The sequence below is a fragment of the Bos indicus genome, chromosome 7 (assembly GCF_029378745.1).
Source record: "Bos indicus isolate NIAB-ARS_2022 breed Sahiwal x Tharparkar chromosome 7, NIAB-ARS_B.indTharparkar_mat_pri_1.0, whole genome shotgun sequence".
NCBI classification, from domain to species: Eukaryota; Metazoa; Chordata; class Mammalia; order Artiodactyla; family Bovidae; genus Bos; species Bos indicus.
Window position 1 is genome coordinate 24,815,450 of NC_091766.1, and position 144,179 is coordinate 24,959,628.

The window sequence follows — 144,179 nt, forward strand, 5'->3', positions numbered from 1 at the left end:
TGCAAAATTATCTTAGATACTTTCGCCTGTTTATCTTTCTACACATACTTTAAAATCACCTAGTTCTAGTTTAGTCTAGCTCTAGAAACAGGAAGTCTTTTTAAATGTGGGAAATAACAGGTCATATTTATATACTGAGGAAAATAATTGAATAGAGAGGAGAGATTAAATTCGGCAGAAAAAGGAAGATAATCAGGAAGAATTCTTAAGTTGGGGAAGAGAAGATTACTTCCAGAACATAGAAGGTAAGAGCTTTTGATAGTAAAAGGAACGTCCATTCCACAGCAAGAAAAATAAAAGTAAGTGGCATGTGGACTTACAGTTTTTCAAGTGCTATGAAAATGATTGTTCCCAGATGGTGACTTGTATATTCTCAATAAGTGTGAGGCAGGCTATCAACTGAATGCAGTGGGGTGGATGTGGACTGGAAGATTGGGAAAGCATGGAGAAGTATGATATAGTAAAGAAAACATGAGCAACCAGTTGGTTTAATGAAGATTGGGACTGAATCTTAGAGGAGATATTTAAAATGCAAGTTCCCAGGACCTATATCCAACAGAGTTCCTGATTCAGTAGAGTTGGGGGAGCACCTGAGAATCTACATATTAAAAGATGCACAAATGATTGTTGCTCACTCTGACCCTGAGAATCATGGCCTCTTGTTGGACGCTGAGGACTGTGGCAATAAGGGCTTCCTGTAGTAATCAGATGAAGAGGAGAAATCATCTCTGTTCTCAAGGTCAGGCTGTGCTGACTGGGAAATGCAATCACACTTTAACCCTTTTACCTTATTGTTGAAATATGACAGAGTACACAGATGGTAATCATACAGCTATGCCCCTTTCTCCAGAAGGAAGTGAGTCAAATAGTTTACATGGATGAAATGTCAGTTTAAATCAGGAAACCAAAATTCTGACTAAGGAAAAGACAATGAGAGCACTGCAAGAGGTCAATAAACTCCACAGACATTTTTAATATTGCATATTAACTTTGACTTTTAATTTGGTGAAGATGTTACCCAGAGCTTTCCGGTCTGAAAACTACAGCCCCCAATGATAAATCCTTTCACCAGCAAAAAAAAAAAAAAAAAAACCAGGTGTAACAAATTATGAAAGATCATCAAAAATGTGGTTCAAACTTGGTTTCTGTTATATATTTTAAAATTCACTTGCAAAGTAACTGAAATGTAGGCAGAATTAATAGCCAGAGTGTGCTTCCTCAAGAAGATAAAACTCATGTATGAAGTTTATAAAAAATACCAATTTTTTTTATTCTTCTCTTGAACTGTCTTAATTCATCTTATTTAATGTCAAGAAGTGATATAATCTACAGGGAAGTAAAATATATTGAAAGAGAAAATGACAACCTAAAATTTATTTCTACTGATAAAGGTTGAGTATATTACATTTTCTCCTGTAATAACACAATTCAATTCTCTGCTATCTGTCTTATGCTTTCCTTAGAGATGTCAAGATAGTTAACTTTTAAGCTCTCTTAAAAGTATACATAAGCAGAGTTTTTCAATTCAAATGACACGGAGGATACAGAGTAAAAAGTAAAAACCCACCCACTGCCCATCCAATTCTATACTTCTTAATCAATTAAGTCTATTTGAAAATGTCCTTGCAAATATTTGTATTTCTCAATGTATTTTTAACAAATGATACTCTCTGCAAACTCTATACTTACTCATATAACATGGAAATGATACCACGTTAGCACATACTGACTTTTTAGTCACATCTTTGCAGTCATTGCAGAGCATCACAAAATATAGATTCTACCCATATTTATTTAGTTTTCTCTATTTTTAGATTGTCTTCAATTAATAATATTGCCCTGAATTGAATCTAATCTAACATAAATACTGGCTCACTATCAATAACTTTTTATTCCTAGGAGTAGAATAGCTGGGTCAAAGTTATATGCATTTTATATTCTGACAGGTACTATTCTCCAGACAGTTGCACTCATTTATAGGCCTACCAACAATACCTATAAGAGTTTTATTTTCAGTATGTTGCTAGCTCTTGACCCATCCAATCTTCATAATTGTTCAACTCTCATTGGTAAAAAATATCTCATCCTTATTTTAAGTTGTAGTTTCCTAATTTGTAAAGAACTTTAAGATTTCTCTCCTAGTGCTTCATAAATATCTATAATTTTTCCACTGACTTTCACATTGTCTGTGCTATAATTATTATTTGCATTTTGCTTTTGTTTAGTCACTAAGTCATGTCCAGCCCTTTCTGATCTATGGATTGCAGCCCACCAGACTCCTCTGTCCACTTCCCAGGCAAGAATACTGGAGTGAGCTGCCTTTTCCTTCTCATGGGATCTTCCCAATCCAAGGATCAAACCTGCATCTCCCGTGTTTCCTGCATTGGCAGGTGGATTATTCACCACTGCACCACTTGAATAGTCTCTTTTGATCCTTTGTATTTCCATGGTGTCCATTGTAATTTCTTCTTAGTTTCTAATTTTATTGATATGAGCTCTTTACCTCTTTTTCTTGATGAGTCTGGCTAAAGGTTTATCAATTTTATCTATCTTTTCAAAGAACCAGCCTTCAGTTTCATTGATATTTTGTATTGTTTTATTCATCTCTATTTCAATCATTTCTGCTCTAATCTTTATAATTCCTTTCCTTCTACTAATTTTGCGTTTTGTTATTTTTCTCTAGTCGCTTTAGGTGTAAGGTTAAGGTTGTTGATTTGAGATTTTTATTTACTGGGATTTAAGTAAATAATTCAAGTAAATTATTAAGTAAATAATTTAAGATTGTATTGCTATAAACTCCCTCTTAGAACGGCTTTTGCTTTTGTCCCACAGGTTTTATATCACGTGTTTTCATTTTCATCTGTCTCTAGGTATTTTTTGATTTCCTCTTTGATTTCTTCAGTAATCTATTGGTTGTTTAGTTCAGCTCAGTTCAGTCGTTTGGTCATGTCTGACCCTTTGTGAGCCCGTGGACTGCAGCACACCAAGCTTCCCTGTCCCTCACTAACTCCCAGAGCTTGCTCAAACTCATGTCTAACTAGTTAGTGATGCCATCCAACCATCTGGTTGTCATCCCCTTCTCCTCCTGCCTTTAATCTTTCCTAGCATCAGGGTCTTTTCCAATGAGTTAGTTCTTTGCATCAGGTGGTCAAAGTATTGGAGCTTCAGCATCAGTTCTTCCATACTCTTTAGCTGCCACATGTTTGTGTTTTTTAGTTGTTGTTGTTTTCTTGTAGTTGATTTCTAATCTCATAGAGTTGTGGTAGGAAAGGATGTCTCATATGATTTCAATTTTCTTAATTTTACCAAGGCTCACTTTGCTGTGCAGCATGTGATTAAGCCTGGAGAATGTTTCATGCGCACTTGAGAAGAATGTGTATTCTGATGCTTTGGGATGGAATGCTCTTTAAATTTCAATTACTTCCATCTGGCTTAATGTGTCATTTAAAGCCAGTGTTTCCTTATTGATTTTCTGTCCAGATGATCTGCCCACTGATGAAAGTGTTAAAGCCCCCACACTGGCTGTGTTACTGTTGATTTGTCCTTTTATGGCTGTTTGTATCTGCCTTAAATATTGAAATACTATGTACATACTTATTAATAATTGTTATATCTTCTTCTTGGGTTGATCCCTTGATTATTATGCAGTTTCCTTCTTTGTCTCTCGTAACAGTCTTTATTTCCAAATACATTTTGTTGGATGTGAGTATTACCAGTCCAGTTTTCTTTTGATTTTCATTTTCATAGAATACTTTTTTCCATCTCCTCACTTTCAGTCTGTATGTCTTCCTAGATCTAAACTGGGTCTCTTGTAGGTAGCATACATACAGGTCTTATTTATATATCCATTAAGTCAGTCTATCTCTCTTGGTTGGAGCACTTAATCTCTTTAAGACCATTATTGGTATGTATTTTCTTATTGCCATTTTGTTCATTGTTTTGGATGTATTTTTTATAGGTCTTTTTTCTTCCCTTCCTCCTTTGTTCTCTTCTCTTGTGATCTCATGACTAACTTTAGTATTATGTTTGGATTCTTTTTTTATTTTCTGTGTGTATCCATTGTAGATTTTCAATTTGTTGTTACCATGGGATTTTGATAAAACAGTCTATATATAGCCAAGATTGTTTTAAGTGGCTGGTCTTTCCACTTCAAATGCATTTCCAATATTCTGCATTTGTGCTGTCCTCGTAATTGCTGGTTTTGATATCATACTTGTGTATGAATTATTTCCTACCTTTACTATATGATTGTCTTCACCAGTGAGCTTTTCCATTCATAATTTTCTTGTTTCTACTTGTGCATTTTCTTTTTCACCTAGAGAACTTCCTTTAGTACTTGTTGCAAAACTGGTCTGGTGGTGCTGAATTCTCTTAGCTTTTGCTTGTCTATAACCTTTTTGATTTCTTTGTCAAGTCTGAATGAGAGCCTTGCTTGGTAGATTATTCTTGGTTGTTCTATCTTTTCATCACTTTAAATATATTGTGCCCTTCCCTTTCAGCCTACAGAGCTTCTGCTAAGAAATCAGCTGGTAACCTTATGGGAATTCTTTTATACATTATACATTGCTTTTAATGTTTTTTCTTCGTCTTTAATTTTTGTCACCTTGATTGCTATGTGTCTTGCATGCTCCTCCTTGGGTTTATCCTTCCTGGGATTCTCTGTGCTTTGTGGACGTGGGTGACTGTTTAATTTCCCATGTTGGGGAAGTTTCTGGCTACTATCTCTTCAAACACCTTCTCAGTTCCTTTCTCTCTCTCTCTTTTCCTTCTGGGACCCCTTTAATGCAAATTTAGGTGCATTTATTGGGGTCACAAAGAGTCAGACATGACTGAGCAACTGAACTGAACTGAACTGACACAGCCTGACATAGGTCTCTTAGACTTTCTTTACTTCTAATCATTCTTTTTGCTTTATTCTGTTACATAGCAGCAAATTCTACCATTCTGTCTTACAGGTTCCTTATCCATTCTCCTGCCTCTGTTACTTTGCTATTGATTTGTTCTAGTGTATTTTTCATTTCAGTTATTGTATTGTTCTTCTCTGTTTGTTCTTTAGGTCTTTGTTAAATATTTCTTTTATCTTCTCAATCTGCTCCTCTATTCTTCTTCTGAAATTTTGGGTCATCTTCATTATCATTATGCTGAATTCTTTTTCCAGTAGATTGCTTACCTCTACTTCATTTAGTTGCTCTGGGATTTTACCTTGTTCCTTCATCTAGGACATCTTCCTCTGCTGTCTCATTTTATGTGACATTCTATGACTGAGATTTTTGTTCTGCAGGCTGCAGAGTTGTAGTTTTCCTTGCTTCAGGTGTCTGCCCTCTGCTGGATGAGGCTGTCTAAGAGGTTTGTGCAGGTTTCCTGGTGGGAGGGACTGGTTACAGCCCAGTGGTGGGTGAAGTTGGGTCTTGTCCCACTGGTGGGCAGGGCTGTGTCAGGGAGCTTATTTATTGAGTAGCTGAGTGCTGATGAAGACTTTAAGCAACCTGTTTGCTGATGGGTAGGGCTGTGTTCTCTCCCTATTGGTTATTTAACCTGACGAGTCCCAACACTGGAGCCTACAGACTGCTGTGTGGCATTACATCTTGATAAGAAAATGATGATCTTCAAAAGGATTCACACTAATGAGTACTCTCCAGAATTATTGCTGCCACTGTCTTTGTCCCAGCAGTGAACTGCACCCGCCCCCCATGCCACCCTCCAACCTGCACCTTCTCAGAAGATCCTCCAATACTAGCAGATAGGAATGCTCCAGTTTCTTATGAAGTTGCTGCTTTTTCCCCTGGGCTTTGGTGTGCATGAGACTTTGTATGCATCTTCCAAGAGTGTTTTGTTTCCCCCTGTCCTGTGGAATTCCTGAGGTCCAACTCCACTGACCACCAGAGCCAGATCCTCTGGGGGTTCCTCCTCCCATTGACAGACCACTCCTTGCCCCCCACCACTCCCAGTATAGGAAGCCTGCTGTAGGGATCAGAGCTTTTAATCTTGTGGGAAAACTTCTGTGTAATAATTATTTTCCAGTTTGTGGGTTGCTCACATGGCATGTATGGGATTTGATTTTATCATGGTTGCACCTCTCCTTCCATCTTGTTGTGGCTTATTCTTTGTCTTTGGATGCAGGACATCTTTTTTGGTAGATCCCACTGTTTTTTTGTTGATGGTTAGTCAGCAGTTAGTTGTATTTTGGTGTTTCTACAAGAAGAGGAGAGCTCATGTTCTTCTACTCCACCATCTTGTCTCTCAATCTAGTCTTCAAAGATTTTAAGGAGCTATGAATTAGTATAAAAAAATTCATTCAAAGTTATAGCATTTTAATCTAAAGTTAAAAATATAAACATAAAAGCAAAACAGTTTTTTAATGGGAAAGGTAAATAACAGTCAGATAACCAATACAAAAATTAAATAAAATTTCATTTACTTAATAAATTTTTAATAAAGACAATAATCCATTTTCATTTACATAGTAAGAGCATGGATACCCTTAGATTTATTTAACTTTTTCTATTCCTACTGATTTAAAATTTTTCTCTTAAAATTATGGATTTTTTCAAAGTTGACATTATTTTCTCTTTCATTAAATCATTAGAAAGTGTGACCTTTGTTTATATGCTACTTATGATTAATCTTTACATTAAAAAAATATTTTACCTTTATAATATATACATTTTTCTAACAATGCCAAAAAGGAACTATCTGCAACTTCTCTTCCAGCCAAAATAAACGTTTAGCATGGGGAAGCAACAGAATGCAAAGCTAACTTTCCTTCTGGTTGTACACAGAATTAGGTTTATGGGCAAAGGAGTTGCCTGCTAGGCCTGCTTTTTTTCTTCTTCTTCTTTTTTAACTTCGTTTTGTACTGGAGTTTAGCTGATTAACAATGTTGCGAGAGTTACAAGTGGACAGCAAAGGGACTCAGCCATACATGTACAAGTATTCATTCTCCCCCTAACACCCCTCCCATACAAGCTGCCACATAACACTGAGCAGAGTTCCCTGTGCTACACAGTATTTTAAGACCAGCTCCACCACCCACTCCTGAGGAAGTTAGCTTATTTTGATAAGAGAGTCTTTCACCTGCTTTTGGCTTCAGGCAAACACTGGAGCCTGGTGCTTTCAGATGGAGATAAGTACCACTGTGATTATTACACAACTCTTGTGATACATTTCCTGGTTAACTACTCAGAAAACCTGTTCACATTCAAGCCTTTATGCATCTGATCTTGGTGTTAACACATGGGTCCTATTCTAGTCTATCATTTCCCTGTACTGTTAGTGGTTTCTATAGCTCTGTTGAGGGTTTACCTTGTAGCTCGGTCAGTAAAGAATCTGCCTGCAATGCAGGAGTCAGCCTGCATTGCAGGAGACCTGGGTTTGATTCCTGGGTCCAGAAGATCCCCTGGAGAAGGAAATGGCAACCCACTCCAGTATTCTTGCCTGGAAAATCCCATGGACAGAGGAGCCTAGTGGGCTCAGTTTGTGGGGTCGCAAGAGCTGGACATGACTTAGCAACTAAACCGCCACCAGAATAGCTCTGTTGGATTTTAGCATCAACTTGATCCCATTTATATATCTTCCCCAAATTCCTAAATGCTTGGGGCTTACCAGTTTTCCTGCTTTATTGTTTCATATTTTTACATTTCTTCTAGCCTCTTCATGTGAATTTAGGAAAGGGGATACAGGAATGCATGCATTTAGTCAGTTACCTTCCTTTGAATGAAAATTTACAATTAAAAACATCAAAACAAAACCTCAAAACTCACAATAAGGATAGCTTTATTGAGTTGTAAGACAGGGCACATAAAAATCAAATATTTGAGTAAAATTCAACCCTTCACTCAAAACTAGATTTTAAATATTAATATGTACATTTTTAGCATGTGTCTAAATTGTTAACCACTTATTTATTATTTAAAAACTTTAAGGCAGATATTTACTTATGCACTGGATCCCCAAATAGATAAAAGGAATAATCAACTGAAGTTTGTTATCAATTGAGACAAATGTAAATTATTACTTAAGGAAAAATGGTTTCATATTAAGGAAATACAGCACATGCATAATTAATGTCAGTTCCCCTTTTCATATTAAAGAATCACTCTCCTCTCATTCCTCCTAAGCAGCATATGAAAATCCCATATATAAAAACATCTTAAAGTTTAATCTTCCCTAATATTATCTGATCATAAATTTCTTTGGTCAAGGGAATATATGATTTTTTCAAGTTATCCATGAAGTAAAGTGGGTCAGAAATTTTCAATGGACTAAATCCTTCTTCCACCAACTGAAACTTCTGTAGTTTGAATGTTCCTGTTGCTTCCATCTTTTCCTATAAAGCAATGACCTGGATTAGTGGAATCATTTAACATTACCTATAATATACAAATAAAATATTCAACAATACAGAGCATAATATTTAATTATAACATTTTTATGTCCAGTAAGCATCTCTATTTTTACTACTAATAATTTAACACTAAAAGTTTTTAGATTTTTTAATTCTAAGTGCCCTTTAGAACACTTAAATCTTTACCTTGATTTTCCTGTAAACTTCATTCAATATATAAGAAATATGAATATAGTTACTAATTGACTACAACTGATTACAAACATGTCTAAAACATATAGATTTATCTCTCCAGTCCAACATCAATACAATATCATGTACAAAGAATGCTTCTAGACTGTAAGGAGATAAAAGTTACAAAAGACAGCAATCTATTCCACAAGGAATAATCCTGCAAGAACCAGAGAGTATAAGAAATAATCTAAAACTTGGGTTCCCAAACTATACACCGAGGTGCTTCATGGTACCTCAGTGAATTGCCAGGGTCTCCATGGGATATTTAAATTTTTCAAGGTAAATCCAGTGACATCTGATATCACATAGAAAACTACTGGCTCGAGGTTCACAGTTCACAGTTCACAGTTTCAATATTAGTTTGTGATACATTTTTTCCCATCATGCCATGTCTCTGGGAAATAGGGTTTTCAGTGGTTGCTATCATAAAAAGCAAGCATAACCAAAAATCAATGTGGAGTATGGAATTAGTCTGGTCCTGTTCAATATAATGTAACTCCAAAATTTGAGGAGCTGTGTAATACCCAACGTAACATCTCCTTAATACATCTGATTATTTAAATATGAAATAAAAGCATTTTCTTTCCACTTATATGCATTATCTTTAAAAATAGCAACTAATTTATTAGACCTAAATATTTATTTTACTTTGTCCTAACTACTGAATAAATGAATGCTTAGGTATTTCTTTTGACCCAAGTGAAGTCGCTCAGTCATGTCCAACTCTTTGCGACCCTATAGACTGTAGCCCACTAGGTTCCTCCGTCCATGGGATTTTCCAGGCAAGAATACTGGAGTGGGTTGCCATTTCCTTCTCCAGGGGATCTTCCCAACCCAGGGACTGAACTTGGGTCTTCCGCATTGCAGACAGACGCCACAGGGAGGCTGTAGGTTTTGACCCAAGAGTGCTATGAAATAATTACTAAGGTGCTATGGATCTAGAAAGCTTACGAATCTTTGCTTTAAGGAATTTAAAGGCGACAAGGACTTTAAAGGATCTGTGTGGTAGTTTCAGGCATAAAGAAGCAACCTTGTTTTAAGTCAGATAACATGTAGGGTCCATATAACTCACAGGTTCTATGAGTAGTTTGGCCATTTTTACACATCCTTATGAGCATCACTGACTCGATGGACGTGAGTCTGAGTGAACTCCGGGAGTTGGTGATGGACAGGGAGGCCTGGTGTGCTGCGATTCATGGGGTTGCAAAGAGTTGGACATGACTAAGCGACTGATCTGATCTGATGAGCTAATTCTACTAAATCTACTTCTCTTTGAACCTTCTTCTCTAATCTCATCCCCTATCCTGCACTGTCATCACAGAATTAGATGTAACTGTGTAGAAACATATATTATTTTTTCTCTTTTAGAAAACTAGAAGTTCACTACATAAAATTTGATGTTCTGCCTTTTTTTAAAAAATAACAAAAACATTATACTAGATATTTTTCTCCAGATCAGGTAATTTTCATCAAAATATCACAATTTAATGGTTTCATAAGAGTTCCTCTAATTATAATATGCTAATTAACCTTACACTTGTTATTGAACTTAAAGAGAACAGAAAAAAAAATTTACTACTATAAAGAATAACATTTTATACATAACATTTGTGCATCTTTAGTTATGTCCTAAGAGTAAATTTTTGGAACTGAAATTACAAAATCAAAATATATGCAGATTCTAAGAGTGTGATCACACATTTACCAAATTGTTTTCTAGAGTGATGATAGCAATTTGTTCTTCCACAAGCAGACTGAAAGGACTGGTTTAACTGCATCTTGGCCATAATGAGTAATATCACATTTAAAAATTTTTTGTACATTCATTGGCAAAAAGATCCTTTTAAAATATGTGCTAAATAAAATTTTAATAAGATAGTCATCCTATTCATTTTGCCAGATGTAACTTATACTTTTGCATTACTTAGATCAGATCATTTATTAATTTATTTATTAAATTATTTATTTATTTATTAAATAATTGTGCTGCCAACTATCATGCACTATGCATGACATTATATCAAATACTATAATAAACATAAAACTCATGGATCATGTGTTTTAGGTGTTTAATGATTCTAAAATATCTTCTAAATTTGTACAAGACTGATTTAATCTTTGGAGGAGTCTTGTGCCCAAAATATTTCTTCTGATTAACGATCGTGAATTTTAAGTTGCCCTTGGAGGTACATGTTTAAAATATTATTTGATCCATCAACTTTCTACTCCATTAAAATATATTCTTCTGGGGCAAGATGGGAGGGACAGAAGAGAGCTGGGTGGAATTATAAGAGGGTAACAAGAGGGAGCATTGTGGTAGTGGAATTGTTCACATCTTGACTATGGTAATTGATACAAGCCATAAAGGTTATAAAAATGTATGGAATGATACACACATACACACAAATGAGTACAAGTAAAAACAAAGGAAATTTTAATAAGATGAGTGGACTGTATCATTATCAATATTCAATAATCATTATGAAAAATGGTACCATTAGAGGAAGCTAAGTAAAAGGCACAGATGATTTTTCTGTATTGATTTTTACACATGCATGTGAATCTACAATTATTTCAAAAATTTCAATTAAAAATGTGTTACTTCTTTTTCATAATGACTGGAGAATTCCATGGACTGTAAAGTCCATGGGGTCGCAAAGAGTCAGACATGACTGAGCGACTTGCACTTTGGACTACATTTATCATTTCAGAGCATTGTTATAAAAATAATCTGAGATAATATATGTAAAAGCTCTTAAAATATGATGTCAATGGAGATGTATCTGTGACAGTTTAGATGATACATCTCATTGACCAAGCAGTGACTTGGCCACAGCGATCACTCAGCAAATATTTTTAAAAAACAATATTAAGTCAGCTGTTGCTCTATTAGGGATCTAACAGTGATATGACACATATACCCAGTAAAATTCTACATGATTATGTTAAGATAAGAAATAGTTGAGCTATTTCAAATCCTAAAAGATGATGCCGTGAAAGTACTATACTCAATATGCCAGCAAATCTGGAAAACTCAGCAGTGGCCACAGGACTGGAAAAGGTCAGTTTTCATTTCGATTCCAAAGAAGAGCAATGCCCAAGAATGCTCAAACTACTGCACAATTGCATTCATTTCACATGCTAGCAAAGTAATGCTCAAAATTCTCTAAGCCAGACTTCAATAGTACGTGAATCATGAACTTCCAGATGTTCAAGCTGGTTTTAGAAAAGGCAGAGGAACCAGAGATCAAATTGCCAACATCTGCTGGATCATCGAAAAAGCAAGAATTCCAGAAAAACATTTACTTTTGCATTGCTAACTTTGCCAAAGCCTTTGATTGTGTGGATCACAACAAACTGTGGGAAATTCTTAAAGAGATGGAAACACAACACCACCTGATGCTCCTCCTGAGAAATCTGTATGCAGGTCAAGAAGAAACAGTTAGAACCAGACATGGAACAACAGATTGATTCCAAATCAGGAAAGGAGTACGTCAAGGCTGTATATTGTCACCCTGCTTATTTAACTTATATACAGACTATATCACGCAAAATGCTGGGCTGGATGAAGCACAAGCTGGAATTAAGATTGCTGGGAGAACTATCAATAACCTCAGATACTCAGATGACACCACCCTTATGGCACAAAGCGAAGAACTCAAGAGCCTCTTGAAAGTGAAAGAAGAGAGTGAAAAAGTTGGCTTAAAACTCAACATTCAGAAAACCAAGATCATGGCATCTGGTCTCATCACTTCATGGCAAATAGATGGGGAAATAATGGAAACAGTGACAGACTTTATTTTGGGGGGGCTCCAAAATCACTGCAGATGGTGACTGCAGCCATGAAATTAAAAGATGCTTGCTTCTTGGAAAAAAAGCTCTGAGCAACCTAGACAGCTTATTAAAAAGCAGAGACATTACTCTACCAACAAAGGTCTGTCTAGTCAAAGTTATGGTTTTGCTAGTAGTCATGTATGGATGTGAGACTTGGACTATAAAGACAGCTAAGTGCAAAGAATTGATGCTTTTGAACTGTGGTGCTGGAGAAGACTCTTCAGAGTCTCTGCAAGGAGATCCAGCTAGTCCATCCTAAAGGAGATCAGTCCTGGGTGTTCAAGGGGAGGACTGTTGCTGAAGCTGGAACTCCAATACTTTGGCCACCAGATGCGAAGAACCAACTCATTGGAAAAGACCCTGATGCTGGGAAAGATTGATGGCGGGAGGAGAGGGGGACAACAGAGGATGAGATGGTTGGATGGCACCACTGATGCAATGGACATGAGTTTGAGTAGGCTCCAGGAGTTGGTGATGGACAGAGAAGCCTGGCATGCTGCAGTCCATGGGGTTGCAAAAAGTCAGATACAACTGAGTAACCGAACTGATGTTAAGAGATGTTGAGGACTAGTTTTGGGAAGTTATTTTTGAGGCACAATATTATATGAATAAATGGCTGAATAAATGAGCTTGCAAAGTTACCTAGTAGCTGAGTAAATTTTACTGGACTTTTCTCCAGCAACCTAACAAGAGAGGGCCCATCTCGCAAAGGACTTCTCTCTCAGATGGTAAAGAATCTGTCTGCAATGCAGGAGACCCAGGTTTGATCACTGGGTCAGGAAGATCCCCTGGAGAAGGAAATAGCAAGCCACTCCAGTATTCTTGCCTGGAGAATCCCATGGATAGGGGAGCCTGGTAGGCTACAGTCCATGGGGTCACAAAGAGCTGGACACGAGTAAGCGGCTAACACACACACACACCTTTCAAAACAAATGAGTTCAGAATTCCCCCAAGATATATAGTCACTGAGGGAGACTGGACAGAATGAGGATAAAAATTAAAAGCAAAATTGCTTAAAGCCAATTGCCTTGAGGGTCTACACACATTCTGCAGATACTCTGAGGCGGCCTGGTGGAATCTAATTTTAGGTATACAGCATCAAATATCTTCACAAAGCACAAAAGCATGTGTAAGATGTGGGTTTGTCTTGCCACCATCATGGGGACCATCGTTTATCCAGATTGAAGAGGAGGAGGGCAACAAATAGGACAAGGGCAAAGACGCTAGCATTTTATTGTGCAAGACCCTGATGCTGGGAGGGACTGGGGGCAGGAGGAGAAAGGACGACAGAGGATGAGATGGCTGGATGGCATCACTGACTCGATGGACGTGAGTCTGAATGAACTCCGGGAGTTGGTGATGGACAGGGAGGCCTGGCGTGCTGTGATTCACGGGGTCGCAAAGAGTCGGACATGACTGAGCAACTGAACTGAACTGAACTGAACTGTCTGTAATGAGGCTTCAAATATGGCATAAATTAGCATCCTAATACTTTTCATTGTTCTTGAAATTTTCTAATAAAAACAAAATGAACATATTGTCTAAGTGGTAAGTATTATTTTGTAATTAAACTATCTTGTAAATTCCTGGTCTTAAATTTTAGGGGTAGGTAAAATTACCTGCATTCTTAAAAACTGTGGACGAGCGTAAGCTGGTAAAAATGTAACAACTTGCTCATAAACTTTTTCCAAGTCTAAAGACATGTTTGGTTTTAAAGTAATAGAAGCCATTCCTGCTTTTCCTTCATAACCTGAAAAAAAAAGTTTGTAATAGAGTTAGTTTTACAAGCAGTAGGTGAATTTAAAAAAAATCCTGTTCATTATACACTGTTACAAATATAGACATTACATCTATTACATTAATAACAATGCAACAGTAGCATGAACGAGTGGGTCTTGAGCTTATGATTTACTTTCTAGAAATGATGTAGGAAAGAGAAAGTGCAGAATCTATGTTTAATTACCTACACTTCAAAAATGAAATAGATGGAATAGAAAACACAGTAAATTACCCATAATTTGTATGCCATTACTATTAATATGAAATATTAACAGGAAACATTTTAAAGACAAATATATATTTTTTAATGTCATGTTAAGTATCAATTAAAAAAACAAGAAACTAGAGACTAATAATTCCATGACTAAATCCACAGATTGCTTACTGCTTAACATCCCATCTTTTTCCCCAGGGGTTCAGAATTTCTTGTAGCATTTCCCCAGGACCCAAAGACTATTAAACAGACTTTTTTTTTTTTGCTGCCCTCTCCAAACATCCCCACCATCAGTATCCCCTGCACATGCAAATTTCAAGTTGGTTACTTCTCTTTGCCATTTTCACCAAAATGAGACAATATTCATATACATATTTATAAAGTTGAGGCCAAACAGATTTTAAAATAATTTCTGAAAAAGATTCAACTTAACTACAAGTCAATGTTATTAAATATTTAAATTAGAACATGTTCCTGTTTAGTGGTATGTATAAACTCTAATCATCTAGTCATTACACATTGTGGTATGTATAAATTCTAGTCATTTTTCTCATCATCAACAGAAAAATAATAGGCCACTGAAAAGCTGTAACTATTTCTAGCACTACATAACTTGACCATAGTTTTCAAAAGATCTGCTTAAAAATATACATATACATTAAAATGCAATTGGTACCATTCCCCAGGTGTGACCGTGCAGTTTGCTAGCTTGGGGTTATGACATCCCTTTGCCAGCCCAAACTAAGACATCTTAATATGTGAAAAATGAAATGTTCAATTAGCAAGATTGTTGCAAATGAAAGAAAAGTTTCATTTCATTCTAAGAATCCCTCCCAAACCTGACATCTATTCATACCTGGCACAACCACACCATAGACATTTGCTTCCTGTATGAAATCCAGCATCCCAATGATAGCACCAACCTCTGTGGTTGCTACATTTTCCCCTTTCCACCTAAAAAAAAAACAAGTTCCAGTTAGTACCCCTATATGTTAAGAACAAGGCACCCAGTTTTAAGTTTCAGTGCCCTGCATTTGGCTCTGTGCAGGCACCTAATTACCAAAAATAATGGCAGTTTTCAAAATGAAAGACATTTCTAAGGAAGAACTTTGTAAGTCAGCAAAATCAGTATCTGTTTCTCAGTTAAAATTACTTTATCTGTTGTCTTATTGGTATAAATTGCTTACTGTAAAATGTTTTCTTTTAAATGCCATAAAAATAACTACAAATCTCTCTGCTTGTACAAAGCATTCTCTATCTATAATGATAGAAAACCTGAAAGGAAAGTTAGAGTCTTTCAGTTTATTGCACCTCTTTAATTTCTAGGGATTAACCTCTTTGGCTCTTTTAATGCATACAAATGAATATTTTTTTAAAAATGATTTTGCATAAGATGCCCTTCTAACGTGACACAAAGAAGGTGAGGAAAACGGATGTTTCTGGACTGTCTATAATCTGGTCGTCCACTGTTCTACGGTCATTGATTAGAAAGCAAAATAAATTAATAAGCCTAAGATAAAGAATTAAAAAAACTTCTAAGAAAGATAAATTTTTCTGTTTCTTTATTTTTGCCATGAAGTCAAGAATTAGACAGTATTTGACTGTTTTTCTGTTTTAACCCTACAATTTAGACTTCACATCAGTCTGCCTGTATCATATTCTTAAAAAAAAAAAAAAAGAAGTCACTGATTTGGACCCAAGTGATCCAAGTGATTCATTAAGTTAATTATAAAAATGACATCAAAATGTAACATATGTTTCAATCTAGAAACAGATGGGCAGTGAATTTTTAAACCGGGAGTCATTACTGAGATAAAAGCACTCTGTGCCCTGAAGGTAGAGAGCAGGTGGTGTATAGTGTTTCTACAGAGCCTCCCTCAGAGCAGTGTTCACAATCGAAAACCAAGCTTTGCAACCAATGCTATTCCATACCTGAAAGTGTCTCCAATCCGGTCCCAAAAATAAAGGAAATCCTCCTGGTCTTGGACCATTAAATCTCCTGTGTTAAAGTAAACATCTCCTTTCTTAAAAACATCACAAAGCAGTTTCTTTTCTGTCTGCTTCTTATTCCCAGCATAGCCAAAGAAGGGATTCTTTTCATTCACTTGAGAAATGAGAAGTCCGGGTTCCCCTGAGAGAGAGGCATTTTCAATGATGTGATTAAAAATATTATTCCACACACTGTGTGTGGACCTTGTTGCATGTGACAAATACATCCAGTGTAGCTTATCCTTCCTTCCTCTGAACTTATTTTTATTATATTTGACATCAATTACTCTGGGTGCCTAAGTCTAGCACACCCTTTTACAGACTGCCAAAATATAAATAACTCTGGAAAAGCTAACAAAAAGGAAATAGAATGTAAAAAAAGTAATTTTAAATTTATTTTACATCCTGAGTGGATACACTAATGGCTATGTTTTTGGAATACATAGATTCTAACACCAATAATAATGGCCATAATATAAATAACAACTAAAATGATAATTTTAAATAAGATTATGATGATGGCAATATTTATTTATTGGGCACTTACTATGGAGCAAGCCCTATGAGAAATGCAACTGTCATTACTTTTTCAGAGAGATTCTTTGAAGTTGATCAATATAATCCCTATTTCACAGGGAAGGTGCTAGGGCCCAAAAGAGTGAAGTATATTAGTAAAATTCAACAGATAGAAAGGAAGGGGCCTAGAACTCAAATTCAAGTCTCTATGATCTTTCTGTATAATATTAGATTTGACTTAATTGATATGCTATTAAAAGTTTAAGAAAATGTTTATTCCTCTGGAAATCCTCAAAAGACAGGAGATAAGCCATGAATTTTTTTGGTTTTACTTATATTTAGACACATTATCTAAAATAATTTTTAATCAGGTATAGTCAAATTAATCAAGATATTGCTCAGCATTCAGAAAGGTAAAAAGCTACGTCTAATAGTAGAAGACAAAGGAGACCAGCAATCACTTCCCCAGAAGATTTCAAGGCCAATGACTTACTCTGGCCACTGTGAAGACAGTTAACATCTGTGTGATGCGTCTGATGAGGCTATATTCCAGCACACTCTACAGTAGTTTCTGTTATTTTAACACTCTTTCCAACTCTTACTGCTTTCACTCCTGGACATTGAGGGTTCCCAGGGCACACAAGCCATTTGCCGAAACTCGCCTGCCCTGCTTCAGCAGCGACCCCTCACTGTCAGCGTCATCACCAGTACCATCATCATCATCATCATCACTGCCATTGGTACACTGTAGGAGCACTTTCTGGGTACCAGTCACTATTCTGAGCACTTTACATGTGTATTCCATCTCAGTCTCATCAGAAACCTATTGAGTCAGGCCCTCTTATTATCTTCATTTTACAGGTGAAGAAACTGAGGGAAAAAAATAGCTCAGTTGGTAAAGAATCCTCCTGCAATGAAGGAGACCCCGGTTCAACTTCTGGGTTGGGAAGATCTGCTGGAGAAGGGATAGGCTACCCACTCCAGTATTCTTGGGCTTCCCTTGTGGCTTAGATGGTAAAAAATCCACCTGCAATGTGGGAGACCTGGGTTAGATCCCTGGGTTGGGAAGATCCCTGGAGAAGGGAAAGGCTACCCACTCCAGTATTCTGGCCTGGAGAATTCCATGGACTGTATAGCTCATGCGGTTCCAAAGAGTTGGACACAACTGAGTGACTTTCACTTTCACATAGCTGCCAAATGTTGAAGTTTTTTTCAACCACCTCCATCTGACTCCATGCCTCCCTCCATCTGACTCCAGGGCTTCCCTGACAGCTCAGTTGGTAAAGAATCCACCTGCAATGCAGGAGACCCCAGTTCAATCCCTGGGTTGGGAAGATCCGCTGGAGAAGGGATAGGCTACCCACTCCAGTATCCTTGGGCTTTCCTGGTGGCTCAGCTGGTAAAAAATCCACCTGCAATGTGGGAGACCTGGGTTCTATCCCTGGGTTGGGAAGATCCCCTGGAGAAGGGAAAGGCTACCCACTCCAGTATTCTGGCCTGGAGAATTCCATGGACTGTAAAGTCCATGCGGTCGCAAAGAGTTGGATACGACTGAGCGACTTTTACTTTCACTTTCATCTGACTCCAAAGGTTCTCCTCCCTTGCGTATTCCATCAATCTACATTTCCTATATACATTTCAGAATTTTCTAAGCCTCTTATATTTTCCTTAAAATTTATATTTTTTTCTTTTTCTTCTTCAGGACACAGGTGATAGTTCCTTACCTGACAAATTAATTATTGCAAATGCTTAAAAAGGTTAGAGTGTATTCTTATCTTTCCCTCTTAGGAATAATTTATGAAAGACACAATGATTTTGTTTTGGAGGGGCCACATTGCGTGGCATGTGGGATCTTGGTTCCCTGACTAGGGAGCGATAAAACCCATGCCTCACTGCAGTGAAAGCACAGAGAAAGACACAACGCTTTAATGGGAAAAAAACTGAGCAATCCTTTTCAACAATTGCAAAATTATAAAGTGGATATTTGGTGACAATCTGCTTCTAAAAAACCCTGAGATTTCATAAGCAGTTTGGGGATCCAAGTTCCAATATCACATATTATGATACATATAATAAATAAAACACACTAGAAAAGTGGGGATAAACAAAGGTCTTTTCAGTCTCCTTAGAAATGACTTTTCCCTTAGACACTGTCTATGGAGTTGAATTAGAAAAAAACATTGGATAAATGCTCTTAGACTTGAAATTCAGAGGAAGGGAGTATTTGCTTTTTAATAGATAAGGCTCATTTTTTTGTCCAATCTTTCAGGTAGTGTGGGGCGGAGGGGAGGCAGGGAACAGGTCTATGAACTTTATCTCCATATTTGAAGTCGTCTTCTGAAATGCAGTTGAAACATTATGAGGCAATAAAAAGTAACTTTGGCCTGATTTTCTCAGACTGGATCTCAAAGCAATTTTAAGGGCACATCTCTACATTTAATTTTCCACCTTGATTATATGCAGCTGCTAGTTAATTGGGGCACTTGCTTTGATTAAAAATTTTCTAACCCAAAACTATAAGAAAGACTAGCTTGGAGAAGGAGGAGCTGGATGACGAAGAGAAAGGGAGGGAGGTAACAAGCTACATGCCAGGCCTTCCATGGGGCTCTGCAAACATCATCTCATTTAGCTGTCAACAGCAACCTAATGAAAAATATTGTCACTACTATCCCACATATAAAGAAAATGAGACTTTGATGAGTTAAGTGATTTGCCCAAAGTTGGACAGTTTCTAAGTGTGAGAGCCCAGATTTAAACCCAAGTCTGTCTCGCTTTCCTCTGTACATAGAATTATAAAGTGCCATTCATTTTTATATCTTGATGACATAGGACATTAGACATATGCGACTGTAGGAGTGGTGGATTAAGAAAACTTTAAGCCCAACAGTAATCACTTGAAGATTTTTGTAATTACCATCTGAGTGACCCACATGGGGCCTCTAACTTTTAACAATTAAACCATTCTTCTTGCACTAAAAATCCAAATACATATCATAAATAACGACTCTTTCTTTTCTAAATTCAGTAACTAAAGAGAAATTCAGAAAATTTACCTGAAGAGGCATCTTCAAATACAATAACCTTACCTTTTTTCACATCACTGCACCAGCCCTGTTCATCTCTAATGGGTTCATCTTTCTGAAAATCATACTTTATCAAGTGAAAAGTGAAAAAAAGCTGCAAAAGCAAAATTAAACAAAAACAAAATTTAGTAATTTATTTGTGCAGTAACATCCACTGGTAGGAGATTTAAAGTTCAGTCAGTTGAAATACTGTTTGTGTCAATTGACTGAACTTTAAACCCTGATGCTGGGAAAGATTGAAAGCAGAAGAAAGGGATGACAGAGGATGAGATGGTTCAATGGCATCACCGACTCAATGGACATGAGTTTGAGCAAGCTTCAGGAGATTAGTGAAAGACAGGGAAGCCTGGCGTGCTGCAGTCCATGGGGTGGCAAAGAGTCAGTCATTACTGAGAGACTGAACAACAACAAGAACAATTGAAATACAGAATTAGAATGTGGATTTACTAAAGACAAGTAAGCTTTCCTGGTAAAAAAAATTAAATGAATATTTCAAAATCAAAATTGAAGTTGTTAGTAACCAGCACTCCTGTACTGGCATTCACTTTCACTTCTTTTATGTTGCATATTACCTTAGAAAAGTTTTACTAGTTTTAATCTTGAATGAATACCAGGAAGTAATCTGTGCACTAAATCACATACAGTTAAGAGGACCACTTTCTTGCCTTCTCTTTTCTGCAATCTTTCAAAACATCCTTTGAAATGGAAATTTTAATAGAACTAAAATGTAAACTGGGAAGATCTCCTGGAGAAGGAAATGGCAACTCATTGTAGTATTCTTGCCTGGGAAATCCCATGGACAGAGTAGCCTGGCAGGCTATAGTCCATAGGGTTGCAAAAAGAGTCAGACACAATTTAGTGACTAAACAACAAAATAGATACTATGTGAATGCGAGGATTTTGCTGTATATTTTAACTTATCATCCTCTGAGAAGGGATTAGATGCCTTAAAAGTACTGTTTTTGTCATTTACCTTGGCCTTTTCCCCAGTCTTTCACCCTAATGTCTTTAACCCTCAGCACTTCTGCACGCTATTGTGTAGGATGGGAATTTTTTGGAACACACTTATCACCCCAGGAAACAAGTTAGTTGGACATCTCTCCTTGACTCTCCATATTTCCTTCTCCTCTGCTCCTGTAACATTCATATTACCATATCATACAGATTCACAGAGCCTCAAAATCTGAGCGTGGGAGAGAACTGTAAGTTGGTTCAATCCAACTCCCTCATGTCATACATAAGAAAATTGAGGTTTTCCCAATCAATTAAAAAAGCAATCTTATTTGAACCAGCACACAGTAAACTAAAACGAAGGTAATAAATTAAAGAACAAAAAACAAACAAACAAACAAAAACTAGGAAGGACAAATAAAAGAGAGCAAGAGAGAAGGAGGAGCCTGAGGAAGAAGAGAGAAACTAACATAGAACAAAGGAGAAAAGATGGATAAGATCAATGAGCTCAATGTAATAATACTATTTACTATCAAAGACTAAACACCACTATCTCTGGATAATCAACATGTGACCACAATCACAATTCAAATGAGCTAATGAATTTCAATTAAATACAAAGGAGAGCAAACAATAGTAACTGAGTACTTACTGTTTTCCAGTCACTGTGCAAAGAGCTTTTAGTTTAATCATTAAACACACTATGAGGTAGAAGTTAATATTATCCTGTTTTAAGATGGGGACCAATGAAAGAGACAGCAAAGCAAAATATATTGTTACTCTAGACATAAAGATTCTTGTTCCAATGCAAGCTTGCATCTTGTTGGTTTTCGTCTTTAATTGGCATAACAAGAGACTGGCCGCTTCCTAATAACTGGTAAGAAGAAAGATTCCAGAAACTCCAGAATTGCATTTGTCATTTTGGCCAAACAAGAACAGAACTTTGTTTATTACCCATCTTTCTCTCTCCTGTTTTACCTGTTTTAGCATGCTTTATATCTTGAAAAATTTGCCCAGCAAACTGGTAATATCAGCTTTAACTTTATTTCTTTGAGATTAATTTAGCAACCGCATGCATGAGTAAGATTCATTCTGCATCAAATCACTGTCAGTGCACTCCTTATTGGATACAGGGGACTTGATGGTCAGAAATCAAGTAATTTTATAATACAAATGAAATTTAAACATATCATAGCATCTTCTAGAAGTAGCCAGTATTAAGTCTCAGCTAAAAGGATTTCTACTTTTTTTTTCTTTATCTTCAAGAGGTCCCAGAGGTTACAAAAATGGTAACAACAAAAATAAAAAGTAGATACCACATTTTAATATCTCCTGAATGTATACATACAGGTGTAGGTATAGGAAAAGGTATGCCTGTCTAGAACACAGCTGCAGGGGGTCTCATTTGTATCTGTCTAGGCAATGGGTCCCCAGAACTGTGTGGCACTCACCTGCGTGGCTGTGCACACTGGCCTTAGAGTTCCCACACCTGTATGCTTCTGCATATTCAAATTTGTAAATTCAGAAGTTGGAAAGGGAACACAAAAATTATTTCCTCTATTAATACATGAGTATACTTTGAATCCAGAGAAAGTGACTTGTCAAAGTCAAAAAGTCACGTAGTGGCAGAGCTAGAATTAAGTCCCTAGGTACAGTGATTCCAATTTGGGATGTTTGGCCTCAACATTATACTACATTGCCTAAACCTGTACATTACAAGCTCATTTATCCTACACACACAAATATAAACTTCCCATCTGTTATATATTTATATATAGTAACATGTAATATTATATAGAGTTGGGCCATTATGAATACGTATTTCTAGGTGCAACAGCATAGTTCTGATTGGTTCACAGAGTTATATTTAAAAAATAATCATTTGTGAGGGAGAGTCCCAAAACAGCAGAGGAATAGGATGGGGAGTTCACTTTCTCCCCCACAAATTCATTAAAAGATCATTTGAATGCTGAGCAACTTCCACAAAACAACTTCTGAATGCTGGCGGAGGACACTAGGCACCCAGAAAGGCAGCCCATTCTCTTCAAAAGGAGGAAGGACAAAATATAAAAGACAAAAAGAGGGACATAAGAGTTAGGGATGGAGACCCGACCTGGGGAGGGAGTCGTGAAGGAGAAATTTCCAAACAGCAGGAAACCCTCTCAGAGGCGGGTCTGTGGGGAGTTTTGGCATCTCAGAGGGCAACATAACCAAGAGGAAAGAAAAAAAAAAAGCCCACAGAATAGGCGCCTAACCGCACTCCCAGCAGAGAAGTAGCCCAGACGCTCGCATCTGCCACCAGCGAGCAGGGGCTGGACAGGGGGATGTGGGTGGCATTATCAGTTCTTACGGTAAGGACCAGGCCTGAATGCCCTGAGGATAATCTGAGGGAGCTAATGTGAGATAGCAGCCCAAACTGTGGGATTTCCAGAGAGGGAAAACAAAAGAGAGAGAGAGAATTTGACCTGAAAAAGGCTCTAACTCACAGCCTGGCCCGAGCACTAACAAAGGATTGAGCGAACACTAAAGGAGAGCAAGCCGGCTGCGTGCAGGTCCCTCCCCGCTGCCGGAGGCAGAGAAGCATGCAAGCGACAGCCAGAGCTTGAAGGCAAGGGGCTGCTCCAATCTCAGCTCCAGAGACCCAGAGATCAGCATTCTCCACCAAACTGTGAGCAGGCTCTCAGTTGCTAACCATGTCTTCCTGGGATCTTGGATGGTTGACATCTGCCAGAAGGGTCACAGCTTGATATCAGCTCCTCAGAGGACATACATGGTGCACCTGAGATGATGCTCTCACAGCACAGCCGGGAAACCAAGTGGCCAGGGCCGGGGAGGTGATTAAGATGTACAGCCTACCTGGGATAGTGCGCTCACCAAGCACCTGGTCATCTGAGCTGCTCAGACCTGGGAAGGGCACAAAATGCACGCCCAACTGAGTCTGTGCCCTTGCGGAGTACCTGAGAACCTGAACCTGAGCAGCTTTGACCTGGGAAGTGCATGAAATGCAGGGCCCGCTGTGGACAGTGCCCTGCAGAGCACCCTGGAGCCTGATCAGTGACTGAATTGACTTAGCAGTAGCAGCAGTAGCAAGCATTGGAGGGGGCCTATAGACCTTAAGAACAAGGACAAGCTGGAACAAGGAATTATCTGAAACTGAACTGACCCCACACTGCCCACAACAGCTCCAGAGAAATTCCTAGATATACTTTTACTATTACGACTTAAAAATTTTTTTTAATTTAAGTTCTTTATTACTTCTTTAATTTTCATTTTTATAACCTACTATTACCTTACAAAAAAAGATCCTATTTTTAAAGCAAATTTCATGTATATATTTTTTATAATTTTTGTGATTGATTTTGTTTTGTATTTTTAATATTGTATTCTTGAGGGTCTAAACTCTAGATTTTTATTCTTTGCTTTTTGGTATTTGTTACCAATTTTGTACCTTTAAGAATCTTATCTTCAGTATCCATTCTCACTTAGGGGTGTGATTACTGGCTTGATTGCTCTCTCCCCTTTTGACTCTTCCTTTTCTCCCCTAGATCACCTCTATCTCCTCCCTCCCCCTTCTCTTCTCTACTTAACTCTGTGACTCTCTCTGGGTGTTCTGGGCTGTGGAGAACACTTAGGGAATTGATCACTGGTTAGATTGGTCGCTCCCCTTTTGACTCCCCCCTCTTTTCCTCCTAATCACCTCTATCACCCTCCTTCTTCTCTTCTCCATGTAACTCTATGAATCTCTCTGGGTGTTCCAGACTGTGGAGAGCACATAGGGAATTGATTATTGGCTGGATTGCTCTCTCCCCTTTTGACTCCCCCTCTAGAGATCCAATAAGTCCATCTTAAAGGAGATCAGTCCTGGGTGTTCATTGGAAGGACTGATGCTGAGGCTGAAACTCCAATACTTTGGCCACCTCATGCGAAGAGTTGACTCATTGAAAAAGAACCTGATGCTGGGAGGGATTGGGGGCAGGAGGAGAAGGGGATGACAGAGGATGAGATGGCTGGATGGCATCACCAACTGATGGACATGAGTTTGGGTAAACTCTGGGAGTTGGTGATGGACAGGAAGGCCTGACATGCTGCGATTCATGGGGTCACAAAGAGTCAGACATAACTGAGCGACTGAACTAACTAACTAACTTCTCCTCCTGGTCCTCCGTGAATATCTGAGTATCCCTCACTGTGGAGAATAGAATTGTTTCACCATCAACCTAGATGTTTTATCATCTGTGTTATATGGGTAGAGAAGTCTTGAGGCTACTGTAAGAATAAGACTGAAAACCAGAGGCTGGAGGCTTAACCTCAAAACTTGAGAACATCAGAGAACTCCTGATTCCAGGGAATAGTAATAGACAAGAGCTCATCCAAAAGCCTCCATACATATACTGAAACCAAGCTCCACCCAAGAGCCAACAAGTTCCAGAGCAAGACATACATGCTAATTCTCCAGAAAACAGGAAATACAGCCCTGAGCATTAAAAGACAGGCAGCTCAAAGCCATACCAAACCCAGACACCCAAAAACTCACTACTGGACACTTCATTGCACTCCAGAGAGAAGAGATCCAGCTCCACCCACCTGAAAACAGATGCAAGCTCCCCTAACCAGGAAACCTTGAGAAGCCACTAGTCCAACCCCACCAAAGGGAGCAGGCTCCAAAATAAAGAGGAACCACAAACTTCCAGCCTACAGAAAGGCCACCCCAAACACAGCAATCTAAACAAAATAAAAAGGCAAAGAAATATTCAGCAGAGAAAGGAACATGATAAATGCCCACCAAACCAAACAAAAGAGGAGGAGATAGGGATTCTACCTGAAAAAGAATTCAGAATAATGACAGTAAAGATGATCCCAAATCTTGAAAACAAAATGAAGTTACAGATAAATAGATTAGAGACAAGGATTGAGAAGATGCAAGAAATGTTTAACAAGAACCTAGAAGAAATAATGAAGAGTAAATCAATATGAATAATGCAATAACTGGGATCAAAAGCACTCTGGAGGGAACCAATATTAGGATAACTGAGGCAGAAGACAGGATAAGTGAGGTGGAAGGTAGAATGGTGGAAATAAATGAAGCAGAGAGGGAAAAAGAAAAAAGAATGAAAAGAAATAAGGACAACCTCAGAGACTTCTGGGACAATGTTAAACACCCCAACATTTGAATCACAGGAGTCCCAGAAAAAGAAGATAAAAAGAAAGGGCATGAGAAAATACTTGAAGTGATAATAGTTGAAAACTTGCCTAAAAAATTTTTTTTCAACTATTATCTCATCAAGTATTTTCTCTAAAATAGGGGCTTCCCTCAAAAATCTGTTGGTAAAGGATCCTCCTGCAATGCAGGAAACCCTGGTTCAATTCCTGGAGCAGGAAGATCTGCTGGAGAAGGGATAGGCTACCCATTCCAATATTCTTGGGCTTCCCTTGTGGTTTAGCTGGTAAAGAATCCACCTGCAATGCGGGAGACCTGGGTTGGGAAGATCCCCTGGAGAAGAGAAAGGCTACCCACTCCAGTATTTTGATCTGGAGAATTCCATCACAAAGAGTTGGACATAACTGAGCGACTTTCACTTTCACTTCATTTCACTTTCACTTTCCCTAAAATGGGGAAGAAAATAGCCACCCAAGCCCAAGAAACCCAGAGAGTCCCAAACAGGATCAGCTCAAGGTGAAACACCCCAAGACACATATTAATCAAATTAATAAAGATCAAACACAAAGAGCAAATATTAAAAGCAGCAAGGAAAAAGCAACAAACAACACACAAAGGGATCCCCATAAGGATAACAGATGATCTTTCAATAGAAACTCTTCAGGCCAGAAGGGAATGTCAGGACATACTTAAAGTGATGAAAGAGAAAAATCTACAACCCAGATTACTATACCCAGTGAGGATCTCATTCAAATATGAAGGAGAAATCAAAAGCTTTACAGACAAACAAAAGCTGAGAGAATTCAGCACCACCAAACCAGCTCTTCAACAAATGCTAAATGATCTTATCTAGATAGGAAATACAGAAAAGGTTTATAAACTCAAACCCAAAACAACAAAGTAAATGGTAATAGGATCATAAATGATGCTAAAGCTGAAATTCCAGTACTTTGGCCACCTCATGCGAAGAGTTGACTCATTGGAAAAGACCCTGATGCTGGGAGGGATTGGGGGCAGGAGGAGAAGGGGATGACAGAGGATGAGATGGCTGGATGGCATCACTGACTCGATGGACGTGAGTCTGGGTAAACTCCTAGAGTTGGTGACGGACAGGGAGGCCTGGCATGCTGAGATTCATGGGGTCACAAAGAGTTGGACATGACTGAGCAACTGAAATGAACTGAACTGAACTATCAATAATTACCTTAAAAGTAAATGGGTTGAATGCCCCAACCAAAAGACAAAGACTGGCTGAATGGATACAAAAACAAGACCCCTATATATGTTGTCTACAAGAGACCCACCTCAAACCAAGGGACACATATAGACTGAAAGTGAAGGGCTGGAAAAAGATATTTCATGCAAATGGAGACCAAAAGAAAGTAGGAGTAGCAATACTCATATCAGATAAAATAGACTTTGAAATAAAAGTGATGAAAAGATAGCCTACATAATGATCAAAGGATCAATCCAAGAAGAAAATATAACAATTATAAATATATATGCACCCAACATAGGAGCACTGCAATATGTAAGGCAAATGCCGACAAGTATGAAAGGGGAAATTAACAGTAACACAATAATAAAGGGAGACTTTAATACCCCACTCACACCTATGAATAGATCAAGCAAATAGAAAATTAGCAAGGAAACACAAACTTTAAATGATACAATGGACCAGTTAGCCCTAATTGATATCTATAGGACATTTCACCACAAAACAATGAATTTCACCTTTTTCTCAAGTGCATACAGAATGTTCTCCAGGATAGATCACATCCTGGGCCATAAATCTAACCTTATTAAATTCAAAAAAACTGAAATCATTTCAAGCATCTTTGCTGATCACAATGTGGTAAGATTACATGTCAGCTACAGGAAAAAACTATTAAAAATACAAATATATGAAGGCTAGATAACATGCTTCTGAATAACCAAATAATCATGGAAGAAATCAAAAAGGTAATCAAAATATGCATAGAAACAAATGAAAATGAAAACATAACAACCCCAAACCTATGGGATTCAGTAAAAACAGTGCTAAGGGGAAGGTTCATAGCATTACAAGCTTACCTCAAGAAACAAGAGAAAAATCAAATAAATAACCTAACTTTACATCTAAAGCAACTAGAAAAAGAAGAAATGAAGATCCCTGGGGTTAGTAGAAGGAAAGAAATCATAAAAATTAAGGCAGAAATAAATGAAAAAGAAACAAAGGAGACTATAACAAAAATCAACAAAACTAAGCTGGTACTCCTTGGAAGGAAAGTTATGACCAACCTAGATAGCATATTCAAAAGCAGAGACATTACTTTGCCAACAAAGGTTCGTCTAGTCAAGGCTATGGTTTTTCCTGTGGTCATGTATGGATGTTAGAGTTGGACTGTGAAGAAGGCTGAGCGCCGAAGAATTGATGCTTTTGAAGTGTGGTGTTGGAGAAGACTCTTGAGAGTCCCTTGGACTGCAAGGAGATCCAACCAGTCCATTCTGAAGGAGATCAGCCCTGGGATTTCTTTGGAAGGAATGATGCTAAAGCTGAAACTCCAGTATTTTGGCCACCTCATGTGAAGAGGTGACTCATTGGAAAAGACTCTGATGCTGGGAGGGATTGGGGGCAGGAGGAGAAGGGGACGACAGAGGATGAGATGGCTGGATGGCATCACTGACTCGATGGAAGTGAGTCTGAGTGAACTCTGGGAGTTGGTGATGGACAGGGAGGCCTGGCATGCTGCGATTCATGGGGTCACAAAGAGTCGGACACGACTGAGTGACTGATCTGATCCGAAGCTGGTTCTTTGAGAAGATACATAAAATAGACAAACCATTAGCCAGACTCATCAAGAAAAAAAGGGAGAAGAACCAAATTAACAAAATTAGAAATCAAAATGGAGAAATCACAACAGACAATGCAAAAACACAAAGGATCAGAAAAGACTAGTATCAGCAACTATATGCCAATAAAATGGACAATTTGGAAGAAATGGAAAAATTTTTAGAAAAGTATAACCTTCCAAAACTGAACCAGGAAGAAATAGAAAATCTTAACAGACCCATCACAAGCATGGAACTAGAAAATGTAATCAAAAATCATCCAACAAACAAAAGTCCAGGACCAGATAGAGTTAGAGAAGAGCTAACACCTATGCTACTTGAACTCTTCCAGAAAACCACAGAGGAAGGTAAACTCCCAAACTCATTCAATGAGGCCACCGTCTCCTGAATATCAAAACCAGACAAAGATGCCACACAAAAAAAGAAAACTACAGGCCAATATCACTGATGAACATAGATGCAAAAATCCTCAACAAAATCCTAGCAAACAGAATCCAACTACATATTAAAAATATCATACATCATGACCAATTGGGCTTTATCTCAGGGATTCAAGGATTCTTCAATATTCACAAATCAATAAATGTGATACACCACATTAACAAATTGAAGGATAAAAACCATGTTATTATCTCAATAGATGCAGAGAAAGCCTTTGACAAAATTCAATACATTTATGATAAAAACTCTCCAGAAAGTAGGCATAGAAGGAACATACCTCAACATAATAAAAGCCAGATAGGATAAACCCACAGCAAACATTATCCTCAAAGGCAAAACATTGAAAGCATTTCCCCTAAAATCAGGAACAAGACAAGGGTGCCCACTCTCACCACTACTATTCAACATATTTTTGGAAGTTTTAGTCACAGCAATCAGAGAAGTAAAAGAAATAAAAGTAATCCATATTGGAAAAGAAGAAGTAAAAGTCTCATTGTTTGCAGATGACATGATCCTCTACACAGAAAACCCTAAAGACACCACCAGAAAATTACTAGAGCTAATCAATGAATACAGTAAATTTGCAGGATATAAATTAATTAACAGAAATTCCTTGCATTCCTATACACTAACAATGAGAAAACAGAAAGAGAAATTAAGGAAACAATCCCATTCTCCAATGTGATGAAAAGAATAAAATACTTAGGAATAAATCTACCTAAAAAACAAAAGACATATATAGAAAACTATAAAACACTGATGAAAGAAATCAAAGATGTCACAAATAGATGGAGAAATATATCATGTTCATGGATCAGAAGAATCAATATAGTGAAAATGAGTATATGACCCAAAGCAATCTATAGATTCAATGCAATCCCTATCAAGCTACCAATGGCATTTTTCACAGAACTAGAATAAATAATTTCACAATTTGTATGGAAATACAAAAAACCTCGAATAGCCAAAGCAATCTTGAGAAAGAAGAATGGAACTGGAGGAATCAACCTGCCTGACTTCAGACTATACTACAAAGCTACAGTCATCAAGACAGTATGGTACTGGCACAAAGACAGAAATAGAGATCAGTGGAACAAAATAGAAAGCCCAGAGATAAATCCACTCACCTATGAACAGCTTATCTTTGACAAAGGAGGCAAAATTATACAAAGGGGAAAAGACAATCTCTTTAACAAGTGGTGCTGGGAAAACTGGTCAATCACCTGTAAAAGAATGAAACTAGAACACTTTCTAACACCATACACAAAAATAAATTCAAAATGGATTAAAGATCTAAATGTGAGACGAGAAACTATAAAACTCCTAGAGGAAAACATAGGCAAAACACTCTCCAACATAAATCACAGCAGGATCCTCTATGACCCACATCCCAGAGTGATAGAAATAAAAGCAAAAGTAAACAAATGGGACCTAGTTAAACTTAGAAGCTTTTGCACAACAAAGGAAACTATAAGCAATGTGAAAAGACAGCCTTCAGAGTGGGAGAAAATAATAGCAAATGAAGAAACTGACAAAGAATTAATCTAAAAAATATACAAGAAGCTCATGCAGCTCAATACCAGAAAAATAAATGACCCAGTCAAAAAATGGACCAAAGAATTAGACAGACATTTCTCCAAAGAAGACATACAGATGGCTAACAAACACATGAAAAATGCTCAACATCACCGATTAACAGAGAAATGCAAATCAAAACCACAATGAGGTACTAACTCACACCAGTACCATTTCAGAATGGCTGCTATCAAAGTCTACAAACAGTAAATGCTGGAGAAAAGGGAACCCTCTTACACTGTTGATGGGAATGCAAACTAGTACAGCAATAATGGAGAATAGTGTGGAGATTCCTTAAAAAACTGAAAATAGAACTGCCATATGACCCAGCAATCCCACTGCTGGGCATACACACTGAAGAAACTAGAATTGAAAGAGACTCGTGTACCCCAATGTTCATCACAGCCCTGCTTATGATAGCTAGGACATAGAAGCAACCTAGATGTCCATTGGCAGATGAATGGATAAGAAAGTTGTGGCACATACACAATGGAATATTACTCAGCTATTACAAAGCACACATTTGAATCAGTTCTAATGAGGTGGATGAAACTGAAGCCTATTATACAGAGTGAATTAAGTCAGAAAGAAAAACACCAATACAGTATATTAATGCATACATATGGAATTTAGAAAGACAGTAACGATGACCCTATATGTGAGACAGCAAAATAGACACAGATATAAAGAACAGACTTTTGGACTTGTGGGAAAAGACGAGGGTGAGATGACTTGAGAGAATAGCATTGAAACATGTATATTACCATATGTGAAATATATGATCCAACATCCGCTGGATCATCGAAAAAGCAAGAGAGTTGCAGAAAAACATCTATTTCTGCTTTATTGACTATGCCAAAGCCTTTGACTGTGTGGATCACAATAAACTGTGGAAAATTCTGAAAGAGTTTTCCAGAGTTACCAGACCACCTGATCTGCCTCTTGAGAAATTTGTATGCAGGTCAGGAAGCAACAGTTAGAACTGGACATGGAACAACAGACTGGTTCCAAATAGGAAAAGGAGTTCGTCAAGGCTGTATATTGTCACCCTGCTTATTTAACTTATATGCAGAGTACATCATGAGAAACGCTGGACTGGAAGAAACACAAACTGGAATCAAGATTGCCGGGAGAAATATCAATAACCTCAGATATGCAGATGACACCACTCTTATGGCAGAAAGTGAAGAGGAACTCAAAAGCCTCTTGATGAAAGTGAAAGAGGAGAGTGAAAAAGTTGGCTTAAAGCTCAACATTCAGAAAACGAAGATCATGGCATCCGGTCCCACCACTTCATGGCAAATAGATGGGGAAACAGTGGAAACAGTGTCAGACTTTATTTTTCTGGGCTCCAAAATCACTACAGACGGTGACTGCAGCCATGAAATTAAAAGATGCTTACTCCTAGGAAGGAAAGTTATGACCAACCTAGACAGCATATTCAAAAGCAGAGACATTACTTTGCCAACAAAGGTCCGTCTAGTTAAGGCTATGGTTTTTCCAGTGGTCATGTATGGATGTGAGAGTTGGACTGTGAAGAAGGCTGAGCGCTGAAGAATTGATGCTTTTGAACTGTGGTGTTGGAGAAGACTCTTGAGAGTCCCTTGGACTGCAAGGAGATCCAACCAGTCCATTCTGAAGATCAGTCCTGGGATTTCTTTGGAAGGAATGATGCTAAAGCTGAAACTCCAGTATTTTGGCCACCTCATGCGCAGAGTTGACTTATTGGAAAAGACTCTGATGCTGGGAGGGATTGGGGACAGGAGGAGAAGGGGACGATAGAGGATGAGATGGCTGGATGGCATCACTGACTCGATGGATGTGAGTCTGAGTGTACTCCGAGAGTTGGTGATGGACAGGGAGGCCTGGAATGCTGCGATTCATGGGGTCGCAAAGAGTCAGACACGACTGAGCGACTGATCTGATCTAATCTGATAAGTGAAATAGATCACCTGTCCAAGTTCGATGCATGAAACAGGGCACTCAAAGCCAGTGCACTGGGACAACCCACAGCGATGGGATAATCTCTTAAGTCCTTGCAATATCACGATGGATAGTACTATTTTTACTTGCCTAAGGGCCTTGGGCAGCCAGATAGTAACTACACTGTTGAGAGTGGGTCTCTGAGCCAGGTCAATAATGTTATGTAGGACAGAGGTTTGTAGTCACACATCTTGACTTCCTGAAGGACGGGAGATGGAGGCTGATTACAGAAGCAGCCAACTAGATTTAAATGACTGAGAACCCCCACTCCCCCAAAAAACTCTGGACATCAAGACTGGGTAAGCTTCCTGACCTGGAAATACATGTAACTATTATATCAACTTTTGATGAGTTTTCTGTAGTGAATTATCAAAAATTATTAAAGGCGGTCTTAGGGACCCCCAACTGCAACTGAAGTCAGGTGTGAAGATTGTCCTCTGTGAATTTTTTTCTAACTTCACAGTTGGATAAATTTCCTAGTCTCTAAAAGATGCTTGAAAGTGAAAGTGTTAGTTGCTCAGTCCTGTCTGACTCTTTGCAACCCTATGGACTGCAGCCCTCCAGGCTCCTTCCTCCATGGGATTCTCCAGGCAAGAATACTGGAGTGGGTTTCCATGTCCTTCTCCAGGGGACCTTCCCAACCCAGGGATAGAACTTGGGTCTTCTGTATTGCAGGCAGATTCTTTACTCTCTGAGCCACCAGGAAAGCTCAAAAGATGCTTACTTTAAGACAATAAAAATGTTTATATAAATGTGAAGGAAAGAAGCCTTTTTACCAAATCTCATACTTTACTTTTTGTATCTATGGATTTACCACCATGAAAGATGAAGATAATTAGCACTTATACCTTCTTCTTTCTTCCCACCCAATTCCCATTTTTGTTAGTCATGAATATTTCTATATTGTCAGGATTTACATTTCCATTCCATCTACAAATGTAATTCAGAGTTTTAAATCTTCTACATTTAATTGGATTCAATCGAACCTTTTAATAGAAGGTGGTTCCTTCATTTCTAAAGACTGCTTTATCTTCATGTTCACCAGAATTTTTCATTCAGTGAATATAAAGCAGTAGTATATTCCTGTAAGTACATAGGAATTACATTCTCTGATTTCTTACAAGTTTGAGGATGCCACTTTGTTGCATTTGGATTTGCAGGACAACTTCATTAAACTAGCATTCTTAGCTGAAAACATTACTTTCCCTTTCGGGGGGGAACTGGGTGTGATGTTTTCATTTGAAAGATGCCTGAGCCATTTCATATCTTCACCCTCTACTTTGTACATCTTTTGCTTTTTCTGCCTTAGCATCTGCTTATGGTTCTTCAATTTATATTCAGTAATTTCACTGGAAAATATTTTCTGATAATCATTCTGTACCATATATTCCACCCTGAAATATGTGCTCTTTTTGCTAAACATTCAAATCTTTATTTTCAGGAAGTTTTCTTCTATTAGGTTTCAAGTAGTTTTTTTCACTTTGAGTTTTTTTTTTTTTTTTTCTGTAGGAACACAAATTATGCACATGTCAGATCATTGTCTATGTTTTCATTTTATCTTTTTCATTTATTTTATATTATTATTTGCTTATTCTTTATATTGTTTGTGTGACTCCTTAATCCCATCCATCTTGCTCCCTAGTAGTGTTTACAGTCTTATTTATTTTTAAGTCCTTCAGTGTGATGTTTAGCTCTGTAACATTTTCATTTTTCCCTTATATTTTTCTCCTTTGGGTTGAGCATGGCTACTTTTCAACTCCTTTTGTTGATTTATGCCTTTCCTGCACTTTCCTCTGGGCTCTTATTTTTAAACAGAATATAATTACAAGTTTTTGAACCATGGGAAATTATTTTTCTAAACATTTTCTGGCTATTTGGGGGGACTTATTTTGATATTCATCCATATTTTTTTTAGCAGTTTTTTATTTAGATTCATTTTCTTCCTTCTTTTTTTTCAAGTTTTATTTCTTTCGATTTCATGTTTGTTCCTTCCCAGTTATAATTACTGGGCATAGAAAAGGAGAAGTCAGTCTACAACTTTTATGTGGATGTCTCTCAATTGAACTGTCACCAAATTTTTTATATTATTTGCTTTGGAGCCATTTATGGGACACACCTCCCTTCATGCATTTAAATAAATAGGAAACACAGCACACAAGAAGGACATTTGGGTCACAGGAACTTTGTGCTGCTACTTTATCTTTTTCTTGTGGTTATAACATCCTACCTCTGTTTAGAGGCTGACTTCTTTCTGAGAGGGTAACTGTAAGCCTCCAATAGGTTTAAATTTTTGAGAGACACACTTATCAAATTTCCTCATATAATTATGAAACAATTATTGGTCTAATTTTTTTCTGATTGCCTGTTACATAATGAAACAATATGCAAATGAATGATAAAAGACTAGAATTCATAGGTACTTTTTTTTCTTCCATTTCCAAACTGAAAAAAAAAAATCAGAAGTTTTTCCAAATAAACTGGAGACAATCATAACTTCCTGTATTATGCATTATAACAGTCTGACAGGGACTTTAATATATTAGAAAATTACAATGAAGTCAAGCTTCATTGTATTCCTACTACATAATTACTTAGGAATGACTCAGCTTCACCAAAAATGTTTAATATTAATAGCAAATTTTTAATGGAACCAGTGCAATCCACTGAGAAAACTAATCATAAAGAATGTAGTACTTGATAATATCAGCACTTATTATTCCACCAATTATATTTGTTCACAATTCACATGAATTTCTAAAGTGTCAATAAGACCTTCACAATCCCAAAGAACATATTTATAAAAACAGTTTGTACCTTATTTAAGTTTCAAATATCAGAGCAATTAATACCAGCTTTGAATCTATTTCTTTACTTTTAAAAATTACACTTTTATCTCTTTTGATACTCACTAAATGCTTCTTTTCTACTTCTTTAAATTATGCTCTTTATCATTTCCTTCCTTTTATATTCTTTGAGTTTGTTTTAGCTGTTTTTAAAAATTAACTTATAAAAATGGATATTTAGCTCACTAATTTTCACTCTTCAGTTATTATTCTTATTCTTCAATGTAACATTTTCATTATCATTTGGCTTAAATTATTTTCTATTTTTATTTTTCTATTATAATTTTTCTTTGACTTATAGATATTTAGAGATGCTTCATTTTCAAATATTTAGGAAAAGATCTAGCTGTTATTTTAAACATTTCTATCTTAATTAAGCTGTTATCAGAGAACATAATCCATATATATTTGATCCTATGAAATTTGCTGGAATTCACTAAGTGGTCCTGTAATCTTTGTGAATGTTTTGTAAATGCTTAAAAATAATGGATATTCAGCAGTTTTAAAATTCAGTGTCCTATATATGTTCATCAGTGCAAGTAGTTTCTTTATTGTATTATTTAATACATTATATCATTGAAAAAATTTTTGCATATTCTATCAAAGAGATAAAATATTCTACTGTGATTCTGGATTTGCTTATTTCCCCTTGAGGATTTGCTTATTTCAAATTTTCATTTTTATTCTTTAAAAATATTATTATTGAATATAAATTCTATTTGATAATTATTTTCTCCAAGCAAGATGAAGGTATCTGTCCACTATATTTTGTCTTCCATGGTTGCTATTGCGAAATCAGCTGTGTTTTACTCCTAAGAAGGTAATTCCTTGGCTACTTTTAAAATGTTAGTAATATCTTGGCATAGTTTTTAAGGAAACTATATATTAGAAGCCTACATATAATTTTTGAGTGATATAAAAATGAATGACAGTAGAAATTGTGGATGGAAAACACAGAAAATGAAAAGAATCAAATTAATATATATCAGGACCTATGCTTGCTGTTTATACATTTTATCATGAAATTTGAAAGCTGAGCAAAAGAACTATCATTATCCCCATATTACAGAGGGAAAAGATGGGAGATAGGCAAGGTTTTAATAATCTATGGCACCACAGTTTACCTAGAGGCAACTATGTTATTTAGAGGAGTTCTTAATTTTTTTTAAAAAAAGTGATAATATTTACTATAAGTTACAGTATAAAGTCTAGAAGAGAGATTAGCAGATCTCACTATATCTCTTTTTTATTGTACTTACTTTGTGGAAGAAAGTCGCTCTCCCGACTGATCCAATTTTCCCAGTGTGATTCATGAAGTTAATGTTTCCTTCAGTAGCTCCATAAAACTCACACATCTTAATATTTCCAAATCTGTCTAAGAATTCTCTCCATACATCACTGCGTGCTCCATTTCCAATGGCCAAACGCACCCTATGATCCTTTTCTCCTTCCCTCTGTTAGAAGAAAAACATTTTCCTCTTAATTTATTAATTTCAATTCCCAATTCCTTCTGTCATTGCTATTACTTAAATGGCAACAATCCAGAAGTAAGTTGTATATGGAAAGGAGTAAAAAAATTCATGTAAGTCTGTGGCATAACTGGGTCCCGTGGCTAATGAACTAACACTGGCCCAGAGTAATACAGCTTTTATTTTCCTATATCTGGGAAAATCTCTTCCTAAATTTGAGATGCTGAAGTCTTATTTTCCCTGATATATATTTTCTTCCTTACTAGAATGGAGGTTCCTCAAAAATTTAAAAACAGAACTACCATGTGATCCAATAAAGTGCACCCCATGAAGATGGGGAAAAAATGGAAACAGTGACAGACTTTATTTTCTTGGGCTTTTTGGGCACTGTGGACAGTAACTGCAGCCATGAAATTAAAAGATGCTTGCTTCTTGGAAGAAAAGCTATGACAAACCTGAACAGCATTTTAAAAAGCAGAGACAAAGAAACTTTGCTGACAAAGGTCTATATAGACAAAGCTATGGTTTTTCCAGTAATCATGTATGGATGTGAGAGGTGGAACATAAAGAAGGCTGAGTGTCAAAGAATTGATGCTTTCAAACTGTGGTGCTGAATGAAGAAGACTCGAGAGTCCCTTGGACAGCAAGGAGATCAAACCAGTCAATCCTAAAGGAAATCAACTCTGAATATTCATTGGAAAGACTGATGCTGAAGCTGAAGTTCCAGTACTTTGGCCACCTGATAAGAAGAGCCAGCTCATTGGAAAAGACACTGATGCTGGGAAAGGTTGAAGGCAAGAGGACAAGGAGGCGACAGGGGATGAGACAGTTGGATGGCATCACTGACTCAATGGACACAACTCAAGGAGAGAGTGAAGGACAAGAAAGCCTGGCATGCTGCAGTCCACAGGGTCGCAAAGAGTCTGACATGAATGGCTACTGAAGATCAATAACAAATATTTACTGCAGCATTATTTACAAAAGCCAAGACATGGAAGACCCTAACGCCCATCAACAGATGGATGAAGAAAATGTGATATAGATACATGTGAATATTATTCCATCACAAAGAAGAATGAAATCTTACCAACATAGATGGACTTTGAGGGCATTATGCTAAGTGAAATAAGTCAGACACAGAAAGATAAATACTGTATGATCTCATATATATGTGGCATCTGAAAAACAAACAAACAGCAGCAAAAACAAAACCCCAAAACCCTAAACAGAAAACATATTGGTGGCTGCCAAGGGCAGGGTAAGGAGTGAGCAAAAACGGGTGAAGGGGGTCAAAATGTACACATCTCTAGTCATAAAATAAGCAAGTCCTGGGGATGCACAACACAGCGTGGTGACTATAATTAACAATACTGAATTGCATATTTGAAAGTTGCTAAGAGAGTAGAAAGTGAAGTTGCTCACTCATGTTCGACTCTTTGCGATCCCATGGATTGCAGCCTACCAGGTTCCTCCATCCATGGGATTTTCCAAGCAAGAATACTGGAGTGGGTTGCCATTTCCTTCTCCAGGAGATCTTCCTGACTCAGGGATTGAACCCGGATCTCCTGCATTGTAGGCAGATGCTTTACTGTCTGAGGCACCAGAGTTGACTCTTAAACAACCAGGGATTAAGGACAAGGACCCACCATGCAGTAGAAAATCCAAACATAACTTCTAGCTGGTCCTTAGTATCATCAGTTCCACATTCCCAGATTCAACAACAGCAGATCATGTAATACTATGATATTTACTACTGAAAAAAATCTCCGAATAAGTGGACCTTTGCAGTTCAAATCCATGTTGTTCAAGGGCCACTGTAAATCTTAAAGTGCTTATCACAAGGAAAAGAAAATTTGAAACTATGTATGGTCTTGAATGTTAATTAGACTTACACTGGTGATCAATTTGCAAAACATACAATATACTGAATCATTATATTGCATACCTAAAACTAATATGTTTATGTTCATTATACCTCAATTAAAAAGTTACAGTTAGGATATAATATCAGCTTAGTCATGGTAAAACCATGATTCCCTCTGATGTACCATTATCCTTACAAAAGTAATATAAAATAACAAGAAATAATAATAAGCAATAATAATAAGGTAGAGAACACAATGTCCCTGACACAATTAAAAACGGCCCAATGAACATTCTTTATCTCAGTTCCTTCTCAGTCTTAAAGGAGATTTTAATCTATTAACTTTAAAGAACACAGAGAATGGGAAAGGTAATTTCTCAACCTGAAAAGTGAAGAGATAAGAGGCATGTGACTAAGCAGAGTGGATAAGTTTGAACTCTAAGCCTGCATTTGGGAACACAATACACACTCCAGAGTGTGTCAACAAAGCATCAAAACAAAAAACAAAAAAACATGAGGAAGGCAGAAATCTTGGTTGCAAATTTGTGTAGGAAGCAGTTGCACTCGGAGACATCCTAATACAGACAATGTATCTGGGAGTTTGCCCTCTGCGCATTGGTCAAATACTTGAGACTTACTCTCTGAAGAAGGCCAACCAGATACCATTTCAGGTGTAGGAATCTATTGAAAACAGTAGATTCAGTGCAAGCCTGAATATTAAGTGGTGAGATCTCAGAGCCAAACTAATCTGCAGAGGTAGAAATCAGAATACTGTTTACATTTGGTAGAACAATGACTGATTTTTTATGATACCTAGGGGAATATCTTCAAGAAAAAATGAATAAAATTCATTAAAAATACTTGAAGTGTTATTAAATCATGTTCAGAAATTTCAGCTATAATGGAAAGTTTTGAGATGAATTAGTAACAGGCATTTAGAAAACAAAATTTTAGAAGTCAATTAGCATCAGGAATAAAAAGCTAAAAATTCTCATTATATTTTAATTACATTGTATGTATGCTATGAACAAATTATATATGACTTTTTAAAATGAAAACAACTAATAATCAGCATATTTTAAAACATATTTAAAACAAAATATTTTAAAACATTAATATAATTAGATTGGTGCCACAGAGGGAGAAGAAACATATGTGTGCATGAATGACTGTGAGTAGGAAGGGCAGCAGATGACAGCTAAAACTGAAAAATCAAGAAGTAGTAACATACATGTTTTATTAAGAAATATAGAAGTAGGGGCTTCCCTGGAGCCTCAGTGGTAAAGAATCCTCCTGCCAATGCAGGGAACATGAGCTAGATCCCTGATTCAGGAAGATCCCACATGCTGCAGAGCAGCTGAGCCCTGTGCCACAGTTATTGAGCCTGTGCTCTAGGGCCTGGGAGCCACAGCTACTGAACCACACGCTGCAGCTACTGAAGCCCAGGTGCCCTAGAGCCCATGTTCCACAGGAGAAGCTGCTGCAACGAGAAGCCCACGCACCACACTAGAGAGTAGCCCCTGCTCACCACAACTAGAGAAAAGCCTGGGCAGCAGTGGAGACCCAGCACAGCCAAAAATAAATAAATAAATACAATTATTTAAAAAAAATAAACACGGAAGTAAATAATAATCAAAATAACTTAAAATAATTAAATATATTTACCTCTAGAGATCAAGTATTGACAGCATTGGGTACCGTTTTCTCTTGAGAGTACTATCTGATTTTTTTTTAAATTGTAAAAGTACTAGTTTAGTAAAATAAAAATCAAATTAAAAAAATAAAATAAGAGCCAAGGGCTGTGGATACATCAGAATCCGACTTGCTGATTTCATTAGGCCTTTAAACTCGTAAGGTAAATATTCCACTGATAAACGAAACACAATGAATAAACAAACAAAAACGTCCCTCAATCACAGTAGCTTCTTCCAAGACAGAGGATTCTTCTCTACCACTAAATACAACCAGGAGCAATTCTGTCCTGGTTCCTCCTCCCATGGGCATGCCCAATACTGCCCACCTGGCATGGAACCAGCTTAAGAATTTTTCACTGCCATCTTCGTATATAAAATAGTAGTCCTGCAAATCTTAGGATTTATTCTGCTTTAACAGAGAACAATCTTTCGTACGGCATGACTCCTGGATGCTTTTCAGGTAAGAGACGAGTTTTAGCAAGTATCATTAATTATAAAATGAACTGGCATACCAGTAAGAAGGTTGTTTGCAAACCCAATTACATAGATTTTAACCTGTGTGGTCTATAGCTGTATAAGCTTACTATTAATAAATGAGAATATTCATTCAGAGTCATTCAATGATATCGAAAATAAAATCACCAAAACTAGGATAAGGCTTTTATCCAGAAATATTAAATTCACATATTTAACTCTTCAGATATGTATTTATTTAAAGTGCTTAAATATTTATTCTACTTTTCTTTCCTTTAAAAGAAAACCCAGAAGATCATGCTTTGAGGGGTATGAAGAAAGGTCAACAGATTCATTATTTAGTGTTGTGGGAAAAAAGAGAATGAATATTTCCTTTGTCGCTGGTATGCATATACTCCTAAGAGTAAAATACAAATGACATAATTAACATAAGGTATATAAATTACAGTTATTTTACAGTTTATTGAGATATAATCTAAAGTTTCAATGACATTATTCAGATTTTTGTTTAACTGATTAAAATCATGAGTGTGGAAATATATAAATGAAAATAATATTATTCTTTTATTTATAATAATGATATAAAAATATATGAAGCTCTGGAGCAAGACCAAACTATATAATTATGTTTGGCATATGCCCACACAAAATCACATATATACACATATATGGAGACGTGAGGGGAGAAGAGAAACAGAAGCTTTTAAAAGACTAGTTTACACAGGAGTGGAAACTTTAAAGATATATAATACCCAGGGAGATGTTATCATAAATGCCATCAAGATGTTACCAAGGGTTACCTGGGGCTAAATCCAGCCTACTTCCTCTTTTAGTCAATAAGTTTTATTAGGACAGAATCATACCCATTTATTTGAATTGTCTACCCTGCTTTTGCAATACAGCTGCAGAACTAAGTAGTTGTGCCAGACAGCATAATCCACAAATCCTAAAATAATTACTAATCCGGTGCTTTATGGAAAAAGCTTATTGACCTCTGCCCTAAATTATACACAAAGTGAGAAAAGCAACAACTTAATGTTAACACATAGCAAACACCACCTGGTAAACTGGACAACACACTGGTGCTACAAATTAGCTCATTAAGCCTTTCATCCAGATTCATTCTATGTTTTCTTCCTAAAAGAAGGGCTGTATCTTACTGGAAATAAAGGGGAGTTGGTTTTATTTGTAAAGCAGATGAAGAGTTTCTTATATATACAAGCACATTGGTTGGTGGGCAAAAGGTTGTTCAGATGAGCCTTGAAAAAATCCTACCCACCTAGTGATGTTGGGAAGCTCTCTTGGTGACCCTGCAAGATGACTGGAAGCCAAGGGAAGGTATCAAGCAGAGCCTGAGGTAATAAAAACAGTAAACTGGTACCAATGGCATGACGGACTGAGAGTTTTGCAGCAGACAGCAGTTGAAATGATCCAGATAAAAGATGATAAGAGGGGGAACCCACTATATGGTCAGAGAAATGGTAAAGGAGGGTCAGCAAAAAGACAAATGTGCAGAAGAAAAAATTATCAAGATTGGTAAAGGGAGACTTCAAGCATACCCTGGCATATATGAAAATTGAGACTCTTGAGAGTCCCTTGGACTGCAAGGAGATCAAATCAGTCAATCCTAAAGGATATCAGCCCTGAATATTCATTGGAAGGACTGATGCTGAAGCTTAAGCACCAATACTTTGGCCACCTGATGCTAAGAACTGACTTGTTGGAAAAGACCCTGATGCTGGAAAGATTGAAGGCAGGAGGAGAAGGGGATGACAGAGGATGAGATGGTTGGATAGCATCACCAACTCGATGGACATGAGTTTGAGCAAGCTCTGGGAGTTGGTGATGGACAGGGAAGTCTGGTGTGCTACAGTCCACAGGGTTGCAAAGAGTCGGACACAACTGAACAACTGAACTGAACTGATATGGAAATTGAGAGCAGGGTCTGAGGTTGTGAATCACACTTAATCTCATGTGTGTCCTTTTTGAAGGTGATTTGTGAAATCAGTGGTAAATCATCTAAAATGTAACCAAATCTTCCTAATGCATGCATGCCAAGTCACTTCAGTTGTGTCTGATTCTTTTTTGCAACCCCATGACTGCAGCCTACCAGGCTCCTCTGTCCATGGGATTCTCCAGGCAAGAATACAGGAATGGGTTGCCATGCCCTCCTCCAAGGGATCTTCCCAACCCAGAGATTGAACCCTTGTCTTTTGCATCTCCTGCACTGGCAGGCAGGTTCTTTACCACTAGTGTCATCTGGGAAGTCTTAATCTTCCTAATGCCCATCTATCATTTAAAGAAGTTCCTCTCTGTCTAAAAGTCTCTTAAAGACTTCTTTTAGGAAAAATTCCAATTCCTTTCCCTTCTTCCTGAGTTATGAGGTTACTACCTAAATGTCACTGGATATCTAGGCTGTGTTGGGAACAGGATGAGGAAAGCATGCGTAAATATAAGCACAATTAAATGAACAAATGAACACATAGCACCTACATAGGCACATACACAAAAGAAAGACACAGAGTGGCAGAGACAAAGAGACAGATGGAAGAGGAAAGGCAGAGAGAAAAAGTTAGAGAGAGAGAGAGAATATGGAAAAAAAAAGAAACAGAGTGAAATAGAGCAACATAAAAACATGGACACAGTGACATATGCAGAGGCAGAAAGAGACCCATCTGCATGTGACAGAAACACAGAGACACTCAAGACAGTTGAAGACACACACACACACACACACACACACACACACACACACACATGTGCACGCAGGGGTGTAAAGTGAGACACAGTTACACAGCACAGAGATCCACAACACAAACAGAGCGAGAGATGGTGACAAAGACGCATGCACACCGAGGGGTGTTTTCTCTCTCACAAATACATATGCACACACACACAAAGCCAAAAAAAAAAGATATAAACTAGACACAGATATCCTGGAAGACAGAGAGAAGCACATACACAGAGACGCACAGCTGCACACAGAGGCATCAGCATGCAGGCACACAGAACGAGACGCATGCAAATAGAGAGACTTACGATCAGAAACTGAGACAGAGAGAGTCCAAGAAAGAGGGCAAAGCAGAAATCGGGACAGTGTGGGACGGGAACGAAAGACAAGCCTGCAGTCATGTCAGAAGAAGCAAGGGAGTATGTCTGTACCCCGTGACCAGGTTATTATATTATCTCATTTTAATCACCATGACAACTCTATGAAATAAGAAACATTATCCCCATTTTGCACACTGGGATAATGAAGTTCAGGTCCAAAGTCAAACATCAAATAAACAGAGATAGAATGTGAACTCATCAAAGCCTACATGCTCCGTGGGCAGAGAGGGAAGGAAGGAAGGAGGAACGGACAGAAGGAAAGAAAGAAGGGGAGCAGGGAGAAAACCAGCTCAAAACCCCTCAACAGCTCTTGCTCTGTTTTCCCAAGCCTTTCCCCATGATTTTAGTAATAGAAAACAATTGAATCCTGGGTGTCTGGGCTTCCCTGGTGGCTTAGTGGTAAAGAATCTGCCTGCCAATGCAGGAGACACGAGTTTGATCCCTGATCTGGGAAGATCCTACATGCCGTGGGGAAACTATTCCTGAGTGCCACAACTATTGAGACTGTGCTCTAGAGCCTGGGAGCCCAAACTGCTGAAGCCTGCAACAGCCTGTGCTCCGCAACCAGAGAAGCCACTGCAATGAGAAGCCCTCATACCACAACTAGAGACCAGGCCCCGCTCTCTACAACTACAGAATGGTCCTCGCAGCAACAAAGACCAAGCACAGCCAAAGATAAATAAATACATAAAACTAGTAGTAATAAAAAAAGGAAATTCTAGTTTAGCAGTAAGGGCTCAAGTGTTTATACACTGGTGCACACACAGAGTAAGCCACTTCATTGTACACAGAACAGACACATTTTATCCCATTTGAAATTTAAGAGAGAACCTGCTCAATGGATCAGAGCTTTCAATGCTGACATTCCAGGGTCACAGTTTCCAGTAGATGGTTTCCCTCTGGCTTTCAGTGCCACGCATCACAACGATGTGCCCATAGCAGTGGAGGAGTCACAGTAATTTGTACCAAGGCTCTTGTTTCTTCAAAATATCCTCTGGGAGCTGTTTTCCAGGAGTGTCTGTTGAGCTTCTGTATTTGAGGGACTGGCTAAACTGCAGTTACCTCCTACCAGTCACAGATTTATTCCTGTGCTGAAATATACAGGTCTCTAACAATGCCTCTTAGAAACAAAGCCTCCTTCTTCCAGACCACGTGCTTAATCCTATTCAGTGAATCTACAACACACCCAGGCTGAATAGCCTCTTTATATACTTATGAAAAGTGAAACTCTGGAGGCTCTGTTTTAATATAGGTAATTTTGTGTATCAACCCTGATTTCTCAGGAAACAAAGACTGTTGATAGATGGAGAGACAAAAAAAAAAAACAACAACTCACAGTGAAAACAAAGGGGCAAATCTTTTCTGCCTTTTAGCCCTGGATAAGCAGTGACTTAAGGGACAAAACAAAAGTATGGTGTAATTCGTAAAGGATCATCAAAAACATACAACTTGTGTTAGGGATTACAATTCTTCCATCTTGATTCTATTTAACAGAAGACCTCTTTTCTCCAAAACCCACTGTAATCACACATATACAAGTATCACACCCACGCATCCCAGTAATAAGAAGAATGACTATAACATTCCAACAGTTTGCTTCTTTCATGGACACTCTACTACTACACACTGGAAAAATACAGACAGCAAGCCCAGTGGGTGTCACAGAACAGGGACAAAGAAACTCAAGTTCAAACAGGGTAAGAGAGAATCCTGTTGACAAGAAAACAGGCACAAAAGAGCAGATTTTATACTGAAGCAGGAAAGGAATGGTGGAGGGGAGAGGCCAGGGGACTCTTTCCAGAAAGGACCTAAGAGGATTTGAAAGCAGAGTCCCCTATTGCTAAGACAGTATAGGCTCAGCTGCCCCTAAAAGTCATGGTCAAGCTGCCTTTCCAGTCTGGGTATGGGCAAGCCACGATTTCAGAGATGACAGTCATCAGTTCAACAAACCAATCTACATCATAAATAACAGTAAGAAAAGACCTCTGGGACCACAAGTGTTACCACAAAAAGCTCTAACACATTGTTGTTTGGTTCCTAAGTCCTACTCTTTGCAGCTCCATCGACTGCAGCACGCCAGGCTTCCCTGTCCTTCACTATCTCCCGGAGTTTGCTTAAACGCATGTCCATTGAGTCGGTGATGCCATCCAACTATCTCATCCTCTGTCACCCCCTTTTCCTTCTGCCCTTGATCTTTCCCAGCATCAGAGTCTTTTCCAATAAACTGGCTCTTTGCATCAAGGGAGCTTCAGCTTTAGCATCAGTCCTTCCAATCACACCGTGACACCTAGTGGGCTCATTTCCACTCATTTTCTAGAAAATAATAAGTAATCAAGATTGCCATTTGTAGATCACTCTGCACAGGTGCTTTCTATCCTGGCAGCACTGGGAGAACTGAAAATGGGAGGAAAGCAATGCTTCAGACCAGCGGCGCTGCAAAGTGGCTTTGTAGAGAAAGACCAGCTTCAGGAGGTGACAAGACTCACCTCTAACCCAAATGACTGAGTTCACTCACCTAAAAGGGAGGACGATCTTCCCTGGAGACCCAGAAAAAGTTCACCTGAGCCACAACTGCCATGAGTCACTAATGAATGTTCTGAAAAATGCAAGATAATTTCTGCTGAGTGCAGCAATGGCCTCAGGCCCTTTTAGGCAATAATGCCGACTGTGATTTTTCTGAACTCTCCCTGGACTCTGTCCTCCCCAGGAACTCTGACTTTCTCATTGCAATTGAGCTTCCCTTTCAGGTCTGGGACTAGGCAAAGGCTGTGCCGATTATGAACACTTGTATGTCCCAGCAACTGGTCTTCTCATATTTGTTACTTTATTTTTAAAACTAATACAACTATTTTTTATTCAGCACTACGATGTCAGGCACCATTTTGAGTACTGAGGATATAACTATAGATAAAAATGATAAACCTCCTGCTTTCCTGGAACTTATATCATAGGGTGGGGAGATTAAATGACAACAAATAAAAATTATCTATGAAATATATAATGAGGTGATATGTTTTATGAGGAAAATAAGGCAGTGAAAGAGAACTAGGAGACTGTAGTGAAGAGCCTGACTCCATTCTTTATGGTTGACTGTGGAGAGATTTCAAACCACCCCCATCCCCCTTCCTCTTCTGCCCTAAATCTGAGCAAACTATTGAGAATGGCCAGGGCTCCTTCCTTTGGCAGCAACAGGAAGTTCAAAGCACATGAGCAACGCTACGTGCACAAGGTCCCTCACCCTAGTGCCAGCCTCTTAGCACAATAAAAGCTGAACTGGTCTCTTTCCTCTGCTATCCCAAGTCAGTTTTTGACCTGCTTGGGCCCCTTGTCCTCCTCTCCCCAGAAAGTCACATTATGTGAGTAATAAATCCATTCACATTCTCTTAGTGCACGTATGACATCATCAGTCTCAACAGTACAACCCGATTTTGAGTGTGGGGTCCACGTGAGTTGGGAAGGGACTTGTACCAGACATAAATATGGGTTGTGGCCAGAGAAGCCCTCTCTGAGGAGGAGGAGGAGGGGATCTGAATAGCCAGAGAGTGAGACATGCAAATATCTGGGGGGAACATTCAAGGGGAGGAACTGAGAGTCCTGGTGCATTGAAGAAAAAGCTAGGAGGCCACTGAGGCTGGGGTGGATGAAACAAGCAGAGTGTGTGTCGGGGTGGGGGTGGGGGATCCTAGCAGGGCAAGCAGATCCCACAGAGCTGTATGGCCCCATGCTAAGGGCATCTGGATTTTCCTCCAGGAAAACTATCAGAGGGATTTGAATAGCGAAGTAACATAATCTGATTTACATTTTAACAGAATCATTCCAACTGCTACATAAGAATTGAAGTTAGAAGGGCAAAATGGAGTTCAGAAGAGGCCATTGCTGGGATTTGGAGGGGCGGGAAGTTGTGCCAATGCAGATGAGAGCAGCAGGGCAGTAAGATGAGGTTTGAGTCTGGATATATTTAAACGTTGAAACTGCAGGATGTGCTCGTGGAGGTGTGAGAAAAAGAGAAGCTGCAAGGAAGATTAATGACAGAGCTGCAGATACACTTTTGAGAGTTAAGTTGTAGATGGTATTTTCAGCTGGGAACACGTCCAGGGAGAGAGAGAAGGGAAAGGCTTGACTGAGAGTTCTGGACATGCTACCAGTTAGAGGTCAGGAAGACTGAGGAAGATCCCAGCAATAGAGCCAATTTAAAGCTATAAACTGGCATTCCTGAGCCTGGTTTATATGAGTCTAATATAGAGATACGGGCTGATAGATGCGATTGCGAACCTGTCAGGCTGGAGACTAGAACAACTTTGGCACATTTGTTACAATAACAAAAACATCTCATGAGGCCTCTTTGGAGAAGGCTGTCTCCTCTTCCAGGAGACTCCATCATTATGGACCATCTGTCTCCATTTGTACTTCAATTTCTGTCTCATTAATACTTACGTCAGCTTTGGATGTAATTGTTATTATACTCATCCTGTAGATGAAAAGACTGCTGTGGGGACTGCTCAGAGAAGCTGAACAATTCGCCCATCATCACAGAGCTTATAAGATAGGGAAGACAGGCTTGAATGTGAAGCTCCCTAACTCCAAGGTGCAAAGAAATTAAATGATTTGCTTGATGCCACATGATGAATTAATGGAAAAGATGGACTTAGAACTCTCTTTTTTATTTAAATCCATTGTCTTTCTTTCACTGGGAATAAAGTCATCTGCTGGAAAATTCAGGCTGCTAATAATTTGCTAAAGAATCTTGTATTTTCTGGTAAGCCTTACTAGAAAGGCAGAGATCCACAATTTCTGACCTTGACTTCATATGTCCATAGCATGGACATTAGAAACAGATTATTAAAGGAAGAGGCAATGTGGAAAATAGCAAATAAATAGTAAAATAAATAATCTTGAATATAAATTTTAAAATGTTAAATCAATATGGAAGGTAGGAAAACCAACTAATACACCATGTTTATAGTAACAGCAGGATATACCCCAAGAGGAAACAGGTATAATATTTTCAGGGTTTCCGATTTTGTATTTTTATTTCTAATGTTTTTGTGTGACAAGTGCAATATAAACCTGTTAACATTTTAACATTAGTAAAGTTTTATTTTAAAATAATAATGGTCTAAATTGATTTTTGCAATCAATGTTGCATGGTTTTTATTATTCAAAGGCCAAATATTTTTTAACACTACAAAATTATTCTAATTTTATAATGACATTCATGAAAAACATTACCACATTCTGCTTAAAAATAATATCCTTCCATTTGTGTTTGGCTTATCACTTCACGTTTTTTCACATAAATCTTATAACTGGATGATTAGAATCAATGGGCAAATTAGGAGAAGTAGGTACTGTTATCTATTTTATATTGGGTTAGCCAAAAAGTTCATTCAGGTTTTTCCATAAGATGTCACAGAAAAACATGAATTAACTTTTGACTACACTAAAGCCTTTGACTTTGTAGATCACAATAAACTGTGGGAAAGTCTTAAAGAGACGGGGATACCAGACAACCTTACTTGCCTCCTGCAAAACCTGTATGCAGGTCAAGAAGCAACAGTTAGAAACCGGACATGGAACAACAGACTAATTGCAAATTGGGAAAGGAGTACATCGAAGCTGTATATTGCCATCCTGCTTATTTAACTTATATGCAGAGTATATCATGTAATGGCGGGTTGGATGAAGCACAAGCTGGAATCAAGATTGCTGGGAGAAATATCAATAACACAGCTGACACCACCCTTATGTCAGAAAGCAAAGAGGAATTAAAGAAATCCTTGATGAAAGTAAAAGAGGAGAGTGAAAAAACTAGCTTAAAACTCAACATTCAAAAAAATGAAAATCATGGCATCTGGTCCCATCACTTCATGGCAAATAGTTGGGGAAACAATGGAAAGAATGACAGACTTTACTTTCTTGGGTTCCAAAATCACTGCAGATGGTGACTGAAGCCATGAAATTAAAAGACACTTCCTCCTTGGAAAAACAGCTATGACAAACCTAGACAGCATATTAAAATGCAGAGATATTATTGCCAACAAAGGTCTGTTGGCAAAAGTCAAAGCTGTGGTTTTTCCAAGTAGTCATGTATGGGTGTGGACCACAAAGAAGGCTGAGCACTGAAAAACTGATACCTTTGAACTGTGGTGTTGGAGAAGTCTCTTAGGAGTCCCTTGGACAGCAAGGAGATCAAAACAGTCAATCCCAAAGGATATCAACCCTGAATATTCATTGGAAGGACTGATGCTGAAGCTGAAGCTCCAATACTTTGGCCACCTGGTGTGAAGAGCTGACTCACTGGAAAAAAACCCTGATGCTGGGAAAGATTGAAGGCAGGAAGAGAAGGGGGCGAAAGTGGACGAGATGGTTGGATGGCATCACTGACTCAATGGACATGAGTCTGAGAAAACCCAGGGAGGTTGTGAAGGACAGGGAAGCCTGGTGTGCTGCAGTCCATGGGGTCGCAAAGAGTCAGACGTTGCTGAGCAACTGAACAACAACAACAAATATAAAGACAGAACCTGTGGCTCCAAGAGAAGAGACCAGTAGAGAGTCACATAATAAAAGCTTGAACTGAGCCTGTGTCTTTTGATTCCACAGCCAACACACTACCTGATGGCTTTCCATATAAAGCAAACTTGTGGGGAAATCCAGTAAAAAAGGATATATGTATTCTAGTGGAAATGACAGCAGCAAAGGTATAATAGATAAGACAGAAAAAGACATGTATGCTTTATATGTACCACTACCCATGAACTATGAATCAGTAAGTATTAAAAATGCATTTATAAAAAGCCTTTAATATATACACAGTTCTAAAACTTTCCAAAACATTAATTCCCTTCTAATTCTACCAACATTTAGGTTGCTAATAGCTATTTTTAAATATTAGTCCCTCATATTTATATATTTGTAGCTTCTCAGCAGAAAAGAAAGTTCTGGTTCCTTGCCAACTTTTCTAAAGCTTTCATATTTAGTATGAGAATAGTAAACACGTCTCTGATTTATTAAAGAAAAACTGGGTTTTAAAAGAGAGCTGATTTTCTCAACCATGTAAAAATATGCTTCAAATATCTGAGGAAAAGAAAAAATTTAAAAAGTACTAAATATTTTTAAACAACTGGATCTTGGAGATAAAATCAATTATTCTGAGTGCTGTCAAGAAGACAATGGCAATGAAACTAAATCAGAACATCTTGATAACAACTAAAATTCACATTAATTTTAAAGTGTCATTCTTTGGAAGTTACTACATGGGATAATCAAAGTTTCCAAAGCTTAATTCTTTGACAAACTACATCTTTCACAAGATGTGAAATGGGGAAAACCTAATGGTAAAACACTTGAAGTAATACAGAGACTAAGAAAATGAAAACACAATAAAAGAACAAATGCTTTAAAAATATTCATTTTTCAATTAGAAAAGAATAAATAGTAATGCCCTGAATCAGGGACAAGGTAATGCCAATGAGAGCCTGTAACTGTCTTCAGACCCATTAAAAACATAACTGATAAAACCAATATACAAGTTCAAGAGATCTAGGTTAAGTCAGCATCATTTAGTCACTGAGTGGTAAAGAATCTGCCCACTAATGCATGAGAGGGGGGTTCGAACCTTGGGTTGGGAAGATCCCCTGGAGAAGAAAATGGCAACCGACCCATGTATTCTTGCCTGGAGACCCCTTGGGTAACGAAGCCTGGCGTGCTACAGTCCATAGGGTTGCAAAACCACAAGAATTGGAATTTTATTCTCGAGTACTATTGAATTGTCTTTATCCTTACATCTTATCTAAATATGACAAAGTGAAAGTGTTAGTTGCTCAGTTGTGTTTGACTCTTTGTGACACTACGGACTGTAGCATGCCAGGCTTCTTTGTCCATGGAAGGAAACCTCTTAAAGCTTGAAAGAAATGATGGATTCTCTTTGGAGAAAGTACAGCAGGTTCCCTTTCATAATGAAGTCTTAAAAAATCTCACATCATCAATGCCAACATTTTCATTTTGCTACCTTCAAAAAAACACAGCAAACACTTAAGGGTTCACTTCAGGACTGTCTAAACATTACTAAATATTGTAATGTAAAAAAAATAATAATAATAAAAAAATTTTTTTAAAAAGAAAGTTTAGTATAATCTATACGGAATTGAATGAAGAATATTTAATATTTAATGAAAAATATTCAATAAATATATCAAATACGTTTAAAATGTTTTAAAATGTCTCTCTTCATGATGAGAGTTGAGCATAAACTATTTTGTCAAAGTTTTAATATTGTCAAAGTTTAATATTCAATGTTAATATTCACTATAATATTCAGAATCATAAGTATATTTTCTAGTTCCCAGTAAATTTCTTAAATTTTAAGAAAATAATATAAGGGAAATAGGATATAATTAATAGAAAACATATATACAAATGTACATATACTAAAGAATATAAGCTATGCTTTGAGAATGTCAAAATGTGGGTGTTCCACATTGAGAGCTATAGACAAACTATATAGTGTAAATGATAGACTATAATGTTAACTTGAAAAAGAGGCATAATACATATGCATCATAACAGAGGGCTTTGTTAATTAGGCCCCGTTCCCTGTACATTTTGGGCTCCAGATTCCTGCATTCAACTGCCTATTTTACTACTTAAACTGGATGTCTAACACACCAAACTTAACATGTCCAAAAGATATTTAATTTTCACTTCTTGAATCTCAGTTTTCCATATCTCAACAGATAGTTCACAATTGCCTAGACATATGAACTGCAATCTTCTTCACTCTTCCCTCCCTATTCCTGAACTAATGGGAATCTTATTATCTTGCTATCTTTCCTTCAAAATGGATTCCCGAATGGGTATATTTTCTAGTTTACTTTCATCTTTTCCCAAATGCTCTGAAGGGTACAAAATCCAAATTTCACCTCCAGGATCTACTGAGCCCTGTAAGATCTGGTCCATGGATGGCCCAGCCAGTTTGCATCTCATTAAACACTCAGTGGTGTGTCCGCTGCGGGCTGCGTTGTTTTCAGTTTATTCCATCATGACTGCAGTCCGCTGGCTTTGCCTTGGCGGTATCCCACCCACACCATCATGATTCCTCAGCTCTCAGGTTACCATGTCAGTGAAGCCTTCCCTGACCGCTCCACCTAATCAGCAATCCCTCACTCCTACCACTCATTGGTCTCCATCACCTCAAAAGGTTTTGTTTCTCTGTAATATTTATCATTATCTGTAATCACTTTTGTAATACTGGCGTGGGTTGCCATTTCCTCCTCCAAGGGATCTTCCTGACCCAGGGATTGAACCTGAGTGTCTCTTGTGTCTCTTGCATTGGCAGGCAGATTCTTTACACTGTGCCACCTGAAAAGCCCTAATATTAAGAAAATGTAAGGCTAGATCTATGATAAAATGTATGATGGCCTTCAGTAATGTAGAAAATATGTAGGATTGGAAGATGGGGAAAGAGCTGCTTTTCTAGTCTCAGGGGAAGAAGATAACTCCAACACTCCATGACTAAGAGGAGCAAGTACCTCAGATACTTTTTTTTAGATTTTCTTTAAGGACAGTGCTGCTGCCAGCAGTTTGAGGCACATCCAAATGTTTATGCCAAAGGAAATTTTGTAACTGAAGTTTTTAAAAAGAGAAAAATGATGGGGTTGAGTCGGGGGGTGGATAAGTGCTTCCAGCTAGGGACAGTCAACTCTAGGAGGTTTTTATGCAACTACATACAAACACTCAACTCAGACTGTGGCTTCTGCCTTCAGGTGAATGTCCAGAATATATTACCTACCCTGAGATGGACAACAACTCTAGATATAGAGAATATGTGGTTTTGCTTTCTTTTAAATATGTCTATTAAATATCTCTGGGGCTTAAAACCACATCTAATGAGACGTGCAATTTACTTCCTTTGAAGGTGTGTGGACTGTGTCACTTGTTAACTCTGTGGCCCGACTTGAACCCACTGCTGTGTTGGCTGCTCAGCACACACTGCCACTTCCTTTCAGGGAAGTTCATTGAAAGGAAGGAACACTGGGCAGCAAGAGAACAAGATCCCCTTGAAGGGATAAGATGTCATAACAAAATGACTTTCTTCTTTTCCCAATCTTTAATGCCAAGAACTGTTTGTACTCTGTCTGTGAGAAATCAACAAAGAAGATTAGGTAATACAATGTATCTCTGTTCAAAAAAAAAAATCGTTACGTTTTCCTTTTGGCAAATATGTTTATTTCCCTCTCTCCTCATCAACTTGTCTTTGGGTAAGTGCTTACAGATTATTTCACAAACATGAGTCTTTCCTCAAAGAACTTTAAGAATTAAAATAATTAACTAAACAACCAGGAGTTCTGCTCTCAATTCAGTTCTCTCAAATTTTCTTCAGCTACAGTATTTCTCCCAAATCAGCGCAGTACAAGTTTAGAGAAGAGAAAAGAATATTTCACCTCGCTTAAAAACGTCAAAGGAAAACATCATGAAAAAAGGCTTATAGCAAATATAACAAACTTAATTAATTTATTATACGAAATAGGAGCTCAAATGAATAAGATAAAACATGTGCCAAAGAGATAAATAAGTAAAAGAGGTATTTTAAAAGGGAGCTACAGTTAAAAAGCTCCCCCATTTTGCCAGTAATCTTAACAAAGAAATCAAAAATATGTTAGCTTCTAGTTTATTAAACTAGAAATAAAATTAAAACTCTTTTCCTCATTTTTTTAAAAAAGAAACAACATTCTTTGCTCGAACAATATTACTACAAAGCCCAAGCAAGTTGGGTTTCATCCACTATATCTGAAAGAGTGAGCCAGGGAGACTGGTCTTTTCTCCCTGTTCTCCATCCTACAGGGACTTTTGCAGAAACTTACAAAGCATAATGTATTTTAAGTGTTACCCACGTAAATAAAATGTAAGCGCTATTAACAACAATGACAAAAACAACTAGTGTCTTGTTTTCCATGAAGGACACTGGAAGACCCTTATTTTTAATACCACTCAGTATCAATAAGAGACTGTGCAGTGGGCATACTCCAAATTGTCAATGAGATTCTAAATCACATCAATCACTCTGAACAGCAATCTGGAAACATGCCATAAAACTCACCAAAACGTCTGTGTTCTTTGACTACCTTCACTTCTGAGGCCCCACACTGACTATATTCCATGAGGATACTAAATATAGCATCATTTAAGATGGTAAAACTTATAGAAAAAATTTAATGAATGTATCCAACCATGTAATAATGACTTACAGAGCAAATGATCTTGCAAAAGTTCATGTTGCTAATAAAGGATGAGAGGAAATAGGAATGTCTGGGGCCATGGTCTAGAAATGCTATGAAGAAGTTTGTTAGGTAGTGCTTACGATGTCCTGCACTGAAAAAGCCTTTCATTTTACTGGAGGGCATTAATTCCTCAAATAGTTCAGGTATCACATCATCGAAAAATACAATAAAATCTGTAAGAAGAAATAAATCAGTCTGTACCCCTATAATTATTCTACTGGGAATCTTCAGGTAAGACCACAATTCTGACACTGGCAAACTCTCTTGGAGAAGAATAAAAGTCAAAAAGCTGAAACACTTTTATGAGACTCCTTGTCTAAGCCATGAACGTGGGGAATGCATAGGGATTTGAAGCACTGTTGACCAGACAAAAGGGTAGGATGGCCTCTCCCACAGGACACAGGTCAGGAGTCAGATGGGAGATCTCACGATGGTAAACTCCAAGCTTAAAATGACAAGCATTTTGTAAATAAGATTCTCCAGTTTCAGATTCTTCTCTGTGTTCTTTCTCCTGTGTAATTCCATATCTTTAATACAGTCTTATTTAAATGCCTCCAGTCTAGCCTCAGCTGTGCTGTGGGTAAGGAAGGATTACATGTCCATATTTTAGCTGCCAGAGAAGGCATTCCAGTCCACCATCCATGCCTTAAGCCAGGGTGAAGATGGGAAAAGGCAATGAGTGAGACATGTCTTAGAAAATGTGTTTCTCTCAAAGGTCAAGGGCAGGTCATCAGTCAGGCTCTGCTGTTCCACCTTGCATAGTGAGGCATCCTTTATTAGCACCCTTCAGGGGGCTGGTATTGATTTGATTACAGAGTCCCTTCTTTGTAGCCTCAAGTATGTTTAGACCATCAGATAGTTGAAAAATAAGCATCTTGAAATACAAATGAGACCAGGAAAAGGACGGTAACTCCTGAAGGCAAAAAAGCAAACCAACTAATATAAAGACAGCCTTCGGGCTTACACAACTGTCCCTACCTGTCTGTTTTCAGAAGGGGTGATTTATCAAAAGGTCATGAAAATGACCACCTTAGCGGGAAGATAAGTGCAAAGTGCAAAGCAACATTTCTTTTTAAGTCTACAGCAAAACCAAACAAAAAAAATATTCTAATGTAATCACTTGTTCAAAAAAAAAATAGAAAAACAAATATAATCAGTGTCATTAGTTTTTGAGCTTTTTTTTAAAAGATCAACATTGTAAAAGATGATCTAATTCAACCCTTGGAATAACTGCTCTCTGTAAACAGAAAGTAATTTCATAATCAGATGCATGCTATGTTTATAGAAATTTTTTTTTGTTGTTTACAGACATTTTAATCAGTATAAGCATGAAGTGGACTGGATTGCAAGTCTCTCTTCCCTTGCCTCAATAAAAAGCACATTAGTACATTCCTAAATAGCTCTTCTTTTATTTTCTTTGATTGTTTTATATTTATTTTATTTTGGGGTTTTGCATATATCCTTGTAAGTCAGTTAAACTATGTTCTGGAAAAAAAAATGGAGCATAAGCAAACAAAAATTATTATCTCTCAATACCTTTTCTTTCTGAAATTACTTTTTCTCTTACCTTAGGTTGTTTGCAAAGGTAGTGACAAAGTTCTCCAATGTACTGAAACACAGTCACATTATACTTTCTGCAGTCATTCCAAAACTGGCTTGCTGAGAATTTCTTCCTTAACACACAAGTGGCACCTATGAGAAAAGGCATAAAAAGGCACAAGGGAGAAAATTCAAGGACAGAATTAACATAAAACACAAATGACGTTGCTCCGTCCAGAAGAGTTTTGCTCACTTTCAAGGCTTTTATAATCTATCAGCGGCCATTTATATCAAGCTCATTTGAAAACATTAATCTTACAGTCCAATAAATCTTCTAAAAATATTCATGCTGTAATTCTATATTTGACTGTAGATATGCTTCTTACAATACATGGGATGAAAGAAGCAGTCAAAATAAACAGGACAATTATAAGTAGTAGAGAATGAATATAGATAAGGGTCATCCTTCTTCACAGAGACCAAGAATATTCACTTACTTTTGACCTTGAATATATACATAGTATTTATTTTTAAAAATTTTAAAGTAGCCTCATATATTTTGAGGTTGAGTTAGCAAGGTAGAATTAGTAAGAAAGCACCAACAAAAAGGTTCATTGATGACTGGAGAACCTAATTTTAACAACCTAATTTTAATAACAATTTTAAGTCATATGAATATGTTCCAAGGAAAATGCTAATGTCTTGACCTTCATCTTTATTTACTGTGGACATTTATCACATTCTAAACATACCATTCTACAAAATTACTTTATAGTATTTTAGATATATATATATATATAAATCATGATGAGTGATCTCTAAAAATTATTTCTGAGTGAGCTAGTAACAGACACATAATCTCAGCATGATTATCAGTGGAATATACTGAGTTGTCAGTTCCACTAAATGACTTGTTGGGTATCTGGAGTACAACGTTTGCAAAAATAACCTCAATAACTCCTCCTCTGCACTTACCTTCACAATGTGAATTTGACACTCTTTCTTTCAAGAAGTGGGGTCTATTTCCCCACTCGTCAAATCTTGATTCTGAGCTGGCTTGTGACTTGCTTTGATCAGCAAAATGCAGATAAAATGATCCATGTGACTTCCAAAGCTAAGACTTAAGAAATACTAGGCTTCTGATTGGGAAAGCTCCTACCTCCACTTAAGGAGGCAGGGCTTGGCCACTAAACAGTGAGAGATCACATGGAGAAGGAAATCTTGTCACCAGCCCGTTCCAACCACAAGGCCAAATTCCCACAGCACTGCTCTTTCCAATGGGTGATGAAGCTGTGTCCTTTTAGTAAACATTTTATAGCTGTATAACACGCACACAATTACTCTGAATTCTACCAATAGCATTTCAAACTTTAATGAAGACAAGTTCTAATTATTAGACACCGTGAAAACGTGTTCAAACAGACAATGAAAGCGTACCTAATTCAATACATCCACCAATTCCCACAAGAGATGCGGCGCTATGATACAGAGGAAGAGTTATATAAATGATGTCATCAGGAGTACAACCAAAAGCCCATAATCCAGTAGAACTCTTCATAGCTGCCAGATGACAAATCATAGCTGCTTTTGGTAGACCTGGAAGAAAAGGAAAAAAAAAAAAAATGTAACAGAAAAGATACTGTGTTGGTATCAACTACAACAGCAACCGAGACAAAAATACATCAAAATGGTCTATATGCTTGGTGAAAGGGGCCATACAAATGCCAGCTATGACTTTAGCCAATCTCTAGAATCTTGGAACTACCCAGAGGATTAAAACTATAAAATTATATAAGACTTTGAAATCTCAGTTCAGTTCAGTCGCTCAGTTGTGTCCAACTCTTTGTGACCCCATGATTCGCAGCACTCCAGGCCTCCCTGTCCATCACCAACTCCCGGAGTTCACCAAACTCATGTCCATCGAGTTGGTGATGCCATCCAGCCATCCCATCCTTTGTCGTTCCCTTCTCCTCCTGCCCCCAATCCCTCCCAGCATCAGGGTCTTCAATGAGTCAACTCTTCGCATGAGGTGGCCAAAGTATTGGAGTTTCAGCTTCAGCATCAGTCCTTCCAATGAACACACAGGACTGATCTCCTTTAGGATGGGCTGGTTGGACCTCTTTGCAGTCCAAGGGACTCTCAAGAGTCTTCTCCAACACCACAGTCCAAAAGCGTCAATTCTTCAGCGCTCAGCTTTCTTCACAGTCCAACTCTCACATCCATACATGACCACTGGAAAAACCATAGCCTTGATTAGATGGATGTTTTTTGGCGAAGTAATGTCTCTGCTTTTGAATATGCTATCTAGGTTGGTCGTAACTTTCCTTCAAAGGAGTAAGTGTCTTTTAATTTCATGGCTGCAGTCACCAACTGTAGTGATTTTGGAGCCCAGAACAATAAAGTCTGACACTGTTTCCACTGTTTCTACTGTTTCCCCATCTATTTCCCATGAAGTGGTGGGACCGGATGCCATGATCTTCGTTTTGTGAATGTTGAGAAATACGCCAACTTTTTCACTCTCCTCTTTCATCAAGAGGCTTTTTAGTTCCTCTTCACTTTCTGCCATAAGGGTGGTGTCATCTGCATATCTGAGGTTATTAATATTTCTCCCGGCAATCTTAATTCCAGCTTGTGCTTCTTCCAGCCCAGCGTTTCTCATGATGTACTCTGCATATAAGTTAAATAAGCAGGGTGACAATATACAGCCTTGATGTACTCCTTTTCCTATTTAGAACCAGTCTGTTGTTCCATGGCCAGTTCTAACTGTTGCTTCTTGACCTGCATATAGGTTTCTCAAGAGGCAGGTCAGGTGGTCTGCTATTCGCATCTTTCAGAATTTTCCACAGTTTATTGCGATCCACACAGTCAAAGGCTTTGGCATAGTCAATAAAGCAGAAATATATGTTTTTCTGGAACTCTCTTGCTTTTTCCATGATCCAGCAGATGTTGGCAATTTGATCTCTGGTTCCTCTGCCTTTCTAAAACCAGCTTGAACATCTGGAAGTTCACGGTTCACATATTGCTGAATCCTGGCTTGGAGATTTTTGAGCATTACTTTATTAACGTGTGAGATGAGTGCAATTGTGTGGTAGTTTGAACATTCTTTGGCATTGCCTTTCTTTGGGATTGGAATGAAAACTGATCTTTTCCAGTCCTGTGGCCACTGCTGAGTTTTCCAAATTTGCTGGCATATTGAGTGCAGCACTTTCACAGCATCATCTTTCAGGATTTCAAATGGCTCAACTGGAATTCCATCACCTCCTCTAGCTTTGTTCATAGTGATGCTTTCTAAGGCCCACTTGACTTCACATTCCAGGATGTCTGGCTCTAGGTGAGTGATCACACCATCGTGATTATCTGGGTCACGAAGATCTTTTTTGTACAGTTCTTCTGTGTATTCTTGCCACCTCTTCTTAATATCTTCTGCTTCTGTTAGATCCATACCATTTCTGTCCTTTATTGTGCCCATCTTTGCACGAAATGTTCCTTTGGTATTTCTAATTTTCTTGAAGAGATTTCTAGTCTTTCCCATTTTGTTGTTTTCCTCTATTTCTTTGCATTGATCACTGAGGAAGGCTTTCTTATCTCTTCTTGCTATTCTTTGGAACTCTGCATTCAAATGCTTATATCTTTCCTTTTCTCCTCTGCTTTTTGCTTCTCTTCCTTTCACAGCTATTTGTAAGGCCTCCCCAGACAGCCACTTTGCTTTTTTCCATTTCTTTTATCTAGGAAGCTTCAAAGAGCCATATTTGCTATAAAAATGCCCCAATTACACAGTTTTTTCTCTGGTTTGACCTATGTACTGAATAAAACTAAGGTTGCCACGGGATTTTTAGTGAAAGCAGCACATGTGACTGCAAACCCCAGTCTACAGTGACCTCCGGACACTCTTCCAGAGTGAGCTTCATGTCTGCCTTGTTGCTGCACCTGCTTTGACATTTTCTGACAGCCTTTGTGCTTCAGTGTCATCAACTGGAAGAGACTGGTCTCAGACACAAAATTGGCATGGCCTTGCCTACAATCCTAACTAAAATTCCTTTATTAAGTTTTTTCAAAAGAAATTTCTGCGGCTCTTTATGATAGCTAGGCATCTCACAACCTGAAAGAGTTCCTTGTCCTCCACATGGATAGAGAATCCCTCCAAAATTTCTTGTCAAAGCCATTATAAAGATTTTGAGTGAGACTAGCATCCTTGATTCTTCATACTGTAATTGCTTTTCTCATCTTCGTCCAGAAAATCTAATATTTATGCATTTTCTGCCTCTGAGAAGTTCCTACCTGCTGATCTTCAGTTACCATATTCTGTACTTTCCATATTGTTCCTGATCTCATGGCAGCCCAGCTTTAAAAATAATTTTTCAGGTGGAGGTGTGTCAAAAAATGAAGGATGCTTTATCTAGTTATTTTTCACCTGTGTGCTTATGTCACTCCTGTAATGCGCTTTAGTAACAAACAAATTACTCATGTTTTGGTTCCTTTTTTGGTTAGTTTTAAGTGAATAATGATCTCATTAACTTATTATAAAAGTTATTAAAAATTATTTAAGGTACTCAGACTTTTTGATAAAGGAGACAACAGATAGGAGCTTATCCAACAGTGAAAATGATCAAAGGTTCATGAAGCTTAAAGTTTTAAAGAAAGAGCCAACAGAATAAATGAAGCTTGTTAAAACTGCAACTTAAGAGTCTCTCTTGGAAGAGTTGGTTCATTACCATACTAAAGCCTTTGAGGGGCCTAACTGTACAAAAATGTTACTGTTTTTTTCAATGGTGTTTCTCAAACCCCTGTGGTCATAAAGCACCTCTTCAAGTTTAATTTTTTTTCTTTGTAGACATGAAGGGATATGTGTGGCACAAGCTTGGAAAAATGCTTCCTTAGATGGTCTCTGAAATCCTCTGCTTTTCTAACCTTCTGTGGATCCCAAGCATTAAAACTCCACACGCCCACAGATGTGGGGAGACCACTGTGATGTGGTCCAGGCATAAAGGTGGGAGTGAGGCTCTGTCCAGTGAATTGGTGATTAGCAGAAAGAAGGAAGAAGATATGCTAGTAAGAGAAAACCAATTTATGAGTAGGGATGAAAAAATCTGGGAATCTGGGGATGATTTTGGAAAAGGGAAAGAACCCCTAAGATTAAGCAGGCAAGACAAAAGGAAATAAACTTAATGGTGATTGCAACCAGTCCCAGTGCAGCCTGGAAGGCAGGTCCATCTTTTTCCTCCTTCCACTGCTTGCAGGAGTGGCTGACCACAAGGCTGCTGTCCAGGGTTAAAAAGCCTTTCCTGGAGATCTTGAGGCACCTAATGAAACTCAACGAGCCACCTCGGAAGTAGATACTGGCAGACTGAACACATACATAGGCCCTTAAAGCAAAAAAGAATGGAATTGGAGGTGACAGCAACACGATTTTAGAAAGGCAGGTGGACAACTGACACATCAGACCCAAGAAGACAAGCCTTGAAGAAAGTTGATTTGCTCCCACAAAGTCCCAGCAAGGCTCAGAAACTTGGGGACTAGGTACCTCCCAGAGTGGAGTATCAATATGGAACTATAAAGAGGGAGCTAAATGGGAGTTCTGTTTAAGAAGCAATTCCACCAGTCACAAATAAGGGAAGGCTCTCTTGCTCATCAAGATCTTACAGAATCTCCCAGGTCAAAGACACGAATGGTATAAAAATTGACCTCAGTTTTTCCTTACTCAGAGACATTCTAAGTTTGTCCCTAGGTTGATGAATATAATATTTTGGTGAGCTTCACAGTAGCAAAATGATTAGGAAAGGTTTGATGTCATCCAAAGGGCTCCCATACAACCTGCTTGAAAGGGCCAGTGAGCAGACTCTGCTCCCATCATTTTTAACTTTTCTAAGTCTCACTTCTTTACATCACTCCCTAACTTGCATCAACACTTACTTCATTATCAACATTATAAGATTTTTTGTTTGAGAAAATCTGCTTGATTTTTATGATAATAGGCAATACTAATATAAATTCTCATGATCATTACAACTACTATCACTTAATCCAGCTCTGGGTTTTGAGCTGCAAAACATCAGTTTAGAGAGAGAGAGATCAAGGAAGAGAGAGAGAGAGATGCTTTTAAATAAAAAACATCAATTCAATCTTTAATGAGGCTCAACATGAGACAGGCTAGGATCTGGGGCCTGTGATCCTTTCCTTGGGCTGCCTGCACCTCAAGTGACAGAATAGAAGAAACTATAAGGGACTAAAAACCGCTGCATGTACAGTTGAGGCAATTATGAAAAACATGCAAAAGGGGCACAAATCAACTGCCATTTCTGAGGTGCCAGGAGCAAAAGGAGGTTACTGTCCATGATGCCTGTAAACAGCACCTCCAAGGGGGTGGGCAGACCACTTAAGCTACCCCTGCAGCCCCGCCCAACAAATCCACCCCTACCCGCACCCCATTTTAGGAACCAGCCTGCCCTCCCTAGTTAGGGAGCCAGCAGGAGCGCTTGTTACTTGTTTTTACTTCTCTGTGCTGCGGCAGCATGAGTCCCAATCAAGCCTTGCCTGAATTCCTCATCTGATCCCTTTCTGTTTTCTATTGATTAAAGAGTCCAAGGATCCTAGTCTGTAGCAAATGTGATTTTGCTACATTTTTTGACAGTTTTGTATTTATAAAGCATGACATCTACTGAATGCCCAATTCTGTATGTTGCTTTGCTCTCTATAAGACCCCAAGTTGCTCAGAACTTTAAGCTAAAGAGAGATGATATTTGTGTAACTTTTCCTGTATAGGATCATTCACAATCCAAATTTGAAAGAATGTCAATAAATGCTTTTTACATTTTAAAATGTAAAAAATAAAATGAAATTACCGCACCAGATTGCTTCCCCCACACTGGTAAAGATCTGATATGTATTCTCTGGAAAAAGATGAGCCTCTGGAAACATCAGGAAGGAGAGAGACTGAACATATCACGGGAATAAGAGAAAGTGGGCATCCTCCTCCAGGTCCTTTTTTATAGTTTACTAGTTTTCCCTTCAAGGTTCTGGTCTGAGGAATATAAAGCACCTAGAAGTAAAACTGATAGTCATGAATCTGCCAAGAAAACGTCCTGGACACTGAAACTAACCAGCTCACAATCCCACTCAGTCACACAGAGCTTCCAGTTAGGATTTGGTTTGTTTTGGTATGTGTGTTTTGACGGCTAAACTTTAAACATGAGCAGCCAAAGGTCAACAGATATTTGAGGAAATCCTCTAAAGAACAGAGGTCACTGTAAAATAAAAGGTAAAAGGTCATTAGAGAAAATAGAGACAAGGTAGAGAGGAGAAATTTTTTAAAAAAATATTAATATTCTGAGAGGTATGAGACAATGAAGTATCAAGAATACAAAAATAACATGCTACAAAATGAGAAATATTCAGAGAACATAGAGCTAAAATATAAATCTCTCAAAAAGTAAACCCTTAGGTAAGAGAAGGAAAATAGGATAGAAAAGATGAGAAAATTAATAACAGTTCAGGGAGGCCAAGCTTTAAAAAGTTAGAGATCCAAAGATAAAAGAATGAACAAAAAAAAAACAAAATAATAGAAGGAGAGAATGGGCAGAAAAACATAGAAATAAAGAAAAGAATATGCAGACATCTTTAAAAAAATTTTTGAGTACCTAGAATTGCAAGACATGAGTTTCTAGATTTAACAGGCTGACAAATTTACCAGCAAAATGGATAAATAAGACTAGTCCCAGTACAAATAATCTTGAAATCATAGAATACTGAAGGCTCATGAAATTCTAAAAATTCCTCCCCTTTGCCACCCACCACCCCCACCCCTGCCAAAAGAAAGAAAAACAACACCAGGTTGATGTAAAGGATATGAAAGCAGAAGAAAAAGACTTCTCAATATATATACTGGAAGACAGAAGGTAAAAAAAGCAATGCCTTCAAACCCCTGCACCAATATCATTTCTTAACTAGAAAAAAAAACATTCAAGCATGTGAGAACTTCAACTTACCTACTAACAAGCAGCTGCTAAAATAAGTGCAGTGATAAAATGAAAAGTAAACAAAGGAAATAAATTTAGAATCCAAGAATCAGGGGATTGGAAAGAAGGTCTGAAGGGAATTCTCAGGGTGATGGTGAGAAATGAACCCAGGACATGTCAAGATTGAAATCGTAGGGAGGAAAGCTTTGCGAAAGATGTGATCAAGAATTGACGTATATACACTAATACATATGAAACAGAAAACTAATGAGAACCTGCTGTATAGCCCAGGGAACTCTACTCAATGCTCTGTGGTGACCTAAATGGGAAGGAAATCCAAAAATGAGGGAATATGTATACACATCTAGCTGCTTCACTTCACTGTGTAACAGACACTAACACTACAATGTAAAGCAACTATGTTGTCATTGTTGTTCAGTTGCTCAGTTGTGTCGGACTCTTTGCAGCCCCATGGACTGCAGCATGCCAGGCCTCCCTGTCCTTCACCATCTCCCAAAGTTTGCCCAAGTTCATGTACATTGCATGGGTGATGCCATCCAGTCATCCTCTGATCCTTCTTCTCCTTCTGCCCTCAGTCTTTCCCAGCATCAGGCATTTTTCCAATGAGTTGGCTGTTTGCATCAGAAGACCAACATACTGGAGCTTCAGCTTCAGCATCCGTCCTTCCAATGAATATTCAGGGTTGATTTCCTTTAAAATCGACGGGTTTGATCTTCTTGCTGTCCAAGGAACTCTCAGGAGTCTTCTCCAGCACCACATAAGGCATCAATTCTCTGGCATTCTGCCTCCTTTATGGTCCAGCTCTCACAACCATACATGACCAATGGGAAGACCACAGCCTTGACTACATGAACCTTTGTCCACAGAGTAATGTCTGCTTCAACACATTGTCTAGATTTGTCACAGCTTTCCTGCCAAGGAGCAAGTTTCTTTTAATTTCATGGCTGCAGTCACCATCCTCAGTGATTTTAGAGCCCAAGAAGGGGAAATCTGTCACTACCTCCACCTTTCCCCTTCCGTTTGCCATGAAGTAAAGGGACTGAAGACGCTTACTCCTTGGAAGGAAAGTTATGACCAACCTAGACAGCATATTCAAAAGCAGAGATATTACTTTGCCAACAAAGGTCCACCTAGTCAAGGCTATGGTTTTTCCGGTGGTCATGTATGGATGTGAGAGTTGGACTGTGAAGAAAGCTGAGCGCCGAAGAATTGATGCTTTTGAACTGTGGTGTTGGAGAAGACTCGTGAGAGTCCCTTAGACTTCAAGGAGATCCAACCAGTCCATCCTAAAGGAGATCAGTCCTGGGTGTTCATTGGAAGGACTGATGTTGAGGGTGAAACTCCAAAACTTTGGCCACCTCATGCGAAAAGTTGACTCATTGGAAAAGACCCTGAAGCTGGGAGGGATTGGAGGCAGGAGAAGGGGACGACAGAGGATGAGAGGGCTGGATGGCATCACTGACTCGATGGACATGAGTTTGGGTGAACTCCAGGAGTTGGTGATGGACAGGGAGGCCTGGCGCGCTGCGATTCATGGGGTCGCAAAGAGCTGGACATGACTGAGCAACTGAACTGAACTGAACTGAAAGGGATCAGATGCCAAGATCTTAGTTTTTTAATATTTAGTTTTAATCTGGCTTTTTCACTCTCCTCCTTCACCCTCATCAATAGGCTCTTTAGTTCCTCTTCACTAAAGAACTAAAGAGGAACTAAAGCAACTATACCCCAATCAAAACAAAATAGAACAAAAACAACAGAAAGAACATAGGCTTGACAAAATACAGACAAGCTTTTCAATGTCTAAAGGTGAGTTACTTTTTGATAGAAGGATGGGTACAAACTGGTCATAGATGTAGAGAAAACTAAGCAAGCAAATGAAAAAACAAATGATCAATTCCAGATTGGGGAGAGTTTTACATGAAAGGAAACAAATATAATTTTATTATACTATAGAAGGCAGCTAGAAATAGTCATGATACTGATAACTATCAAACTATCAATACTAAGTTATGATATGGATAACTAATCAAACCAATATTTATGATGAAACAATATATAGAGTGATGTCAGAGAGAGAAAGTATGTGTATCAGAGGAAAAAATCTGAGTTGGAGGGAGAGAGTGGTAAAGAAAGAAGATAAAATTTTCATCTTCCATTGTGGACAAGCAGTACCTATTTTTGGGGGGTGCACCTATGAAGTACCCAATAAAATTCTCAAGCTATTTAGATATATGGAGATGATTACAGAAAGATCTGTGCTGGTGAAGACTCTTGAGAGTCCCTTGGACAGCAAGGAGATTACATCAGTCAATCCTAAAGGAAATCAACCCCAAACATTCAATGCAAGGACTGATGCTGAAGCTGAAGCTCCAATACTTTGGTTATCTGATGCAAAGAACCGACTCACTGGAAAAGACTCTGATACTGGGAAAGACTGAAGGCAGGATGAGAAGGGGTGACAGAGAATGGGATGGTTGGATGGCATTACTGACTCAATGGACATGAGTTTGAGCAAACTGCAGAAGATGGTAAAGGACAGGGAAGTCTGGCATGCTGCAGTCCATGGGGTTGCAGAGTTGGACACGACTTAGTGACTGAATGACAATAACAAGAAAAATACCGAATGCAATTGGTTTGAGAATAGGTTAGCAGGGTACTTCTCTCTAATATTTCTAAAACTATTAGCATTTTCATCTTTGTACTGTATAACTTTAATATGAAAAAATATCAAATAAAATTAATAGTGCTTTTGCTTTCAGCCTGCTGTGCAAATGTATCAAACACTGGTTTTAATCTTCAAGACAGGAGCTGTTAATAGTCTGCTCCCCACTATTCTCTTTGGGGTGAGGAGGGTTGCAGGGAGAGGAGAGTGGTAAAGACTGTTTTGAAGACCAGAGTCACTTTTTATAAGAAAAGAGCATAAAGACAAATTGTCAAGTACCTTCTGTTGGAAGTTTTCAAAGATAATTTCCAAAATTTTATTGTCTCTTTCAAAGTTAAGTCACGTCATCTTTATGCTGACAACTTGATACATATTAGCATTTCCCAGTTCATTTATAAGAGCTGTTTTAAACAGAGTAACAACAACAACCTGAACCATGAACTTCCTGATGTTCAAGCTGGTTTCAGAAAAGGCAGAGGAACCAGAGATCAAATTGCCAGCATCCGCTGGACCATCAAAAAAGCAAGAGAGTTCCAGAAAAACATCTATTTCTGCTTTACTGACTGTGCCAAAGCCTTTAACTGTGTGGATCACAATAAACTGTGGAAAATTCTTTAAGAGATAGGAATACCAGACCACCTGACTTGCCTCTTGAGAAACCTGTAGCCAGGTCAGGAAGCAACAGTTAGAACTGGCCATGGAACAACAGACTGGTTCCAAATAGGAAAAGGAGTACATCAAGGCTATATTGTCACCCTGCTTATTTAACTTATACGCAGGGTACATCATGAGAAACGCTGGGCTGGAGGAAGCACAAGCTGGAATCAAGATTGCCAGAAGACATATCAATAACCTCAGATATGCAGATGACACCACCCTTATGGCAGAAAGTGAAGAGGAACTAAAAAGCTTCTTGATGAAAGTGAAAGAGAAGAGTGAAAAAGCTGGCTTAAAGCTCAACATTCAGAAAACTAAGATCATGGCATCTGGTCCCATCACTTCATGGGAAATAGATGGGGAAACAGTGGAAACAGTGGCTGACTTTATTTTTCTGGGCTTCAAAATCACTGCAGATGGTGATTGCAACCATGAAATTAAAAGATGCTTACTCCTTGGAAGGAAAGTTATGACCAACCTAGACAGCATATTCAAAAGGAGAGATATTACTTTGCAAACAAAGGTCCATCTAGTCAAGGCTATGGTTTTTCCTGTGGTCATGTATGGATGTGAGAGTTGGACTATAAAGAAGGTTGAGCACCAAAGAATTGATTCTTTTGAACTGTAGTGTTGGAGAAGACTCTTGAGAGTCCCTTGGACTGCAAGGAGATCCAACCAGTCCATCCTAAAGGAGATTAGTCCTGGGTGTTCATTGGAAAGACTGATGTTAAAGCTGAAACTTCAATACTTTGGCCACCTGATGTGAAGAGCTGATGCTGGGAAAGACAGAGGGCAGGAGGAGAAGGGGATGACAGAGGATGAGATGGTTGGATGGCATCACTGACTCGATGGACATGGGTTTGGGTGGACTCTGGGAGTTGGTGATGGACAGGGAGGCCTGGTGTGCTGTGGTTCATGGGGTCGCAAAGAGTCGGACACGACTGAGCGACTGAACTGAACTGAACTGAACAACAACAACAGAAAAGTACCACGTATCTCCAGGATAAGAGAGATTATTGTTAGCCTCCAAATAGAAAAAAGGAAAGAACAAAGTAAGAAAACTTGACTATGCAATAGTAGTTTTGCTTACCATACTACCTGTGCATAAGAAATAAGTACGCTTACACTGTTGGTGGGAATGCAAACTAGTACAGCCACTATGGAGAACAGTGTGGAGATTCCTTAAAAAACTGGAAATAGAACAGCCTTATGACCCAGCAATCCCACTGCTGGGCATACACACCAAGGAAACCAGAAGGGAAAGAGACACGTGTACCCCAGTGTTCATCGCAGCACTGTTTATAATAGCCAGGACATGGAAGCAACCTAGATGTCCATCAGCAGATGAATGGATAAGAAAGCTGTGGTACATATACATGATGGAGTATTACTCAGCCATTAAAAAGAATATATTTGAATCAGTTCTAATGAGGTGGATGAAACTGGAGCCTATTATACAGAGTGAAGTAAGCCAGAAAGAAAAACACCAATACAGTATACTAACGCATATATATGGAATTTAGAAAGATGGTAATGATAACCCTGTATGCAAGACAGCAAAAGAGACACTGATGTATAGAACAGTCTTTTGGACTCTGTGGGAGAGGGAGAGGGTGGGATGATTTGGGAGAATGGCATTGAAACATGTATAATATCATATATGAAACCAATTGCCAGTTTAGGTTCGATGCAGGATACAGGATGCTTGGAGCTGGTGCACTGGGATGACCCAGAGGGACAGTATGGGGAAGGAGGTGGGAGAGGGGGTTCAGGATGGGGAACACGTGTACACCCATGGCGGATTCATGTTGATGTATGGCAAAAGCAATACAATATTGTAAAGTAATTAGCCTCCAATTAAAATAAGTAAATTTAAATTAAAAAAATAAATAAAAGATAAAACGTAAATCTCAAAAAAAAAAAAAAAAGAAATAAGTACCAAAACTTTTGAAGTGAAGTGAAAGTCGCTCAGTCAAGCCCGACTCTGCAACCCCATGGACTGTACCCTGCTTTTAACACATCTCAGTTCAAACTCCTGGTCATCTTCAAATTAATTACAAAAGTTTATTCAAACTACCATTAATACCATTCAATTTTTCTCAGAATCAATTAAGTTTAACATTTCTTTTGAATTCCCAGGTAGTTTCATTATTCTTTGTGTCGCAAAGAGTGTGTGTGTTGTTTACCTGATAAAAGGAAAGTTAGTTTCTTGATTCTTATTTGTAACCTCCCCCAAACGTGCAAAGATCTCAAGATTTCCTGTTTCTCACATGTTCCAGTCAACCCAAGGAAAACCAGGAGAGCTTACTACAGGTTTTTCAATGGTAGCTCTATACTTGGATTGTGTTTAGGAATTAACATTTTATACAAGAATAGAGAAACCTGTTTTAAAGTAGACTAATGGATTTTTTAATTCAGAAGGATGATTACAAACATTTAAACATCTTTTCATTTATATATCGGGCATCTAAGGGAGGCTAGCAAAGATCCTGCCAAAGAAGCAGTCCAAATTTCACACTCTGAGTAACTGGGCTGGATCAAGTCTTCAGATATTCCAGTGCCATTTGTACTACCAAACTTGAAAATCTTTCCACTTGCAACAATGGCCAAGTGAACATGGTGACTTGCCAAGCTAAAGGTAAAGCTATTACATTTTCCATCCAAGTTTGAGAGTTCAAAGATCTAAAAAAACCCAGGTTTTCTTGGATACACGCTTTCTCAGATTTTTGGTAGCTATGAAACTGAGCCCCACTAAAACCAAATTCTTTTACGAACTCTCTATCCAAAGCTTTGTTCCCTTTCTTGTCCCCTCTGACCTCAATCCCCAGGGAACTGAAAGGTAATCAACCAGCATCAGATGACTAAATGCTGTTGCTGATGACATAGATAAAGCACTAAAATGATCATCACAGCTATTGTTAACAGATTGTTTCTCCAGGGCAAGATGAGCTCATAGACCCTCAAGCCATGGACCACCTTGCCAGAGAGTTGTAAACCAGAGTCATCCTGACTCCCCAAATTGTCACAGAACTGTCACAAGATGATGACTAACCCTAGCTTCTTTATTCTTCTCCTTTAAGAAACCCCCAACTCAAAGGTCAAGTTGAAGTGGATCTGAGGCTTGGTGGGCTGCAATAAATCCTTATTTTTCTGCAATCTCCTGCTATCAGAGTTTGGCTTTCTATACCTTGGGTACTCAAGTCCTTTGCTCAGTTACAGCTACACAGGGCAAAGATTTGTCCAAACCGGTTGCTTTTCAAATATAATACACTGCATTCTTTTTAAGTTTCACGAACAAATGGATCATACCTGTTGTTCCAGAAGTAAAAATATAAAGATAAGGAGTCTTGGTGTTTGAGATAGCATGGTGGCTGCGTGGCACATGACAGTCAGATGCTGTGCTCAGTTTTTCTTTGAGTGAAATTATGCCTTGTGGAACAGAGTCTTTCATTGCCCAAATGCTGATACCTTCTGGGAGTCTTGGAAGAACGTCTTCTATAGTTTCTAGAAAACCTAAAAATCAAAGGATTAGGAATAAGTAAATAAGACATAAAGCTCAAACCACTCACCTTGTGTGTTCTTTTGCCTGTTGGAACAGGGATGAAATGTAAATACAATGCCAACTTCCTTTTCACATTGGATAAGTAACATCCTAGCCATTTTATGATTCTGTTTCAACATGACCAACTTAAAGGAAAATCTAGTTATTACCTAATTTCATCAATGCAAAAAACCCAATTCAAACTGAAATTTGGAGATCCCATTATCCAGGCTGTGTTTTTTTTCCCCTCAATTTTTTAAATAAAACTCTGTTTCTGTAATTTGCCTTAAATTTAAATTCTGGACACTGCCCTGAACATCTGAACATTCTTTCTGAACATTCTTTCTGAAATACAACTCAGTATCTCATTATTCTAAAAAGCCATCTGTCTGTCACTGCTCAGCTCCACTGTAATGCAACAATCCAAGAGAAACATCTGACTGCTCCGGAAGCACAAGATTCCAGATTATGGATTCACAAGAGTCTGCCTTAGATGCCATTTCAGAGTGAAAAGTTAAAGGAGGAGATTTAGAGATGCTCTTTCCTCTGGATCAGAATTATTAAAGGTAAAAGGTCTTTGAAAGGAAAAGAAGGAAAAGAACGCTTTCCAGAAAAGGTGGCAGGATTCACAGTGTACAGTAGCAGTGCGATCCAAGGCCTCAGCAGAACCAGCATCAAGCAAAAAAGAAGTCAAAAGAGTAGAAAACTGCAAGCGCAGGTGTCTTCAGGCCTGAAGAGCTTAGGCGTCTTCATAGTATCAAGGGTCTGGGTTGAAATCCAGGCTTGAGAAAGGCAAAGGGATACTCATCTCAGGAATCATCTACTGTACAGATAACTAAAGCGTGATTGTATAGGGGAGACTGTGTTGAGGACCTCTGGGAGACTGACTAGACCTTCTTAATCTGACCTGCAATGTAGGAGACACTGTCATCTCTCCAGGACAATACTGGTAGAAAAGGAGGGAGCTGGAAGGTGGGTGCAAATCCTTGAGGAGGAAATATTTAGTGTGAGGGTACCTGGCACTCTATGGGACACAAAAGAAGCAGAGCATCATCATTCCTGGATGATGTATAAGTGAGTGAGGCATCTTTTTTTTTTTTCCCCTAGAGTAGACAGACAAACAGTTCTTAATATTCTTTAAATTCTTTTAAAATGTAATGCTCCCTTCCTTTAACATGGATCTTTAACCATGTCCTCTTTCATGTTCTACATGGGTGCTGCAGTTTTATTTTTTGAGATAAAAGGGATTTCTGAGTGCTACATTATTTATCTTAAAATCTATGTTAACATCCACAGGGACATTAAGCAGTGGCCTTTTGGAGTTAATGTGAGGAATGCTTAAGATCACCAGCAACCACCAGAAGTTATGAAGAGGACAGGGAAGATTTTTTTTTCTTAGACCCTTCAGAGGGGACATGGGCCTGCAGATACTTTGATTGTGTACTTTTAGTCCCCATATCTGAAAGGGAATGAATTTTTGTATTTTAAGCTTACCCAGTTTGTGTTATTTTATTACAGCAGCCCTGGGAAGCTAACTCAACCAAGGTCACAAGTTGGTGAATAGAACTGTTAGTCTAACCTAAGTCTAACTAACTCTAAAATCTATATATTACCTCATAAATGAAGCCAATGATAAAAAAGACAACTAAATGTAAAATATACCCTGGTCAGAATGGTAAAGTCCACATAATTATAGACCTGTCCATCTAAGTACTTTTTAAAAATACTTTTTAAACAAGAATTAAAAAATAATCACTAGATATATTCTATTTTAAAGTTAAATTCAGGGTGCTGCATTAAACATATTTCTGGAAATGTAAAGAAGTGTCTGGTTCTTTCAAAAAGCTATCTGTCAGTCCTGACTCAGGTCTACTATAAATACAAAACATTTGAAAAAAAACTCATGATTTACTTCCTCAAAATCTATAATCCAGATTGATTACAAAGAAGCAGCAAGAGAAATATGTCAAATTGGACTAGGAAACTCACAAGAAAACTAAGGAAACACAGAAAAATGGTAAGGAGTTGACATGTTAGGATTGGGGAGGCAAATTGGCGATTGAAATATTTTTCATTAATTTTTATTTTTTTTAACAAATTCAAATAAAATAAGATGTCAGATTCCAGAGAAAAATCTTTCTCTACTGAGCATACACAGCATATTGTTCTATACAGATTGCTTTGGTAAGAAGAAGAAGTGAAAAAATCATAAGGAATGCTGGGGGAAGGATGAGTCATAAATAAATGAAAAAGCAAGACAAACAAATGATCTGGTCTTTGTATTTTCTCTTAATTTTTAGCACTAGATTTTGCTTAAATGATTCTTTCCGGCATTTTGAATGTATAAGTACAAGTCTGAACTGACCCATTTCATTCCCTTAACTTTAAGTCTGTCACCTGGAACTGTAAATTAACAAGATAAATTTTATATGTTCTTAATAATATATGTGTCTAAATTGGCAAAATAGGTGCCAAGAAAGTTACAATATGATTAACTGTGGATCAAAATCTTTGTTGGAACTGTAGAGTCTAAAAAAATCATAGTATTTACTAAGAGTGATGACCTTTACAAGAAAAAGGAAGTGAGTGGATTTCTAGGAATCAGAGGAGATACAATTTAATCTCCTTCATGGATTATAATGAAATTGACTTAGCTGAGACATTTAGAATTAACAAACAGAATTTTATCTAAACAAGTTATTTCTTTAATAGTGGTAGGAAGTATGGATGAGGAGAGTGAAAATTGAAATTTGAAAAATCTTGTAGGGGATAAAGGATCATTATTTACTTGTCACTGTCAGGCTTTCTCGATAAAATGGCAAGTTTTAGTGTCACTTTGTAAATTTTACATATTTATTCCTGCCCCCCCCCCCAAAATAGCTTTTGTTTAAATACTTCATGAAGACTTGGCTGTGTTTCGTGAAGATTTACTCTTAGTGAAGTGTCCTACCACTGAAAGCTACAGAACTGTAAGCACCTCAGAAGAATTATGGCTGTCCTGCTCTGCCCTTTCACCAGCTGTGCCTGGCACACAATCATAGTTGCTGGATATAGAATCCAACTCATGGGATCCACTGTAGGTGCAGGTAGTAATAGTAAGTTACCATAAGAAATTGAGACAGATTAAAATTCCATGAGATTTAACAAAGTCTACAACACAGGAGAAGACAGAATCTCTCTTTTCAAAGCAATACATTCTTCCAAGAAATACACACTCTTTCTCGCATGCATTGGTTTAGGTGGGGTTGCAAGCATAAAAAGAGGTTAATTACAATCTCTGCTTATAAACATTTACCACTGTTTGTACAAATTAATTTCTTGTTTCTATACCATTGCTATGTTTCATTCACATTTCTGAGACTATGAAATCAATGAGTAAAAATGTAATATATTCCTTGAATATACCATTAGTGTGAATTATGTTATTCATTCTGCATTAAAAACTTTTTTTTTAATTGAGGTATAGTTGATCTACATCGCTGTGTTAGTTTGTTTTTGATGTACAGTAAATGATTCAGTCATACATACATATATATTCTTTTTCATTATAGCTTATTATAAGGTATTGAATGTAGCTTCCTGTGCTATACAGCAGGACTTTGCTGATTAACTGCTTTAGGGATAGTACTGTCTTAATATATCCCTTCCCTCCTTTCCTCTTTGGTAACTGTAAGTTTGTTTTCTATGTCTCTGAGTTTGTTTCTGTTTTGTAAATAAGTCCATTTGAATCTATTTGAAGCACTTTTTAGATTCCACATATAAGTGATACCATATGATATTTGTGTTTCTCTGCCTGACTTACAGACATTGTTTTAAAATTATCTTGTGCTGTGCTCAGTCGCTCTGTCATGTCCGACTCTGCAACATCGTGGACTGTGGCCCACCAGGCTCCTCTGTCCATGAGATTTTCCAGTCAAGAATACTGGAGTGGGTTGCCATTTCCAACTCCATAAATTACTTTATTCTACATAAAACAAACTAATATTTTCAATGGTAATTGCTCATAGCATAGTGTTTTAAAACACTGGCAAACATTTAACTTTAAACTTTTAGCCCAGGACCAGATGGCTTCACAGCTGAATTCTACCAAAAATCTAGAGAAGAGCTAACACCTATCCTACTCAAACTCTTCCAGAAAATTGCAGAGGAAGGTAAACTTCCAAAAGTCATTCTATAAGGCCACCATCACCCTAATACTAAAACCTGACAAAGATGCCACACACACAAAAAAGAAAACTACAGGCCAATATCACTGATGAACATAGATGCAAAAATCCTTAACAAAATTCTAGCAAACAGAATCCAACAACACATTAAAAAGATTATACATCATGACCAAGTGGGCTTTATCCCAGGGATGCAAGGATTCTTCAATATCCACAAATCAACCAATGTAATACACCACATTAACAAATTGAAAAATAAAAACCATATGATTATCTCAGTAGATGCAGAGAAAGCCTTTGACAAAATCAAACATCCATTTATGATAAAAAAAACCCTCCAGAAAGCAGGACTAGAAGGAACACACCTCAACATAATAAAAGCTATATATGACAAATCCACAGCAAACATTATCCTCAATGGTGAAAAATTGACAGCATTTCCCCTAAAGTCAGGAACAAGACAAGGGTGCCCACTCCCACCACTACGGTTGAGCATAGTTTTGGAAGTTTTGGCCATAGCATTCAGAGCAGAAAAAGAAATAAAAGGAATCCAAGCTGGTTTTAGAAAAGGCAGAGGAACCAGAGATCAAATTGCCAACATCTGCTGGATCATGGAAAAAGCAAGAGAGTTCCAGAAAAACATCTATTTCTGCTTTATTGACTATGCCAAAGCCTTTGACTGTGTGGATCACAATAAACTGTGGAAAATTCTGAAAGAGATGGGAATACCAGACCACCTGATCTGCCTCTTGAGAAATTTGTATGCAGGTCAGGAAGCAACAGTTAGAACTGGACATGGAACAACAGACTGGTTCCAAATAGGAAAAGGAGTACGTCAAGGCTGTATATTGTCACCCTGTTTATTTAACTTATATGCAGAGTACATAATGAGAAACGGTGGACTGGAAGAAACACAAGCTGGAATCAAGATTGCCAGGAGAAATACCAATAACCTTAGATATGCAGATGACACCACCCTTATGGCAGAAAGTGAAGAGGAACTAAAAAGCGTCTTGATGAAAGTGAAAGAGGAGAGTGAAAAAGTTGGCTTAAAGCTCAACATTCAGAAAATGAAGATCATGGCATCCGGTCCCATCACTTCATGGGAAATAGGTGGGGAAACAGTGGAAACAGTGGCTGACTTTATTTTGGGGGGCTCCAAAATCACTGAAGATGTTGGCTGCAGCCATGAAATTAAAAGATGCTTACTCCTTGGAAGGAAAGTTATGACCAACCTAGATAGCATATTCAAAAGGAGAGACATTACTTTGCCAACAAAGGTTCATCTAGTCAAGGCTATGGTTTTTCCTGTGGTCATGTATGGATGTGAGAGTTGGACTGTGAAGAAGGCTGAGCGCCGAAGAATTGATGCTTTTGAACTGTGGTGTTGGAGAAGACTCTTGAGAGTCCCTTGGACTGCAAGGAGATCCAACCAGTCCATTCTAAAGGAGATCAGCCCTGGGATTTCTTTGGAAGGAATGATGCTAAAGCTGAAACTCCAGTACTTTGGCCACCTCACGCTAAGAGTTGACTCATTGGAAAAGACTCTGATGCTGGGAGGAATTGGGGGCAGGAGGAGAAGGGGATGACAGAGGATGAGATGGCTGGATGGCATTACCGACTCGATGGACGTGAGTCTGAGTGAACTCCGGGAGTTGGTGATAGACAGGGAGGCCTGGTGTGCTGCGATTCATGGGCTCACAAAGAGTCAGACACAACTGAGCGACTGATCTGATCTGATCTGAAATTGGAAAAGAAGAAGTAAAACTCTCACTGTTTGCAGATGACATGATCCTCTAAATAGAAAACCCTAAAGACTCCACCGGAAAATTACTAGAGCTAAGCAATGAATATAGTAAAGTCGCAGGATATGAAGTCAACACACAGAAATCCCTTGCATTTCTATACACTAATAATGAGAAAATAGACAGAGAAATTAAGGAAACAATTACATTCACCATTGCAACAAAAAGAATAAAATACTTAGGGATATAGCTATCTAAAGAAACAAAAGACATATATATAGAAAACTATAAAACACTGGTGAAAGAAGTCAAAGAGGACACTAATAGATGGAAAAATATACCGTGTTCATGGATCAGAAGAATCAATATAGTGAAAATGAGTATACAACCCAAAACAATCTATAGATTCAATGCAATCCCTGTCAAGCTACCAACGGTATTTTTCATAGAGCTAGAACAAATAATTTCACAATTTATATGGAAATACAAAAAACCTTGAATAGCCAAAGCAATCTTGAGAAAGAAGAATGGAACTGGAAGAATCAACCTGCCTGACTTCAGGCTCTACTACAAAGCCACAGTCATTAAGACAGTATGATACTGGCACAAAGATAGAAATATAGATCAATGGAACAAAATAGAAAACCCAGAGATAAATCCACACACCTATGGACACCTTATCTTTGACAAAGGAGGCAAGAATATATAATGGAGAAAAGACAATCTCTTTAACAAGTGGGGCTCGGAAAACTGGTCAACCACTTGTAAAAGAATGAAACTAGAACACTTTCTAACACCATACACAAAAATAAACTCAAAATGGATTAAAGATCTAAACATGAGACCAGAAACTATAAAACTCCTAGAGGAGAACACAGGCAAAACACTCTCCGACATACATCACAGCAGGATCCTCTATGACCCACGTCCCAGAATATTGGAAATAAAAGCAAAAATAAACAAATGGGACCTAATTAAAATTAAAATCTTCTGCACAACAAAGGAAACTATTAGCAAGGTGAAAAGACAGCCTTCAGAATGGGAGAAACTAATAGCAAATGAAGCAACTGACAAAGAATTAATCTCAAAAATATACAAGCAACTCCTGCAGCTCAATTCCAGAAAAATAAATGACCCAATCAAAAAATGGGCCAAAGACCTAAACAGTCATTTCTCCAAAGAAGACATACAGATGGCTAACAAACACATGAAAAGATGCTCAACATCACTCATTATCAGAGAAATGCAAATCAAAGCCACAATGAGGTACCATTTCACGCCAGTCAGAATGGCTGCTATCCAAAAGTCTACAAGCAATAAATGCTGGAGAGGGTGTGGAGAAAAGGGAACCCTCTTACACTGTTGGTGGGAATGCAAACTAGTACGGCCATTATGGAGAATAGTGTGGAGACTCCTTAAAAAACTGGAAATAGAACTGCCATACGACCCAGCAATAGCACTGCTGGGCATACACACCAAGGCAACCAGAATTGAAAGAGACACGTGTACCCCAATGTTCATCGCATCACTGTTTATAATAGCCAGGACATGGAAGCAACCTAGATGTCCATCAGCAGACAAATGGATAAGAAAGCTGTGGTACATATACACAATGGAGTATTGCTGCAGCTGCTGCTAAGTCACTTTAGTTGTGTCCAACTCTGTGAGACGCCAGAGATGGCAGCCCACTAGACTCCTCCGTCCCTGGGAGTCTCCAGGCAAGAACACTGGAGTGGGTTGCCATTTCCTTCTCAATGTAGGAAAGTGAAAAGTGAAAGTGAAGTCACTCAGTCCTGTCCGACTCTTCACAACCCCATTGACTGCAGCCTACCAGGCTCCTCCATCCATGGGATTTTCCAGGCAAGAGTACTGGAGTGGGTTGCCAGTGCCTTCTACTCAGCCATTAAAAAGAATACATCTGAATCAGTTCTAATGAGGTGGATGAAACTGGACTCTATTATACAGAGTGAAGTAAGCCAGAAAGAAAAACACCAATACAATATACTAACGCATATATATGGAATTTAAAAAGATGGTAACGATAACCCTGTATGTGAGACAGCAAAAGAGACACAGGTGTATAGAATAGTCTTTTGGACCCTGGGGGAGAGGGTGAGGGTGGGATGATTTGGGAGAATGACATTGAAACATGTATATTATCATATGTGAAATGAATTGCCAGTCCAGATTCTATGTATGATCAGGATGGTTGGGGCTGGTGCACTGGGATGACCCAGAGGGATGGGATCCAGAGGAAGGTGGGAAGGGTGTTTATGATGGGGAATACATGTACACCCGTGGTGGATTCATGTCAATGTATGGCAAAACCAATACAATAGTGTAAAGTAATTAGCCTCCAATTAAAATAAATAAATATATATTAAAAAATAAACTTTTATGCATTACTAAAACTAATATGAAATTCAACTACACATGGTTAATGTGAGGTTTCCATCCTACAAAGCAATATTTACACAGAAACCAAATTGAAATTGTAGATCTCATCACACGCTCTTAGCTACCATCTGTTGCTTAACAACAGCTCAATGGGTTTCTCACAGAACACCTGGGCAGGTTATGGTGCCTAAGAAAATTGATGCCTAAGTAAGCAATCCTAAAGCAATATATATCATGATGTAGATAACAATAGTTCTTATCAAGCCAGACACTAATCTCATCATCAACGATGTGTCAGTTATTTTTACAAATAATAGTTTACTGATAATAATAGCCCTAGGAAGTGCATAATTATTCATTCATGATAACATATTCTTCCCTGAAGCAATTTTATTAACTGCTCTGAATGGGTACACACAAGTTTGTAAATGGGTTTCCGGGTTTCATTTTCAGCTGTCCCCACATCTTTTAGGGCATAGACAGTATATTTATTATAGGCAAAATTGTGCAAGAAAGTAAAATGTAGAATACTTCGTTTGTTGTTAATGTAACACATCGTATTTCCAATAAATAATTATTACTTAGATGTGTGTTTTTCCAGTTCGGGCTTGCAACTTCTCTGAGGAGGCACTGCTGCTGCTGCTAAGTTGCATCAGTCGTGTCCGATTCTGTGCGACCCCAGAGATGGCAGCCCACAAGGCTCCCCCGTCCCTGGGATTCTCCAGGCAAGAACACTGGAGTGGGTTGCCATTTCCTTCCCCAATGCATGAAAGTGAAAAGGGAAAGTGAAGTCGTTCAGTTGTGTCCGACCCTCAGCGACCCCATGGACTGCAGCCTTCCAGGCTCCTCCGTCCATGGGATTTTCCAGGCAAGAGTACTGGAGTGGGGTGACATTGCCTTCTCTGCTGAGGAGGCACAGTCCCTCTTTAAATTGTTTTTGCTCCTGTCAGTATTCAAGTTTCATTCCCTTATAGCAAACACGTGTTCAGCATAAACTGTATATAAGAACTCCTCATGATCAGTGAAGAAAATAATCATCCTTAGAATACTACCTTTTCCAACTAGTAAATCATGAACAATCAAAATTAATTATATATATATATATATATATTTTTTTTTTGGAATGGAGGTATTCCTTGACCTAGCTGAGTCTAAAATGAGAGGAAAAAAAAAAGGCAAAACAGCCATTCAGTCTACTCTACTTAAAAGTATAGAAATGCCTTGAAAATGAAAATAGATATGTCGAGGCTAGCATAGTACATGGATAAAATAGTACAGGTTCACATGAGCCACATCTCATCTATCTGAATATGTCTTACTTTCTATAGAACTTAAAGGGTTTTTATTTTTTCCTCTAACTATTCCTCTTGGTCTTTGAAAAGCAGATGTCTTTACGGTTGAAAGTCATTTGGAGAATTACAATGGTTTGATTGTTAACTGGAACATTTGCTCCTGCACAGTGTGAATGCAACAGATCATGAAAACGGACAGGGCAATGCTGCACGCATTATTTTAAGTTTAGAGAACAAACATAAGAGTGTACTTCTTGTGAAGAGAAACAAAACCCTTCCCAGAAGGTTGAGACACAACATCCTATTGAATCTAAAGTAAAAAGGTCCAGGGTAATATTAATATATACTTTTCAGTTGTTTACTTATAATTATAACGATTTAATATGTGATACACTGAGAAAGGAGAGAGTGCAAATCACATGCATGCATGAATGCACGCATGTTCAGTCGCTTCAGCTGTGTCCGACTCTTTGCAACTCCATGGACCGTAGCCCACCAGGCTCCTCTGTCCATGGGATTTTCCTGGCAAGAATACTGGAGTGGGTTGCCATGCCGTTCTCCAGGGAATCTTCCCAACCCAGGGATCGAACCCATATCTCCTGCGTCTCCTACACTGCAGGCAGATTCTTTACTGCTGAGCCCAGAAAATACAAAAATGCAAGTAAATCTGAAATTTTGTGGATACTAAGTCTAGAAACTAAAGACCACTGCAGCTGCTGCTGGTGCTAAGTCGCCTCAGTTGTGTCCGACTCTGTGCGACCCCATAGACGGCAGCCCACCAGGCTCCACTGTCCCTGGGATTCTCCAGGCAAGAACACTGGAGTGGGTTGCCATTTCCTTCTCCAATGCATGAAAGTAAAAAGGGAAAGTGAAGTCGCTCAGTCGTGTCCGACCCTCAGCGACCACATGGACTGCAGCCTACCAAGCTCCTCCGTCCATGGGATTTTCCAGGCAAGAGTACTGGAGTGGGGTGCCATTGCCTTCTCCAGAAACTAAAGACTACAAAGCTTAAAATGCTTTGACTTTCAGGGAGTCATGATTCTAACATTTAGCAACACTGATATAAAATAACATAACCAGTAACTCATTGATATATCTACTGCCAAAATCAGCTACCAGAAGAACAGCACGGGGACAATTCCTGGGCAAAAACAGGCAAGTAAGTAAACAGTTACTGAATGGCCCTTGTGTACCTTAAAGTTTTTCATTAGATTGATCACCTATTCATTCATCCAGACAGTAATTACTTATTGAGCATCTCTTTTACACTAAGTTCTAAGAATTTAGCAGCAAACAGAACAAACTTCCTCAGCTCAAAGAGCTTACATTTGAGCTCTTGGCCAAGTCCTCCAAGTTGCACAAGTACCTCTACGTGATCTGGCAAACACAACTTTACCATTCCACCAAGTCACTGAGAGAGCCATGGCACACAGTGCCTGAGGCAAGAGGATTGGTGGGAAAAATAACAAAACCAAGTAGATGACCAGATGGAAGATGACAGAGAGAGCTCCGGGAAAGCAGCAGGGCAGAGGGAGGGGCCTGGAGGGAAGGGAAGAGAAAGGGAAAAGATGGAGATGAGGAAACGGGCCGGAGCAGAAATGAGGACAAAGACAAAGGTGTGCTCAACATCAGAAAATCCAGGCTCCCGTCCCACACTGCCTCTCCTAAAGGCAGGAGCTTGAGCAATGTACTTGCCCACTCTGATCCATGCTTCCCTCCTCTTTAGAACCAGACTATGGCTGTGGTGAAGATGACATAAGGCAATGCATCTAAAAATAGTTTATTACTTACATAGTGCTATAAAAATGGAAGAGACTTATTTATTATTGCTACATATGTCAAAGGATATAATTATATAAACTTTTAAATACTACATACAAATACCTCAACATTTCACGTTTGTACTGAGTAAAGAGAAAAGCCTATATAGGTAGATGATAATATTGGCTGCAGGCACTGTTGGCAAAATCAGAGTTGAAATATTGGGGGGAAAGGACTAGGTTTGATCTAAGATGATTTAATATTCAATAAGTGCTGAAATTTTCCAAAGAAAGTTGGGACGCCACTTGACACATCTTCTAAATCAAACTACACAAATACAGTAACACTTCTTTGCAACTATTTTTGAGTCTTCAGACTGAGAAAAAGGAATAATAGTTTTATAAGCATTTACATTTTTTCTAGTGATAGGAGCATTAAAAACCTGATGTCTTAACACTGGCAACTTTTAATTTTACTATATTTATATAACTGGAATGCAATTTTTTCATGGTTATAGCAAAAGGGGATTAACAGCCCCAGAAACCTATAATGTGTAATACAGCAGAGTCTTAGATCAGAGACCAGGTTTTGGGTCTGATCTGCACCTACTAAGCTGTGTCACCCTAGACCCTCGGTGAACTTCTTTCCCTCTTAGTTTCTAAACTATAGCTGTGCACTTGCCTTTCAAAGGTACTGGGTACACCTTTTACATAGTCAGCCTTGAGTAAATGGCAACATTGATATCTTTGTTAGCAACCACTAGAGCAAGAATAACGTTTATTCTTATTCTGGAGACAGAACTATCGGGCAACTGTCATGATTGTAATGTCATCTATCACCACGGACCACCGTGGACACTACCTGGCCTGCCTATAAAACTTGTTTGACGCTGGTTTTATATAACATGAATTTTGCTAAAACATAGCAAAGTGTTAAACGTCCTGGACCAAACAGATGACTTACTAGTCTTTTTTGTAGCTAATACCAAATTAGAATGTGCCATCAAAATTCAAGTGAAATCCCTTAGTAAAAGCCTCCAATGACTTTACAATGATAATAGCAATTATTTCGATTCACCAAGGATTTACTTTGTATGCACTAGTGACTCAGCTAGTCATTTCACCAAAACTGCCATTTAATCCTCAGAATTACACTGTGAAGGAGATGGTATTTTCACCAATTCACAGCAAAGCAAAATATCACTCAAAGCAGCTGAGGACCTTGTTTTTCAATCACACAATTAAGAAGTGGCAGATCAGAAGTGAGACCTGGGGCTGTCCAGCTTATCTAACACTGTCTGGTCTTTCCACTTCAATACACTCTTGCTGGAGATATAAGGATTTAATAGTACATCTCCATTAGAAACATCCAACGGGAATTTAAGAACTCTGAAATGTAAAGTTTTAAAAACTATATGTATATATTGCTCATGGATTAGACTCAAGATGCCAAGAATACAGTTTTCAGGGTAAGAGCTTCAGATACAGAAAAGTGACTGTGATGGAAGCCATGCTGTCTTACAAAACAAAACAAAACTAGCAGTTAACTAAAAGGGAATTCTCCTATCTTTGAAAGAAACATATGCTATTTATATATTTTGGAGGTGTGCTATAAAGAATTGTTACTAGGATTTAAGGTTGAATTCTCCAGGTACCTACTTACTGAGCAAATTAATTAAACATGTTTGGCTTAAATTCCAGCATCCCAATGTGGCTTTCATACACAAAACTTGTCTGGTAATGGTAAAAACAAAAATAAGGAAACAATGCTATTAGTTATTGGCAAGCAAAGCAAAAGCTGGCACAAGTAAAACTGCAAAATTAGTTGGTCCTAATTGGGCAACAGCTCAGTCAACACCAAAGTTTGAAAACTCTATTCTGAGAGTTAAACAGCCCTACACACTTCAGGAGGAGGCCCTCAGGAGACAGGATATGAGATGTTTCTCAGGTTGACCTCAACATCATGGCCACAGAAATCTTTTCAGAGATATTGTGGCCCTTCTAGTTTGCTCTTCTTTCTTTGCACAATCTAAGGTTCAGATTTGCTCCAGAAACTGCAATCTAAATTAGAATGAGCAACTAAAATGTCAGAATATATCCTAAGAAGAACTGTGATAGTTTTCCCTGCTGTATTCATATTATCACTGCCCATGGCACGAGAGGTAAACACTGCTTCACCATGTTGTGGAACCTCTGTGTGACTCCTTTATTCTACTTATTGCTACAGTTCAAAGAAGTGTTATACTAGCTAACCTTTTTCCAAGGTGAAGAGTTGAATTTCAATCTTGGAGGATATAACTGTTGAATTAAAAAAAAAAAAAAAAAAAAAAAACCACGAGAGGATTTCTGGTTTATCCACTCCAGTAATTTAAGATAAAATCAGTCCTTAAGAGTAATAAGACACATTTGGGAGTCTGGGATTGACATGTACACACTGCTATATTTAAAATAAAATGCCTTTCCATTAAAAATATGATCATAAATTAAAAAGAACAAACATTTTGCTTCTTCATCTAGTCACAATTTGAGCTGGAAGGACAAAGGAAACAAGCAAAAGTGAAAGCCTTGAATAAATAACTTTTTTTTTTTTTACTATATATTGGCTAACTCATTTTCATGTGATATACAATTATTATATAAAAAAGGGTACACACAAAGTATTATACTTTATAAATCAGTGGTATATAAATGTAGATCCCCCCCCCCCCCCCCGTATTTCTCTGTGAATCTAAAGATTCTATATGACTATAGCCCACCAGGCTCTTCTGTCCATGGGATTCTCTAGGCAAGAATACTGCAGTGAGTTGCCATGCCCTCCTGCAGGGGGTCTTCTTGACCCAGGGATCGAAACCGCATCTCTTATGTCTCCTGCACTTGCAGGCCGGTTCTTTATCACTAGTGTCATCTGAGAAGTCCATATGAGGTGTCAGAATGTATCTATTAACCTAAAATACTTAAATATTTTCACTAAGGTCTTTGCCATGATCCTCTACCTTCCTACCCTCATGAAAGAAACATGTGCATAAACCACTTAGATTATACCAAATAAGTTATCAATTTTCATACTTCGTTTTCCCTGTTATGCAACTTATCATCCTAGGTTCTTCATTAGTCAGGCACTCAACCAAAAACTTTTCTTTATAGTTCACTGTCAGTATACGTATCCAAAGCCTAAATCCAAGGGGAGGGGAAGAAGGTCAGCACTTACTGGAAAGAAAGATAAAATGATGCACCGGTGGGGTAAGGAGATGGGGGAGAAAGAGACTGAGAGTCTGCCAAGAGCTTGCCACTGGCTGGAAGTCCAACTTTGCCAGGCAAATCCTAGCTTGCAGGCAGTGCAGAATAAGAGCAGACATGAAGACAGGAATTCATGCACTTCTAATTAAACATGTTTCTTCTGCAAAGGCAGTCAACTTCAATAGTGCTACTATTAGAGGCAGAAGGTATTCCACAATGAAACAGGATTGTCTTCCTTCACATCAGATAATTTTGTCAGATCTGACAAAATTTAGAACTTAACCAAGCTCTCTCTGTGTTCTTGTACTCACTGAAGGTAGCAAGAACAGTAAAATGTGCCCCTTAGACTCATCCTGTCCCTTTGCTAAAATAATAAGATTTCAGAAAAGTCTGAGATTTCAGTAAAGTTCTTCAGAAGCTGTCCTGATAATTAGTCATCTACAACAGTGATTGAAGTGAGGGAAGGGGAAATTAAACCACTTGTACCCTTAACATCCACACTTCATCACATACCCAGGATACTAGTTGCTAATTGGTTCTAACAAAAAAAAATGAGGCCGGTGGGGGTGGGATAGGAGGCAGGGCTGCCATTCTGCTCAAGCAGCTCATTTCCCATACTCTACCTGCACCCACCACGAGGACCCTGGGCTCACAGCTGCGGATGCAATGCAGGAGGGAGACCGATCGAACGTTGGAGTTGAGGAAGGCCACCACGCAGCCCAGCTTGGCCAGGCCAAACCACACGTGAACGAAATCCGGTTCGTTGCTCATCAGCAAAGCCACAGTATCGCCCCTTTTCAGCGGGGAATGGTTCAGCAAGACATGAGCCACTTTATTACTTCTCCTGTCCACATCCTCATAGGTGTAGATGTCTCCCTCGTAGATGATGAAAGGTTTCTGGGGCCGCTTCATGGCCTGGATCAGGAATTTATCCAGGACAGTGACTAGCTCCCCTTTCTGTCCGTGCTTCCCTGTCGTCCAAAGTCCACAGCGAACCATCTTCAGCAGGTACCAGAGGTCACTCCAGAAGTAAGGGTACAGGAGTTTCTGCAAGAAGCTCAGGAAGACCATTCCAGCCCCTAGTCCTGTTAGCCACGGCAGGAAAGTGGGGACCGCAAGACCAGAAGGCAGCCCAGATCCCGGTTCTGCCATTGTTCTCTCCCGGGGGCACCTCTCTGCCGAGACCACCAGTCGGCAATGTGCAAGGCTAGCACCTGCAGTTCGCCCCAACCTTTATGGGAGGGAGAAGAACTCTTGCGAAACTGAGTTAAAAGTCTTCTGCACAGAAGTTGCTCCAAAGAATGCTGGGGATAAGTCCTAGGACACCTGGCGGGTGAACAGTTCAAGAGTGAGATAAGCTCAGGGGCCTCCGGGGGGGATCGAGGAATGCAGCACAGCACACATTGACTTCTGAACCCCGACGGCGGCCCGCGCCCTGCGGAGTTCTGAGGCACCTACCAGTTCTCTCCGGGCTAGTTGGATCAGTCCCCGGTGCCTTTCAAGCTCCTGAGAATAGCCCACCACCCTCGGGGGCAGATGCTCTCCGGTGCCTGCAACTTGGAGGCTGAATTCGAGCCGAGAGAAGCTGGGGTGGCGAAGACTGAGATACACAGCGGCTTCCCGCCTGGATCCTGCAGAACCGCGCAGGGTGTCGGGGCCACGCCTCCGTCCAGGGTGTCGCCAGGTCTTGTGGGATCCCCCGGCCCGCAGTGCCGCCCGGGCTGTGCCCCGCGCAGCAGCCCAGCGCCCCCTGGGCTCCCCTCGGGCGAGATGGGTCCCCGCGCTGCTCCCAGGTGACCGCAGCGCCCGCTGGAAAAGCTGCCTCCTGCGCGGATCGCAGCTCCCCTTCTAGGTTCCCGAGTTGGGGTATCTCTCCTCCGAACCCCAACGGAGGGGCTCGCCTCCCGTCCGCCACCAGGCGCCGGGCCAACCCTGATCGGACCGCGGTCGCTGGAGCAGCTTCCTCCGGCCGTCCTCCGCTGGCTGGTGTGCAGCGACCCGAGTCCCAGGAGAGAAAGCCGCACTGCATGGGGCAGAGGGCAGCCAGGCTCCTGGAACCGAGTCAAGGAGTTCATTCATTCCATAAATGGTCAATAAAGGAAATTAAACTAGAGGCTACAGAGGCGAGGGGAAGAATTAAAGTAAAGAAAAACTAAAGCTGCCACCGGGGGCGGGGGGGAGGGGGGCGAGAGGGGGCGGCGGGGGTGGGAGGATAGGCAGGGAACAGGGAAACAGGAGACGAAAAAGATATTTATGAATTGGACAGATGCAGGAATATTTGAACTCTTTGTTCATGAAACATCACAAAGTGACTTTGAGGTTATGCAAAAAGTAGTTTTGAAAACTTATATTAGTAGGTTGGTATTGACATTTATACTAAAGTTCAATCCTTAGAGTGCCTTGATAGTGCTTTTTACAAAATTTTCCAAAAGTACTGTTTGAGGTGAGAGCTTAAGTCCATATTCACAATCACATTTTAAAAAAAGGGTAAAATGATTTTTATCCAGTGAGATCATTTAAAAAATGATCAGAACATCAAACTAAAGATTCTAAAAGGGGGGAGGGCGAAGTGGAGAGGCAACAGGTAATTAAAAATAACAATAAATTTTATACAATGGTGAAATTTTACTGAAGATAAACTGAGGGGTACTTAATTACATATGTTTTTCCTTGCAGATACCACCATTCCAGCTCTCTGCCTTTAAGAAGTGTGTATAAATAACCATTTATACACACTTCTTAAAGGCACATATTGAAATAATTAAGCATTGCCTCACTTTGTCAGCTTTTCCTTCTTCAGTCATGTTCTCCAGCTGGGTTCTAGATAACCTCAGATTTCCTAATAAATGAAAAACTATAACTCCAAGGCAGACTTTGGTTTATTAATCTGAAAATGATTACTTTGAAGTCACAGTGAAGAGCTTAAAAGAATGAGAGGCTGTTAAAACTCTTTTATGTAGATCAAGAAAATCCTTTCTAAAGTTATTCAGAAACACTGCTCTTTTCAATTTAGAAACACCTTTCCATTTGAAGAAAAGTATTAGTATCCAGTAGTTTACAACTGAGAAGTTAGTTTACAACTTGAAAAGCATCTTTGACATTCTATGCTTTTCTTTCCTAGCTCTAGTTTGAATCAGACACCTCCTAGAAAACAATAGTTGAAGCAGAGAATAGAATATGTAGCAGTTGGTCTCAGACTTTTGAATTCCAATACAAGTAAAATCTGTCCTTCTCTAGTGGAAAATGAGTGAAGAAACATAGGTGTGCCATATTTTTAATGTGTAAAATTAAAAACATGAAGCTCACATTAAAACAATTATCATCTACTGTCATTGTTTCATAAACAGAAGAATTTATTAAAGCATTAAAAAGAAGAAAAGGAATACCATTATAATAAAAGACAGTCTTTGAGAATAAATCAAATTAACTTCATGAAAAACTCATGTGTTACACTGATTTTTCATATTATGGATCTCCTAACATGATCACACGGAGAAGGCAATGGCACCCCACTCCAGTACTCTTGCCTGGAAAATCCCATGGATGGAGGAGCCTGGTGGGCTGCGGTCCATGGGGTCGCTAAAAGTTGGACACGACTGAGTGACTTCCCTTTCACTTTTCACTTTCAAGCATTGGAGAAGGAAACGGCAACCCACTCCAGTGTTCTTGCCTGGAGAACCCCAGGGACGGGGGAGCCTGGTGGGCTCCCGTCTATGGGGTCGCACAGAGTCGGACACAACTGAAGTGACTTAGCAGCAGCAGCAACGTGATCACAGGGCATGGAACAAAATTTCAATAACTACTAATATATGTGAGTTGAGAAAATATTTGGCACCATAAATGTAAGACAGTTTGATTTATTAGGAAAACTTAAAACATATGTTGCCAAAATTTATATTGGCCAGAGCCAATTCCATGCCTGAAATCTCACCACAAAAGAAGTAATCAGTGATCATCTTGGGACAGCTAGAAGTGTTGTGTGTATTTCTACATCAGCCCGTGAATCTGTTTTCATTTTTTCCAGGGATGTTGATTCACTTTCAAATAGTGTCAAAGACAGCTAAGTAAAAACAGATATAATCATTAATCACAAGTGTTAATTAACACAAAATGGGGGAAAGGCAGTAACAGTAATTACAAGTAAGCTTATCATTTAATTAAAATAAAGAGAAATAAACACACACACACAGTCTAGACATTTCTGTTAACATTACTTTTGATCAAGAACAATGCAATATTTCTCAGGTTCCCCTTTAGGAAATAAAAAAATATATATATTTTAATGTAATTTGAAAACAATTATTGTGACTAAATACAAATCAATGTAGAAGAGAACTTCCGCTTATTTTCAGTCTAAATATGCTCTACTCTACTCCTCTCTCATTTCTGATTTGACTTTCCTCTCTAATCCACTCCTACCCACCTCTGTAGCCTTAGTTATGTTGAGGGTGAATTGTTTAGTGAGTAGATCAAAGTAAAACTGAACAGAGCTTCATATGATGAGCCATGGCTCATCTTGACACCCATAGGGTTTTATCAATGTAAGTTAAAACTTTTGATTTTGTGCAGATCAATTACTTGTGTTCATGTTTTCTGGTGAAACTGTTCAGCAGCCACATTTTAAAATATGGGAGGTCTGGGGGGAAAGGCAGAGGTTTAGAAAGGCACCAGATGATGCTACGTTGGCACCAAAATACCACAGCAGGTATTTGCACTGTGCCAAAAAGCACTGAGTTCCTACACTCCAGCCCACATGGGGAAAGGGTGGGGATGGAGTAGAATGTGTGAGAAAGAAAGATGCGGAAAGGAGGGTGAGAAATGCTGAGTATAAGATTTATTCCCTTTAAAATTCTGTTAAAAAACAGACTTTTGCTCAGGTTTTAATTAGTGTTTTACTCTCTGATCAGAGTTGTTTTTTTTTTTTTTTTTTAATGGGAAGCTTGCAATCTGTGTGTATTAATGAACAATTATTGCCCAGATTATTATTCCTCACAAGGATACATGAAGTCAACTCAACATTAAAGATGATGAGGCTTGTTGTTAGAGAGTTGGGAGGCATTAACTTTATTACATGTCTTAGATACACTAAACACTTCCTGAAGTATAAAATTTTTATAGTAGGAAACAAGTGATTTGATAATAATAGTCTGGGGAACAATTCCCAAATAAACTAAATATTTAATTATCATTTCTGCTACAGACTACAAACTATGCCAAGAAACTCTTGCCAGTCAGAATTCTGCCAGGAAGACACTTTACACTCGTATTTTATTCATGGTTTTTAAAAACAGTTTGCATTCGCCCAAATACTTCTGTTTATGATAACTTCCTCAGTGTTGGTGAAATACACCATTTGGAAAAGATAAAACACTTATATAGTGTTTTATCACTGATTCTGAGTCCTCAGTGTAGCCTCATTTCTATATTAATATAAACCACCTTTATTGACTGGTTCCAAATAGGAAAAGGAGTACATCAAGGCTGTATATTGTCACCCTGCTTATTTAACTTATATGCAGAGTACATCATGAGAAACGCTGGGCTGGAAGAAGCACAAGCTGGAATCAAGATTGCCGGGAGAAATATCAATAACCTCAGATATGCAGATGACACCACCCTGATGGCAGAAAGTGAAGAACTAAAGAGCCTCTTGATGAAAGTGAAAGAAGAGAGTGAAAAAGTTGGCTTAAAGCTCAACATTCAGAAAACGAAGATCATGGCTTCCGGTCCCACCACTTCATGGCAAATAGATGGGGAAAAAGTGGAAACAGTGGCTGACTTTATTTTGGGGGGCTCCAAAATCACTGCAGATGGTGACTGCAGCCATGAAATTAAAAGACGCTTACTCCTTTGAAGGAAAGTTATGACCAACCTAGATAGCATATTCAAAAGCAGAGACATTACTTTGCCAACAAAGGTCTGTCTAGCCAAGGCTATGGTTTTTCCAGTGGTCATGTATGGATGTGAGAGTTGGACTGTAAAGAAAGCTGAGTGCCAAAGAATTGATGCTTTTAACTTTGGTGTTGGAGAAGACTCTTGAGAGTCCCTTGGACTGCAAGGAGATCCAACCAGTCCATTCTAAAGGAGATCAGCCCTGGGTGTTCTTTGAAAGGAATGATGCTAAAGCTGAAACTCCAGTACTTTCACCACCTCATGCGAAGAGTTGACTCATTGGAAAAGACTCTGATGCTGGGAGGAATTGGGGGCAGGAGGAGAAGGGGATGACAGAGGATGAGATGGCTGGATGGCATCACCGACTCGATGGACATGAGTTTGAGTGAACTCCGGGAGTTGGTGATGGACAGGGAGGCCTGGCATGCTGCGATTCATGGGGTCACAAAGAGTCAGACATGACTGAGCGACTGAACTGAACTGAACTGAACTGAGTCTACTCCTCAGAAGGATGGGGAAGGCCTAGGAGACCAAAGCCTTTTTCTACAAACAAGAAACTGAGGATATGGAGGGGCTTTTGTACCCAGGAAGGCCCTGAAGAGTCCTACTTTTCAGTCTTCCCTTTTCTTTTGCTACTCCTCAATCCTGAGAGGAACAGGGGGCAGAGCAGGAAAGAGAATAAAGTTTTTGATTGAGACATTAATCACAAACTCAGCAGGGGAGCTCGGTTTAGGGAGACTTGATTTCATAAGGCCACCTGCCTGTCCCCCGCCTCCATATTTATCACCTGGGTTTTATAATTGTTAACGTTCTGCCGATTTTGTTTCAACTGTCTTTTTTTTCTTCTCCTGAAATATTTAAATTACAGATGACATAGACTATTTCTACCATAAATACCTCTGGGTGCCTGCATATCTGATTAAAGGATGTTTCACTACCTAATTGCTGTACCATAGTTACATGAGATAAAATTAACAATTCTTTCAGTTCAGTTCAGTTCAGTCACTCAGTAGTGTCTGACTCTTTGTGACCCCATGAATCACAGCACACCAGGCCTCCCTGTCCATCACCAACTCCCGGAGTTCACTCAAACTCATGTCCATCGAGTTGGTGATGCCATCCAGCCATCTCATCCTCTGTCATCCCCTTCTCCTCCTGCCCCCAATCCCTCCCAGCACCAGAGTTTTTTCCAATGAGTCAACTCTTCGCATGAGGTGGCCAAAGTACTGGAGTTTCAGCTTTAGCATCATTCCTTCCAAAGAACACCCAGGACTGATACTCTCAAGAGTCTTCTCCAACACCACAGTTCAAAAGCATCAATTCTTCAGTGCTCAGCTTTCTTCAAGTCCAATTCTCACATCCATACATGACAATTCTTTAGTGCCATCTAATACTTAGTCCATATTTAATTCCTTCCAAAATGTCTTTAAGATTTAGTTGGTTTAAACTAGAATCAACTCAAGCTCCAAGTTCTCTTTTTAATCTGAATAGACCTCATCATAACCTCTGTGTTTTTGCCCAGGACATTTCCTAGTTAGAGATAACAGGCCAGTGGTCTCGCAGAGTGTCCTAACTTCTGCACTGGTATGATGCTTCCCCATATCTCCTTTAACATGTTCTTTGTCCCCTGTATTTAAAACAAAATAGAAAGCCCAGAGATAAATCCACACACCTATGGACACCTTATCTTTGACAAAGGAGGCAAGAATATACAATGGAGAAAAGACAATCTCTTTAACAAGTGGGGCTTGGAAAACTGGTCAACCACTTGTAAAAGAATGAAACTAGAGCACTTTCTAACACCATACACAAAAATAAACTCAAAATGGATTAAAGAACTAAACGTAAGACCAGAAACTATAAAACTCCTAGAGGAGAACATAGGCAAAACACTCTCCGACATACATCACAGCAGGATCCTCTATGACCCACCTCACAGAATATTGGAAATAAAAGCAAAAATAAACAAATGGGACCTAATTAAACTTAAAATCTTCTGCACAACAAAGGAAACTATAAGCAAGGTGAAAAGACAACCTTCAGAATGGGAGAAACTAATAGCAAATTAAGCAACTGACAATCAACTAATCTCAAAAATATACAAGCAACTCCTATAGCTCAATTCCAGAAAAATAAATGACCCAATCAAAAAATGGGCCAAAGAACTAAACAGACATTTCTTCAAAGAAGACATACAGATGGCTAACAAATGCATGAAAAGATGCTCAACGTCACTCATTATCAGAGAAATGCAAATCAAAACCACAATGAGGTACCATTTCACGCCAGTCAGAATGGCTGCGATCCAAAAGTCCACAAGCAATAAATGCTAGAGAGAGTGTGGAGAAAAGGGAACCCTCTTACACTGTTGGTGGGAATGCAAACTAGTACAGCCACTATGGAGAACAGTGTGGAGATTCCTTAAAAAACTGGAAATAGAACTGCCTTATGACCCAGCAATCCCACTGCTGGGCATACACACCAAGGAAACCAGAATTGAAAGAGACACGTGTACCCCAATGTTCATCGCAGCACTGTTTATAATAGCCAGGACATGGAAGCAACCTAGATGTCCATCAGCAGATGAATGGATAAGAAAGCTGTGGTACACATACACAATGGAGTATTACTCAGCCATTAAAAAGAATACATTTGAATCAGTTCTAATGAGGTGGATGAAACTGGAGCCTATTATACAGAGTGAAGTAAGCTAGAAAGAAAAACACCAATACAGTATACTAACGCATATATATGGAATTTAGAAAGATGGTAACAATAACCCTGTATACGAGACAGCAAAAGAGACACTGATGTATAGAACAGTCTTTTGGACTCTGTGGGAGGGGGAGAGGGTGGGATGATTTGGGAGAATGGCATTGAAATATGTATAATATCATATATGAAACGAGTTGCCAGTCCAGGTTTGATGCACGATACTGGATGCTTGGGGCTGGTGCACTGGGATGACCCAGATGGATGGTATGGGGAGGGAAGAGGGAGGAGGGTTCAGGATGGGGAACACATGTATACCTGTGACAGATTCATTTTGATATATGGCAAAACCAATACAATACTGTAAAGTTAAATAAAATAAAATTAAAAAAAAAAAACAAGCTGACAACTAGATTCAAGGGCCTGATGGGATTCAGGTTAAACATTTTTGGCTGAGACTGCCTATACAGCATCACCTATAACATAACACAATATGTTATAACATAACAACGTTAGGTGATGCTATATACTTTATGTTATAGTTCATCAAGATAAACATATCTAGTTGTCCTGAAATAGCACATCACTACTGATGATAAAAGGTATCTGTATACAGTGTATACACTTATCTCCACCTTGCTTCTTTCATCTAATAATCCCTGTGGTTATAAGCTATCATTATTTAGAAATCCCTATTCTTTTGTGTACTTGCATGTACTCCACTGTGTGCTATTATCATAACCTGCTCAACTCACTCTCTACTGATAGACTTGGTTTTTAATCTTTTGCCATTACAATGTTACAGTTAATGAGTCTGTGTACATAGTATATACTTTTGCCAGTGTAACTTTGGGATATCTTCCTAGAAATGAGATTGCTGTGTGAAAGTGTAAACATATCTGTGATTTGTCCAGATATTGCCAATTTCCAAACCAGCTGTATCATTGGCATGCTCACCATCAATGTATGAAAGTATTTAGGAAGTGCAAAAGCAGTTACTAATGACTTTCATTGAACTGGAAATATCAGAGACTATGTATAACATTTTCATATTATACAAGTTAGTTCACATATGTACAAGTTAGTTCATGAAATATATTGAAAAGCTTTTGGTTCTGTTTTATAACACTATTACCAAAGTGTTTCATGCCTATCAAATGTAAATTTTTCTTTTATTTTACATAAAACTATTTTGTTGGGGTCCTTTAATGGACCAGAACCTGGTGGTCTGGAGTCGATGATAAGAAAGTGAAAGAGAGAGCCAGAGGGAGGGAGAGAGAGAGAGAGAAAGAAAGAAAGACATGGGAACACAAGCTCTGATGGAGCAAAGGTATTTTATTAGCAGAAATGCAGGTTTATATATCTTTAGTAAGATGATTACTCAGCTATTACATAGGATGAAATTTTATCAATAGCCACAATATGGATAGTCTAATACATACAAGGTCGCTGACGCTGAAAAGAGTCACTGAAAGGAATCCACGCAGATACTGTTTCTCATGATCTCAGTCCTGAGAGCTGCATGCAGTTCTACTTGTTCTTAGAATGGGAACTGATAAGGAACAGAGAATTTATGAGAAACAGCATGTAGGAATCCTCCTGTTAAAAATTCCCTGACAATTCCCCCTTATTTATTTATGATATTTGTAAAAAGAGTTTGACCATTTGAGTTTGTTTAGATTTAACAATTTTTGCACGAAGGCAATGGTAAATGACAAATATAATTGTCAAGGCAATCACCAAAATTACAGTTCTAGACCCAATGCTGTGAGTAATGCTTTGAAACCATCTGCGTGGGTCTAGCCCAGATAATTGATCAGCTAGTTGTTCAGCTAAAGTTTTCAAATTAGTGGAAGAGGGCAGATTTTTAGAAAAAGTTTCAAAGATTTCTTTTTGTGATAATTATACATTCAGAGAAGCATTATTATGTATGTTTAGTAAATGAAATTTGATTTGTTCCCAGTTGTAGGCACTATTATTGAATTGAACAGGAGTAACACAAAATTGAGTAGAATTTCAATCACATTTTAGCATCACCTGTTTTTGTACATCTATTAATTGATCTCCAACCCATTCGATGGCTGTTTTTCATTCCTGTATTTCATCTTAAATATCCTCATCTATCTGAGCCTGAGTGGCCCACACAGTATGAGCTTCTTTAGTCCAATTTTGGATAAAATTATGTGTTTGAATTGAGGTTTGTAAAGCAATGCCAGTGACAGCCGCAGTGGTGCAAATAGCTATTAATCCCAAAATGCCAAAAATCAGCCATCCAATGAATCATTTAGATCACTGGAGCAGTTTAGTAAGTAACCAGGAAGCAAGTCCAGCCATGGGACCTGCTTCCCAGGGCCACTGGAGATTTATTGGTAACCATGGATTATGTCGAGATCAAAGAATCAAAAAGGGAATCATTTCTTAAGGAAATAGAAGAGTTAAGACAAGTATATAATTTGCAATTTATACAAGTTACAGAATGTAAAGTCTTATTGAATTGTAAACTTCCTATAGCTAGAACAAAAGGAAGGGGAACACAAGCTTGTATGAAATATCATTGATTATAATGAAAGAAATAGTTTCTATGACTATGATAGGTCCCTGTGAGATGTCCAGTCCAAGTCCCAAGTTCTTCGGTGCTTGCAGCAAGTTCCAAATGTCCCATTGTTCAGGCCCAATCTGTTTATCAAGGATGGTTCGAGGACGAGGGGGGGCCATTCCACCGTCAAGCCACCTAAGAAGTCCTTTGTCATGGTAATGCTCCATTGTAGTGTTAGTAACCTTCTATGCTACTTGAGTAGCAGATCACACATAATGTTGTTAATATCATCTGAGCAGTTAGATACCCACATAACATGGGTCCCCAATCAACAATGGTGTAACTGGCCACAAATATTAATTTTCCTGATTTAGCGTGACATCTACCTCAATAAATAGGAGTATATTTAAAGTCTTTATAAGTAAACCCCTTACATTCTAACTTTGTCCTTTTCCTAGAGTTTTGGTAGTACTGACATGGTTTTTATAAAATGACAGGGCAGTAAACAGTCCAAGCAATGTGTGGAAGTTCCTTTATGAAGGCAGGACGAAAGCCCATGTTTGTCGACTAACATTAATACATAACTTTGTTGGGCCCATGCATAAAGGAAGGATTTCATAGCCTAGAGAAATGTTAATTAGTCTTCCTTCTTCCTCAGGATAAGAGGGCTTCTCCAAGCTCCAAGGAGAGGGCATATGTGTTGAGTCATTAGTGGATACAATTGGTCCTATATCTGTCCATTCTAACAGTTCAGTTCAGTTCAGTCGCTCAGTCGTGTCTGACTCTTTGCGACCCCATGAATCATAGCACGCCAGGCCTCCCTGTCCATCGCCAACTCCCAGAGTTTACTCAAACTCATGTCCATGGAGTCAGTGATGCCATCCAGCCATCTCATCCTCTGTCATCCCCTTTTCCTCCTGCCCCCAACCCCTCCCAGCATGAGAGTTTTTTCCAATGAGTCAACTCTTCACATGAGGTGGCCAAACTATCGGAGTTTCAGCTTTAGCATCAGTCCTTCCAATGAACATCCAGGACTGATCTCCTTTAGGATGGACTGGTTGGATCTCTTGCAGTCCAAGGGACTCTCAAGAGTCTTCTCCAACACCACAGTTCAAAAGCATCAATTCTTTGGTGCTCAAGTTTCTTCACAGTCCAACTCTCACATCCATACATGACCAATGGAAAAACCATAGCCCTGACTAAACGGACCTTTGTTGACAAAGTAATGTCTCTGCTTTTTAATATGCTATCTAGGTTGGTCATAACTTTGTTTCTAAGGAGTAAGCGTCTTTTAGTTTCATGGCTGCAATCACCATCTGCAGTGATTTTGGAGCCCCCAAAAATAAAGTCTGCCACTCTTTCCACTGTTTCCCCATCTTGCCATGAAGTGATGGGACCGGAAGCCATGATCTTCATTTTCTGAATGTTGAGCTTTAAGCCAACTTTTCCACTCTCCTCTTTCATTTTCATCAAGAGGCTTTTAAGTTCCTCTTCACTTTCTGCCATAAGGGTGGTGTTTTCTGCATATCTGAGGTTATTGATATTTCTCCCAGCACTCTTGATTCCAGCTTGAATCCACTCTTGATTGTGCTTCTTCAAGCCCACCATTTCTCATGACGTGCTCTGCATATAAGTTAAATAAGCAGGGTGACAATATACAGCCTTGACGTACTCCTTTTCCTATTTGGAACCAGTCTGTTGTTCCATGTCCAGTTCTAACTGCTGCTTCCTGACCTGCATATAGGTTTCTCAAGAGGCAGGTCAGGTGGTCTGGTATTCCCATCTCTTTCAGAATTTTCCACAGTTTATTGTGATCCACACAGTCAAAAGCTTTGGCATAGTCAATAAAGCAGAAATAGATGTTTTTCTGGAACTCTCTTGATTTTTCCATGATCCAGCAGATGTTGGCAATTCGATCTCTGGTTCCTCTGCCTTTTCTAAATCTAGCTTGAACATCTGGAAGTTCACAGTTCATGTATTGCTGAAGCCTGGCTTGGATAATTTTGAGCATTACTTTACTAGTGTGTGAGATCAGTGCAATTGTGCGGTAGTTTCAGCATTCTTTTGCATTGCCTTTCTTTGGGATTGGAATGCAAATTGACCTTTTCCAGTCCTGTGGCCACTGCTGAGTTTTCCAAATTTGCTGGCATATTGAGTGCAGCACTTTCACAGCATTATCTTTCAGGATTTGAAATAGCTCAACTGGAATTCCATCACCTCCACTAGCTTTGTTCATAGTGATGCTTTCTAAGGCCCACTTGACTTCACATTCCAGGATGTCAGGCTCTAGGTGAGTGATCACACCATCGTGATTATCTGGGTCGTGAAGATCTTTTTTGTACAGTTCTTCTGTGTATTCTTGCCACCTCTTCCTAATATTGTCTGCTTCTGATTAGGTCCATACCATTTCTATCCTTTATTGTACCCAACTTTGCATGAAATGTTCCCTTGGTATCTCTAATTTTCTTGAAGAGATCTCTAGTCTTTCCCATTCTGTTGTTTACCTACAATAAAAAGGGAGGTTCGGTATATAAGCCCAATAAGTGTGATCAATCAAGTCAGCCTGAGCAGAGGAAGCAAAAGCAAGCAAAGCAAGCATAGCGACAAAAATATTTTCAGGATTCCAAGGCATTCCTTATTGAGAAATCACATTTTCAGCTTGATTAGTAAGGGTTTTTATCTGTCTCCAAGTAGGGAGGTCATAAGGTCAATGACGTCCAGTGCGGCGTTTTTTTGTAAATTTTTAAAGCCGCCATGGCTTGTACTGGAATTTCTTCCTTCCGGGGTTTTTGTTGTTTCATCTCTAGTTTGAATGTTGGGGGCCTCCTTAGGTCAAATCTTCCGAGGAGGAAGCCATGTGAGTTCATTGGATCCATCTGGAGAAATAGAAGCATACCCCTTTCCCTGTAAGATTAGTTTCCTAGATTTCCATTGATTAGTTAACCCATCTTGATACCAAATGGGCAGAGGAAGGCAGGTGTCCTTCAATGTCTCAAAATGTTTTTCTGCTTTTGTCAAAATATCTCCTTGTGGTAAGTTTTAAAAATTTAAAACAAATAAAGCTATTTTAACAATAGTTATAGGCTTAAAGAATATATTGCGTTGGAATCTAGTAAAGTCTGCTCTGGATAAGGAAGATAAAAGTGTTCCTGTGTATTCCCCCTTATTTAATTTTTTATTTGTAATTTCCATGTGTAATGTGTTTGTTTAATTATGTCTTGTGTTTGTGGATTATAAGCAATGTCTGTAATTTGTTTAATAGAGAATGAATGTAAAAATTGTTTGAACTGCTTAGAAATATAGGCAGGGCCATTGTCTGTTTTAATTAGGTGTTCTCATTATTGCAAAGCAATTAACAGGTGGGTTATAACATGTCATGTAGTTTCACCTTGGAGAGGTGTGGCCCATATAAAAGAAGAATTTGTATCAATTGAGACATGTAAGAAGGAAGAGGAAGAAAGTTCAGGGCAATGAGTTATATCCATGTGCCATAAAATTCTCTTTCATTTGTCATAAACCTTTTTTATATTTTTGTATTCATATTTTTATTTGCCATTTCTTATATCTTTTTATTAAAATCATATATCTTACTTTTCTTTAGCAACTATGAAGTGTCTTGTATGTTAGCATTTTATAGATTGGTGAATATATTTATTATATTATATATTTAATATATATATTTATTTTCTATATAATATATATTTATTAATAGTCTAAAATCTCTTTAGTTTTTCTCTAAGAGGAAGTTAGTGTTCAGTAATTAATGTGTTAAAATCATATTTTATTTGAAAATGTCCTAGCTATTTAATAAACTTTTATCATTTAGTTTATAATTTCTAAAATATAATTATTTTAATAGAGTTTATCTAAAAGCTTTCATCTTATTTATATATTTATATATATATATAAAGAGGTATAAATATATATAAAGAGAAATGCAAATGAAAACCACAATGAGGTACCATTTCATGCCAGTCAGAATGGCTGCTATCCAAAAGTCTACAAGCAATAAATGCTGGAGAGGGTGTGGAGAAAGGGAACCCTCTTACAATGTTGGTGGGAATGCAAACTAGTACATCCTCTATGGAGAACAGTGTGGAGATTCCTTAAAAAACTGAAAATAGAACAGCCTTATGACCAAGCAATCCCACTGCTGGGCATACACACTGAGGAAACCACAATTGAAAGAGACACGTGTACCCCAATGTTCATTGCAGCACTGTTTCTAATAGCCAGGACATGGAAGCAACCTAGATGTCCATCAGCAGATGAATGGATAAGAAAGCTGTGGTACATATACACAATGGAGTATTACTCAGCCATTAAAAAGAAAACATTTGAATCAGTTCTAATGAGGTGGATGAAACTGGAGCCTATTATACAGAGTGAAGTAAGCCAGAAAGAAAAACACCAATACAGTATACTAACGCATATATATGGAATTTAGAAAGATAACCCTGTATGCGAGACAGCAAAAGAGACACTGATGTATATAACAGTCTTTTGGACTCTGTGAGAGAGGGAGACGGTGGGATGATTTGGGAGAATGGCATTGAAACATGTGTAATATCCTATATGAAATGAGTCGCCAGTCCAGGTTCAATGCACGATACTGGATGCTTGGGGCTGGTGCACTGGGATGACCCAGAGGGATGGTACAGGTAGGGAGGTGGGAGGGGGGTTCAGGATGGGGAACACATATACACCCGTGGTGGATTCATGTTGATGTATGGCAAAACCAATACAATATTGTAAAGTAATTAACCTCCAATTAAAATAAATAAATTTATATTTTAAAAAAAGAGTTACCTTTTTGTTGACAAATTTAGTTTTACCTTAAATCCAGGCATAATAAAATTATTATACATTGTTGATGACTTAAGATATGTCTCAATTAGATTAGCAAACAATTATATTTAAATTATCTATTTAAATTATATTTATATTTAAATAAACATTATATTTAATATTGAATATATTTTAGTTCACGTAAACTTGAATTTAAATAGAGCTCATTAACTTCATATTATCCAAAAAGAAAGACATACATTGAGACATAGATAATTTTAGATAGACAGACAAACATAGTTTTCCACTTGAAATTTAAAATATCTTTTTGATATATATATATATTTTTTTTTTTTTTTTTTCTGAGTTCCACCAATTTGTTTATGGCTGGAGTCCCAGATAGAGTGGGCTGTGTATCCCAAGGACATGATAAGAGTTACCTTTTGGTTTTTTCTTAGGCCTGTTTTTGTTTCCCAGGCAGAATTGGAGCTCTAAAAAAGTATTTTAACAAGTTAACCTTTTCCTAACTGCATGTGTAAGAAGAACCTGTTTTGCAATTTCAAAAAAGATTTTATTTTAATCAGTTTTCTCTGGAGTCTAAAGAAATCATGGCCATTCAATGTCAAAAATATCATTTCTCTTTTTTGTAGTTACAGTAGATTATTAATGATATATGCATGAGGGAATTGCTGTCACATTGGATGTAAAGCCTTGGCTACAAAATTTTGACAAATAGTGGGACTGTTAAGCATACCTTGAGGTAACATCAGTTCAGTTCAGTTGCTCAGTCGTGTCCGACTGTTTGCGACCGCACGAATTGCAGCAGGCCAGGCCTCCCTGTCCATCACCAACTCCCGGAGTCCGCTCAAACTCATGTCCATCGAGTCGGTGATGCCATCCAGCCATCTAATCCTCTGTTGTCCCCTTCTCCTCCTGCCCCCAATTCCTCCCAACATCAGGGTCTTTTCCAACGAGTCAACTCTTCGCATGAGGTGGCCAAAGTACTGGAGTTTCAGCTTCAGCATCATTCCCTCCAAAGAAATCCCAGGACTGATCTCCTTTAGGTTGGACTCATTGGATCTCATTGCAGTCCCAGGGACTCTCAAGAGTCTTCTCCAACAGCACAGTTCAAAAGCATCAGTTCTTCGGCACACAGCTTTCTTCACAGTCCAACTCTCACATGCATACATGACCACAGGAAAAACCATAGCCTTGACTAGACGAACCTTTGTTGGCAAAGTAATGTCTCTGCTTTTTAATATGCTATCTAGGTTGGTCATAACGTTCCTTCCAAGGAGTAAGCATAGTCCATTGAAGTCTTTTATGAGGCCCGATGTGATTAGGAAAAGGAAGAGAGAAAGTGAATTTCTCTCTGTCTAAAGGGTGTAAAGATATATTAAAAAAGCAATCTTGTAAATCAGTAATGATAATGTGCCAATTTTGAGGAAGAGTAGTAGGTGATGGGATCCCTGGTTGTAATGCACCCATAGGTTTCATAGATGCATTAACTTTTCTAAGGTCTGTTAAGAGATGCCATTTGTTAGATTTCTTTTTTATAACAAAAATAGGAGAATTACAAGGAGAGCAACATTCCTCAATATGTTTTAATTCTAATTGTGTGTCTATAAGTTCTTTAATAGCCTGTAATTTTTCTTTCATAAGGGGTCATTGCTCTGTCCAAATAGGCTCGTCATTCTTCCAAGTTATTCTAATAATTGCTTTGTTTGTTAAATGAGCAGTGGCCCCTAGGAAAAATGTGGAATGTATATCTGAGTTTGCCATTGCATAAGTCCCTTTCTATTAGATGAACGGGTGCATCTATCACATAAAGTCTTAATGTTGCAGGCTGGCCTTTTGGTCCTTCATATGGGTAGATTTGAACATTTTGATGAATTTCTTGTACTTTGGTTTGAAAAATTCCTGCAATTTGGCAAGAGATTTTTTGTATAGGCCAGGATTTGGACCATAAGTGTTTGGAAAAAATAGTAATATTATTATTAGATCCAGTGTTGAGGAGACCAGAAAATCTTTTACCATTAATTTTGATATTTATATTTGATTGGGCATATTCAGATCCCAGTGATGTCCATAAGGATTGTTTTTTATCTGTACTGCCAAATCTGCCTGTCCGTACATTATTAGAGGAGTTAATAGAAAGTAAAAGAAGTAATTGAGCAATTTTTGTCCCCCTTTTTGAATTGTCATAGAATCTAAGATGACATCATAATTTGAATCTCTCCTTTATAATCGGAATCAATTAATCCAGGGTGAATAGTAATTCCTTTAGAAGTCAAACTAGATTGGCCAAGTAAAAGGCCGAAGGTTTGTGGGGGCAGGGGTCCAAAAAATCCAGTAGGTATTTTAGAAGGAATTGCTTGAGGGTAAAGGAAAAAATAATTTAGGGCTGGTATATTGACGGCAGCATTGCCAGATGTTGAGGTTTTGAGGGAAAAGATAGAATTTGCCCCTGGTTTTTGTTGACGGGGACCTGGGGGAGTCCCCTGCTTGGAGTTTCTTGGAATAGATTTTCCTTCAATATCAAATTTAGATTTACAATCTTTGGCCCAGTGCATTCCTCTATGGAAGTGAGGGCAAATTCTTGGAAGTTTTTTATTAGCCTTCATAGGGCAGTCCCTTTTTAAATGGTTTTTATCTCCACATGTAAAGCATCCTTTATTTCCCTTTCTAAAGGCAGCAGCCATTGTCTCAGCTAGCATTTGCATCTTTTGAGTTTCTGACCCTAGATTGTGACAAGCCTTCAAATAATCAATAATAGTCCCAGTCTCACGAATTGGAGCAATAGCTTTTTGACATTCCTGATTTGCATTCTCATAAGCAAGTAATTTCTCTAGCTATTTTTTGTTTTTTTCTCCAATTACAGTGTGGGAAATAGCAGTTTCTAATCTAGTTAAAAAATCAGCATAATTTTCATTAGGTCCTTGTAATATTTTAGTGTAGCTACCTGTAGGCTCTTCTTGAGGAGTAATTCGATCCCAAGCTTCAAGGGCCACTGTTTTCAATTGTTCATGCAACAAAGGAGGGGATTGCATTTGAGCTTCTATGGTATCAAATTGTCTGGTGTCAGTTAACATTTCAAAAGTAATTTGGTTTTGGGGAGTGCCTTCTTATTAGCATGATCTCTGGCTATATCATGAAACCACATTGTCCACTCAAGATATTCTCCTGGTTTAAGGAGAGCTTTTCTAGAATTCGCCAATCATAGGGAATAAAGTTTCCAATAGAAGATGCTGGAGCATTTAGAAGCTCTTTAGTAAAAGGCAAATGTGGGCCATATATAGTTATAGCCTTTTTCATTTGTTGCATGTAAAAAAACTAATACATTCATATTGAGGTATTATGTGCCCTTGAGTATCAGGATTTCTTAAAACTGGAAAGGCAGAGAGAGAATTCAGGGACTTGTGATTGCAAAGCCATCAGCTTCAGAGACTTGTGATTGCAAAGCCAATAATTCAGAGAGCCTCTGTCGTGGAGAAGAGTGAGTAAGAGCCAATTTTTTTGCAAATATGAGTCTGTGCTAAGGACTTATCATTATTATCTAAAAAAGTATTGCTAGTTTTGATGTCAAAAAGTGTTTCAGGAGAGTTGTTGTTAGAATCATTAGGTTTTAGCAAAGGAGAGACTTTGGATTTGTGCTGGCAGAGGAGGAGCATTTGGAGCAGCCAAGGCAAGGATTGTAGGAAAATTTTGAAATATTTTATGTTGTTCTAATTGGGCCTTTTGTAAAGTTTTATCATTTAATTTATATTCATGTAATAAGTGTTCTGTCTGTTGTCAAATATTGGGAGGACTAGAATTTACCTTGAAATGGCAGAATTACAGCTTTAATGAGAGCCCATCGGGGCCAGAAATCAATTGGAATATTTTTTCCCTGCCTGGTGGCTCATTCAACATTTTCTTTGATCCGATGCCAAATTTCTAAATCAAAACTGCCTTTATCAGGGAACCAAGGATTACATTTAACCACTGTTTGAAAGCAAGCCTCTATTCATTGGCGTGAAACCAAAAGTCCCTGAGCTTTAAACAAATGGTGAAGTAAAGTAGAGAAATGATGGGGCTTTCCAGCCATTTGACCTGTGTCTCAGTACTTATCGACCTCAATAGGTCCTGACCTCAATAGGCCATGAGTCACTCCATCTGAAATACCACGTATACCAGGGTCCCTGTTCGGGTGCCACTTGTTGGGGTCCTTTAATGGACCAGAAACTAGTGGTCCAGAGTCGATGATAAGAAAGTGAAAGAGAGAGCTGGAGGGGGAGAGAGAGAAAGAGATAGAAAGAGAGAAAGAAAGAAAGAGAGAGAGAAAGACACGGGGACCCAAGCTCTGATGGAGCAAAGGTATTTTATTAGCAGAAATGCAGGCTTATATATCTTTAGTAAGATGATTACTCAGCTATTACATAGGATGAAATTTTATCAATAGCCACAATATGGATAGTCTAATACATACAAGGTCCCTGGTGCTGAAGAGTCACTGAAGGGAGTTACTGAAAGGAATCCACACAGATACTGTTTCTCATGATCTCTCAGTCCTGAGAGCTGCGTGCAGCTCTACTCGTTCTTGGAATAGGAACAGATAAGGAACAGAGAATTTATGAGAAATAACATGTAGGAATCCTCCTGTTAAACATTTCCTGACACTATTTAATTCAAAATTCATATGTTTTATGATTTTGATGATATTAAATTTCCAGCCTATATCATACAGTAAATTAGAACAATACATTTAAAACAAAAGCTAAATTAAATTAACATATCTTTTCAGAGTTGAGAAATATGGTAGCAACGTGGCCTCTAAATACAGTACAAACACTTCAAAGAGATACTGTTCCCCAAATTATTATAAGAATGTGTGTTCTTATTTGCTATAAGAGGTACATTCAAATTTTGGCTCCTTTAATAGTTGATATCTGTGAATTGCATAATGTAGTATCAAATGAGAACCTAAAGATTACAGACAAGGAAATTCTGATGCATGCCAAGAGGAAAAACTTATTGACTCTAAAATCAGCTTTTGAACCCTTAGAAAGATTACACAAGGCCTAATATGGACCTTTCTCAATGTGGAAATTTCATGAACAGAATACAAATGTAATAATAAATTTTACTGTTAATGAAAGACACTCAATAACAGATGTAGAAAGCCTGACCCTTCATCATAGTTGTGAGTTTCCAATAAGCAGTCAATGCCAGTTTCTGTGGCTCTGTTTCAACAAAATGAGAACCAGAATAAAAACAGTGACTGACACCCTTGTTTAAAGACTGGAATACAAAAGACATGACTTCCAACAATGATATGCTGATAAAACCTGTGGCTATGGGATTTATGCTGAGGAGGTTAGAAGCGCAGTTAGCCCTGGCTGCTGTCATTTGGTCACCTAATTTGTCAAAACTTAGGCACAGGAGTGTCTTGTGCAACTCAGGACCATCTTTGACAAGGCTCTAGGGAGAACGTGTCTTCTCTAGTAGCTCAGCTGGTAAAGAATCCACCTGCAATGCGAGAGACCTGGGTTCAATTCCTGGGTTGGAAAGAGCCCCTGGAGAAGGGAACAGCTACCCAACCCAGTATTCTGGCCTGGAGAATTCCTTGGATGGTATAATTCATGGAGTTGCAAAGAGTCAGACATGACTGAGAGACTTTCACTCACTCACTCAGAGGGAATGTTCATTAAGTCATTTCTCACCAGGGAAGCATATGAATGTGGCTCTACCTGTGTTCTGGTATAGTACTGGTAGATCATCAGCAATATCAAGTGTACAATCAGGGCTTCAGGGTCACCTGGTGATACCTACCTGACATTGTTAGCTAGACTAGATGAGCTAAATAGTTTTCTTACCTGCTCTTCACCCCAAAGCACACTGAGATCTGGTCTCAGTGGTCTTTCACATAGGTCTTCATGCTCATATTAGCAAAGTTTGCCCAAGTCAACCCCCTGATATAAATAATCCTCAGATGGTCCTTGGTGACTCAAATGGTAAAGAATCTGCCTGTAGTATGGGAAACCTGGGCTCGATCCCTGGGTCAGGAAGATCCCTTGGAAAATGGAAGGACTACCCACTCCAGTGTTCTTGCCTGGAGAATCCCAGGGAGAGAGTAGCCTGGCCGGCTACAATTCATGGGATTGCAAAGAGTAGAACACAACCGAGCGACTAACTTTCACTTTTTTTTTTCAGATTGTAACGCTCAGATCTTTATATCCTCTGGCTTCTAAGATCACATGATAAGATTCTAACTCATATTCTTCTCTTGGTAAATCCTTTCCAAAAATTCCATGTACTTAAATAGTTCTATTTAGTACCCACTCCCATGCCAATAAGAAATAAATAGTAAACTGAAGGGGATTTCACTGGTTTATTATCTAGTGTATTACTTACTTTTTTGGGACAAAGTTAACATATTATAATTCTCTCCAGGTATTTAATAAGTACGTATTCTTCATTGTGACATTTTTATCCTTTTCACTGTCATTATGGTTATTCTCACAGCAGGCCAAGATTTAGAGAAGTTGCATGACAAATAAAAGGGTTCAAAGTTGGTAGATCAGAGATAGAAAACCATAGTCAATAAGGCCTACAGGCTCCATGTCAATACATATTTAGGAGTCTTGGTCGGGATAAACTATAGCTCTCACACCTCCATAATCATCTACCTCTCTCTTTCTTTAGTCACTAAGTCATGTCCGACTCTTGCAACCCCATGAACTGTAGCCCACCAGGCTCCTCTGTCCATGGGCTTCTCCAGGCAAGAATACTGGAGTGGGTTGCCATTTTCTCCTCCAGGGCATTCTACCTGGACCTTCCATTAAATAAAGAAGATATTCCTTGGATGATGCTCAGGGGCCAAGCTAACATCCCAGGAAAATTTCTGCCTTCTTCTCCCTTCTCCAAGACTTGAACCCTGGCCTCCATCATTCTCTCCCATCACTAACCCGCAGGTTCCTAACTGGTTGCCTGTCTCCTTCACCAGCCTCAGTACTAAGACTAAAGTATTAGGATATATGATGTGATAATCCTGTGTTTACATAACCACAGTGGTCAGTTGTATGATACATAGGCAAAGAACTGAATCACTTTGCTGTACACCTGAAACTAACAAAACATTATAAAGCAACTCTAATCAGTACTTTCCTGGTGGTTCAGTGATAAAGAATCTGCCTGCCAATGCAGGAGACGTGGGTTCAATCTATGATCCGCGAAGACCCCTCATGCCGCAGAGCAACTAAGCCAATGCACCACAACTATTGAGCCCATGTACCGTAAGTACTGAACCCTGTGCACCCTAGAGCATGTGCTCCACAAGAGACGCCACTGCCATGAGAAGCCGGCACACAGGAACTGTAGAGTAGCCTCTACTCACCGCAATGCAGCAAGGAAGACTCGGCACAGCCAAAAATAAATAAATAATTCAACTATGATATAAAACAAAAATTTACAAAATAAGACCATTACCCAGTATCAATAACTTGGCTCTGCTTTGGTGAGCAGAGCAGACAGGCGTTGGATTGAACATTGGTGTGAGGAGTGCTGCTACACGGTCCAACTTGCCAGTCCAAACAATACATGAGTGAAATCAACAGCAAAGCAACATGTCTCTCTTATTAAGAGCTACCTAGTGCAGTGAAGAAGAACTAAAGAGCCTCTTGATGAGAGTGAAAGGGAAGAGTGAGAAAGCTGGCTTAAAGCTCAACATTCAGAAAACGAAGATCATGGCATCTGGTCCCATCACTTCATGGCAAATAGATGGGGAAACAGTGGAAACAGTGGCAGACTTTATTTCGGGGGGCTCCAAAATCACTGCAGATGGTGACTTCAGCCATGAAATTTAAGATGCTTACTCTTTGGAAGAAAAGTTATGACCAACCTAGACAGCATATTAAAAAGCAGAGACATTACCTTGACAACAAAGATCTGTGTAGTCAAGGCTATGGTTTTTCCAGTAGTCATGTATGGATGTGAGAGTTGGACTATAAAGAAAGCTGAGCAGTGAAGAATTGATGCTTTTGAACTGTGGTGTTGGAGAAGACTCTTGAGAGTCCCTTGGACAGCAAGGAGATCCAACCAGTCCATCCTAAAGGAGATCAGTCCTGGGTGTTCATTGGAAGGACTGATGTTGAAGCTGAAACTCCAGTACTTTGGCAACCTGATGTGAAGAGCTGACTCATTTGAAAAGACCCTGATGCTGGGAAAGACTGAGGGCAGGAGAAGGGGACAACAGAGGATGAGATGGTTGGATGGCATCACCAACTCAATGGACATGAGTTTGGGTAAACTCTTGGAGTTGGTGATGGACAGGGAGGCCTGGCATGCTGCCCTTCGTGTGGTCGAAAGAGTCAGACACGACTGAGTGACGGAATTGAACTGAACTGAATGGAACTGAGTGTAGTGAGACTTGGTCAGCCTGAGTGCTCTTGTGTTGACATCCTGATAGGTGTGACTTCTTTCTCATACAGGATAAAAGATTTGTGTGGAAATGTCTTCACTTGCTGAGCAAAATTGTCCACTAATGTCAAGTGTTTGTTATTAATTCTCTTGGAGTTTATCCTTTTTTATAAATGCATCTTCTTCAAGAAGAGCCACTAGGAGTTTGGGCTTAACATATATATATATATATATATACATATAATATATATATTACATATATAACATATAATATATATATTACATATAACATATACATATATATATCTATTACAATATATAAAACAGGTAAACAATAAGGACTATAGTACAGGTAGCTACATTCAATATCTTATAATAACTATAAGTGAAAAGAATCTTAAAAAGAATATATACACACACACACATATATATATCTGAATCACTTTGCTATACACTTGCAACTAACACAGCATTGTATAGTAACTATACTTCAGTTTTTAAAAAAAGAAGACCCAATCTTCCCCCGGTATATGGTAAAATGCATTTGAGTAAAGCAAACAATTTTACTGCCACAGGTAAAGTTGCTGGTACTCATAAATTACCACTATGGTGGATAAAATAATGTTTAATTAAATTACTTTATAATGATAACAGGACAAAATATATGAAATAAAAGCTTTTCTAGACATTGGAAGTCCATCAGCGAGGAACAGCGATCCTTGAGTTATAGGGAGAAAATGAGGGGAGCCCAATACAGGACGAGAAGAAAGAGCTAGGTGGAATCTTGCAGTCACTCTGAGCTGGAGATGGAACTCAATCCTAGGGGAACCAACATGTTTAGAGGTCGCAAGACATAGTATCATGAAGGAAAGAGTTACCCAGAGTAACTTTAAATCTATAGAGGGTACTATTTAAAATTTCAACTGAGTTCAGATCAGTGAATGTATATGAATAAAGTATCAAGACCGGGAAAGAGCCAAAAAGCTCTGGAGAAAGCTTTTTGTAGAAAGTTCACTCAGGGCCAGGAATACTTCCTATTCCAACCATCCAGAGTATAAAAGCTCACTATTCACAGGACATTTGGTAGAGCAGTCAGAAGTGTTTTATCTCAGTAGTGGGCAATCTTGGCAATACACTATTCATTGCTTTAATTCTGCCTAACAAAGTTTAAGAACAAGTTTCAAACTATCTGTGTCCCTACCTGTATCCCAGAAAATAGATCAATATTTAAAGAAATACTCCCAGAAAAATAGATCAATACTTAACACAAAAGTATTCAGAGCTAGGTAAATTAAGTTCACACTGCCTAGCATCCAGTCAAAAACTACCAGGTATGAAAAGAAAAAGGAAAACATGACCCATTTTAAGGAGATATATCCACCCATTGAAATTGATGCAGAAATTATATACGTGATAGAATTAAGCAAGCATTAAACAATAAGTGTAACTGTATTCCGTATGTTCAAGAAACTAAAAGACAGGCTGAGTATGTTAAGTAAAAACACAGAATATATAGATATTATTAATATTATATTAATATCAAAGTAGATTCAAGAGGAAAGAATACTATCAATGTCATTTATATGATAAAAGTATCAATGCATCAAAAGGACATAACTGCTCAATGTTTATTCACTTACTAACAATAGTTTTTAAATATATGAAGCTAAAATTGATAGAATCACAAGGAGATATAGATAAATGCACAAATATAAAGATTTCAACACCTCCCTATTCAATAAATTGTATAACAATTAGTCAAACGATCAATAATGCTATAGAAGATGTGAGCAACACTGTCAATCAACTTGACCTAATTTACATTTATAAAACACTCCATCTACCAATAGCAGAGGATACAGTACTTTCAAATACCCTTGGAATACTTTTAGATCATAGTCTGGGCCATAAATCAAGTCTTAGTAATTTGAAATGATTCAAATCATAGACAGTATGTTCTCTGACCACAATAAAATTAAACTTGAAATCAATAAGAAAAAAGGTATCTGGAAAATCTGCAACTATTTAGAAATTAAATAATAATTTTATAAATAGTCCAGGAGTCAAAGACTAAAAAAAAGGATAAGAAAGTATTTTGAATAGAAGGAAATTTAAAAACATACCATTTAAAAATTTTTGAGACACAGTGCACAGAAGAAAACCAAGGCCCTTGAGTTCCACCTTAAAAAACTACTAAAGAAGATCAAATTAAACTTCAAATAAGCAGAATTAAGAAAATAATGAACATCAGATAGTAATTCAGGGAAACAAAAAGCAGAAAAGAAAATAAACTAAATATTGGTTCTTTGAGGAGGTCAATAAAATTAATAAATCTCTAGACAACTTATAAGCAAAAGAGATGGAAGACATGGATTACTATTATCAACAATGGGAGAAATGACGTCAGTACAGATTCTACAGATTTTGAAAAGGATAACAGTTACTGCAGTACATCGTTTTAAATAAGGGCCTTGAGCACCTGCAAATTTTGCCATGCATAACCTTCCTGGAACCAATTCCCCATGGATACTGAGGTACAATTATACCACAAAGTTATTTTTCTGAAGGTCTGAAGTCTAAAATGGGTCTCGCTATGCTAAAATTAAGGTGCAGGCAGGACTGTATTCTTTCTGGAGGCTTTAGGGGAGAATCTTTTCCCTTCACTTTTCTAGGTTCTGGAGGTCACTGAATTCCTTGGGTCATGGTCCCTTCTTCCATCTCTGATTCTGACACCTTCGTCCCTCTTTCACTTATAAGCTTATGAGGACCGCTGGGATTACACTGGACTCACCTGAATAATCCAGGATAATCTCCTGGATATCAAGATCCTGAACTTAATCACATCTGCAAAATCTCTTTACCATTGGTGGGTCATTAGTCTGCCTTCCACAATAGGTAATACTATGAACAACTTTATACCAACAAATTATACAATTTACACGGAATGGGCAAATTCTTTAAAAAAAATCTAAGGCATAATGAATAAAAAATAGATACTCTAAGTAAACCTGGATTTCTAAAAACACTGAATATGTAGTTATGAAACTTCTCATGAAGAAACATCCAGGACAAGATCACTTTACTGAGATACTCTGTCAAACATTTAAGAATAATAAAATACCATTTCTACTGATACATAAACTCTTCTAGAAAATTGAAAACAAAATATTTCCTAACTCATTTCATAAGGAAGGTATTATCTTGATATCAAAACTATACAAAGACACTATAAGGAAAAGGTAGAGTCCAGTATCGCTCATGAACAAAGGTGAAAAAATTCCTTCAAAACATTAGCAATTCAAATACAGCAATACATAAAAAGGATAATGTATCATGAGTAAGTGAGGCTTATGCTAGGAATGCAATGCTGGTTTTTATATAAGAAAATCAATGAAAGTAGATTTAAAAAGAAATACCATAAGATTATCTCAGTACATGCAGAAAATCTAACATCCCTCCTGAAAAGAATTGCACTGAATTAGATATACATGAGTTGGAGAAGGAAATGGCAACCCACTCCAGTGTTCTTGCCTGGAGGATCCCAGGGACGGGGGAGCCTGGTGGGCTGCCATCTGTGGGGTCGCACAGAGTCGGACACGACTGAAGCGACTTAGCAGTAGCAGCAGATATACATGATATACATAGATATACAGGAGAATTTCCTCAACTTGATGAAAGGTATCAATCCAAAATCTATAGTTAACATCATACTTAATGGTGAAAGGCTAAATGTTATCTTCCTCATACTTTCAGGAATGAGACAAGGATGTCCTCTCACCACCTCTATTGAGCATTGTACTCAACAGAGGAGTACTCAAAAGAGGGGAGTCTTGCTAGCACAATAAGGTAAAACCAAAGCAATAATAAAGGCATCCAAATTGGAAAAGAAGAAGCAAATCTGTATTTATTCATTGATGACACAATAATCTATATGGAAAATCCAGTGGAATATGCAAAAAAAATTATGTAACTAATAAATGAGTTTAGCAACAGTTCCAGGGTACATGATTAACAAGTAGAAATCAATTTTACTTCTTTGTACCAGCAATGAAAAATCAGATATTGAAAAGTTTATAAATACAGTATATAGCTATATCAAGATTATGAATTACTTATATAAATCTGACAAAAGCTGGGCCATACCTATGCAACAAAACTCCAACATAATGTTGCTGCTGCAATTCTGTGTCCAATTCTGTGTGACCCCATAGATGGGAGCCCACCAGGCTCCCCTGTCCCTGGGATTATCCAGGCAAGAACGCTGGAGTGGGTTGCCATTTCCTTCTCTAATGCATGAAAGTGAAAAGTTAAAGTGAAGTCACTCAGTCGTGTCCGACTCTTCATGACCCCATGGACTACAGCCTAACAGGTTCCTCCGTGTTGTTAAAAGGAGACTAAATAAATGGAGAGATATATTGTGTTACTGATTTAGAAGATCAATGATGTTAAGATAGATGTCAAGTTTCTCTAAATTGATCTATAAATCCAATACATTCTGAATAAAAATTCCACAGAATTTATTTGTAGAAATTGAAAAACTGATTCTAAAATTCAGATGGAAATGCAAAAAAATATAGAAAAGCCAAAATAACTTTGAAAAACAAAATTAATGTTTGAGGACAAATTATATCGTATTTTAAGATTACAGCTAGAATAATGAAAATATTGAAAAAAGTCTGTACAGATACACAGAGAACAGTAGAGAGATTACAAAAATAAAACCATTCATTCATAGACAACTGGTTTCCAACAAGGTTGCAGAAGACATTTAGTGTAGAAAGAAGTCTTTTTAACAAATGTTGCTGAAATAGATATATGAAAATGAAGTTAATCCATACCCCATACTCTATAAATTATTAACTCAAAATTGATCGTAAATGAAAATATAAAACCTAAAATTCATATTCATCAAGTAGAAATTATTGTGAAACCTTAGGCAAAAGGACTTTAAATAGGATATAAAAAGCATGAATCATAAAAGAAAACAATAAGTAAGACTTCATCAGAATAAAGAATTTCTATTCTTTGAAAGACACTCATGATAATTGGGGTGAGGGTGGGAGCAAACAAACTGAGGAACTAGGAGAAAATATTTACAAATCACAGACTGATAAAGACCCTTTATCCAGAATATTTGTGAAAAGAACTCTCAACACACTACAAGGAAACAACAACAACAAAAAATACAATACAAAGTAGACAGATGATTTGGATAGACACTTCACCAAGGAAGTTGTATGATGTCAAATTAGCACTTGATAAGTAGAGCATTATTACTCACTAGGGATATACACTTAAAATCACAAGGAAGTATCACTGCATGGATATTAGAATGTCTAAAATGAAAACGTTTTAGCTTACTAAGTGTTTTTTAGGCTGTGGAGCAACTGAAATTCTCACTCACTATCAATGAGAACAAAAGTTGTCCAAGCCCTGTGAAAAACATTTTGGGAGTTTCTTCTAAAGTTAGATAGATACTCATCCTATGACTCAGCCATTCTACCCCCAGCTATTTATTTAAGAAAACAGAAGGAATATGTCTAGGCAAATATTTATACAATAATGTTCATAGCAGCTTTACTTGTAATGACCAAAAACTGGGGAAAAATCTCAAATGTTCTTTAGAAGGTGGATGGATAAATAAGTTTTGACATGTTCATTCAAGGCAATACTATTTATCAATATAAAGAAATAAGTCATTTCCACTTAGAGCAAAATAGCTTAATACAAAATAAATTATGCTGAATGAAAGAAGCCAGACCAAACCAAAAGTGCATGTTATATGATTTTTTACACAGAATTCTAAAAAATGCAAACTAATGTATAGTGAGAGAAAGCACTGTCAGGATATACTTGGGGACAGGAGTGGGGCAGGGGTGGTGGGGAGTGGCAGGAAGGAGGGATTTCAAAGGAGAACACTTCACAGGTTCATAGATATGTTCATTATCTTGACTGGTGATGACATCACAGGTTTAAACATATGTTAAGACTTATTAAGTTCTACATTTTGAATTTTTACCTTTTCTATATTATGATATGTTATACTTCAATAAATTTGTTTAAACAAACAAGATGTTCTTAAGAAACTCACGGAGTCACCTAAAAACATTTAAATTTGACTAATAATAATAAGATTTCTTATTATTGGATATTACAGTGAAATAATATACATATGTACATACATACACATTTATACATACATATATTACTTTACATATAGACACATAAACTAATTCTGAATTATTTGCCTTGCTGAGATGTTAAAACAAACAAAAGAACCCACATATTACTGTGAATGCCTTAGCAGTAGATACTTCTGTATATGCATTTCTACTGTTGATGAATCTCTATTGTTAGTCTATTGAACAAGCATTTGGAAAAGGTAAGTTTTCATTCCAATCCCAAAGAAGAGCAATGCCAAAAAATGTTCAAACTACTGCACAATTGCATTCATCTCACATGCTAGCAAGTAATGCTCAAAATTCTCCAAGTCAGGCTTCAACAGTATGTGAACCATGAACTTCAAGATGTTCAAGCTGGATTTAGAAAAGGCAGAGGAACCAGAAATCAAATTGCCAACATCTGTTGGATCATCAAAAAAGCAAGAATTCCAGAAAAACATTTACTTTGGTTTTATTTATTACACCAAAGCCTTTGACTGTGTAGATCACAGCAAACTGTGGAAAATTCTTAAAGAGATGGGAATACCAGACCACCTAACCTGCCTCCTGAGAAATCTGTATGCAGGTCAAGAAGCAACAGTTAGAACTGGACATAGAACAACAGCCTGGTTCCAAATTGGGAAAGGAGTACATCAAGGCTGTATGTCGTCATCTTGCTTATTTAACTTATATGCAGAGTACATCATGTGAAATGCCAGGCTGGATGAAGCAGAAGCTGGAATCAAGATTGCTGGGAGAAATATCAATAACCTCAGAGACGCAGATGACACCACCCTTATGGCAGAAAGTGAAAAGGAACTAAAGAACCTCTTGGTGAAAGTGAAAGAGGAGAGTGAAAAAGTTGACTTAAAACTCAATGTACAGAAAACTAAGATCATGGCATCTGGTCACATCACTTTATGCAAATAGATGGGGAAACATGGAAACCATGATGGAGTTTATTTTTTTGGACTCCAAAATCACTGCTGATGGTGACTGCAGCCATGAAATTAAAAGACACTTATTCCTTGGAAGAAAAGCTATGACCAACCTAGACAGCATATTAAAAAGCAGAGACATTACTTTGCCAACAAAGTTCTGTCTAGTCAAAGCTATGGTTTTTCCAGTAGTCATGTATGGATGTGAAAGTTGGACTATAAAGAAAGCTGAGCACAGAAGAATTGATGCTTTTGAACTTTGGTGTTGGAGAAGACTCTTGAGAGTCCCTTGGACTGCAAGGAGATCCAACCCGTCCATCCTAAAGGAGATCAGTCCTGAATATTCATTGGAAGGACTGATGCTGAAGCTGAAACTCCAATATTTTGGCCACCTGATGCAAAGAACTGACTTATTGGAAAAGACCCTGATCCTGGGAAAGATTGAAGGCAGGAGGAGAAGGGGACGACAGAGGATGAGATGGCTGGGTGGCATCATCGACTCGATGGACAAGAGTTTGAGCAAGCTCCGGGAGTTGGTGATGGACAGGGAAGCCTGGCAAGCTGCACCCTGGGGTCACAGAGTTGGACGTGGCTGAGCGACTGTTGATGCTTTAAGAAAAAAAAAGAAAAACTTCATTCATATTTGTTAATCCCTTCCTCAGTCTAACTCCATTGTTGATGTTCTGTCATGTACGATTCTTTGTGACCCCATGGACTGCAGCATGCCAGGCTTCCCTGTCCTTCACTTTCTCCGAGTTGAATCTCCAGTAATCTGTACATTTACTCCACCCTTCTCCCAATCTACTGCAAGGAAATATAGCAAGCACTGTGCCTGGAAAGAAAAGTGTTAGACTATTTGGAAAGTTTCCATCTTGCTACTGATGTCCCTGCCTCCTACATCTTCTTCTGCTCCACTATCTACATTTGACCCTGTGTTAACCCTCCTCTTTCATATTGAAGGTATATTAAGCCTTAAATTATGTTTGCAGCTTAATGCCACCCAGCTCCTGCAATAGGGTCTGCCCCTTCCCTGCCTCAAGTAGCAAATAGGGCTGGAATAAATTGTCTTACACACATTCTAGTATTTGTCTGATGGCCTCTGGAAGGTACAAGGGCAAGCCTGAGGTATTGGTAGTAATAGAGATGCAAAAAGCAAAAGAAAAATCTTGAAACATTAAAGAAATTCTCAGTAGTTCAGCAAATTATCTTTTAGTAAATTAGATATTGGTGGATGTATTAATAGGTTATAGAATATTGAGTTCCCTGTGCTATATAGCAGGTCTTCGTTGATTACCTGGTTTATATATAGTAGTGTGTATATATTAATCCCAAAGTTGTAATTTAACCTTTCCCCCACCTTTCCTTTTTGGTAATCATAAGTTTTTCTTCTTAGTCTGTGATTCTATTTCTGTTTTGTAAATAAGTTCAATTGTATCATATTTTTAGATTCCACATAATAATATCATATGATATTTATCTTTGTCCATCTGACTGACTTTACCCAGTATGACAGTCTCTAAGTTTATCCATATTGCTGGAAACGGTAGTATTTCATTCTTTTATATGGATGAGTAATACTCCGTTGTATATATGTACCACATCTTTATCCGTTCTTCTGTTGATGGACATTTAGTTTGTTTCCGTGGTTTGGTTATTGTGAACAGTGCTGCTAGGAAGACTGCAGTGCCTGAATCTTTGTGCGTTATGGTTTTTTCTGGATATGTGCCCAGGAGTGGGATTGCCGGATCATACGGTAGCTCAGTTTTAGTTTTCTGAGAAACCTCCATACTGTTTTCCATACCAGCTGTACCAGTTTACATTCCCACTGAGAGTATAATAGTCTTATTTTATTTAAACTGATGGTCAGAGTCGGACACGACTGAAGTGACTTGGCATGCACTTAGCACGATTGTCAGCCTATTAGCTTTTATTTTCATAGAAATATGTTAAATATGCCATTCACTTATTTAATAGATATACATTTAGTATCTACTGTATAGTATATTTTGATATATTCTGGGGAAACAACATGAAATATCACAGCCCCCTATCTGAGGAAAGAGATCTTCCCAACCCAGGGAGGGATCAAACATGGGTCTCCTGCATTGCAGGTAGATTCTTTTTCTTCTGAGCCACCAGGGAAGCCCAATAAAGTATAATAAATATAAAGTATAAAGTATATTAATAAGATATATTGATGGGGCAAAAGGAAACATTTCTTGAACTGCTTGGGAGAGCCAGAGAAATCTTTTTCAAGGAAGTAATACTTGAAATGAGCTTTTCTGAACTTTCTCATATCAGAGTGGGGGTACTCTAATCACAGGCAGCCCACCTGGGTGTCACCTGTTCTTCCTGTTACACAGCCAGGTTACTTAGTCTCTTTGTGTTTTTACATTAGCCACTTACCATCATGACTACTATGGACAATAAATGAGACAAAGAACGGCACTGTTTTGCACATAGTAAGTTTCTAGTAGATATGATCCATTCTTGCTCTCTTTGCATTACTAGATGTTTATTTAATCTTATCAGGTATTAGATGACACCATCTAGCTCAGGACTCACAGAGAGGAAAAGTAAACCCAGAGAAGCTGTTTAGCCACAGACACACAGGTAATTAATCTCCAGAAATAATTTCCAAAGTTAATTTAAACTCTTCTAGAAACAGAATTTATTTTCATTTTTATTGACTCTAAATAGGTTTAGATTCTGAGCTTACCATTCCTAATGAAGGCAACACTCAAAAACCTGATTTTTAAATAGTCATATAGTTTTGATAAACCCTTAATTATTTTTTATCAGTTGGATCAAAGGCTAAAGCTATAAAATATTTGTTCTTACTTAAAATGTATTAGGTACTTTCCTTCTCATTTTGATTATGTAACTATTTGTGAAGATACATTTATTTGTCAGTTTCTGGAAGCTACCTTTAGCAATAATTGTTTTTCCAACACATTAATACTTTATTGGATAAACCAGATGATGCCCCTAAAGATCTCTTTCTTCACATCTCAGAACTGTATCAAGTGTAGGCAGCACAGCTTTAATTATACTCAAGTCTGAAATGACAGGTAATACGCTTTGATCATTTATTCATCCTGTTCAAAAATCTCTACTGCACAAAAGTCTATATGAACAAAATCTCTGCCTTATATCTATAACTCATTATCACAATGCAGGTGAAGAAAAGTCCTCAGGAAAGAAAAATTTCTAAGAAAATAAATAAAATATGTCTAAGTCTATATTTTTAATGAAAATTCATGAGATCAATGCCATAAAATTAGCTTTCCAAATTTTTAATATTAAAATTGACATGTGGACATTAAAAGAATATTTATATTAATTATACCTATAAGTTCACTACCAAAGATAAATTAGTCTAAGTTTAAATGAAATTGTTTGTTACATCATCCTTTTTTGTTGTTGTTTTTGTGAATCTATTGATATTTCAAGTTTGTTTCCTTAGATATTTCATAAGCACTTATTTGCTCACATTTGGGCCTTGGAATACAGAATGAAGCAGGGCAAAGACTAATAGAGTTTTGCCAAGAAAATGCACTAGTCATAGAAAACACCCTCTTCCAACAACACAAGAGAAGACTCTACACATGGACATCACCAGATGGTCAACACTGAAATCAGATTGATTATATTCTTTGCAGCCAAAGATGGAGAAGCTCTATGCTAAGTTGCTTCAGTCGTGTCCGACTCTGTGCGACCCCATAGACGGCAGCCCACCAGGTTCCCCCGTCCCTGGGATTCTCCAGGCAAGAACACTGGAGTGGGTTGCCATTTCCTTCTCCAATGCATGAAAGTGAAAAGGGAAAGTGAAGTCGCTCAGTCGTGTCCAACTCTTAGCGACCCCGTGGACTGCAGCCTACCAGGCTCCTCTGTCCATGGGATTTTCTAGGCAAGAGTACTGGAGTGAGGTGCCATTGCCTTCTCCGGGAGAAGCTCTATACAGTCAACAAAAACAAGACCGGGAGCTGACTATGGCTCAGATCATGAACTCCTTATTGCCAGATTCAGACTTAAATTGAAGAAAGTAGGGAAAACCACTAGACCATTCAGGTATGACCTAAATCAAATCCCTTATGATTATACAGTGGAAGTGAGAAATAGATTTAAGGGACTAGATCTGATAGATAGAGTGCCTGATGAACTATGGATGGAGTTTCGTGACATTGTACAGGAGACAGGGATCAAGACCATCCCCATGGAAAAGAAATGCAAAAAAGCAAAATGGCTGTCTGAGGAAGCCTTACAAATAGCTGTGAAAAGAATAGAAGCGAAAAGCAAAGGAGAAAAGGAAAGATATAAGCATATGAATGCAGAGTGCCAAACAATAGCAAGAAGAGATAAGAAAGCCTTCTTCAGCGATCAATGCAAAGAAATAGAGGAAAACAACAGAATGGGAAAGACTAGAGAGCTCTTCAAGAAAATCAGAGATACCAAGGGAACATTTCATGCAAAGATGGGCTCGATAAAGGACAGATATGGTATGGACCTAACAGAAGCAGAAGATATTAAGAAGAGGTGGCAAGAATACACAGAAGAACTGTACAAAAAAGATCTTCACGACCCAGATAATCGCGATGGTGTGATCACTCACCTAGAGCCAGACATCCTGGAATGTGAAGTCAAGTGGGCCTTAGAAAGCATCACTACGAACAAAGCTAGTGGAGGTGATGGAATTCCAGTTGAGCTATTTCAAATCCTGGAAGATGATGCTGTGAAAGTGCTGCACTCAACATGCCAGCAAATTTGGAAAACTCAGCAGTGGCCACAGGACTGGAAAAGGTCAGTTTTCATTCCAATCCCAAAGAAAGGCAATGCCAAAGAATGCTCAAACTACTGCACAATTGCACTCATCTCACATGCTAGTAAAGTAATGCTCAAAAATCTCCAAGCCAGGATTCAACAATATGTGAACCGTGAACTTCCTGATGTTCAAGCTGGTTTTAGAAAAGGCAGAGGAACCAGAGATCGAATTGCCAACATCTGCTGGATCATGGAAAAAGCAAGAGAGTACGAGAAAAACATCTATTTCTGCTTTATTGACTATGCCAAAGCCTTTGACTGTGTGGATCACGATAAACTGTGGAAAATTCTGAAAGAGATGGGATACCAGAGCACCTGACCTGCTTCTTGAGAAACCTATATGCAGGTTAGGAAGCAACAGTTAGAACTGGCCATGGAACAACAGACTGGTTCCAAATAGGAAAAGGAGTACGTCAAGACTGTATATTGTTGCCCTGCTTATTTAACTTATATGCAGGGTACATCATGAGAAATGCTGGGCTGGAAGAAGCACAAGCTGGAATCAAGATTGCTGAGAGAAATATCAATAATCAGATATGCAGATGACACCACTCTTATGGCAGAAAGTGAAGAGGAACTAAAAAGTTTCTTGATGAAAGTGAAAGTGGAGAGTAGAAAAGTTGGCTTAAAGCACAACATTCAGATAACGAAGATCATGACATCTGGTCCCATCACTTCAAGGGAAATAGATGGGGAAACAGTGGAAACAGTGTCAGACTTTATTTTAGGGGGCTCCAAAATCACTGCATTGGTGACTGCAGCCATGAAATTAAAAGATGCTTACTCCTTGGAAGAAAAGTTATGACCAATCTAGATAGCATATTGAAAAGCAGAGACATTACTTTGCCAACAAAGGTCTGTCTAGTCAAGGCTATGGTTTTTCCAGTGGTCATGTATGGATGTGAGAGTTGGACTGTGAAGAAAGCTGAGCGCCAAAGAATTGATGCTTTTGAACTGTGGTGTTGGAGAAGACTCTTGAGAGTCCCTTGGACTGCAAGGTGATCCAACCAGTCCATTCTAAAGGAGATCAGCCCTGGGATTTCTTTGGAAGGAATGATGCTAAAGCTAAAACTCCAGTACTTTGGCCACCTCATGAGAAGAGTTGACTCATTGGAAAATACTCTATGCTGGGAGGGATTGAGGGCAGGAGCAGAAGGGGACGACAGAGGATGAGATGGCTGGATGGCATCACTGACTCAATGGACATGAGTCTGAATGAACTCCGGGAGTTGGTGATGGACAGGGAGGCCTGGCGTGCTGCGATTCATGGGGTTGCAAGGAGTTGGACATGACTGAGTGACTGAACTGAATTGAACTGATCTTAGGATGAGGCATCAAGAGTCATCACATTTACACATGTGTGTCAATCTAGTGCAGATTTGGTATTCTGGTGATATCTGGGGTGTGACTTAAAGTTTTTAACATATCTGTACTAGAGTTGTACACAAAACATTTAGTCTGAAATCTCTTGTGCAATAAGCATAGCTGAAGTGCCAAAACATAATGTTTCAAATAAGAGCAGCACTGGAACTTAATGAGTGTTTGCCTCAACCAACCTGCATCTTTGTAATACCTGGGTACTCCTTGTTCCAGTCCTATTGACTAGATACTGTACAGAAATTGAGTACCATCCGGATGAACCAACCAGAGAATTTATACTGTTAATCTAGCTCTTGATTGGGAAGCACTAAACTGGATATCACAGCCTGTAAATAAAATAAAATAATTTTATTTATTTAAGTATTTATATTATTTAATAAGAATCATTATTATTTATACTCAGATGAATGCTCATGGGTAGTAGACATGTATTTTAGCTTCCTTGCCTGGAGAATCCCAGGGACGGGGGAGCCTGGTGGGCTGCCATCTATGGGGTCACACAGAGTCGGACACGACTGAAGAGACTTAGCAGCAGCAGCAGCATAGTTCTCTACTCTTATATACCCGGGACTGGCCTCTTGTATGTGAAAGTCTGTCTCTGGAAGTCACCACGGTGGCTTGCTTTTATTCTCCCATGCTGCAACTAGGGTTCCTTTTTTTTTTTCTTTGCCTATGACTTTGAATCTTGATCTTTTAGTAACCCCACAGTTTTTGTCAATAAGAAGGAAAATAATGAGGAAGCTAATTGGAAAGGAAAGGTGGAAAACTCCAAGATGCATTCTTCCTCAACATAATGTCTCATCAATAAGCCACATTCTCAATCTCCCAGTTAAACTTTCATCTCAGAATTCCCCAACCTTATCTTTCCTGAACTTCTAATGCACATTTTGCTGAGAATTGCCAAGAAAGAATATTTTTTTTTTTTTGCATAAAGTAGAGCTAAAATCCCCAATGTAATTAAACCTTAGGGAAATTATTGCAACTGATTGCAAACAAGAGAAATCACCTTACACTGTGCAGATTTAAACAGGAGAAGAATTGTCAGTATAGCGGAGAATAAGACATAGGGCAGGCAAAAATTGAAGGAGCCTGGGCATGACTGTGGCTAAAACACACCACCAAACACCCTGTGGATGCAGACACTGCTGTTCTTCCAGACAGATAATGGATGCAGCATCTCGTGTACAGGTCTATCTGGCACCAGATAGTGTACACAGTCGTACCACGGTGTCTGTGGCCAAGAATAATTCAGGCTGCCCGAGGCTCTCATGCTCCAGACCAAGGAGGAAGGTGGTACTTATTCCTCATTTCTAGTGGGCAGAGAAAGAGGGTGTTTGGGTAGGGGAAAGGGATTATTTTGCCGTAGGAGAAAGCCCTGCCTCCTCAGGTATCAAGAGGTGGAGAATATTCCAGAAGTAGGAATGAGCTTCAACACCTAGAGTCAAACCAGCAGAGTCACATTTTTAGAAATATTGTGGATTTTCCCTTGTTAGTTTAAACTTTAAAACAATTATTATTAAAATATATATATTTAAAACCTTAAAATGAGTTCTTCAAACAACGAGATGTAACCTATAAGTCAGTCATGAAATCAGTTTAGTGAGCTGTGACTAACATTTTTTTATATATATAAATTCATTTATTTTAATTGGAGGCTAATTACAATATTGTATTGGTTTTGCCATACATCAGCATGACTCTGCCACGGGGGTACACGTGTTCCCCATGCTGAACCCCCCTCCCACCTCCCTCCCCGTAGCATCACTCTGGGTCATCCCAGTGCACCAGCCCCGAGCACCCTGTATCATGCATCGAACCTGGACTGGAAATTCATTTCACAAACATTTTTTTAATACACTAGAATGGAATAGAAATTCTCATTGAGCATATCACATAGTATGTTGAGTTTTGGTCCATAGAACTTTTTTTCAGTTATACATAACTGAACAGTTATACATAACATGCAGTGAGAGTGAAAGTCACTCAGTCGTGTCTGACTCTTTGCGACCGCATGGACTATATAGTCCATGGAATTCTCCAGGCCAGATTACTGGAGCAGGTAGCCTTTCCCTTCTCCAGGGATCTTCCCAACCCAGGGATTGAACCCCAGTCTCCCACATTGAAGGTGGATTCTTTACCAGCTGAGCCACAAGAATATATCTATTTAATTATGGTGTTAAATGCTTCTATTACTGTGGGTCTTAGTTAAAAAAAAGAAAGAAAAAGAAAACCTCTGCTCCAAAGAACAATTTCCACAGATGTGGAGACTAGAGAATAACTTTAGTTTTGCAGGGCAGTGGCCTGGGGGAGGAGACAAACTATGGGAAGGAGGGACAGGTCAGTGTAGTCGAACTGGGAATCAGTGGGCCATTCTCAGAAATATCCTTAGAGGGCCTTATGAGATATGTACTTAGAAGCTGATGTAGAAGGAAGGACCTCAGAGGACTATTCTCACTCTCCACTGTCCTTCACCCAAGCCTCAGATGTCTGGAACTCTTTGCTGTGCTGTGCTTAGTCGCTCAGTGGTGTCTGACTCTTTGCGATCCTATGGACTGTAGCCTGCCAGGCTCCTCTGTCCATGGAGATTGTCCAGGCAAGAATACTGCAGTGTGTTGCCTCCAGGGGATCTTCCTAACCCAGGGATAGAACCCAGGTCTCCTGCACTGCAGGCAGATTCTTTACCACCAGGAAAACCCCTGAACTTTTTATTCAAGTCCTAATAATCATTCTGTGATTGAACAATGGTTCAAAAGAGTTACAGCAGTGGGATGTGATCCCTGTCATCCCAAGTTAGAATTCATTTTTCATATCCCCTGAGAGGGCTTGGAGTACAACGCTGGAGTCAACAGTGTTATTACTGCTATATTTGAGCACAGTGTGAGTCAGATAGGCTACACGCATAATATTATTTTTCTAGGAAATAAGTTTGATTTCTAAAGAACTGACTCAATTTTCTGATCATACGATAAGCTCCTCTAATAGTTCTAAGCAGCAGTGGGGGCTGGTAAAAAAATCATGTGGATAGTGGAGGAAGTATCTCAGTTTAAATACAGGAACAGGCAGTAGAAACCATGTAGAAACTGCTTTGTTATTTTTTTCATAGTGTAAAAATTCTTTATCAAAAGGTCTATAAAATACAAGCTTATAATTTGGCATTTTCACAAATTCTAGTAATGCTAGACGGTTTTAATGTTGCCATATTCTGTCATTATTTGTTTTCTGGTCTCCCTAAAACTGGGAGTTATCATTAGCTTGAACAAATTAAGAGCCAGACTACTTTTTTCTTTTTATGGGGGGGCTAGTATCTCATGATACCATCGTGTTGATCTCCCTGTGTACTATGCCAAAGTGTCTATTCTTGGCAATGAAGGATGCACTGAACTGCATAATCTATCTGCTGATTAAACACTGTTCTGTAATTTACCTTGTTTTGGTGTGCTGTGATCCACAGGAACTACAAAGAGAATTCATCCATGAGAATATAAAACACCAGACTATAAACTGCTAGAGAGTAAGAAATGTAAGAGCTAAAGATAGTGCATTTTAAAACACTGAGATATAATTGATGCACAACTTTGTGCTAGTTTTAGTTATACTATATAAATGATTTGATATACATATTTGCATAATATACAGCAAAGTGATCACCACAGTATGTCTAGTTACCATCCATCACCACACATGGGAACGCTTTTTTGTCTCGTGATAACAAGGACTTTTAAGATTTACTCTCTTAGCAACTTTCACCTATGCAATCAGTAATATTACCTATAGTCACCCTGCTGGACAGTGTATCTCAAAACTTATTTATAACTGAAAGTTTGTACTTTCTGACCACCTTTGCTTATTTCACCCCATTCCCACCCCCACCTCTGGCAATCACTGAACTGTTCTTTGTATTTTTAATTATGTGGTCATTTTTTTTTCTTTTTTTGATTCACATATAAGTGAAATTATACAATATTTCTATTCTCTGACTTATTTCAGTAGTATAATGCCTTTGAGATTCATTTATATTGTTGCAAATGGCAAGCTTTCATTGTTTTTATGGCTGAATAATATACCATTGTATATATATATATATACCACATTTTCTCTACCCATGCATCCATCAGCAGACACTTAGGTTGTTTGCATGCCTTGGTTATCGTAAGTAATGTTGCAATTAACATGGGGCTGCAGATATTTGAGTTCTTGTTTTTGTTTCCTTCAAATAGAAACCCAGAAGGAGAATTTCTGGATCTTAGGGTAATTCTAGTTTTAATTTTTTTGAGGAACAACCATTCTATTTTCCAGTGGCTGCACCAGTTTACATTCCCACCAACAGGGTACTAGGATTCCCAGCCAATACTTATTGTTTCTTGTCTTTCTGATAATATCCATTCTAAGGAGAGTTAGAAACCAAAGTGAAAGTGAAATATCACTTTAATTTGTGTTTTATAGATGATTAGTAATGTTAGTCACCTTTTCATGTACTTGTAGGCTTTGTGTTTGTCTTCTTTGGAAAAATGTCTAACTAGACCCTCTGCCCATTTTTAAACTGGATTGCTTGCTTTTTGCTATTGAGTTACATGAGCTCTTTATAGATTTTTTTTGGATGTTAATTCATTATCAGATTAATGTTTTGGATATATTTTCTTCCATCCCATAGGTTGCTTTTGCATGTTGTTGATAGTTTTCTTTGCTGTATAGAAAGAAGCTTTTTACTTTGATATAGTTCTACTTGTTTAGTTTTGCTTTTGTTGCTTTCGCTTTTTATGAATCCAAAGAACCATTGCCTTGACCAATGTTGAAAAGCTTACCACTCTTCTTCTAAGAATTTTATGGTTTCAGGTTTTATGCTCAAGTCTTTAATCTATTTTGAGTAGGCCAGGTGGAGTCCAGTTTCATTTTGTATGTGGCTGTCCCGTATTTCAACTCCCACATCCATACATGATGACTGGAAAAACCATAGCTTTGACTAGACAGACCTTTGTTGGCAAAGTAATGTCTCTGTTTTTTAGTAAGCTGTCTAGGTTGGTCATAACTGTTCTTCCAAGGAGTAAGCATCTTTTAATTTCATGGCCTCAGTCACCATCTGCAGTGATTCTGGAGCCCAAAAAATTAGTCTCTCACTGTTTCCATTGTTTCCCAATCTATTTGCCATGAAGTAATGAGACCAGATGCCATGATCTTAGTTTTCTGAATGTTGAGTTTTAAGCCAACTTTTTCACTCTTCTTTTTCACTTTCTTCAAGAGGCTCTTTATTTAGTTCTGCTTGGCTTTCTGCCATAAGGGTGGTGTCATCTGCATATCTGAGGTAATTGGTATTTCTCCCAGCAATCTTGATTTCAGTTTGTGCTTCATCCATCCCAGCGTTTCTCATGATATACTCTGCATATAAGTTAAATAAGCAGGGTGACAATATACAGCCTTGACGTACTCTTCCGATTTGGAAGCAGTCTGTTGTTCCATGTCCAGTTCTAACTGTTGCTTCTTGACCTGCATACAGATTTCTCAAGAAGCAGGTCAGGTGGTCTGGTATTCCCATCTCTTGAATTTTCCACAGTTTATTGTGATCCACACAGTCAAAGGCTTTGGCATAGTCAATAAAGCAGAAGTAGATGTTTGTCTGGAACTCTCTTGCTTTTTCCATGATCCAATGGATGTTAGATATAAAGAAAGCTGAGCACCAAAGAATCGATGCTTTTGAACTGTAGTGTTGGAGAAGACTCTTGAGAGTCCCTTGGACTGCAAGGAGATCCAACCAGTCAATCCTAAAGGAGATCAGTCCTGAGTGTTCATTGGAAGAACTGATGCTGAAGCTGAAACTCCAACACTTTGGCCACCTGATGGGAAGAACTGACTCATTGGAAAAGACCTTAATGCTGGGAAGGATTGAAAGCAGGAGGAGAAGGGGATGACAGAGGATAAGATGGTTGGATGGGATCACTAACTCAATGAACATGAGTCTGAGTAAACTCTGGGAGTTGGTGATGGACAGGGAGGCCTGGCAAGCTGCAGTCCACGGGGTTGCAAAGAGTCCGACATGACTGAGTGGCTGAACTGAACTGTCCAGTATTCCTGACACCTTATCGAAAAGACTGACCTTTCCCCATTGTATATTCTTGGCTCCCTGTCATAAATTAATTGACCATGTATGCGTGGGTTTATATTTGGACTCTCCGTTTTGTTCCATTGTTCTAGGTGTCTATTTTTATGCCAATGCCATATTGCAGTGCAGGGAAAATGGAACTTAAATAAAGAATGTGAGTAGAACTTGTCAATTACTTTGATGTAGAACCAAAGGCAAGACCCAAAAAGGTGTATCCTAGGCCTGGAGGTCTAGGAATACAGACATTAACATGTCATTTTGTTAAAGTTAACAAAATGGTAAATGTACTAAAATATCCTTCTTCAAAATGGGCACAGTTTATCTTACTAGAAGGAAATAGAGTTCCTGAATAGTATCTTTCATTTAATAATGAAAGAATCTAAAAAGAATTGGATATATGCATAATTGATTTACTTTGGATATATGCATAATTGATTCACTTTGCTGTATACCTGAAACTAACACAATATTGTACATCAAATATACCTTGACAAAAATTTTAAAAAATTAAAAAAAAAAGCCAATCATAGACTTACTTATATATAGATCATATTGTGAACAAGGGATTAATATAAAATACCCAAAATGCTGTAAGTTCTAAATTCAGCAAGAGATTTTGGTTCAGTTCTTTATAAATCATAATGCCTTTATTTTTCTCTCTTGCCTTGAATGCTAAGTTATTCTGCCTTATTAATAACAAAGTTATTAGCTTTGTTAACATGCTTACAATTTCTGTCTCTTGAAACAGAAACTATATTACCAGGTCCTTATTTAGCCTACATTTTTTTCTGTTCATTTAGCAATTCATTTCTAATAGCTATGGTAGCCAAATGGTGGTTTGTTTATCTTATATACCTTTTAAGAAAATCTGTAAAGTTTCATTCCTTTATATTAAATGGATGTATAAGCTGGTGGAGGTGATGGAATTCCAGTTGAGCTATTCCAAATCCTGAAAGATGATGCTGTGAAAGTGCTGCACTCAATATGCCAGCAAATTTGGAAAACTCAGCAGTGGCCACAGGACTGGAAAAGGGCAGTTTTCATTCCAATCCCAAAGAAAGGCAGTGCCAAAGAATGCTCAAACTACCACACAATTACACTCATCTCACACGCTAGTAAAGTAATGCTCAAAATTCTCCAAGCCAGGCTTCAGCAATATGTGAACCGTGAATTTCCTGATGTTCAAGCTGGTTTTAGAAAAGGCAGAGGAATCAGAGATCAAATTGCCAACATCCGCTGGATCATGAAAAAAGCAAGAGAGTTCCAGAAAAACATCTATTTCTGCTTTATTGACTATGCCAAAGCCTTTGACTGTGTGGATCACAATAAACTGTGGAAAATTCTGAAAGAGATGGGAATACCAGACCACCTGATCTGCCTCTTGAGAAATTTGTACGCAGGTCAGGAAGCAACAGTTAGAACTGGACATGGAACAACAGACTGGTTCCAAATAGGAAAAGGAGTACGTCAAGGCTGTATATTGTCACCCTGCTTATTTAACTTATATGCAGAGTACATCATGAGAAACACTGGACTGGAAGAAACACAAGCTGGAATCAAGATTGCCGGGAGAAATATCAATAACCTCAGATATGCAGATGACACCACCCTTATGGCAGAAAGTGAAGAGGAACTAAAAAGCGTCTTGATGAAAGTGAAAGAGGAGAGTGAAAAAGTTGGCTTAAAGCTCAACATTCAGAAAACGAAGATCATGGCATCCGGTCCCATCACTTCATGGGAAATAGATGGGGAAACAGTGGAAACAGTGGCTGACTTTATTTTTCTGGGCTCCAAAATCACTGAAGATGTTGGCTGCAGCCATGAAATTAAAAGACGCTTACTCCTTGGAAGGAAAGTTATGACCAACCTAGATAGCATATTCAACAGCAGAGACATTACTTTGCCAACAAAGGTTCGTCTAGTCAAGGCTATGGTTTTTCCAGTGGTCATGTATGGATGTGAGAGTTGGACTATGAAGAAAGCTGAGCGCCAAAGAATTGATGCTTTTGAACTGTGGTGTTGGAGAAGACTCTTGAGAGTCCCTTGGACTGCAAGGAGATTCAACCAGTCCATTCTGAAGGAGATCAGCCCTGGGATTTCTTTGTAAGGAATGATGCTAAAGCTGAAACTCCAGTACTTTGGCCACCTCATGCGAAGAGTTGACTCATTGGGAAAGACTCTGATGCTGGGAGGGATTGGGAGCAAGAGGAGAAGGGGATGACAGAGGATGAGATGGCTGGATGGCATCACTGACTTGATGTACGTGAGTCTGAGTAAACTCTGGGAGTTGGTGATGGACAGGGAGGCCTGGCGTGCTGCAATTCACGGGGTCGCAAAGAGTCGGACACGACTGAGCAACTGATCTAATCTGATCTGATATGTCTTAATCTCAAAGAGAGGAGAAAATAGAACTCTAGTGGAATTATTGAACATTTCCTGTAGAGATCTCTATAATAACTTCCAGGAATTGAGGAAGATATTTAGAGTGGTGGCGGTGGTGGTGGTGGTTTAGTCACTAAGTCGACTCTTGGAAACGCATGGACTTTATAGCCCGCCAGACTCGTCTGTCCATGGGATTCTCCAGGCAAGAATACTGGAGTGGATTGTCATTTCTTTCTCCAGGGGATCTTCCCAACCCAGGGATCAAACCCAGGTCTCCTGCATTGCAGGCAGATTCTTTACCAACTGAGCTACAAGGAAAGCCCTTTCGAGTGTGGAGAGAGAAGCAAATACTCTATGAAGGCCTGACCCTGTCATTTCTCCAGAAAAAAGGGCAAGTTAATCATAATTTTCACCTTACTCTCCAAATGTCTTCTTGCAATTGCTGGATAAGTTGGTAACTCTTTGGTAACATTTTAAGGAAATGCCAGACTGTTCTCCAAAATATTTTTCAAATTTCATATTCTCACCATCAGTGTGGGAAGGTTTAAATTTCTTCACCTCCTCACTAATGTTTGTTATTAATCTCTTTGATTACTTATCATCCTAATAGTTGTGAAGTGGTATCTCCTTGTGCTTTTGATTTGCATTCCCATGATAAGTAAGTATGCTTAACATGTGCTATTGGTATTTATACATCTTCTTTGAAGAAATATCTATTTAGATCTTTCCTCCAACTATTTTTGTATATATATAGAAGTATTGTGGAGAAGGCAATGGCACCCCACTCCAGTACTCCTGCCTGGAAAATCCCATGGACAGAGGAGCCTGGAAGGCTGCAGTCCATGGGGTCGCTGAGGGTCGGACACGACTGAGCGACTTCACTTTCACTTTTCACTTTCATGCATTGGAGAAGGAAATGGCAACCCACTCCAGTGTTCTTGCCTGGAGAATCCCAGGGGCGGGAGAGCCTGGTGGGCTGCCGTCTATGGGGTCACACAGAGTCATACACGACTGAAGTGACTTAGCAACAATAGAAGTATTGTGGCTTTAGTTATTTATTTTTCCAGTCTTATTGGGGTACAATTGACAAATGAAATTGTATGGTTTTACTGTACAATAAGATGATTTGATAAATGTATACACTGTGAAAAGACTACCATAATCAAGTTAATTTTATAGCTCTTTTTAAAACAAGGCTTTTACTGACTTGACTTTATGTTTCTTAGGATCATGTGTTTTTGTTTTTTTTTTACTTCTACTTTGAGCATTTGAGTAATCTTCCTGTATTTTATATAGGCTAACTCAATTTATTTGGAGTCAAAGTTGAGTATAAAGAAAGAAATAATTGAGCCAAGGACTGTATTGACCTAGTTTACAAGTTGCTTGGATAGAACAGAGAATATTTTGACCTTCCTCGTGGTCACATCACAAATATTTCTCACTTCCCCACTTTTAAATCATTTACAGTTTCATGAACATGAAGTAATTGAAAATCTAATTGAAAATGTCACTTTTAGGCTGTGAATATTTCTTTTTAAGTCTACAAAAGTAATGGTAAGTCTAAGGATTTTAGAAAATATTTTTATTAACGATAAGTGCATTAATTTCATTGGAGATATATCCCCATGAGTTCTTTTTAATAAACTAACTTAATGAACACAGATGAGTTTCTTTTTTTTAATTTACATTTTAGTAGTCAAGCAGTAGACAGAATTAGCCATAATATAGACCCAAGAGTTAGAGGATGGTCAGAATCCACATTTAAAAAAAAATAACTATCTGTGCTAGAGACATTTCATGTAGATAGATCCAGGGAACATCCGTCTATGCTTTGACTGAAAGGGGAAGTGTGAGTTGCTCAGTCGTGTCCAACTCTTTGTAACCCCAAGGACTGTAGCCAGCCAGGCTCCCCTGTCCATGGAATTCTCTAGGCAAGAATACCAGAGTGGGTAGCCATTCCCTTCTCAAGGAGATCATCCCAACCCAGTGATCAAACTGGGGTCTCCTGCATTACAGACAGGTTCTTTACCATCTGAACCACCAGGAGAGCCCTACGCATTAACTGATGATGACACAAAACCCAAACATGCACAGCCAGAGCTGTAGATGTTTGGCTGGTTGAGTCAGATGAGAGCATTTGATGATTTCAGCAATAGCTTCTTATTTGAAATTATTATTTTTAAAAACAATTTATCTCTTTTTCAATTCCTTTTTCACTCAGCAGCCACATTAGTATCTTTAAAATACCAATTCTAGGTCATTCTTTTCCTCAAAAACCCTCAGCTATCTTGAAAGACAGAACTCAAATCTCCCATCCTGCTTATAACATGCTTTCTAACTACTCTTTTCCCCTCAACTATTCGCCTATGTCTTCTATGAATACTTCATAATGCTCTGTGCCTCAAAACTGTGCTCTTCCAACTTTGTCTTATCTTGTGCTTGTCATGCTGCTTGCCCCTTAAACTCTCAGCTCTTTAGCTCAAGCCCAATTTCTTTTTTAAATACCTCAATATCTTTGGCACTCATGTATATGAATTCCTGTAGCACTTAATTTTTCATCTGCTTATTTTAGCACCTAATTATATACTTCTGCATCTCGTTGATTATTATTTTAAATTTTAATCAGGTTTCTCTAATTAGGTATTTAAATAATAATTACTCCTGTATATGAGACCTTACTGTTTTCCAGCTAACAATTATGTTTTTCTCCTAATGGACCATTTTTGTGTGTTGAATGAATGAGTACTGAGAGAGTTCAAGTACAGTGATCGAGCAAAACTGAAAGAAATGTGAGGTCTCTTAGTTACGTAAGTCCAAAATATATATATATATATATCTTATCTGTGACCACAGCAGGAAATGACTTGGATATGTGGTCAAGAAACATCTTCAGGAATTCAATAAAGATTTTGACCATTTTTTTCCTAGTCTGTATTGTTTTTAGTATGTCTTACTCTGACATTGTAGAATATGTAACTAAGCCTGCTACTGTCTCACTTTTACTCTTTGGAAAAAAATAAGATTGTTTCAAGATGTGCCTGAAAGACTGTTCCTAATTTTTCAAAAAATCAAAAATACACATTACACTTCCAAGTAAGGTTAGATGGTCTGTTTGTCACTGGATTATTTAGTCATCATCATTGAAATATATTTTAAAAATTTATAATAAGAGCCAGTTTACAAGTTATATGAGACAAGATAAATCTTACATTATCACCACAACTCGTTTTGGATTCCAGATGACATGCACTGTATTCACTAATTTTAGCTCCAAATTGAGTTGCCCTTAAAACAAATCTACCTTCAAAGGATGATTTGACGTGATTGATAAGATTTCTAAAACCTGGTTCAGACGTTGAAGGCAATTACAAAGGAAATGTTCCTCCCCATAAAGGCAAATTGTATGTTTTTGATTCCCAAGATGTAATAGGGGAGAACCTTCATATTCTCTTACAAGTTAATCAACCCACTCCAGTATTCTTGCCTGGGAAATCCCATGGACAGTGGAGCCTGGCAGGCTGAAGAGCATGGGGGTCACAAGAGTCAGACACGACTGAGCAACTAACCCACCACCACCACCACAAGTTAATGACCAAAGGGACATTGCTTATAAGCTTAATTTATGCATAGTAACCCATCTCTGGAAACCTTGCTTTCTGGGTAATGAACATTAAGCTAAAATACCTTTGTTTAGGTCATAGGAAACATTCTGACCAGTTTGAATGACTACAGGGAGGAAGAAATTAACACAGCCTCCAGAGGCTGACCAGAAGGAAGTTGGATTTAACTTCCTTCCCTTTGCATAAAAGAAGTCTGAATTCTAACTCAGGCAAGGTAGTTCTGGGCAAAACTAGTCCATCATCTTCTCAGTCTGCTGGCTTTCTGAATAAAGTTACTATTTCTTGCCCTAACAGCTTCTCTCTTGATTTATTGGCCTGTCATGTGGCATGAAGTATGAGCTTGGACTCAGTAACAAAATGAAACTTCTTTGAAGATAAATAAAAAAGAAATATTTCATTATACTTATAAATTCTGGTGTGTTTGTTAATATACTGTTATGTTCTAGCTATATACTATGAATGTTTTTATATGGTCCCTTTCAGTTAAAATGTTTACTGAATATCTTTCATCATCCAGCCACCTTGCTGGAGATAGAAATAAAAATGAAACAAAATAAAATATCTCAAATGGAAACAGTGACAGACTTTATTTTCCTGGGCTCCAAAATCGCTGTAGATGGTGACTGCAGCCATGAAATTAAGAGACGCTTGCTTCTTGGAAGAAAAGCTATGATAAAACTAGACAGCATATTAAAAAGCAGAGATATGGCTTGGCTGACAGAGTTCTATATAGTCAAAGTTATGGTTTTTCCAGTAGTCATGTATGGATGTGAGAGTTGGACCATAAAGAAGGCTGAGCACTGAAGAATTGATGCTTTCAAACTGTGGTGCTGGAGAAGACTCTTGAGAGTCCCCTGAACATCAAAGAGATCAAACCAGTCAATCCTAAAAAATGGACCCTGAATATTCATTGGAAGGACTGATGCTGAAGCTGAAGTTCCAATATTTTGGCCGATGCGAAGAGTCGACTCGTTGGAAAAGATCCCAATGCTGGGAAGGATTGAAGGCAGGAGGAGAAGGTCGCGATAGAAGATGAGATGGTTGTATGGCATCACTGACTCAATGGACGTGAATTTGAGCCAACTACGGGAGATAGAGAAGGACAGGGAAGCCTGGTGTGCTACAGTACATGGGGTTGCAAAGAGACTCAGACAAAATTTACAGACTGAACAACAACAACAGGATCCCATCTAATGAGGAAAGCGCATACATATGTGATTAGTTATAACAAAGTATCATGACTCTAGCTGGGCAATTCAAATGTTTGTTTGTGGGTGCTCTCGGCAGATAAGATGAGGGAAGTGGAGGACTGTCAGCCTTTTCCATGATCACAGGTGCTCTGTTAAAACACAAGCGACAGTTTCCCTTTATGGAGCTTATGCTCTGGTAGAAAAAGAAAGTCAATGGGCAAAACTAACAGAAAATACACCGTGTTAGGTAATAGTAGCCTGAATTACAGAAAAATTAAGCAGGACATGGGGATAGTGGTTATCGGAGGACATAAAATGTAGTAATGGTGATCGGAGAGGCCTCTGTGAAAATGTAAAAGTTGAGCATCAGCTTGAAGGAGGTGAGGGTATAGTCATAGCAGGTAAATAGAGAAAGAGTGGTCCAGGCAGGTCTAAACAGCCTGCTGGAGAAGTCTGGTTGGCATGTTTAAGGAATGGCAAAGAACCTGTTATGTGAGCAAAGAGGAACTTTGTATAAACAAGGAGAGTGAGCGGTGGGGGTGGTGAGGAGAACTGATATGAGATGAGATCACAGGAGTAAGGAGCAAGTGCCTATATCAGAGGGTATCCCTGCTTGGTATTGCTGGTTTAACCATTCTTGAGTGAGATGGGAAGCCACTGATGTTTGGGAGCAGAAGAGCAAGGTTATCACACGATTTAACAAAGTCACCTTGGATGTTGGGTTAAAAACACACTGATGAGACAGAGAAGAATCAGGAGACCAGTTAGGAAGCTACTGCGCTCATCTATTCCAGGAAGGGCAGTACCTTGGGCCTGGCTGACCATTGTGAAGATGGAGAATAGTGGTCAGAGTTTGTATCTCTTAAGGCAAGGAAGCTAGAAGTATATACAGATAAATTAGAAGTTAGGATGTGGGAGAAAGGAGGCAAGAACAAACCCATGGGTTTTGACCTGAATCACCAAAAAGACAGAACTGCCAGGAGTTCAGTGTTTAGATGTGAGGAGCCCACAAGACCATCAAATAGAGACGTAGAGTGGACACTGAGGTCTGGAGTGAAAAAAGGGTATCCAGGCTGGAGATATAAATTTTGAAGTCATCACATGTTTGAAGATTCATACCTTTGTTTAGATGTGAGTAAAAATGGCTTTATCATCTGTGTTGACTAAATAGAAACCCCAGACCCACAGAGTTTGAAAAACATTCCAAGTGCCTCATCAGTGGAACAGAACAGAAATAGAACGTCTACCATTGTAGCTTAGATTAGGACTCTCCTTTACAATACCTGTCCTGCTTAAATACATCTTTGCTGTGCTTAGTCGTGTCTGACTCTTTGTAACCCATGGCCTGTAGCCCACCAAGCTCCTCTTTCGTGGGGATTCTCCAGACAGTGGTTTGCCAGGCCCTCCTCCAGGGGATCTTCCCAACCCAGGGATCGAACCCAGGTCTCCTGCATTGCACGTGGATTCTTTACCAGCTGAGCTACCAGGGGAGCCCCTTAAATATACCTACCATCTTACTATACTTCTTTGTTCCATTCTCCATGGCACCCCCTTCAGCACCTATTTCTTGACATGTGCTCCGTAAGCAGGAACTGTTCCAGAGGCTGCAGACACGACAATGAACAAAGCTGACAAAATCTGTCTGTGTGAAGCTTACATCTCATTACATGGGAACACAAATAAGCAACAATACAAGTAGACTGAGTGATGATAAATGTAGATTTTTACAACAAATCAGGGTAAGGGGAGAAGGTGTATTAAAGGAAGAAGGGACTTTATTGTGTCATTACTTTTTACAGGAGAGTCATGGAAAACCTCAGTGACCTAAACTAAGCAGAGACCAGTGTAAATTATGGAGCCACGTGGAATCAGGGGGAACGTTTCAGAGGGAACAATAGTTTGAGATTTTTCTCTCGCCAAGTCAGTTAAGTCAGAAGAGAGGCCAAACAAGATTCATGATTCAGGATATTGTCTTCTCCCACTGCACTTAAAGTAAATAGATTTTTCACCAGGTAGCTTAATTTATAAAACAAGTTTATCTCCTGCATTATGGAGTAAAATATACACATTGCTGTAGAACTTAAGAACACGAACAAAATACAAAATAAGCAATAATGTAAACTGGTTACATTATATAGATGGAATTCACCTTTGAATCATTCTTTACATATCCCCCAAAGGATACATTAACTATACACTAATAAAAATATTCCCTGGAAAAGGGAATGGCAACCCACTCCAGGGTTCTTGCCTGGGAAATCCCATGGACAGAGGAAGTTGATGGGCTACAGTCCATGGGGTCTCAAAAAGAGTCAGACATGACTTAGGGACTGAGCATGCAATACAAATTACTGTAAATAGGCATCCTTGCATGTGCTGCCATCTTGTGGCCAAATAGAAATGTGTTTCTAAATGACTCTGCTACTACTTTTCAAGAAAAAGAAATGCAAAAGGCAAAATGGTTGTCTGGGGAGGCCTTACAAACAGTTATGAAAAGAAGAAAAGCGAAAGGCAAAGGAGAAAAAGAAAGATGTACCCATTTGAATGTAGAGTTCCAAGGAAGAGCAAGGAGAGACATGAAAGCCTTCCTCAGTGATCAGTGCAAAGAAATAGAGGAAAACAGTAGAATGGGAAAGACTAGAGATCGCTGCAAGAAAATTAGAGATATCAAGGGAACATTTCATGCAAAGATGGGCTCCATAAAGGACAGAAATGGTATGGATCTAATAGAAGCAGAAGATATTAAGATGAGGTGGCAAGAATACACAGAACTGTACAAACAGATCTTCATGACTCAGATAACCACGATGGTAAGATCACTCACCTAGAGCCAGACATCCTGGAATTTGAAGTCAACTGGGCCTTAGGAAGCATCATTACAAATAAAGCTAGTAGAGGTGATGGAATTCCAGTTGAGCTATTTCAAGTCTTAAAAGATGATGCTGTGAAAGTGCTGCATTCAATATGCCAGCAAATTTGGAAAACTCAGCAGTGGCCACAGGACTGGAAAAGGTCAGTTTTCATTCCAATCCCAAAGAAAGGCAATGCCAAAGAATGCTCAAACTACAACACAATTGCACTGATCTCACACACTAGTAAAGTAATGCTCAAAATTCTCCAAGCCAGGCTTCAACAGTACATGAACCATGAACTTCCAGATGCTCAAGCTAGATTTAGAAAAGGCAGAAGAACCAGAGGTCAAATTGCCAACATCCGCTGGACCATAGAAAAAGCAAGAGAGTTCCAGAAAAGCATCTACTTCTGCTTTATTGACTATGCCAAAGCCTTTGACTGTGTGGATCACAACAAACTGTGAAAATTCTGAAAGAGATGGGAATACCAGACCACCTGACCTGCCTCTTGAGAAATCTGTATGCAGGTCAAGAAGTGACATTTAGAACTGGACATAAAACAACAGACTGGTTCCAAATAGGGACAGGAGTATGTCAACTCTATATTGTCACGCTGCTCATTTAACATATATGCAGAGTACATCATGAGAAATGCTGGACTGGATGAAGCACAAGCTGGAATCAAGATTGCTGGGAGAAATATCAATAACCTCAGATATGCAGATGACACCACCCTTATGGCAGAAAATGAAGAAGACCTAAAAAGCCTTTTGATGAAAGTGAAAGAGGAAAGTGAAAAAGTTGGCTTAAAACTCAACTTTCAGAAAACTAAGATCATGGCATCTGGTCCCATCACCTCATGGCAAATAGATGGGGAAACAGTGGAAATAGTGACAGATTTTATTTTTGGGGGCTCCAAAATCACTGCAGATGGTGATTGCAGCCATGAGATTAAAAGATGCTTACTCCTTGAAAGAAAAGTTATGACCAACCTAGACAGCATATTGAAAAACAGAGACATTACTTTGCCAACAAAGGTCCATCTAGACAAAGCTATGGTTTTTCCAGTGGTCATGTATGGATGTGAGTGTTGGATTGTAAAGAAAGCTGAGTGCTGAAGAATTGATGCTTTTGAACTGTGGTATTGGAGAAGTCTCTTGAGAGTCCCTTGGACAACAAGGAGATCCAACCAGTCAATCCTAAAGGAGAGTAGTCCTGAATGTTCATTGGAAGGACTGATGCTGAAGCTGAAACTCCAATACTTTGGCCACCTGATGCGAAGAACTGACTCATTTGAAAAGACCCTGATGCTGGGAAGGATTGAGGGTGGGAAGAGAAGGGGACAATAGAGGATGAGATGGTTGTATGGCATCACTGACTCAATGGACATGAGTTTGAGCAAATCCCGGGAATTGGTGATGGACAGGGAGGCCTGGCGTGCTGCAGTCCATGGGGTCACAAGGAGTCAGACACAACTGAGCTACTTAACTGACTGAACTGATGCTACTTCTAGATCGCTTAGTTGACCAAATACCTGTCCTAGAAAAGTATGCTTTATAACTGATCTTTTAATTTAAAGACCTTTGAATAAAATTAACATCGAATAAAACAATTTAAAAAGTAAAATTAAAAAAAATGAGACTATCAATTTTCTTTAAAAATAATTAATTGCATTCTAAAATCACTTGACCACACATAAAACTTCTTCTCAATACACAATACATAATACATACTTTTAAGATTAATTTCACTATTCTGTAATCCCAAGTCAACCTCTTTCTAATCTTAAACAGATCTTGTCATACACTCTTTGACAAATTGCTTTCTAGGTTACATACAAGGGTGATATTCATTCTTCCCCCATATCCTTGGCTTTCATACTTTTTAGCTGTAAGTCACCTGAACACGTCAGTTGTCAGAGTATTTATGAGCACTGTGCTTGAAAGAATAGGATTCCTATTGGGAAGCTGCCTAAAGAAGCGAACTGTCATGGAGAGTGACTCTGTCTCCAGTTAAAGAACATGGACCATTACCATTGTTATTCTAACCTCGTTTACCTTAGGCCATGTTTGTTTGAGAGATAACCGGACTGTAACATTGGGTCACAGGTTTGACTGTTGCCTGCTTACAGTGCTGGTTCGTATAATGTGTCTGATCCCATATCTGTCACTTTTACCTTAATATGGATTGCTGCCTGGTGAGTCTCATAGACCTGCCTCACTTCCCCTCAGTTCAGTTCACTCACTCAGTCATGTCTGACTCTTTTCGACCCCATGGACCACAGCACACCAGGCCTCCCTGTCCATCACCAACTCCCAGATTTACTCAAACTCATGTCCATTGAGTTGGTGATGCCATCCAACCATGTAGTCCTGTCATCCCCTTCTCCTCCTGCCCTCAATCCCCCCCAGCATCAGGGTCTTTTCAAATGAGTCAGCTCTTCGCATCAGGTCACCAAAGTATTGGAGTTTCAGCTTCAGCATCAGTCCTTCCAAAGAACACTCAGGATTGATCTCCTTTAGGATGGACTGGTTGGATCTCCTTGCTGTCCAAGGGACTTTCAAGAGTCTTCTCCAACACCACAGGTCAAAAGCATCAATTCTTTGGTGCTTATCTTTCTTTATGGTCCAACTCTCACATCCATACATGACCACTGGAAAAACCATAGCCTTGACTAGACGGACCTTTGTTGGCAAAATAATGTCTCTGCTTTTCAATATGCTGTCTAGGTTGGTAATAGACTTTTCTTCCAAGGAGTAAGCGTCTTAATTTCATGGCTGCAGTCAGTCACCATCCGCAGTGATTTTGGAGCCGAGAAAAATAAAGTCTGTCACTGTTTCCACTGTTTCCCCATCTATTTGCCATGAAGTGATGGGACTGGATGCCATGATCTTAGTTTTTTGAATGTTGAGCTTTAAGCCAACTTTTTCACTCTCCACTTTCACTTTCATCAAGAGGCTCTTTAGTTCCTCTTCACTTTCTGCCATAAGGGTGGTGTCATCTGCATATCTGAGGTTATTGGTATTTCTCCCAGCAATCTTGATTCCAGCTTGTGCTTCATCCAGTCCAGTGTTTCTCATCATGTACTCTGAATTAATTTAAATAAACAGTGTGACAATATACAGCCTTGACACACTCTTTTTCCTATTTGGAAGCAGTCTGTTGTTCCATGTCCAGTTCAAACTGTTGCTTACTGACCTGCATACAGATTTTTCAAGAAGCAGGTCAGATGGTCTGGTATTCCCGTTTCTTTCAGAATTTTCCACAGTTTATTGTGATTCACACAGTCACTTCCCCTACTAGATATTATATTTTTATTGAGGTATAATTGACATAAAACACTACATTAGTTTCAGGTATACAATATAATGATTTGATATTTGTATATATTGTGAAATGACCACCACAATAAGTCTAGTTAACATCCACCATATTCAGTTATAGATTTTTTTTCTTGTGGTTAGATTTTTAAGCTTTACTCTCTTAGCAACTTTCAAATATGCAACACAATATTATTTATTAATTACAGTCCACATACTGCACATTACGTCTCCAACACTTATTTTACACATGTAAGTTTTATTCCCTCTGCTTTGACCCATTCCCCTCACCCTGCCTGTTCTCTATGTATCTGTAAGGGATATTTTTTTTTTTTGAGTCAGTGTATAAGTGATATCATATGGTATTTGCTTGCTTTTCTCTGTGTAATTTGTTTATTTATTAGACAGAGATTTTACACTGTCAAAATGTTTGGTATTAACTTTGGTTCTAAAGCAGTAATTC

At 38.4% G+C, this 144,179-nt stretch overlaps 1 protein-coding gene across 2 annotated transcripts; it reads right to left on the minus strand.

The window, feature by feature from the left end:
* Window positions 1-7,756: 7,756 nt before the first annotated feature.
* On the minus strand, window positions 7,757-88,315 carry SLC27A6 (solute carrier family 27 member 6). 2 transcript variants are annotated; one of them, XM_019964592.2, is made up of 10 exons: window positions 87,257-88,298; window positions 71,805-72,008; window positions 58,641-58,799; window positions 57,232-57,356; window positions 37,036-37,230; window positions 19,997-20,087; window positions 16,338-16,536; window positions 15,262-15,359; window positions 14,032-14,162; window positions 7,757-8,326 (listed from the first exon to the last, which is right to left on the minus strand). In XM_019964592.2, exons 1-10 carry the CDS (start codon window positions 87,783-87,785, stop codon window positions 8,150-8,152), a joined length of 1,908 nt encoding a protein of 635 aa, XP_019820151.2. In that variant the 5' UTR covers window positions 87,786-88,298; the 3' UTR covers window positions 7,757-8,149. The 2 variants fall into 2 exon arrangements, with proteins under 2 accessions (XP_019820151.2, XP_019820152.1); XM_019964593.2 differs by lacking the exon at window positions 37,036-37,230 and having other exon boundaries at window positions 87,257-88,315.
* Window positions 88,316-144,179: the final 55,864 nt, after the last annotated feature.

What these genes read in the sequence shown, in the direction of transcription:
- SLC27A6 (XM_019964592.2), bottom strand. Translation starts at nt 87,785, where the DNA reads ATGGCAGAACCGGGATCTGGGCTGCCTTCTGGTCTTGCGGTCCCCACT. An exon ending in GGTCCTCGTGGTGGGTGCAG is followed by an intron (nt 72,009 to 87,256) that starts GTAGAGTATGGG and finishes TTTGATTTTTAG; the next exon opens with GTTTTCTAGAAACTATAGAA. An exon ending in TGGTGGATGTATTGAATTAG is followed by an intron (nt 57,357 to 58,640) that starts GTACGCTTTCAT and finishes CTTTTCTCATAG; the next exon opens with GTGCCACTTGTGTGTTAAGG.